At 42.6% G+C, this 109500-nt stretch overlaps 2 protein-coding genes across 9 annotated transcripts; one reads left to right on the forward strand and one right to left on the reverse strand.

Moving 5' to 3' along the window:
- Positions 1-1667: 1667 nt before the first annotated feature.
- On the reverse strand, positions 1668-70856 carry LIN54 (lin-54 DREAM MuvB core complex component). 6 transcript variants are annotated; one of them, XM_084759961.1, is made up of 13 exons: positions 70705-70856; positions 49768-50483; positions 45154-45277; positions 38366-38508; positions 27436-27652; positions 20922-20995; positions 20402-20599; positions 18642-18733; positions 17971-18042; positions 16563-16665; positions 16276-16413; positions 5305-5507; positions 1668-3569 (listed from the first exon to the last, which is right to left on the reverse strand). In XM_084759961.1, exons 2-13 carry the CDS (start codon positions 50449-50451, stop codon positions 3368-3370), a joined length of 2250 nt encoding a protein of 749 aa, XP_084616087.1. In that variant the 5' UTR covers positions 50452-50483; positions 70705-70856; the 3' UTR covers positions 1668-3367. The 6 variants fall into 6 exon arrangements, with proteins under 6 accessions (XP_084616087.1, XP_084616086.1, XP_084616089.1 ...); XM_084759960.1 differs by lacking the exon at positions 70705-70856 and adding an exon at positions 70019-70185; XM_084759963.1 differs by lacking the exon at positions 70705-70856 and adding an exon at positions 68776-68840.
- A 9978-nt stretch (positions 70857-80834) lies between these two features.
- COPS4 (COP9 signalosome subunit 4) lies at positions 80835-107714 on the forward strand. 3 transcript variants are annotated; one of them, XM_084759976.1, is made up of 10 exons: positions 80839-81022; positions 91045-91124; positions 91767-91918; positions 93628-93731; positions 96155-96308; positions 96470-96620; positions 100355-100525; positions 103292-103407; positions 104874-104958; positions 107216-107714. In XM_084759976.1, the coding sequence occupies exons 1-10, from the start codon at positions 80949-80951 to the stop codon at positions 107347-107349; spliced, it is 1221 nt and encodes a 406-aa protein (XP_084616102.1). In that variant the 5' UTR covers positions 80839-80948; the 3' UTR covers positions 107350-107714. The 3 variants fall into 3 exon arrangements, with proteins under 3 accessions (XP_084616104.1, XP_084616102.1, XP_084616103.1); XM_084759978.1 differs by lacking the exon at positions 104874-104958 and having other exon boundaries at positions 80835-81022; XM_084759977.1 differs by lacking the exon at positions 91045-91124 and having other exon boundaries at positions 80888-81022.
- Positions 107715-109500: the final 1786 nt, after the last annotated feature.

Genomic DNA, 109500 nt, shown 5'->3' on the forward strand with positions numbered 1-109500 from the left:
CAACCAAGCCAGGTGAGTAAGTCACGTTTGTAAGTCCTCCCAGCACTCTGGAGAGCTGAGGCCGGAGGACTGCCGAGAAGTTGAGGCCAGCCTAGGTTAAACAGAGAAAGACTGGTGGTGGGGGAGGGGAAGGCCAGCCTAGGTTAAACAGAGAAACACTGGTGGTGGGGGAGGGGAAGGCCAGCCTAGGCTAAATAGGTAGACACTGAAAACCAAAATAAACACAAACAAGAACCTCACATCTGATCTAAAGATAAAGAAACTGTAACAGGAACTGGGAGGTAAGCTTAAATAACTTACCTAATAGAAAACAGCTTCACTACCAGGGGATGCAGGTCAGTAGCAGAGCACTTGCCAGCATGCATGAGGTCCTAGGTTCAATCGCTGACAGCGCAAAATAAGTGATAACAGCAACAACAGGAGACACTTCAACAGTAACATTTAGCTGCTTGGTTCTGGGGCTTTGAGTGGATGCGCCAGGAACACTGCACAGGGCCGTGGGTGCGGTGCAGGAGTGCAGTGCGTGCAGGGTGTCTGTCTGCCACAGGCCGTGGGTGCAGTGCAGGAGTGCAGTGAGTGCAGGGTGTCTGCCACAGGGCGTGGGTGCGGTGCAGGAGTGCAGTGCGTGCAGGGTGTCTGCCACAGGGCGTGGGTGCGGTGCAGGAGTGCAGTGTGTGCAGGGCGTGCAGGGCTGCTGAAGGTCCAGAGTTCATTCATCTCCAGCTCCACAAAGACAGACCAGAATGCCTAAGGGACCAGAATGCCAAGGGACCGGTTTGCTCAGAGGTAGAGCTGCAGGTCCTAGGAGAGCTTCAATGATGTGAATTCCTTTTCTTATCAGCATTATAGACGAAAATAGAAAAACTTTCTGAAGCTATTTTTATTCACATTTTACGTAAGGCTGCACAATGTCTCTTATGAAGTATCAAAAGAAGGGGAAGCTAAGGCAGCCCACCCTCCTCCTCCTGCAGCCAACGCGCTGCTCGCTCCAGTCCCTACAACACCAAGCTTCCATCTCACAGGTAAGACCTACGGGCTGTGTTTACCTCTTCAGAGTCACAAGAACTAAGAGCGATGGGCACACAGCATCATGTATCTAAAAGAAAGTAGACGGCATTTCTGCCTCAGCAGCAGAGAAGTACAGACATATTCTCACTTCAATGCAATTCATATTATGCAAGGATTATGAATTATGCAAGGATATCTTTAAAGTTTTTTTCAGAAATAATGTCAAATGTACTGAAAATCTGGTGAATTAAAAGGTTTCCTGCATGGTAAATGGTTAAAACTGGTATTATTAAACTAAAGAAAAAATGCAAAACTTTTTTTTTTTACAGAATAGTATAAATGTTTATTTTCTGTATGATTTATTCCTCTGCCCTGTTTTTACAATATAGAAAAGTGTATTTTTGAATAGCTCTAGTAAATATAATCTTTCTACTTTGGGATGTAAATAGGGCTTTAAAATTATATACCGAACCCTCCCCAAATAATCTTGTGAAATTTGCGAATTACTGTGGCTATTAACTTTGTTCAGCAATTTGATGCAAATGCCTAATACAAAAGTTGTTTAGTGGGAACCACACAGGAAGAAAGGGACTGATACTTTAGAAAGCTTCTTAAAAATCACAACTAGTAGCATTTGATTGCTCCTTCAAATTTTTACAAGCAAAACATTCTTAAGCAATGCCATCATACATAATCTACAATTATAATCAAAAATTCACAAACATTTTGTGCACACTGTATATAAATACATATCACAATGGTGCAATTAGAATGAACACATAATATATACAAAATGAACAAAGCTTAGGTTTAGACCAAAAACTTATTGCAGCCTTTTGAAAAATAACTTGATTAGATATTATTTTGTCCTCTTAGACTAATTTACATTTATACAGAGTTTACTTAGACACGCTAGCCTGAGGTGCTGAGAACGCCTGCATTATCTACATTTAAAGTTACTGCACTATAATTTTATGAATCCACATTGTAAAAGGAGGATACTTTAATGAATAACGGAATCCTCTTGGGGTTAACTTCTATTACCTATATCTTTCATGTTCATATGAACATATATACATACTTACTACATACAACTATAGAGTCCTTGTAGGAAGGGTAATAACCATATGCTAATAATTACCAAGGATTAAGGTACCTTACAAGATGCCTCGATTCCAACATATTTCCCCCTTGTCCTAAACTCAAGAGTCCTATTACAGCAGGCTCTCAAGTTCATACCGTTTTTAATTATTGAAGATGATTTAGGTTATTTTTGCAAGTCTGAGAACACACATACTTTAGCTTACCAAATCACTGGCTAAAGACAATGTTATATTAAACTTCCTTTATAAAAAGCTCACTACAATTGTGGAAGCTGCTAGGAGACCTTATCAGTAAATCAGGTAAGAGTCACATATTGATTCAAACTTAGCTCCAAAGGTCTACAGAGAACTGTGTGCATAAAAGCTTCATTATACATAATCTCACAGTTTTGTGTCCTTGCTTCTCAATCCAAGCCAAATATTGTACTTGATGCTTATGAGTTCTACATTATGACATAAAATGCTTATTTGATTCACACAATCCTAATTTAGTACTTATCATAACCACTTTGACAATTATTGCAAACATACCACCTCCTTCACAGAAAACGAAGACACCCAGGACGTGTTAGCCACTCCTCGTCACAGACACACTGCCCTCCTCTGAATTACTGTCCCTTAACATTCCATTTTCTTTAAAGAAAATACGTTTATATCTGAAAAGCGTGAAAGGGATTGTTTCCCCGCCGGATATTCCCAAGGAGACAACAGATAGTATTCCAGAATCCACCCTGAGAAGTCGATTTTTCTTAGAAGGATGGTGTTTTCTAAACAAAATGTTAGTTGGCTATGTTTCATTAAGAATCTGGTTACGTGGACATTCTACCTGTGAATATTCTGGAGCCAAAGAATGGGCAACACCCATGGTGCTTTAGCTTCGTCTACTGAACAAAGTCATACAACACCATACATTATAAATGACATTACAATAATTTATAAATGTTCTTTGTCAAGAGAATCAGAAAGACAGAACATCTAATTCTTAAGAAATCCAAGCAAGTTAAAAATATATATATAATACAATGAATGAATTTTTAAAGAAAAAAATTTAGAAGGGGCATCGGCAGAATAACTAAGATTTAAAATGTACTAATTTCTTCATTTAAAATTCCTTCTCTTTCAATATTATAGTTTCAGGTCTCTTATAACAAGGGATGAATTAAAATACAGTAATTGTTAAACTATCTTCTAAAAAATCAAGTGTGCTGGCACCTTCAATTTTCTGTGCAGTCCCACACCAGTCTTCTGTCCAGGAGTCAGCAGTGCGTGGCACAAGGGTCGCCTTTTGCTTTTCCTGCAGAGCTGATGACGCTCATCAAACACCGTCCAAATTCCTCTAGAATCATGCGCTCTGCCGCCGCCTTTGACTTGCCCTTCTTGTCAGCCTGCTCTGCCTGGGCAAGAAGGCAGTTACACGTGGCTTCAGCTACCTCTCTAGTTACAAATGTGAAGGGCAATCTGAAATGATTTTTGAGAGAGAAACACAGGTGATCATGGGTTGACCTGAGATGCCACTGGTACGTTCATGCTGCAGCCACGTGAGGGCATGAGGGCTGCCCTGAGGAAGGGTGGTCGGGGGAGCACATCTAAACTACTTACCAGGAGATGCACTGAGCACAAAGTACATCATTTGCTCCTCTGACAGTGTTATGCAGCTGAAGAAAAGATGGAACTCTACATGTCTACTGGAGGTTTCGACCACTTGAATCTCCTCGCTGTGGAAATGCCTCACGGGTGCTTCCACTTCAGCATTTGCCACATCAGTGGCCCTCAACCTCCCTAACGCTGCCAGCATTACCGCTCATGCTGTGATGACCTCCAACCATAAAATTATTTTTGTTGCTACTTCATAACTGTAATTTTGCTACTTTTATGAATCATAATGTAAATATCTGATTTGCAGGGTAGTTTCAGGAAACCCCTACGAAACGGTCATTTGACACCCCCCAAGGGGTTGTAACCCACAGGCTGAGAACCAGTGTAAAAAGATCATTTGAATGGTTTATTCTCTTAATAATTTCTCAAATTAATCACTAATACACTGCCTACTATAAATCCAATTCTAAATGACTGTGTTAACAGCAGGCCTTGAAAAATACTGGCAACAGAAATGCTTCCTGCAGTTTGCATAACTCTGGGACCAAAGACAGAGCGCTTTCACTGCAGACTAAGAAGTAACTCCAGTAGGAAACAGGCCTGCTTATTTTCATCCTTCTAGTATTTATTCTAAACACTTTGGTATGTATTCTTTTCAGTTAAAGGTGTGTTATATACTGTATATATAATACTTTTGTTTATTTTTGTTTAGTTAATCAATTGCTTAGTTTTGTTTTATTTATATATTTGGGTTTTTGAGATAGTGTTTCTCTGTATAGCTCTAGCTGTCTTGGAACTTGCTTTGTTGGCTGGTCTCAACTCAGGAACCCACCTGTCTCTGCCTCCCAAGTGCTGTGCCACCATGCCCAGCTGCTTAGATTTTGTTTTGTTTTGTTTTAAGATGGGGTCTTGCTCTATTGAACAGACTTCCTAGGACTCTAACTGGTTGCTGCCTCAGCCCCTGGGCAGCTAAGGGCAGCAGCACGGCACCAGTGCTCAACCTGAGGTCAAGCTTCTCCACTGCAGAGCAGCAGTCTAGGAAAGCAGAAAACGTGAGACACGGTACTGCAGTGCACTCGGGAGGGCGGTAGAGCATGCGCAAGTGTTCTGAGAACACAGGCAATGCAGGACAACCACGGGAGTGAGGAGCCACAGGGAAGAAAGTGGACCACCCTAGCTTTCTTAAGAGTTTCTTCAGGTACAGACTTACCTTGAGTCAGGAGAGAGCAATCCAGCTAGATTATCCATAGAAAACAAATCATTGCTATGCACTACGGAACGGCACAGTTTTTCTATTACTCTTCAACTTACTTAAAAAATAAGATGAAGCTGGGCATAGTGCCGCACGCCTTTAACCCCAGCATTCAGGGAGGCAGAGGCAGGCAGATTGCTGTGAGTTTGAGACCAGCCTGGTCTAGAAAGGGAGTTCTAGGATAGTTAAGACTACACAGAAAAACCCATCTCAAGAAACCAAAAGATAGAAGAAAAATGGAAAATTCAGGTCGACAACAGCTTAGAGCCCAAATTTAACTTTGTCTTCCTAAAAAGAACATTTGAAAAATGGGTAAAAAGAGGTTTTTTTAAAGTATTGACTTACTTTCCTCCTCCACTGTTTAGAGCTGGGGTTGGCCTCGTGAGCAGGTCTGAGATCTGAGAGGATAACTTGGTCTTTGCTGCTGTCTGCTGCTGGACCCTGACTTCAGCGGCATCTGCCAAGTGCATCAGTGTCTTTCGTTCTGGGCTTTCTTCAAAATTCTTGCAGCCAATGCATTTGCATATGGAGGAGCACATTATTTTTGCCTGAAAGATTTACCAAAGGGAAGTTTCCAAATCAAAAGTAGAAAATATTATTGTAAGTAGATTCTCAACAGGAAAATAATAGCATTATCCTGTCAACTGATGTCATAGATGAAAGCATGACCTGCTGACAAAGGCTGTGCTGTGGGGAAGTCAAGGGTTGACTGAGGCCAGGGCTTCACTCAAGGTCCCTCAGCTCACTTGCACCCTGACTATATAGTCTCATCCAGATAGGATTAGCATTTTCTTCACAATGAATATAAATAAGACATACTTTTTTTTTGGTGTTTTGTTTCGATTATTATTTTATTTTTTTATTTTTTGGTTTTTTGAGACAGGGTTTCTCTGTGTAACCTTGGCTGTTCTGGACTCACTTCGTAGATCAGGCTGGCCACATTTCTGGGTCATTTATTCCTCTCATAATCAATGTATATTTTGTTTACAATTATTGGGAAACAAAGTGACTCATGAAAAGGTTTTTTTGGTAGGAAGAGTATCCAAATAAATCTTCTATTTCTCTATTTCTCTGTGTAGCCTTGGCTGTCCTTGAACTCACAGAGATCCGCCTGCCTCTGCCTCCCAAGTGCTGGGATTAAAGGCATGTGCCACCATGCCTGGTTACTTTTTTTTTTTTAAATCAAACTCCAAGTGTATTTTAAGTGATGTGGGTAGGCTGCTTTTTCTAGTTCTAATACCTCTCACGTCACCAACAATGTATACATTAAGGTTTTCTGACATTTCCACCAACAATGGGCACTATAACTCTTTTTACTATTTTCCTGAATAATTTTTTGGTTGTTTTTGAGATGGTTTTTCTACATAGCTCTGGATGTCCCAGAAATAACTATGTAACCCAGGGAGTCACCAGGCTTCCAATGTGATGAGGGAGGACATGAAAGATAAAAGCACACTGTTCTTTACATCTTCCTAACTCTTGGAGACTCAGCAGAGGGGACATATCAGCAATGAACATTCTTTTATTTTTTTAAAGACAGCATTTTTCTGTGTAGCCCTGGCTGTCCCGGACTCACTTTGTAGACGAGGCTGGCATCGAACTCACAGAGATCCACCTGCCTCTGAAATTAAGGGTATGCATCACAACCACCACTGTCCCACAGCAGTGAGCATTCTTAACCAGTGAGCCATCTCTCCTGTTCCAGATTTGGATTAGGAAGATACTAACAGAGCACAGAAAAGAAATTATACATGAGAAATTACAGCATGCTATCTACTGATTTGCAAATTCAGCCTCCCCAGGAGGCTCCTCCCCAAGAGGAACTGAGGATAACACAAGAAAGGCTGAAGCATTTGGACGTCATGCAGAGCCACGCATAATCATGTAAGACTTGAGGACAGGAACAAGAAGTGTAAATGTATTGTCCAGAGGTAAGGCAACAGGACGCAAAGCCAATTTAACTCAACGTCAAAGAAACAACAAAAAACTCAATCTGTTGGAAAACATCACCAATTAACCACTCCTACTCATGGCTTGATAGCTTCCTAGTTTTTTGTTTTCTGGTTTTGTTTGTTTGTTTGTTTTGTAAATAAATTATAGAATGACAAATCAAACACTTTCTAACCATCCCACTAAATATTGACTTCTACTAATCTATAGACTGTTAACCAGTTCAACTGAATGATTAGGTTCACGTATGTTTGAGGTTCCTGAGCGAGCCTGTCCTGACTGCTCTGTGCCACAGACACAGACTGATAACACCTCTAACTTACCTTTAGAGCAAAGCTGTTTTCTCATGCTTTCACAGTTATAGACCTGTTTTGTACATACTCATTTTGAGTGTTCTATGACATAGCTTATAACCACAAGCCAAATGTTTTATGAGTTATTCCAATAAAAAAGCAAAAATATTCTAGCATTAGGTACAAAATTGGCTTGCTGGACCTTCAAGATGTCAAAAAATTAAAGAGCTCACATACAAATAAATACTCAATAAAATACTTGCAAACTTAATCCAGGAACACATCAAACCTATCATCCACCATGATCAATTAGGCTTCATCCCAGGGGTGCAGGGATGGTTCAATATATGAAAATCCATCAATGTAATCCACCATATAACAAACTGAAAGAAAAAAACCACATGGTCATCTTATTAGATGCTAAAAAAGCCTGTGACAAACTCCAACACCCCCATGTTATACCTAAATACAATGAAGACAATATACAGCATGCCAGTAACCTACATCAAAGTAAACGGAGGGAAACTTAGTGTAATCCCACTAATACCAGGAACAAGACAAGGCTGCCCACTCTCTCCGTATCTTTTCAATATAGTACTTGAAGTTCTAGCTAAAGCAATATAACAACTAAAGGAGATCAAGGAGATACAATTTGGAAAGCAAGAAGTCAAAGTATCCCAATTCACAGGTGATATGACAGTATACACATATGACCAGAGAACTCCTATAGCTAATAAACACCTTCAACAAAGTAGCTGGAAACAAATTTTTTAAAATTCAGTAGCCCTCCTTTGTACAAATGATAAAGAGGATGGAGAGATGGCTCAGAGGTTAAGAGCACAGGCTATTGTTCCAAAAGTTCTGAGTTCAATTCCCAGCAACCACATGGTGGTTCATAACCATCTATAATGAGATCTGGTGCCCTCTTCTGGTCTGTGGGTGGATGTGCAGACAGAACATTGTATACATAATAAATAAATCTTAAAAAAAAAAAAAAGATGAAGAAGTTAGAGTAGCAACACCCTTCACAATAGCCACAAATAATATAAAATATTAACTCTAACCAAGTAAGCAAAAGACTTGAATGACAAGAATTTCAATTCTGTGAAGAAAGAAATTGAAGGTATCAGAAGACGGAAAGAGCTCCCATGCTCTTGTATTGGTAGGATTAACAGAGTAAAAATGGCCATCCTAAAGGAGATCAAAAAGACACAAATTGAAAAGGAAGAAGTCCAAGTATTGATATCTGCAGATGATATGATAGTATACAATACATAACTGACCCCCCCCCAATTCCTTGAGAGAACCACCACAGCTGATAAACACCTTTGGCAAAGTGGCCAGATACAAATTTAACTTTTAAAAAAAGTGTCCCTCATTTATACAAACAATAAACAGGCTGAGAAAGGAATTAGTGAAACAATACCCTTCACTATAGCCACAAATAATATAAAATAGAATTCTAATCAAGGAAGTGAAAGACCTGCATGAGAAGAACTTCAAGTCTTTGAAGAAAGAAAACAAATAAGATATAAGAAGATAGAAAGATCTCCCATGCTCATGGATTGGTAGGATTAATAGTAAAAATGGCCATCTTACCAAAAGCAATCCACAGATTCAGTGCAATTCCCATCAAAATTCCAACACAATCCTTTACAGACCTAGAAAGAGCAACTCTCAACTTCATATGGAAAAATAAAAAGCCCAGGATAGCTAAAATAATCCTGTACAATAAAAGAATTTCTAAAGGTATCTCCAGCCCTGATTTCAAGCTGTACTACAGAGCAATTATGGGTATGCCTAGACAAATTAAGACTGACAATGCTCTATTGTATGTCTCTAATAAAATGAAACTTTTTTGCGTATTAAAACATAAAGCATGTCACAGGTACACCACATAATCCCACAGGACAAGCAGCCATTCAAAGATCCATTTATACTCTAAAAGAAAAGCTCATCAAACAGAGAGGGGTACCAAAGACCCCCAGAGATAGATTACATGATGCAAGGGCTGCTGAGAGACACCGAGTTCTAGAAAAACCTGCTGAGTTAGATCAGCCTGTCTATTTCAAGGACACCCTAGCCTCAGAATGGAGAACAGGAAATGTGTTACGCTGGGGTACAGGTGTGCATATGTTCATACAGGAAAGGAGAAGTTATGGGTTCCGTCAAAACTGATAAAAATCAGATATGACAGAGGAAAACTCTGGAGATCTTGCACACACACACACACACACACACACACACACACACACAGACACGCACACACAGACACACAAGAAGAAATTAGGAAGACAAAGCAAAATGGTAAGTTGATAGGAGCTGGAGCTCATGCCACTAGCTGCAAGGTGATTGTCAGCGCGCTCTGGGCATCACTTGTTGAAGCCTAAGTTGGCACAACCGACCCAAGGCGTAGACCTTTGTCTCCTTGCTTGAGTTTTGAAGAGTTTGGCTGGGAGTGGAATGAGATACTCCAGAGGGCAGAGGTGGCACACGCCGCTAATCCAACACAATGCAGCCCAGCCTGGTCTCCACAGTAAGTCAGGGGGGGACGCCCTGCTGATAAAAGAAGTTGCTTTCAGAGCCGGCCTAGGATTTAAAATGAAAAAGAATTCCTTAAATTGACTATGTAAGTTCCTTTTTCTTAATAATGGATTGTGTGTCCTTACTGATCTAATGGGCAGATACACAGCAATCTTAAGGTTTATGTAAGGAAAAATGATGTCACTGCTCTAAAAAAGGCCAGCCAGCTCCTTACAAGTGGAGCTTCCACAGTAGATCTGGTGTCAAAGGGTTAATTGGCATAAAAAGGTATGTTCTGTTTGTTGGTCAACGTAAGGACCGAGTGTTGGCAGGGAGACAGGCATACAAACTCCATGCCTCCCACATCGAAAAGCCTCTGTATGCTGAGCTGAGGTGTCACTGCTCTGGCAGCCGGCTTATCCCTCTATGTGAGCCACATTTACAGGGGACAGGTGGTGGTCATGCCGGATGCAAAGAGACACAGAGAACTTACAGGTGGCAAACTGCACATCAACCTAGTTAGGTCCCAGAAACTCAAAGGCTACATTTCATATGCTTAGAAGGTGGAAGCGTCCATCCCCTATGGAGAGAAGGGATGAGAGAAAAACACCTGCAACAAATGTAAAAACTGAGGTACAAGATGCCTAGGGTACGCAAAGACTCTAAAATAAAATGGGAGTTTCTATATACAAACTTTATTTAAAGCTTAATGCCTTTTCTTTTGCTCAGGGCAACCAGCCTGTCTCTAAAATGAGAAGCTTTCTCTGAGGAAGCAGGTCGCAGCCTGGCCTATACAGCAGGCGCCATAGAGCCTAGAGAAGGACATTTAGAACTATACAATCTTGTTTTGATTTCAATATGATAATGATGGTATGTTCATTGTTAATGGTGATGTTAAGTTTTGTCTTTAAAAGAGGTCAAAATAAAACAGACCTAAATAAAAGAGAGACTGCTAACTTAAGAAAGTCTATGTTTACATGAATATAAACTGCATAACAAGAAGTCAATTTATATTGCTAATCCCACTACATGGGAATAGCTCTGAGACTGGCTGAGACATGAATGTCTATGCATAGCCAAAGCTTCCTGTTGGTTACAGAATCCCCATGATTTATTATTAGATGCCATTCTTCATATGGCATGAATGAAGATTTGCGGATGTCTTTCTTCTGCTCATACAAAGAGCAGAAAACCAGCCTTAATTGTTCTGTGCATCCTGCACACCTAATATATTCATAGTTTTAGGACTGTATAATGCTTGTCAGAAATTGTATATTTTTAGAATAAAAGAATCAGACACTGACAACTAGATTAGACCTGACAGGATTCATTCCCCCAGCATGCTGAGATGCTGACATCCTGCATCCTTCATGTTCCAGGCCCAAGTGCTTCAGTTGCTGTTCCTCATCAGAAAAGGACAGCTTCAAAGAAGGCTCCTGAACCCAAATGATCCAGCATTTCAGACTGTCCTACACAGGACTTATATTAAGCCTGGAATTTTTAAACATTTAGAGACTGGACCACAAATACTATTCCTAGCTTGTTTAACCATTTTTCCCCAATTTTATTTGGGACCTACATAGGTATTATTCATCCCAAATCAGCCTGAAGAAACTTTAAGAGAAAGATGCCCCATTTCCCTTCAGGGGGTTTGGGTAGGTTTTTGGTTGCTTTCTTGGGCTATTAGATGTTTACTGTCATTGGGAATTAGTTATAAGTTATTATTGGTCTTCTTCAGAGAGAAGTCAATGTTAGACTTAGGGATTTCTCCCTTTTCCTTTAACTTTCTTTCTTAGGTATGGAGATAGGGGTTAAAAGAAAGAGAGAAGAATACTGAAATATGTAGGGATGATAGCACAAAAAGTAGATTATTGAATCTACTCCTCAACTTCAGGCAGTAATAGTTACTGACAAATAAAGTTAATTTTAACTCATTGATATAGAATTTTGTATATTAATACAAAATAAATTTAATTTTGATACATTAAACTAGAATTCAAATTTATTATTATTCTTCACATACATTATATATATTTCTACTTTAATATGAAGTATTATACACATACAAATGAATTAATACAAGGTTTATTTCCAATACGCTGAAAGTGCTATTACAAGCTATATAGGATAAGTAATACAAGTTAATTCTTAGTTGATCAACTCATGGTTATGTCAAATACTAGTCTATTTTTATCACAAGAATATACATCCTAGATTTAACAGATAGGTTTGATTCTACAGATAACTAAGATGAAATAGTTAGGTACAGTCTTCAAAAACCTCAGAGACCTACAGAATATGGTATTTAAAAAAATTTTTAATTACTATTATTTTAGGATTCTTTGGATAAGACAGGTTAACTTCTGGCAACACCCAGCCTACCTCAAAGAAGATGATGAGCATAGAAGAACCTCCTTATGGAGATGGCTTCAAATGAGGCAAACCAGCCACTGGGCAAAAATGTCGTCGTATCTGCCACAGACAGAATTCTGCCTAAAATGGACAAGCTTGGAAGCAGGCAGAGTCAACAGCCAAACTCTACCAAGACAGGGTAAGCAAGTCCTCAATAGTTCCTCCTTCACAAATATGTCTGTCAGATATTTTGGACCAGAAGGCTGAAGATGATGCTCCAACATTAGAGAGAGTTTTGGGTGACTGATCAGGCAACAAACTGTCTCTGTCATTTTCTCATTTGGGAAGCCGCTAACCTGCACTTCCTGCTTACTTTGATAGTTAAATTTATTCCTTCTCAAGTCCCTGATGGGGTTGAAGACCAGATATTTAGTTTTAAAATTAAGCTTAGTTGTTTAGGAGTTACGATGGTTTTTAGGTCTAGAACGATGTTTTACACTGACGGAGATGAGATATGGTAGATACTGATTTACATTCAGAATTTTAGACTCACTAAAGGAAAGATGTTTTCTTCAAGGTTGCCAAATAGGAATAAGCAAAACACTATGAATGTAACATTTATATAATTCCTGATTGTTTTGTGGTTCTTCTTGCTGTATGTAGTTTATTGTATATATGTGTAATAATATAGTGCATGGGTAAAGGGTGGCTTTTTATTAAACTATAAAGGGGAATTGTGGAGGAATGCCTTGAGTAGGTATGGCAATTGCCAATAAAGAGCTGTTTGGCCAATCAGCTGGGCAGAAGGACAGGAAGTGGAACGGAGGATGTATACGGGGGAGGAACACGACAAGGATGGCGGAGCCAGTGGCTGGACAAAGAGACTGAGAGACTAGAAGCCGCCCCAGGAGGCATCACACTGGCAAGGTATAGGTTTGTATGTGGGTTTTAAGGGTATTAGGATTAGAGTAGCTCAGATTCTGCCCAGCATTGTGCTTTCAGCTTAAAAATAAGGCATAGTCTCTGTGTCCATCCTTTGGGAACTAGCTGGTTAAAGAAAACTACTGCCCTAATAATTTACTGTGTTAATTAATGTAGGAAGAATAAAAGGTACTTCTACAGAACACCATCAATAGGACAAAAACGATAGCCTAAAGAATGGGAAAAGATCTTCATCAACCCTACATCCAACAGAGGGCTGATATCCAAAATACATAAAGAGCTCGAGAAATTAAGACACCAACAAACCAAATAACCCAATTAAAAAATGGGGTATGGAGCTAAACAGAGGAATCTCAAATGGTCGAGAAGCACTTAAAGAAATCCTCAATGTCCTTAGACATCAGGGGAATGCAAACCAAAATGCAGAAGTGCAAAATAAAATCTGAGATTTCATCTTACACCCATCAGAATAGCTAAGATCAAAAACTCAAGTGACAGCACATGCTGGCAAGGATGTAAAGCAAAGGGCACACTCCTCCACTGCTGGGGGAGTGCAAACTTGTACAACCACTTTGGAAATCAATCAGGCGCTTTCTCAGAAAACTGGAAATAATTCTAGCTCAAGACCCAAATATACCTCTCCTGGGTATGTACCCAAAAGACTCCACCATACCATAAGGACACTTGCTAAACTATGTTCACAGCAGCTTTATTCATAATTGGCAGAAACTAGAAACAACCTAGATGTCCCTCAACCAAAGAATGGATAAAGAAACAGCAGTACATTTACACAATGGAATACTACTCAGCTATTAAAAATAAGGATGGACATCATGAAACTTGCAGGCAAATGGATGGAACTAGAAAATACCATCCTGAGTGAGTTAACCCAGACCCAGAAAATCACACATGGTGTATACTCATTTATAAGTGGATATTAGCTTTAGATACAAGATAACCAGGCTACAATTTACAGACCAAAAGAAGCTAAGGAGGACCCATGGGAGGATGCTTGGATCTCACTCACAAGGGGAAACACACATCTGAAGTAGATGGAGAGAGGGTCCTAGGTGGGAGAGGACCAGGGGTGATGTCAGCAGGGGGCGGGGAAGAAGGCTGGGAGAGAGAACTGAAATCAGTGAGGGTCATCTCTGGGATGGGGGAGCTTCAAGGAGTCTACAGAGGTGGCCCCAGCTGAGGTTACTAGCAGCAGGGGACATGGAGCCTGAAAGTGCCATGGCCAGGTGTGACTTCCAGTGGAGGAGAGGAACACCAACCCACCCCAAAACCTTCAAGTCAAAATCTGCCCTGTCTATAAGTAGTGAAGGGATAAATGGAGCAGAGACTGAGGGGATGGCCAACCACTGACTGGCCCAACCTGAGAACACCCCCTGGGAGAGAGCCAACCCCTGTCACTATTAATGCTACTCAGCTATGCTTGCAGACAGGAGCCTAGCATAGCTGTCCTCTGAGAGGCTTCATCCAGCAGATAATGAAAACAGATGCAAAGACTCTCATCCAAATAATAGGTGGAGCTCAGGGAATCTTGTGGAAGAGTCAGGGAAAGGATTCAGGGAACAGGAGGGATCAAGGATACCACAAGCCCTGCAGAGTCAACTAAGCTGGGCCATAGGGGCGCACAGAGTCTGAACCACCAATCAAAGAGCGTGCATGGGCTGGATCTAGATTCACTACACATATATAGCACACGAGCGGCTTCTTCTTCATGTGGGTCTCCTAACAGAGCAGGAGCTGCCTCTGACTCTGTCTGCCTTTGGATCCCTTTCCCACAGCTCAGCTGCCCTGTCTGGTCTCAGTGTGAGAGGATGCATTTAGTCCCACTGAGACTTGACATGCTAGAGTGGTTGGTACCCATTGCGGGGACCTGCCCTTCTCTGAGGATAAGGGCATGGGGGTGTGATGATGGGACTGGGAGGAGGGAGGGCGGCTACAATCAGGCTATAAAGTGAATTACAAAATAAAATAAAACAAACAAAGACTTCGCATACTTCTCATTTGTACTGACAGTGGAACTAATACAGCATTAGTTCCTGCTCTGAGAGGAGCTGACCTTTGAATTACATTATTTATTGTGGATAAATATGTGCTGGGCTTAAGCATTCTGGGCAAGTGCTCTACCACTGAGCTGTATCAATCACTACTTGACTTTTTAAATAGTAAATTCACAAATAATTAATTAGAAAGACATTGCACACAAAACCTTAATATGAGCTGGGCATGGTGGTGCATGCCTTTGATCCCAGCACTCGGGAGGCAGAGGCAAGTGGATCTCTGTGAGTTTGAGGCCAGCCTGGTCTACAAAGGGAGTCCAGGATACACAGAGAAACCCTGTCTCAGAAAAACAACAACAACCAACCTTAATATGATCACTTTTATATGGGAGAAGGTAGTAGAATGGAGGAGGTTTTTCCCAAGGAAGAGCACAGGCATAGTAGTGATAGTTTACCATGTGAACAGATAGGTTTTCTGTCAGAATTGGGGGTTGGGGAAGTTTCCCTCTGAAAATGATATTTGAGAGAGTGTTAATGTAGAAGAGCTAACTATAGGAATGACTCAACCCAAAGTGTTAATATCAGACATGGGCAGATTGTTACATTTAAGCTTTGAAAATAAAAAAGAGTTTAAGACCATGTCTGAAGCAGGGAGCAGATAGTTTTACACATGATCTGTCAAGGCAGAGCAGCAACTACATTCTCCAGTGAAGACAGCAGGAACAAACAGCTGGCCAAGGGTCACGGAGGCAGTGCGAAGGGATTCAGTGAGCTCAGAGAGAGCAGTGACACACCTGTGGTATCCCATGTGCTCCCTCCTGCAGAGCAGTCCTCCTCAAGGGAGGACTGGCAACTTAGTAAAGACGACCTTTTATTTCAGGCCTACCTTGGACTGTAGGCTATGTGGTGTCCATATATATCTAAAAAGCCCATGGCACTAGGTGGACAGCACTGTGCCTTGGCTGAGGAGCTGAGCTGTAGTGAGTACGTGACTATGTTAATACTTTATGTGAAAAGTCAACGCACTGCTATTCTGATTTACATGCTTTCACGTAATGCCCGTTAAATCATAAACGTGTAGCCACTGAATGATGAGCCTAAGGGCCAGCCCTCCTCAAGCCCCGCCAGGAAGGTCCCAGGCCTTCCTCAAACACATTTTCAAATGTAACGGCACACTGATTTGCCAATTTTGAGGAAAGGTTTTCAAAAGATGGCTAGATTCCCTTTCCCCAGCGGCAGCTTACCTCATAGCACTCACAGTAGTTTTTCAGGCATCCCGAGCGTTTGCAGTTGCAGCCTTTGCTGTGCCGCCGGTCCGACTCCCCCTCTTTCCCTTTCCCTATCTTCGGCTTGAAGGCTTCTGGATTTCGGTCAAGGCAGGCCTTTGGGACAGACCAAACACAACTCAGGTCAGGTCACGGGTTCAACGTGCACACTTCAAAGGTAAAGAACTAGCGTTTATCTTTGTAAAGCCACTAGTTCTTTAAAAATAGGTAAAAGGAGTTTTTGTCAGCTAAACGAAAAGAATCACCTTTATTGCTTTTTGTCTTTCGTTTTCATGTTCCAGATTGTTGTAACAATTAGTACAATTGCAGTTGTTGCAAAATTCACCATTTGCAAAGCAATCACAGTATCTGAAGATAAAATCAGAATAAGATTAAAACATTATTTTAAAACAAAATTAGCAATACTTGATTATGTATATATACTTCTATGTACATTATAAATGTGGTACATTTTAGAATGTACTCAGAGATACTTAGATAAAGAGTTAACAATACATACAGATGGACAGTCAAATATGAGAGCCACCAACTCTGGAATTTCATCCTAAAAACTCAGTCCAACTAACAAATGCCAACACAAAAACTGTGTGATCTATGTACCCTTAAATGAGTTATTTCAACACCCTGAGAAAAAGGAGCCGGGCCTCATATTTCCTAGGGACTCAGAGAAGTTAGAACAGTAGTGCTTGGGATCCCAAACCGCAATAGAACCAGTGCTTTTCACTGAACTTCCCATGCCAAATCCTTTATTCTAATCCTAGTGAGAAAATTAATCATCCAATGATCATGTATGTGGATGGATGGATGGATGGATGGATGGATGGATGGATGGATGGATGTGCGTGAGTGTTTTGCCTTCATGTATGTATGTGCATCACATGCATGCCTGGTGCGCACGGAGGTCAGAAGAGGGAGTCGGAAGGAAGGCCTGAGAGAAACCACTTAGGTGTGGGAACTGAACCCTGGTCCTCTGCAAGAGAAACAAGTACTCTTAACTAACTCTCTGGGCCCTCATCCAATGGCTCTTAAATTACAAGTATTCCGACTTAGGGGACCATATACAAGGTCATAAACAAGATCAAACTTGTTAATATTGAGACATAACCTATGTCCCTCAACCCTACTGGCATATGAAGGACTCTATTTATTCCTTTTGTTTTCGTTTGGTTTTTGTTTTTCCAGTCAGGGTCTTGCACTGTGGCCTAGGCTGTCCCCAACTCACCATCATAGATAGTCCAGGATGAGCCTGAATGCCTGTCCAGCCTCCTGCCCCAGTCTCTTCAGTGCTGGGGATATAGCCAACGGGGCACCAATACTCAGATTATTCTCTTCTGAATCAGTGAATGGATAGTTTTTATGCTGCAGCATGTGTTTAACCATTCACATTTACATTTATTTAAACTGTTTAGACTTAATAAAATTTGTCTGTTAGGAACTTTTAATTAGATCTATCTATCATCCATCTATCTACCGTTTACCTACCTACAGGGTTCCATATAGCTCAGGCTAGCACTATGTAACAGAGGATCCTTTTAAATCCATTTTCAAGTGTTAGGATTATTTGGCTTGTACTACCATGCCCAACTAGTTTTATTTAATTTTAAGGACATTTTTAGTTGCATCAAATAAGCAAGTAATAATAAAAGTACTCACAATTTCAAACACAGCGATTTTGTACAGTTACAGGGTTTTCTGGGCCGACTGGCAGACTCTGATGGGATTATGCTATCCGGACACACAACACACACAAAAAATAATTTCAATCAATTAAAATAATTACTTAAAATGAGAAAAAAAACCTTCAATCCATAAATTCCTCCTAAAGTAAAACATTAACAGATGCATCCATTTCCAACAAAACTTTACTAGGTTGTTCCATTTACACTTTAAAAACTATGACCAACAAATGCTTACAAATATGTCACACATGCTCTTCCCATGGAAAGACCTGAGAATGAAAACAGCTTCAAACTCCTAGGGTTTCCTGAGGAGGGCAGGGGAAGGGAGTGTGTGGAAGAGGAGGCCGACTCAGTGCTGCTCACAGGCTGACAGCACAAAGCTGCGACCACGCTAACCAGCCACTGAAGCTCAAGTTCAACACAGGGACACAACAGTGAGGGGAACATGGCAACGCTGGCAAGGACGCGAGGGAGCCCTTCACTGAGTGTCTCTAAACTTTCCACTTGAAGTATTTCAAAACAGTACTTTGGATAAATCAACAACTTTAAAGGGAAAACCAAATGCAATATGTTTGGAATAAATCTATTTAATGTTGTACTTGAACTGACTTAATAATTTAATTTACATAATTTCAAAATACTCACCCATTGAATGGAAGCCGTGCCTGTGTCTGGATGCCAGATGTTCCAGTAAAATTCGAGTTGCTTGCAATAGACACATACGAAGACTGCTGTAACTATTGGCAAAAAAAAAAAAAAAAAAAAAAAAAAAAGTTCAGATAATATTTGCAAAAATGGATAGCAGTCTCAGACATAACAATGAGTGAGAAGCATATCTGCCCAAACAGAAAAAGCAATGAGTAATTTCATATAAACCTCATGGTATGTTTCTAAAGACCTCAGCCAATACTGGTGAAATAGTATGAGTATTTTACAGCATTGAACGCTACAGATATAAAAAGATATCTCACAAAAGACTATGTCAGAATTACAGGAAATTCTAGGTGAACATCCTGCAAGTACACAAGTAAGATCACTGTGAATTTGAGGCCGGCCTAATCTACAAAGCGAGTCCAGCATAGCCAGGGATACACAGAAAAACTCTGTCTCGAAAAACCAAACCAAACCAAACCAAAAAACTAACAAGTGCAATGTGCCCGCTTGTAGGATAGGTACTGTATTATTCATCACATTACAAACAATGGGGTGGGGCAGACCATGCACGCCTTCTATTCTGCACTGCTGTAAAAGCATATGAAATGTTATGGTAAGAATACTGAACTCTGTTTTAATGTACTGTACATAGCAAAGAATGCATGTGGTTTCCATTCTCTTGTAATCAGGACTCATCAGTTCAACAGTGCGGGACACGGTGCTCATTCACTTGATCTTACATAACAAAGGAAACTTCCATCTGCTTCTGCCTCATGTTATCAGCACTCTCAACCAACTTGACCTCCATTCTGAAGATGCCCAGATAACAGGAACAAGTCACTAAGCCATGACATCTTAAGGGGCAGGGAGATGGCGCAGTAGGCAAAGTGTTTGCCATACAAGAGAGAAGACCAGAGTTTGATCCCCACCTAGCACCCATGTAAATGCACAGGGTTGTGTGACCCACCTATAATCTAGTGCTTGGAAGGTGGAGGCAGGATCTCAGAAGCAAGGTACCTAATTTGCCAAGTTTGGAGTTCAAGTCACAGACCATGCCTTGGTGTAAAAGTACAGAGGAATGGAGGAAGACACTAGCCTCTGTCCTGAATAGGTGAGTGCACATATGTGATATGCACTCTCCTGCACATGTGTTCATCATGTGTGCACACACACATCATACTAACACATAAACACACCTCTCTCTCTCTCTCTCTCTCTCTCTCTCTCTCTCTCTCTCTCTCTCTCTCTGTCTCCGACACCTTAGCTAAAAAAAGCTCCCAATCCTCCCAGTACTCTAAAGGTGGAAGGAAGCATGGTGACTTCCAGGCCAGCCTAGGCTAGAGTTAGATCCTGTCTGAGAAAAAAAAAGCCCCCCAAAAATGTACCTTACAGCTTATTTTCAAGCACAAGCCAGTAGCATTATATCTGTGTGTGCAGATGAATGTTAGTGTAGGTACAATCTTTACTAAATTCACCACAATTCCAATTTTTAATGTAAAGTTTAATAACTCTTTATCTATAGTCTTGCCCTATTACCCAACTATTCTAAATTGCCCAACTTTTAAATCTTATTTGTGCTGTATATTTCTAAATTCTAAACAAAGAAATAAATCCAAATGTTCAATTACTATGGCACTTAGGAAGAAGTGTTCCAATGCAGTTGATGCTTCCCTGTCCTTAGAACATGGCGAGCAGACACTCTGAGGGCAAGCCCAGGCCCCAGGCCCATGCACACGCCCACCCCCACGTACCTGAGTGACATACTGAGCTGGAAGCACTGCGTAGCCCACATTCCCCGTTCCTGGAGCTGGTGCCAACACAGTGCCTGGGGGCAGGTTTGTGAGGTTGGGCTGGATCTGAGGCAGTGGGGTGGCAGGCATGATAAGCCGTTGCTGTGGCTGGCTAGTAGTGACGATCTGGGAACCTGAATTGACTGGTTTGGGAACAACCTTAAAAAAATAAAAATTAAAAATAAATAAATTTTGTGACTAAATAATAAAAAAACATATACTTAATTCAATATAAATCTCTTATACATATTTTTTTTCCAATTTTTCAAAACAGGGTTTCTCTGTGTAGCCATTGCTGTCCTGGAACTCACTCTGTAGACCAGGCTGGCCTTGAAGTCAGAGATCCACATGGCACTGCCTCCCAAGTGCTGGGACTAAATGAGTGTGCCACCATGCCAGCTTCTTATAACTAGGTCTTGTACCTAACAGTAAATTGCCCTCTGGCGTGGGGAGGGAGGACTGAGAGCTACACAATACTTACTTGTTTAACGGCCTGAGCTGGGACAAGTGGAACCGACATCCGTACAGGGGTGGTATTAACAACCACTGGTTTTGCTTTAAAAAGAAAAAGAAAAACTTATTTATAGAAAATGGTACTCAAAAAACGTAAGAATACTTATCCTTCAAGATATGCTTATGAAATAGCTTAAAGCATCCACCTAATTCTCATTTTGAAAATCTTTTTTTTAATAGATTTATTTATTTATTATGTATACAGTGCTCTGCCTGCATGTTCACCTGCAGGCCAGAAGAGGGCACCAGATCTCGTTATAGATGGTTGTGAGCCATCATGTGGTTGCTGGGAATTGAACTCTAGACCTCTGGAAGAACAGTCAGTGCTCGTAATCTCTGAGCCACCTCTCCAGCCCTTGAAGCAATCTTGAATCCAAGATAATTACCTTTCTTAGGAGGCAAAGGCAAGTTGATCTCTGAGTTGGAGGCTTCCCTGAACTACCTAAGGAGTTCCAGGCCATCCAGGGCTACAAGGAGACCTGGCCTCAAATAAAAACAAAAACCAAGAAAACAAACAAATCAGTTACCTTTTCGAACTGCTTACTCCACCCAGCAAATTTAACTCTAAGGTGAATACTCCACCCAGGTGAGGGCTATCTGCAGGTCAAAGCACCCTGCTGACACTTCTACAGCCTGTGCTCACAAGCCTTAAACAAGGCTGCACAAACAAGTGCACTGCCATTTACGAGTTCAGCTAAGTACACCACTCTGTGCTGCTATTTCTAACTTCTGTGTTTTTCTTTAAGCTACAGAAAAGATCATGCTTACACAACAGCGTATTTACAAGAGACCACAGGGCAAAATGGTTAAGAATCTAAGTCCTTGCGCTGGCAAGATGGCTCAGCAGGTAGACTGAATTCAATCCCTAGGATCCACATGATGGAAGAAAAAAACCAACTCCCACAACTCTGACACACATGCACACACACGAACAAACTCACATACATACCCACACACATACATGCGCACACACACACACACACACACACACACATACATGCACATGCACACGAACCCATGAGCATACATGCACCTACACACATTCAAATATATGCACACAGTCACATGAATGCAAACACACACTAATAATTTAAAAAGAATGAGTTCTAAAGTCAGAAGAGCCAGTGGTCCAAGCCCCAGTTCTGCCATTTTTAACTGTGTAGGGATCTTCAACATCGGTAGTAAACACCCAGACAAGGTGTAAGGATTAATAGTCAATTCCCTCAAGTGGTTTACAATAGGTCCCACCAGATAGCAAGTGCTCAATAAACCTCAGCTGTCATTACCACGGCTGTTACTGTAACCACTGCTTCTATATAAATGATATTCCTGCCCGTGCACCCCAGGAAACTGAAGTATAAAACACTTGCACTCAAGATTGTATTGCTGAACAGACTAGGCAAGTGCCCAAGTAAAGAAAAACTACTTAAAACATGTTTTAGAATTATCTTATGCGTATCCATGGTTTGCCTGCCTGCCTTTTGTCTGTGCACCCCAAGCATGTCTGGTGCCTATGGGGGTTCAAATAGTGTGTCAAATGCCATAAAAATGGAGTCACTGGCGATTGCTGAGCTGCCATGTAGGTGGTGGGAACTGAATCCAGGTCCTCTGCAAGAGCAGCATGTGCTCCCTTTGCTGTTGAGTCATGTCTCCAAACTCACAAATACTAAAATCATAACCTTACAAGTAACTTTATAGAGACTAAGCAGGTTTTTATGAGTGTATGTGTGTTTTGTGTGTGTGTGTGTGTGTGTGTGTGTGTGTAACAACAATTAAAGAAATAGAGCTAATGAGTTTCAGGGAAAACAAAGAGGTGTGTGAGGGAAGTGATGGAGAGAGGGAAAGAAAGGAGTAAAAAGTGATTATATTTAAATTTCAAAAAAAAATCTTTAAAGAAAATAAAGTGGAGGTGGGCGTGGTGGCACATGCCTTTAATCCCAGCACTCAGGGAGGCAGAAGCAGATGGATCTGTGAGTTTGAGGCCAGCCTGGTCTACAAAGTGAGTCCAAGACAGCCAAGGCTACACACAGAAAAACCCGTCCCCCACCCCCAAAAAAAGGAAGAGGAGGAAGAGGAAGAAGAAGATAAAGTGCCTTAAGATTTCAAAGAAGAGAATATACATGTATTGGCAAAAAAAAGAGAATATGGAAAGAGTTCACAGAGAACACCACAGTGAGAGGCCCTCAGTGTCCAGTACTGGTGAAGGCAGAGCCTCTTTGTAGACTGCGCATGAGAAGTGGAAACTTTTGCTGGAAAACTTTGAATGTTAAGGTAGAAATGTATATATTTATTCTTTTTTGTTTTGTTTTGTTTTGGCTTTTTGTTGTTGTTGTATTGTGAGACACGGTTTCTCTATGTTATCTTGGCTGTCCTGGACTTGCTTTGTAGATCATGCTGGCCTCAAACTCCAGTGATCCACAGACTTGCCTGCCTCTGCCTTCCGAGTGCTGGGATGGAAGGCGTGTGCCACCATGCCTGGCTCTGGTTTTTGTTTTGTTTGAAACAGGGTCTCTCTATGTAGCTCTGGTTGACCTGGACCTTGCTATGTACCCCAGGTTGGCCTTGAACTTACAGATCTTTCATGCCCAATCTTATTCTGCGGTGTTAATTCTATAGGCAATGAGAAGTTTCTAGGGAAACAGCACAAAAGGGGCTGAGCATGGTGGCGCACCCCTTTAATCCCAGCTTTCAGGGAGGCAGAGGCAGGCAGATCTCTCTGAGTTTGAGGCCAGCCTGGTTGACAAAGTAAGTCCAGGACAACTAGGGCTACAAGAGAAACCCTGTCTTGAGGTGGGGGGGAAGGAAGGAAAGAAAGAAAAGAAAAGAAAAAGAAAACAGCCCAATAGAAAATTTACTTGGTAGTAGTATGTAAGAGATGTAAAACAATCCAACTCGCATTGCAAGAAACAGGACAAGGCAGAAGGGAGGGTGCAAGCATGGGACAGCAGGTAGAGCCAGCACAGGGGCGGGTAAAGGAGGGCATGTCAGAGACCTGGGACGCGTGCAAGAGCTGACCCTCTGCAAGTGCTGGGAACAGGAGGTGGAAGGGAAGAAACCGCCAGTCACTGCAGAGCTATCCAAACAAGGATGGCTGTTTGACCTAAAACTGTAAGGTGAGCTGGCTGGCAGAGGACAGAACCCTGATGGATAAACACGGATAAACTCAGGTAACATGGTGGCAGCAGACTGAAGAACTTGGTCCAGGGCAATTAAGTGTAATTCTAAAGCCTGCTCCCGCCATTTCTGTAGCCTTGAGGGGGTGGGGTGGGGGCTAGGCAGATGGGGTAGGAAGGATATCACCTGGTGTTTAACTCATGCAAGAGTAAAGCTGGGAGCCTGGTCTCAAGGATGGAAAAATATTGGGGGGGGGGGAGACTGTCCTAAACAATAAATGAAAAAGTCTTTGTATATGTCAATGAGATTCTTCCTTCCTTAAACTTCTGATGGCGACTGGCAGGCTAGTAGCTATAGCATAGAGACACGGAGTGCCTTAGGTGACAGCTCTGTACAAGGGGTACTCTGGTTTACAGGACAGCAGCTGCTATAAGGTGACAGACTAGGGAAAAGAAACTGAGGAAGTGGGAGAAGTGTGGTCAGTGATGGTGACTGCACAGCCCTCACTGGGCGAGGAGGTGGCTCAACGGCTAAAGCCCTTCCCACAAGAGCATCAGCACCTCAGACCTGCACACAAAAGCCAATGCCCACTGTGCCCAATCCCAGCAGGCCTAACAGAGAATGGGAGGTGAGGCAGGAGTGCCGGAGGCTCAAGGAGCTGGCTAGTCCAGTGTTCTGAGCAGAAGACAACAGGAGCTCCCAACAAGGTGAGAACTGACACCAAGGCTGTCTTCTGACTTCCAGATGTGCTCTGTGCCAAGTGCACACCTGCACTCACATACATGCATGCATGCATATAAAAGTGAATTTGAAGATGCATATAAGACATTTCAATGAAGTTATAATACAAAAAGAGTACAGAAGCAGTATGTGGTTGTTTGAATAAAAATGGTCCCCACAGGCTCATATATTTGAATATTTAAGGCACCAGGGAGTGGAATTCTTTTTAAAGATTAGAAGGATTAGGAGGTGTGAACTTGTTAGAACCCGTGCCAGGACCAAGCTCTCTCTCCTTCTGCCTGCACATCAGGATGCAGCTCTGGACTACTTCTCCAGGTCCACACCTGCCTGCTGCCACCATGCTCCCCACCACGATGATGTGGACTAACCCTCTGAAGAGTTGCCATAGTCACTGTGTCTCTTCACAGCAACAGAACATTGAGTATGATGCAGTGACATTGGATTTGAAGCTATTTCTGAGTTTGATTACCCCCAGTTACACCAAAAGATGACTAACGTTATAAAAGCCACTATAGACTAGTCCTGGCAACACTAGATATAAAAAGAAAGCTCAAATATACACTTGACCTCTAGCCTGCCATTTGGAGAAAAGAGATGATAGCTGCCTTCCTGTGGGTACACAGACCAAGCAGCACGGACTAGGAGAATTTCCTGATGCTCAGAAAAATAATGCTGAAAGGTTGCAGCCTGCCCTGTGACATCAAGATGGGACTGTCCTCACCTCTTCCGCTCACACGTGCACACATGTGTTACACATTGTTAATTTACAGGCAGTCCCACTAGCCTGCCTTTCAGGGTCCTAGTAACCTCCGATGATATCGCCTGCTGCCACTACCAGGTGCATACCTAATAAAAGGACACCACCAGCCTCCCCAGCTCTCTCTGCCTCTTTCTCTCTGTCATGGGTGCTCCCCCTTTTCCCTCCCTCTCTAACCTCTTCCATCATCCCTGCTTCCCACAATAAACTTCCTTATACCAGATATGTTATGTGGCATAATAATCATTATTATGATACACATCCTCCTGGAAAACTTAAGACATGTACATTTACAGTAAAGTATCTAATAAACCCGAGCACCTTTTCAGCTTATCTATTAAAACTTTTAACTTCGACTTACTATCCCTATAAAATAATAAATATTGCTAACATGCAGATGTTTTATGAAAAGGACAGATAGAAAAGAAAACACAGGTGCATCGGAGAGAAAGTGCATGATAGTATCTGTATGTGAATGGCTGGAAGAGGGCAGAGCAAGGTGGCGGAGGCAAAGGCGTTTGGAAGCAGGAGGCAGTCAGAGACTGTGAGGAAGACAAAGGGGAAAGAAATGGAGTAGAGAAATGCAGAAAGAGACCCTAAGTTGGAAGAATAAACACATTAGAATTGTGGGATGGCCAAGTCCAGTCCTCTCCCTTCCTGTATCTTCACTTTTTTTTTATACCAATGAATAAAATAATGCTAACACCACAGTGGGCATGGAGTCATAGCATACGATACACATTCAAAACCCCATAAAATACAACTGAGAGCAGCTGGCAAGTACTTTTATCTGTATGATATGTAGTTAGCGTGAATCCATCCCTACTAAGTTACTGAGAACACAAAACTTTACTCTTATACTTCATGACATTCAAGTTCATTTCTCTTTCTTTCATTGAGAACGCCATGACAGAGCCAGGCATGTGGTTCAGTGGGTAAAGGTGCTTGTCACCAAGCATAAAAGACGCAAGTTTGATCTCTGGGACCCACATAAGGGAAGGAGAGAAGCCCCCATGAGTGCCGAGACTTGTGAACCACCCTTCAAAAGGAACTGAAAAACTAAGCAACCACCTGCTGTTTGATTCTTCCACTCGCTTCTGCATTTGGTTTTGTGGTGTTGGGGGTCGAACCTACAGCCTTACACGTAAGGTGAGCACTCCAACACTTGGCTACATACTCATTGTTTCAATTTGACATTGTTGGACCATAAAGCAATTTCCCAAAGAAAAACAGGTTCTAAGCTCTAAGCTATTCTGAGCCTTTCATTCTGCTCAACTCTTAAAAAGTAGCCAAATATGAGAACAGTTAAACATGTCTGTGCATAGGTATCAGGCAATGGAAGCTGTGTTTGCTGACAGTCTCCTTGCAGGCTGGCCTTGAAACTGTCATCTAAGTGAGGACTCCCTGGTGCTGGGCTTATAAGGCATGCTAAGGAGCAAACCTAAGGCTCTATGCATGCAAGCCAGCACTCTGCCAACTGAGTAGCCTTGCTAATTAGAATTTTAATGTAAGTGCTATTCAGAAGATTAAACTAATTGTTACATTTGACCCAAACCTTATCAAAGAGCTGTATAGTTCAGAAACTAAACAAAGCATTTGGTTCTAACTAAATCTATCCCACTGACATCAAAAGTGGAGGAGTAAGCAGTAAAACAGCTCCCAGTTACCCAATACTTGTGATTCTCTGGTGTTATAGCAATTAACTTCTCAAGAATGATAGTGCTTACATACAACCCTGCTCTAACTTCAGGAGCCACTGGTTCACACCTTCAAAGGAAATGCTAGACTTAAAAACAAAACAAAAACCAGAGGTGTTGTTTAACAATGTTAAAAAGCATTTGTTACTGTTAAAAGAAAACAGGTCACACACCTTGCTGAAGAGGCTGAGTGTTTACACTGGGATTCTGAATGACTGGCTGAGCTGAGCTACTGGCTGTTGTGGCAGTAACAAGTCGGACGTAATGAAACTTGCTTCCAGGCACTTGAATCTGCTGGACATTGGGAGCAGTTGCCAGAGGAATGATGGTCTTAAACTGTGATGCGTTCATTCCTCCAACAGTGATGGTCTGCACAGCGGATTTCACTGTCTGTCAAACAACACAAAACAGCATGCCTACTGTTAATTTGTTAACTTACAACAGTCATTCAGGTAAAAGAGTGTGCTCACCACCAACCTGCTTGGAAAAAAATGAAAAATAATATTCAGCTGGAGGAGATATGATGGCTCAGCGGGTAAGCTCTCTCCCAAAGAACCAGAGCTTGATTCCCAGCATCCATGTGTGGCAGCCCACTTGAAACTCAATTTCCAGTGGGTGGAATAAATTCCTCTAGTCTCCACAGGCATATATACACATACACCACACACTCTTAAAAATAAAAATTAAAAAAGTCTGTAAAAAATTACTTTAAATATGGAAAAGAATTTGAAGGAAAAGGTGATATGGGAGGGTTTGGAGAGAGGAAAGGGAAGGGAGAAATACTGTAATTATAACCTTAAAAATAAAACAATTTAAATATGCAAGAATGCACATAATTTTGTAGGTATTAGGTAAAATTTATTAGAAATTTATTATTTTTTGACTCCCAGAATTAAAAAGAGAATATAGATTTTTATTTTGTTTTGTTTTTTCAAGACAGAAAGGTTTCTCTGAGTAGCACTGGCTGTCCTGGACTCACTTTGTAGACCAGGCTGGCCTTGAATTCAGAGATCCACCTGCCTCTGTTTACCGAGTGCTGGGATTAAAGGCATGCGCCACTGCCACCTGGCTACCATACCAATTTTTATTCAACATATCCTAAAAAAGAAAACCCATTCTGCTCCCATATCCAATTCTAGTCCATTCTGAAAGGTGGCAACACCCACCACCCTGCCTGCTACCCAAGCCTATGGACACAGAGCCAAGTGCAGCTCAAAAGTCTGTGGATGTTGGAGGGCTACAGAAACTAACCAACTCCGGGTGGAACAAATCTGAGTCAAATTTTAATTATCATTTTAATAATTTTTTTTTACCAGACAACAAGCTAAGACTTCCAGGACGCTAATGAAACATCAGAAGCAGCCCAGAAAGCAAGTAGTCTCATGAGATGCCCCTCATTTAGATATGATCCCTGTGTATCCATCACACTGTCAACACTAGGCAAGGAGAACTGGTGTGAGGGTGGGTACTTGGTAATCTCAGCACTGCAGAAGCTGAGGCAGGACGGTGAGTTCAAGGCTGCTATGGGTCACGCAACGAAACCCTATTTAAAACAATAAGGGAAAGGTGGTTTAAGCTCTTGTAAAATGTGATTTCACAAAAGATTACATATACCCTGCTCAGTCTACTGAAAGTCCTCACATATCTAAAAGTAATGTTTTCTTTTTATTGGAAAACTAATTGTGGGTGCTAGAAACATAGCTCAGTAGCTAAGAGCACTGTCCTGTCTGCTCTTGAAGAAAACCGGGGTTCATTTTCCTAAACTGAAAGCAGTGCATAATCATCCATAGCTCCAATTCCAGGGCTCCCACTGCTGTGACAAAAAAATACCATGACCAAAAGCAACTTGGGAAAGAAAGGTTCCTGTCACCTTACACTTCCACATCACAGTCCATTAACAAAGAAAGTAATGGCAGAAACCCAAGCCAAGAACCCGGAAGCAGGAACTGAAGCAGAGGCCATGAAGGAGCCCAGCTTCCTGGTTTGCTCCTCAGGGTTGGCTTAACCTGCTTTCTTTTCCTTTATTTCTTTTTTTCCTTTCTTCTCTTCCTGTTTTTTGTCTGTTTGTTTGTTTGTTTGTTTTCTGTTTTATCGAGACACAGTTTCTCTGTGTAGCCCTGGATGTCCTAGACTTGCTTTGTAGACCAGGCTGACCTGGAACTCAGAGCGATCCACCTGCCTCTGTCTCCCCAGCGTGCTGAGAGCATAGCCGTGAGCCACCGTGCCCACCTCCTTTCTTGTTCCTCCTGAGCTCTGGTTGGCTGGTTCACCTCAGCTGTTCTGACTCAACTCCTCTCCCAGCTGGCTGACAGACTCTGGCTTCTCTCTCAGCCTCTGAATTGCTCTGCTTGGCCTCCGCTCTAGTCTTCTGGCTCCTTCTCATTCTCTGACTCATTCCGCTTTCACCTGCATCTAGCTTGTCCTCTCATCCAACTCTTCCTGTAAAACCGCCTCCCCCATCTCTCTGCTTCCCTTTCCTCTCTCTTTTTGGGAAAGTTGAGTGTATCCTATTCTGTCAAATCTTCCTCTGATTTGTTACTTTTTCTGCCACTCAATTAAACATCACTTTCAATCATGGGTGCTTCCTTCTACAAACTAACTTTACCTTCATTGTTTGGGATTAAAGGTGTGTGCCACCGGGACCTAAGCTTTTCTTTACCTGAAACTTGCTCTCTACAGGCTGGCCTTGAACTCAGGTCTGTTTGCCTCTGTCTCCTGGATTAAAGGCATGTTTGTATTCCAGCTGGATCACACAGACCAGGAAGGTCTTTGGATGTGATCTCTTACCAGAGCAGCCATGTTCTAAATTAGAATTCTTCTACAGAAGAGTATAAAACAGAAACAAACAAACAATAACAAAATAGCGAAACAAGTTACCTATATGTCATAACCTTAAATGTGAAATTATCCTATTAAAATGACTAACTGGGTGAAAAAACAAGGCCTAACTACATTTGCTTGTAAGAAACTGACTTTGGCGGCTGGAGAGATGGCTCAGACGTTAAGAGCACTGGCTGTACTTCCAAAGGTCGTGAGTTCAATTCCCAGCAACCACATGATGACTCACAACCATCTATAATGAGCTCTAGTGTCCTCTTCTGGCCTGTAGGTGTTACATGCAGACAGAACACTGTATACATAATAAACAAACAAACAAACAAATAAGAAACTAGCTTCACTTTGAACACAGAAGAGCACAAAGAGGCAGAATATGATATTACAAGCAAAAACCTAAAAAAACAAGAGTAGCCATGTTTATATTAAGTAAAATCGATTTCAATTCAAAAACAGGCAAGAGCAATAAGGAAGAGCACTGTCTAAAGACCAAGGGTCAAAGGGTGAGGTGGTAACTCAGTCAAAAGAAGGAACTGTAAATGTCTGTGAGTACATTGTCAGCGCAGGAAAACACAGACTCCAATGTAGGAACAGCAAGGGACCCTAAGGAACTCTAACACGCCATTGCCAGCAATGCACAGGCCATCCAGACAGAAATCCAAGAGAAGCATCAGTTAAGCTGCCCTAAACCAAATAGACTCCAACAGAACAGCCCCCCAGACTTGTAAATTACACATTTTTCTCATTACCATGTACGATATTTTTCAAGACACATCATGTAGTCATGAACACATGGCTCAGGCCAGGCGTGGTGGCGCACACCTGTAATCCCAGTACTCCGGAGGCAGAGGCAGGCAGATCACTGTGAGTTCCTGGACAGCCTGGTCTACACAAATAGAGGCCAGGACAGCCAAGCCTACACAGAGAAACGCTGTCTCAAAATACCAAAAAGAAAAAGAAAACAGCTCAACTGTGAAACCTGAAATCACATCTAGAGTATTTTCCAACCTGAGTGCAACAAAACTAAAAATTAGTAGCATAATACAACTTTGGAAACCATACAACTACAGGAAAACCTTAAAACTTATTCTCTTGTTCTTCTTTTCTCTTTTGAGATGCTCTTACTACTTACTTAGAATTCTCAATTCTCATGTATCAGCCTCCTAAAATATAGAGGCTACAGGTGTTTACTACCACAGCAGCCTAGTTGTTCTGAAATAACCAATAGATTATGGAAACCAAAAGGAAATACTTGAGATTCCTTGAAAAAATGAAAATAGAAATACAACACATCAAAAACCTAAAAAGATCTCAAACACACAACTTACGTTACATTTTAAGTAACTAGAAACAGAACAAACCAAACTCTAGGTTAGGAGAAAGAAATAACAAAGATCACAACAAAAATAAATGCAAAAGGGACTAAAAGCTACAAAAATCAACTAAAAAACAACAACAAACAAACCAGAGATGGTTCTTCTAAAAAGTGCATTTGATAAATACTTAACTGGAGTAAGAAAAAAACTAAGACTGTCATGAGTTGGAGGCTAATCCAGGCTATAGAGAGCTCCAAGAGAGGTAGAAACAGCAGCATATACAAATCAATAAATGTACTGCAACCAAGTATGTGATCATCTCAACAGATACAAGAGAATGTTATAAAACTTAGTAACCCTTTGTGATAAAACTCTCATGAAATTACATACAGGAGGAACATAGTTAATCATAGAAGGCCATATCCAAAAGTCCGATAGCTAGTCTTCTGTTCATGAGGAAGAACTGAGAACTTTCTCTCTAAAAATCTCAAACAAGGGAAGAAAAAAAAAAGGCTCACTTGGTATCCTTTTACTCAATAAAGTGCTAGAAGTCCTATAGAGAACAGCCAGGGAAGAGAAAGAGACTCTATTTGCACTGGAAAAGAGGAAGTCAAAATGTATGTATAATCAGTGGATGACAGAAAGCTTTTACACAGAGAAAACCTAATGCTAACTAACAAACCCAAGTGTCAGGACACACAGTCAACAGTCAAAACTCAGTAGCTCTGCTGGAGCCAACAGCAGCAAGCTGTCTGAGACTGGCATCAGGAAAGTAATCAGAGTTACACAGTTGCTAACACAAACATGGAAAACCCAAGCCTCACAATACTGTTCCTATACTTAATCAGAAAAGTAAAGGAGTTCTACAATAAAAACTGTAAACACTGATTATATGAAGCTGAGAACACATTGTGGTGATAAAACACAGGCTCAGAATATGTGATACTTTTGGTTCAATTCTCAGCTCCAAAATAACTTTTAAATTTTGTGTGTGTGTGTGTGTGTGTGTGTGTGTATGTGAGAGAGAGAGAGAGAGAGAGAGAGAGAGAGAGAGAGAGACAGACAGACAGACAGACAGACACACACACACACACACACAGAGACAGTGACAGAGAGAGGAGAGGGAGAGAGGGGGAGGGAGGGAGGGAGAGAGGGGGGGGGGGGAGGGAGACCGAGAGAGACTAAGAGGAGGTTATGATGGTGGCAGGCAGACACACGCACATATCTCAGACCCAAGTTTGGGTCTGAGACTTGGGTTGACCTTGAACTTCTGGGTCATCAGTCCCCAGCTCCCCAAGTCCTGAGATTGGGAGGGTGCGCAGCCGCCTCTATGTCCATTCTGGTGTACTGCTGGAGACGGAACCCAAGGGCTCCATGTAAGCTAGGCAAGCACTGCATCAACAGAGCTGCAGCCCGACACACTAGACAGATGTCCAGTCACCTTGTTAAACTTAAACCTTAATTCTATCAGCTCCATTGTGGCCTTTGTATTTTATATGAGCATATTAACGTAAATAAGTGAAGTGTGATATTGTCATATTCATCTTAATCCCTTTTTTCTTTTTCTTACTGGACGTTAACTCAGATCTGAAGAATTGAACAAGTATCAGAAGTAGGTTTTATCATTTCAACACTGTGCTAGGAATCTTTTCCTGTACATGGACTCTTTTCCTGTAGATGGAATCTTTTTCTTTTTTAAACATTTTAATTTTTCAATTTATTTTGTAAATATTTTTTCCATAAGTTTCTTTTGCCAGAGTATTTTGTTTCAGTACACACACACACACACACACACACACACACACACACACACATACATGTTGTGAGGGTGTCAGATTCTCTGAAACTGGAGTTACAGATAGTTGTGAGCTGCCATGTGGCCTGGGAATTGAACCTGGAACTTCTAGACGAACAGCTCTTAATGACCGAGCCATCTCCCCAGCCCCTCCCCATGCCCAGTACATAGACTCTTAAGAATTTTTCTTCCTTTTTTAAATTATAAGCATCTTATCTTTAAAATTTCAAATTTCTGTTTACCAAAGTAGAAGTTGATTATTACCAAGGCTTTTATGCATTCCCTGCAGCTGCCATGTAAACCACTCTCTGCTTCTTCCATCAAATAATTTTGCATGTTAAAACACTGAAGTTAAGAAACTGAAATATGCCAGGTGTGGTAGCGCACACCTTCAATCCCAGTACTCGGTGAATCGCTGAGAGTTTGAGGTCAGCCTGGTCTACAAAGCAAATATAGGACAGCCAGGACTACACAGAGAAACCCTGTCTTGAAAAGCCAAAAAATTGAAATATAACATAAAAACATTCTAAAAAGAAATACTATGATTTCAGAACAAAAGATACATTAGAGGCCATAAAACAGAGAATAAAATTAGTAAAACTTAAGGCAGAAGAAATAGAACATTTCATTAATTCAATGTCTGTTTACATGTCTAATAAATACCTATGAAATGTCAAGATTACTTAGAAAACACAACAGAAGAAATCTGTCCTGGGCTGAGCGTGATGGTGCATGCCTTTAATCCCAGCACTTGGGAGGCAGAGGTAGGTCAATCTCTGTGAGTTCGAGGCTAGGCTGGTCTACAAAGAGTTCAGGACAATCAGGGCTGTTAACACAGAGAAACCCTGTCTCAAAAAAAACAGAAAGGGAAAGAAAGGAAAGGGAAGGGAAGGGAAGGGAAGGGAAGGGAAGGAAGGAAGGAAGGGGAAAGAAAGAAAGAAAGAAAGAAAGAAAGAAAGAAAGAAAGAAAGAAAGAAAGGAAGGAATTTGTCCTGCACTGAGAGACATCTGCAGTTTCAAGAGAGTTGAGAAAGCACAAGCATCTTGATGTTCTATGATGAAAGCCTTTATGTTAGGCTCAAAGACCAACAAGAGTGAGAACTGTCTGCGATGTTAATAAAACAGGTTCTCACCTATCCCAGGCTTGGTGTCAGAAGGGCTCACAGAGAGAAGAGCCATCACTCTAATGTCTGTAGGGGGCAGAGTATCCTCAGGGAACAACAGGTATCCATTTGAACAAAAAGATGCAGGAAGCATCCAGATAAAAAGTTGAGATTTTGGGGGATTCTTCCAGAGGAAAGACCCTGGAGAATTTCAAAAGAGAGGTGGATGGAAAGGAGGCAAACAAAGCAAAACTGAGCTTTATGAGGATTAGATGTGGGAAGGGGACCTAGAACTCCTGCCTTGGCAGTGCCCAATATAAATGGGGATCAGTAAGAAAGAAGCCTCAGCAGATTAAGGCAGACAGTGGTGCTCAGACTGTGGCACGGCTGGGGGAGCAATGCATGCCAAGTTCCCTCCTGACCCTATCAGTGAACAATGGGACAAAGAGAGAACTCTCACTCCTTAGGTGGATTTTGGAAATCAGTGGCCTTGAACTTGGGTGGCTCTAGCTGTCTCTGTCTTCTGGGTGTTAGGGCTACAGACATGTATGCTACCATGTCCAGCTAAAACCCATTTTAGTTTTTTCTTAGTTGGTTCTCTTATGATCTGTGGCCAGGGCTATTTCTGAATGTCACTCTGGCCCCACTCTGGGCTTTGCTGCTGTCTCTTACTCTAGCTCTTATAACAGTAATCTTTGGGTCAGTCCTGCTCTTCCCGCTCTCTGTAGCCTAATGTTTCTTGGCAGAGGTTTAGGCTTTAATTATGCCTCTGTTAAACTTCCCAATTGACATCTGCCTCTAGATAATTAGTGAGGATGTCAACAAAAAACATAACCAAGAACTAAATGCCCTTTTGTCCAAATTAGCAATTTCTTCTACAGTGTCTAATACAAGAGAGATATATAAAGCTGGGTTACACACCTGTAATCCCAGCACTTGGGAGGCAGAGGCAGGTGGATCGCTGTGAGTTCGAGGCCAACCTGGTCTACAAAGTGAGTCCAGGACAGCCAAGGCTACACAGAGAAACCCTGTCTCAAAAACTAATAGACAAGAGAGCTATATGGAATGTTTTCTATCAGCTCAACATACTGCTTTAGTCACATGCCTAAGTTAAGAGCTACATGTGATCAACTCCGCACAGTCTAAACAGAATGTGACACCCACACAAAGTTTCTGCAAGACAGGCCCCCACCAATTAACTCTTGCTACTTAAAAGGGGAGAGGGTGCGGCGGAGATGGCTCATCTGCTAAGAGCGCAGATCATTCTTCCAGACAACCCAGATCTGGTTCCCAGTACCCACATGATGGCAGCTCACAACTCTAGTTCCAGGGGCTCTGACACCCAATTCTGGCTTCTAAACTACTAGGCACACCCATCATGCACATATATACATGCAGACAAAATGCTAATATATAAAAAGTATTATAGTAATATATTGAAAGCCAACCAACTGGGCATTCTGGCACATACTTATAATCCAAACACTTGAGAGCCTGAGGCAGGGAGATCTTGGCTACATGGTAAGAACCTGTCTCAAGGAAAGAAAGAAAGAAAGAAAGAAAGAAAGAAAGAAAGAAAGAAAGAAAGAAAGAAAGAAAGAAAGAAAGAAAAAGAAAGAGAGAGAAAGAAAAGAAAAGAAAATAGTGAACGGGCCCCGAAACCCATCGCATTCTGACAAGCATCACTGCGCTGAGCTAGCACAGCAGACACAGATTATTCTGCTGAAGGCATTAGCTACTTATCATAATCCAACTTAGTGATTCTCTATTCTCACCCACAATTTGTAATGGAAATATTAAACCTAATACCTAACCTAGCCAAGAGATTCTGATTTAAACAGGGTATGGCAGAAACAAAGTCATTAGTTTTGGTTTGGTTTGGTTTGGTTTTGGTTTTTTGAAGAGGGCCCCAGATGTTCCTCAAGGGTAGCCAAATCTGACTCTGACTGGTGTCTCTCAAGTCTCTTATATAACACAACAGCGCTTCTTTATAAATACACAAACCGCTTACTATCAGAGTAGTGGCTCTAGTCAAATCACTCAGAGACAGTTTGAAAATCTCAGCATCAAACCAAACTCCAAGGGCAGTAAATCAGAAACTCTAGGATGAGAATTAGGCATTGGTAACTAAAGCTCCCCAAGTGATTCTAATGTGCAGACAAGTTTGAGGGGTACTGATGTATACACACTGCAAACAACAGGAAGTCCCTGAAGATTAATTCTTCCATATAAGCATAATACCTCAGAATCTTTCACTACCAAAACAATGCAGCTCCCAGAATGTGCCATACATCTACAAACTCAGAAAAGCATCTTCTCTTTCACAGCTCAGTCCCACTTACCTTTCAGTTTAACAATCTCCAAGAATAACCTTTGAAACCATGTGTGGTGGCAAATGCCATTAACCCAGCACTCAGAAGCCTGAGGCAGAAGGATTGCCTTGAGTTAGAGGCCAGCCTAGACTATATAGAAAGACTGAAGAAAAAACAAAATAGAAAAAAAAAAAAGGATAACCTTCTTTATATAAATCTTAGGCGTGAACACACACACACAATATACACATGTGCTTATATATATATATCAGTCTACCAGTAATAATTAAAATTCTGTAAGGAACTTTTAATGCTTCCATCTAATGTTCTTACTGAACTCCTTGAAATTAAAACCTTGGGGCTGGAAAAATAGCTCAGAGGTTAAGAGCATTGACTGCTCTTCCAGAGGTCCTGAGTTCAATTTCCAGCAACCACTTGGTGGCTCACAACCATTTATGATGTGATCTGATGCCGCCTTCTGGCCTGCAAGTATACATGCAGGCAGAATACTACATAATAAATAAATAAATAAATAAATCTGTTAAAAAAATAAATTAAAACCTTATTGTTTTATGTTTTAGCCCCAGAGCTTGAAATGCATGAAACAATAAGTTAAGTCTATTCTATTACTGAAAACTTTGTCTATATTGTACTATATTAATTAGTATGTGGATTCCTATCTTAATAAGCTCTATGAGATATCTTTTTGTGTGTGGCTTTTTGAGACAGGGTTTCTCTGGGTTGCCTTGGCTGTCCTGGGCTCACTGTGTAGACCAGGCTGGCCTTGAACTCACAGAAATCCACTTGCCTCTGCCTCCCATTACAGGCATGCGCCACTGAGCCTGGCTGAATGAGAATCTTATATATATATTATACAGAACAAACATTTAACGTTGTTTTATTTATGAATAGCTATAAATCAGGAAGCCAAAGACAAAAGACAGTGTATTTCCAGAATCACAGGGTGGCATCTTACAGAAAAATAATGATGTTTTTTTCACCAAAGTAACTTTTAAAATATACCTGCTTTGTATGTTTCTGTATGTTTTTCTACATTGGCATGATGACATGTGTATGTCTTAGAGAAGCAAGTTAGATACTTGCCACCTTAGAATGAAAACACATCATGAGAAGCTTCCCAACACTTTGCATAAAGCGTAGCTAAGCTCCAAGCATACTGATAGTATGCTTAGCACACCTAGTTATCCTTTTCTGGTACTCAGTGTGGCCCAGCAAGAGTTCATGTCTCCATAAAGAAATAGTTACTTTAGCATTTTATAACTACAAACTCACTGCAGGTGTTTACTATTACCAAAAGAGTATACTTCACTAAAAACGTGGATCTACATCCACACAGGCCATAAGAGTAACCAAGGATTACTCTGTTGCCAAGTGTTTAAAGTAAAATCCTTACTAGCAAAACTTCCTTGCTTGTGGTTGAGGGTGTAGCTCAGTGGTAGAGCACTTGTCAGAACTCCCAGGATCAAACAAACTAATAAAATGGGGGCAGGAGGGGTGGGGACAGACCAGGGCTACAGAGCAGACTCGGCCTTAAACAAACAAGTTAAAAAAAAAAAAGAAAGAAAGAAAGAAAATAATCTGATTACTGAATTAATCCTATATTCACCGAGTACATATTATCTGCTTGGGAATATATAAAAGCTAAAGTATTTGAAGTTGCTTGTAAGAGAATAAAACACCAATCACAACATTTGGCATTTGGGGCTGACTTTCTTTTTTACCTTATTTGGCGACTTCAGAGGTGAGATGGCTATCTTATTTGGTGTCTGTGTTGTAGAATTTAAAGTCGATCCAATAACACCACTTTCTGATATTGTTATCGTCTTTGATGGAGTTCCAGGAGTCGACTGCGAAAGAACCCTACCTGCAAAAGAGAGGCAGCACATCAGTTGATGATTTTTAGTAATAGTTAAAAAAAAAAAAAAAAACAAACTTAAGCGGTGATAGCCTCTATATACAAGCACTTTAGTTTCACATAAAGCAATATATGACTTTAGGGATATTAGTGAGACCCTGTGTAATCCAGGCTGTCCCAGAACTCACTCTGTAGTCCAGGCTGGCCTTGAACTCCCACAGAGATCTGCCTGCCTCTTCCTCCCAGTGCTGGGGTTAAAGGCGTGAGCCACCACTTTCATAGACAATCTCAAATCCTGAAGATAATACTAGGGGGAAAGTCATTTAAAACAGGGCAAATACTTGGCTGGCAAGATGGCTCAGCGGGAAAAGGTGCTTCCCACACAAACGTGATGATTTCCACACACCGATATAACAGGAATAATTTAAATGTTAAAGCAAACTGTAAATAAGAAAGAAAACTAAAAGCAGAAGTTTACTTCCTTTTTGCTTTTTATCTTAAAAGTCCTGCAGTCCACTGTGCCAATCCCAGATCCCTGACCCTAACGACAGCAATTTCAGTCTGTTGCTGCTGGGCCCACTGGGAGCTGGTGTTCCCCTAGGAAAGGAGGCTGTTGCGGGTGTCCTTGGCCTCATTAGACCAATTGGAGGTCACCCCCTTGCACTCAGGGACAATGACTAAAATAACAGGCGCAGGAAAGCAGAATAGGAAGTGAGAGGTGGTTCCCAGTGAAGTACCCAGCAGGCAACGAGGCAGGTGGGCCAGCTGAGGTACTGAAGCACCCTGGACTCAGGAAGCAGGCAAGGTGGGCCACTCGGTCAGACTATAGCCCTGGGTAGGAATTAGGAATTGGTGGCCACTCAGTGTTCCTGTCTGAAGATTTCACCCTTCTTGGGTAGAGGCATGGGCTATTGTAGAGTAAACGTAGGGTCTAATACATAAGGAAAGAGTGCTATCACCAAGTCAGGGCCCAGCCTAAAACCCTGCATTAAGGGCTACTATTTACAATATTTACTGTCAGCTCAGAGTGTGATGGCCTCACGTGCTTGAGGCAGGGGTGAATCCCCTTCTGCCCCAGTGGAATGTGAATAGGTCTCCTGGATCCCTCCCTTGGTTTTGGATACCAAAACTAAGCTTTCACCTATAATTCCTGGTGAGATAGCCTGGTGGTAAAGGTACCTGCCACCAAGCCTGAGAGGACCAAGTAAGGTCCCCGAGCCCCACATGCTGGGAAAGAAAGGACTGCCTCAAGTTGTCACATGACCTCCACACATACTCTAAGGTACACAAGTGCTAGTGTTGTTTTTTAAAATGTGCATATGTTGCAATTTCTCTCTTAACCCAGCTAGCACCCAAATAATTGAGATTAGACTATTATTTTTGTTTAATAAGCTTTATGGCACAAGAACTGAGTAGTATTAATTTATTTTTAACCCTCTAAGCTAATCTGACATTATCCCAGCATAAATTCCCGAGATACCTGTACTTTATGGCTTCCTCTGCTTCAGGTGCTGTGTCCTCCCATCTCCTGGGTCTCTGCCTGACTCCCCTACTTCCTCCCTCTCTCATCCTCCCCTCACTGGCAGAAAGCCCAGCCCTACTCTCTCCCCTGCTCAGTGACTGACTGCTAAACTGCTGGATTGAAATTTCAGGGAACACTCACAACTGTCTGTAACTCCAAGATCTGACACCCTCACACCAATGCACATAAATTAAAATTAAATAAAAATATTTTTTAAAAATCTCAGGGAACAGGGCTGGAGAGATAGCTCAGAGGTTAAGGGCACTGACTGCTCCTCCAGAGATCCTGAGTTCAAGTCTCAGCAACCACATGGTGGCTCACAACCATCTATAATGGGATCTGATGCTCTCTTCTGGCCTGCAGGTGTACGTGCCGGCAAAACATTGTATACATAATAATAAATAAATAAATCTTAAAAATAAAAAAAAAAGAAATTTCAGGGAACAATTGGGGAGCAGTGTTTATACAACATTAGTGTGGGGATCTGAACTCTCCTACCTCTCTAGGGTCCTGGAAACTCCTCCCAACAAGCCTTCCAGAAACCCTTAGATAGAGTGGTCTTACACACGTGTCACATGCAGGCCCTGCTGTTTGCTGCCTTCCCTCTGTGGGACGGCTTGGGAAGGAGAAAATCCTATCTTTCCTACTCCTGAATGGACACTGAATGGAGAATAACCCAGGCAAAGACCTAGCTAGAAAGGGAATTTCAGGTTTCTAGTTTGGGGTTTGAGTTCAAAACAGTCTCCTAGGTAGCCCAGGTTGGCCTAGAATTTTACACAGTATAACCAACAATGAATGGTCTGGAATCCCTCATCCCTCTCCACCAGGTGCAAAAATGCAGGTTTGCCTAGATACTCCCCAAGTGCCAGTGCCAGCTCCCAAGAACTGTGGACATCAAACTTACCCGAGAATGAATCTGGTTCTTACATCTCTAGCAAAGATCACGGGCTGTCTAAGTTCTGGTACCTAGTTGGCAGTTTGGGGTTGCCACATTAATGCTACAAACAATCAATAAAGCCTTGATGTTCTTTGGGGATAAACAAAACAAAGAGCTGTAGATGCTGTGGTTGACAAGAGGTCCCTTCTGAAAACATGTATGATAAAGTACAGCGCTTCACAGCCTGTGGGTCACTACTGCTTTGGGGTCAGATAACCCTTTCACGGGAGTCACCTAAGACTATTCTGCATATCAGATATTTAATATATATATATATAATGTATACAGTGTTCTGCCTGCATGTTCACCTGCAGGCCAGAAAAGGGCATCAGATCTCATTATAGATGGTTGTGAGCCACCATGTGGTTGCAGGGAATTGAACTCAGGACCTCTGGAGAAGCAGTCAGTGCCCTTAACCTCTGAGCCATCTCTCCAGGCCCTATATTAATATTCTTAACTGTAACAAAATTATAGTTATGAAGTAACAACAAAAATAATTTTACAGTTGGGGGGAACCACAGCATGATGAACCCCTGGATACATTGAACCATTGTATAGCACAAGGGCAAATTCAGCTTGATGTGTAACTTTGGTCAAATATTTGAATATTTTATGACATACTTAAAAGTTTTGTTTTGTTTTTGAGGAATTGGCTAGATTTCCCTCCAGGTAGCATTTATGATTTTCCTCTTTTTATTTATTTATTTTTTATTCAATGTGTGAGAGTCAGGCCTATTCACAGGCCATGATGTGCTTGTGGAAATCAGAAAGCATGCTGGGGAAGTAGGCTCTTTCCTTTAGTATGTAAACTTAATATTGATAGGTCAAAGCCAAGAAATGAAGCAAACAAAGAATTTGGATGTGACAAGATCAAATTTGTATTTTAGAGAAGGCAGCTCTACATAGGTAAATCCATCTTTCGTGAGAACCCCCCAAATTAAAAGACACTATTAGCATATTTAGAAAAAGCATTAGCTGCAATATTAAAAAGTGACATGACCTACTTGTAATGCAGGACAACTGCTTGGTGGCCTGCACTCCGACATAGATAAAACATAAAGGCTGCACATAATGAGCCAACAGAAGGAACTACGCTGAGCACAGCATGAATAGCTGCAACCACACCAGGGACACTGTATAGGTAGACTGTGAGTGCAAGAGCCAGCCTGGGCTACAGAATGAGTAACAGTCCAGTCAGGGCTGTAGAGTAAGATCCTGACTCCCACACCCCAAAAAGATGAAATTATCTCCGCAAAGTAAACTTAGTGCACTACCCAACAGATATTTATCTGTATGCAACTTGTCTGCGATCCCAAGGCAAGGCTGTGATTAACTTGCAATATCCTATAAGTGAGCCAAAGACTGAACAACGGCGTCCACGATAGTCATCCAGCCTAACCAGGAGAGCTATAGTGTTGGGGGCTTTGCTGTTGTTTCGCATTGCTGTAAATTGATATCGAGGTCTTAGGCACAGCCAGCATTTCCACTAGCTGAATTACATGCCTAACAGAGCATCTGAATCTAAACGTCCAAAATGATAGTTACTGGTGACGACACATTTTAAAGTATATAATAAAAGGAAGCAGGGCACATTAAAGAGAGTGCTGGTAAATGTGCTATGGCTTAAATCCTGGTACTACTTAGGTAACTATTGTTTGACAACATGACAATTTTCTGTTCATAAAAAATTGCATGTGGAGGATGGAAAGGTGGTTCAACCAATAAGAGCATTGGCTGCTCTTCCAAAGGACCCATTTGATTGCCAGCGCCCGCACTCAGCAGCTCACAACCATTCATAACTACAGTTTCAGGAGATTCAAAGCCCTTTTCTGGCCTTCAAGAACCAAGTATGCACGTGGTGCACATACACACATGTAGGGGAACACCTAAACACATAAAATAAATTTAAATGAAATTTTTAATTATATATGGAGTATATTAAAATACTAAAACCATGAAATAATACACTCCAATGTCTATTAACTCGAATCTATTCAATTAGTTAGTATATGTGTTACTACCTGGAGACAAACTGATTAGGTTCAAATCTCAGTTCAGACATTTACTCCTTGGGTGCCTCCGTTTGCACTCTGGCAAAACTAAGGTGTTTTGGTGTCTACTACACAAGATTTCTAGGAAACTACATGAGTTACTACATATAGAAATCTACAAAAATCATAAACTAAACATTAGTAAGTGCTAGTTGGGGCTACTGTAGGCCCATATGTCTGCTGCTCTCATGGTAAACTCCCATGCAAAGCAGAGAAGCTTAAGGCCCGCATGAGCTTACTGCTCAAGAGGTACTTTGCTTGTAGCAGTATTTAGTAAGTGTAGCATGTCCTACTTTACAAATAAAAATTGACACCTCTGTCACGACTGGATGATGGGCAGAGAGTGAGAGACTCTGGAACTCCCCACTCAGTATAAATGTTATTTTTATTTCCTCAGAAGAGGGGATGAGATGAGAGCTGTACCCAAGCTATACAAGTTTAGGCTGAGCCCAGAGCATTTCCACCTAACTATCCCTTGGCCTAAGCCTGGAAGTTTCTAGCCTCTGCACAATCTAATCTTCTGAAAGCCTAGACGTTGAGGCTTCAGCTTCCAGCCTCTGTCTGCTAACCTAGGCCTAGAATGTTTTTAGCCTACGAGGCTTACTGCTGAATACGTTCACTCTAGTTTTTTCTGAACTTTGGCTAGCTGGTTAAATTCAGCTAATGTGACGCAAAACTCTTCTCTATGCTGACTGATGCAAACTGGCTTCTCTCTGCTTCTCACAGAATTGCTCTGCTTGGAAAAACTGCCTCTGAACTTCATAAACCGAACTGTACAAGCTCAACTGTACTCAACTGGAACTGCACTGACGGCACTATACTGTCTCCACCAACTCTCTCCTCCCTCCCCGGCCCCAATCTCTGCAGGCTGCTTTTAAGTAGGTTTTCTTTTCTCTTTTTTCTCATGAGAGCTGGATGTATCCTATCTCTGATTCATCCTGTTGAATCTTTCTCTGATTCGTCACTTTGTCTGCCCCTCAATTAGACGTCATTGGTTGTTGACATTAAAGGTGTGTACTAAAGTCATGTCTATATTCCAGCCAGAGGGATTAAAAGTGGGTATTCCAGCCAGAAGAATTAAAGGTGTATACTAAGGGCGAGTCTATATTCCAGGTGGATCACACAGACCCAGGTATTTGGATGTCATCCCTTGCCAGAGTAGCCATGTTGCTAGAGTAAAATTCCTTTACACCTCAGGGCTCAGGGAACTATGCAGAAGTGGGAAGGTTGTACCAGTCAGAGGGGATAACAACACCAAAGAAACAGCATCTCCCAGATACAACAGAACCGATGTGCATATGAACTCACAGAGACTATGACAGCACCCACAGGGCCTGCACAGGTCCGAGGAAATCAGAGATGGGTCAGGGGGATGTAGGGTGGTCACAAGTTCTCCTCCCTAACCAAGAATTTATCTCCAATTGACAACAAAGGAAAATAGTTTTTTTCCCCCAAAGGAGTCTCACTGTATATTAACCACACTTATGGGTAGGCCCCACACCCAGCAGCAGATGCCAACACAAAACAAACTCAATAGAATTGTTGTAGAATTTTTGTCTCCTATCACTTTGTTTTTGTCTTATAGGTCTTTTACTTGTATGATAAAAAGAAATTGGGCAACATTAAGGAGAGTGTTGATAAATGTACTATGGCTTAAATGCTGTTATTATTTAAGTAACAATTGTTTGATAACATGACAATTTTCTGTTCATAAAGAATTTCATGTGTGGGCAAGAGAGGTGACTCACCCAGGGGAGCTCTGATTTCCTATTTGTGTTTTTGTAGGTTTTGCTTTTTGTGTGTATTTATCTGTGTGTGTTTGTGATTTCTCTTCATTATTTTGTTTCATTTTTTTATCCTGGTATTTATTTACTTGTTTATATTTTCATTATTTATTTATTGTTAGCCTATTCATTTTCAAGAGAGAAAGAAAGAAGCCTGGAGTTGTGGGAAGGATGTGGGAGAAGTTGGGGGGACCATAATAGAATATATTGTATGAAAAAATTATTTTCAATAAGAATGCAAAAATACTAATAAGTAAGCTATAATTACTTCACTAAAAACTTAATATGGCAAAACAGCCTTGTCTAAGTCTAAAAAAGATGGACATACACAGAGCTTGATAAACTATAAAGAAATACAACCTGTGATGACTGGTGGTGACACTTGAGTTGTCTGTCCCGTAACCGCTTTACTATTAATTGGTTTTGCAAATATCAGCTTCGTGATTACTGGACCAGAGGTTGGTGTTCGAGGCTTCTTAGCAATCTGAAACATAAATCACTATGAAGACATCTGTTCCATAAAACATCTGTGCAGTAAAATGAGACAAAATTCATACATGTAAAGACATGTCATTTAGCAAATATATCTATATATTAATGTATAGAACATTTAAAATAAATCCATTCACCAAAATATTAGTATAACCATATCTATAAGCACGTGACCTAATACCTCTACTTTCACAATAAATCACAGCCTCTCTGATACATGTAGATGGTACAAACAGTAAATTTTAATAATAGTGAAACACTAAACACAATATTAGTTTTGTAAATAAGCTAGTAATAAGAGTTTTTAAAAATGAAATACAAATAATGAGGCATTGCAGTACACATACGCATGACAACATCCACCTACAATCCAACATATAAATGCATATTACAGATTTACAACTACATTGTCTTTCTTTTCTCTTTCTCTTTTTCATTTCTTTTGTTTTTGAGATATGTTCTCATTCAGCAGCTAAGGCAGTTCTGGAGTTCACTATGTAGCCCAGGTTGGCCTTGAACTCACAGTAATCCCCCTGCCTCAGCTTCCTAAATCCTGAGATTACAGACATCATGCCTAGCAGGCTTTCAGCTACATACACATGTATCAAGAGTAAGGGAAGAACTGAAGCAGTTAAAGCCCTGCTGTCAGCCCCAAGTGCTGAGATATGGGTACACGCCGTCACACCACACCCAAGCTCCTTGTTTAAATACTGAAACTTACCTGGCATAAAACTCAAAACTTACTGTGTGAAGAACAGTAAACAGGTTATCTTTTGGCAAATATGTGTGCTGAGACCCTAAAGTATTTTATTACTGGAGATGACTCAAATGAATAAACATGACCAACATGAACAGCAATACAACAGAAATGCTACAGACCAGTTCCATCTATGTGCTCACACTACAGCAGCATGCTGGCACACTCACAGTGATACCTTCTTACACTCAGAACACACTAGTGACACAAATACCTATGAGATAAAAATCATTTCTTCAAAAGGAAATCCATTGGTGCATAGTAATGTACTCAGCTTGCAAACCATGACATCTTGAGCAAATTAACTGTATTTAGAAAGTTGATGTAACCCAGAGACACAATGGGAAATACCACAGTGCTCTCAGTAAAGCTCTAAAGCAAGGTGGAGCTTCATTCACATCTACACATCATGTTAGGGACCTTAGCTATTAAAGTAAGACTTGTAAGTATTTCCTCCTCTTCCTGATTTTCACCATCATATGCTACATGCTTACCAAGCAGGAAAAAAAAATCTAACCAAAAGCCCAGTAATTACTCAAATGAACAATCTCATCTTATTCTTACAATTGTATTCCTTCAGCACTGCTAAAAATAACAATTTCTAGATCCATTAAGGAACCACAGTTAGTTGGTTTTGTTTTTGTTTTTGTTTACATAAGGCCTTATGTAGCCTTTGAACTCCTTTATCTTCTGCCTCTACCTCCCAAGAGTGGAGAGTACAGACACATGCCACCACACCTGGTTTTATGTAATGTAATGTTGTGCATGCCCCTGAAAATGATCTTTTACTTTACTTACACTTTTGTTCTAGGGTAGCTTAGGAATCAAAGTGCACAGGCCTGAGTCTGTAACTCATTTTCTAGAGTGTTTGCCTGGCGTGCACAAGCTCAGTAATTTAGAGTATTTATTGCTCTTGCAGAGGACCTAGGGTCTCTTCCCAGCACCATGATAGCTCCAGTTTCAGGAGACCCGATGGCTTCTCCTGGACTTTGCAAGAACAAGGCACACGCACGTGCGCGCACACACATACACACACACACACACACAGGCAAAACATTCATACCTATAGATGAGAAAGAGTAGATAAATGATAGATAGATAGATTGATGACAGATAATAAATACATAAGCAAACAACTTTTTAAAAAGTATTAAACATCTTCAATTAATGTATATAACCAGCAGATTAAGGCAAAATGAAAAGAAAAATTATAAATAAGGTAGAAAAATCAGGCAATAACTCATGCAAATAACTTTCACCATCGCGTTGGACACACTCAGGAGCCACTAAGGGGTTATGCAGTCCCGGACTGCTAGCTGCTTATTACTCTTATGCACTATGCACCAAGATTATACAAGTGGTTAGCTCTTTGAAATGAAGTATAACTCTCCCTCAGTCATTGCCTGGGGGACAGTCACTACTCTCACTACTTTTGAAAATGAGTCTTCTTTGTTCTTGCCTGCTGTCCACACTCTAACAGTCTCGATTTAAATAATGCTGTAAACTATCTGGGGAGGGGTCAGACTTGTAGACTTATAGTCCTCAAAACAGCCCTAATATTAAGGGGCCTAACGTAGAAAAACTGTAGATGTGTAATTATTAACTTATTTTTCCAAAGTGTTTTAAGGTTTCATAAGTTGCTTTTGACTTGGAAAGATCTAAGCTACTCAAAAATCAACTGTATACTTAGAAAATATTCTAAATAAATGTTTGATGTTCTGTTGCTTATTTTTATTTATTTATGTTTGTTTACTAGTTATTTGAGGCAGTCTCACTAAATAGCCCTGGCCGTCCTAGAACTCATTATGTAGACCAGCCTCTCCTCAAACTCACGGAGATAAAGTCCTCCTGAGTGCTAGGATTGAGACATGAAACACCATGCCCAGCTCTGATAGATAGATAGATAGATAGATAGATAGATAGATAGATAGATAGATATACATATTTTTAACAGAATTTTTTAAAACAAATGGAATCAGGTTTCATAAAACTAACAATAAAACAAGTATTAGAGCTGAGTCTTTTATTGTCAATACTTAGGAAATTAAAATGAGAAGTCAGTGGCTAAAAGTCAGTCATTCAAACAATATTTAGACACTGCTCTCATGAACGAAGGACAGCACTCCGATTTCTATCATCAGCTCTGGAGAACACGGTAATGATGCCCACTGCCAAGACCAATGCAGACAGGCCTGAATACTAAGGGCGGGAGGCTTTTCCCAGCAATAGTGGAGCTCATCTCACTCAAGGGTGCCCCACAATGATAAATAGAGTCACGGGAGAGGCAACAGTGATGAAGAAGCAAGGAGCATGAAGTGTTAAACAGCAGCGGAAAGGATACAGCAGGCTGCAAGGTTTGAGAAAGCTTAAAATTCTTAAAGGAAAGTTCAGGAGAACTAAAGTTTCTGATTCTTTCCCAACACAGGTGCCAAAACTTGAGTGGAAATGTCAGCGAAGGGGAGGCAGCTCCCCAGACTCACTCCTTACACTCCTTTCTTTGCTACTTTGACTCGCGCCTTCTGGTTTATTTTCTTTTGAGACAGGACCTCTGTGTAGCTCTGGCTGTCCTGGAACTCATCTGTGGACCAGGCTGGCATTGAACACAGAGATCTGCCCACCTCTGTCTCCCGAGTGCTGGGATTAAAGTGGGGCCACCACGCCTGGCTGCCTTCTGGTTTCTTTTGAAAGACAACTCTTCCAAACAAGGAATGTACTGTGCTTTCCTTCTCCTAAGTGAACCACTGCATTTGTAAGCACTGTAGTGGCCTAAAGAGGCTTTTTTGGCCATAAAAGTCCAAAAAACATTTCATGTGCACCCTATAATAAAGTACTGTCCATACTATTAAGTACTATTCTGAAGGATCCTCAATGTTTTGAGAACACAGCACTGTGTTTTGTTTTTTAAATGATCAAGTAGCCGTCGTTTTGTTTTTTAAGACTGATTTATTTATTATGTATACAGTGCTCTGCCTGTAGGCCACAGAAGAGGGCACCAGATCTCATTACAGATGGTTGCGAGCCACCGTGTGGTTGCTGAGAATTGAACTCAGGATCTCTGGAAAAGCAGACAGTGCTCTTAACCTCTGAGCCGTCTCTCCAGCTCTCAAGTCGCCATCTTAAGCTAAGGTACAAACTTCAGAGAGCTAGCTACCCATAGCTCCACAGCCTATGGTTAGCACAGGAGTGGCTCCAAGCCAGCAGGTCCAACTCGACATACTACGCTTTGCTCCATTATACTGCAAGCATGAACAGGATGATGGACAATACATTGCAAGCAAGAGACAAACGCTGGTGAGCAGCAGCCGTTGCAGGCACCAAGGGGTTCTTAGAACAGCAAAGTTTACCCAGCCCTCAGTCATTAATTACCCATGAAAACAGAAAGAAAGATGGATTGGTTTGATAACTTTGCAGTAAGTTGGGCATCTTTATGCCAACAAAATAATGCCCTTGTAGCCAACTACCACTATGTATAAAATGCATAAAAGGCTATAAATATACAATTTGGAATTTAATTAAAATTTAGTTTGCTGTAAGTGCTATGGCAAAAATTTCCATGAGCATTAGACATATCAAATATAAGAACAAAACAAATCCACACAATTACTTACAACATTCATAAGAATTCATTAAAAGTCAGGCAATTAACAACCCTATAAATACAAGTTTGAATCAGTTTAATTTTTTTACATGCACTTTACATAATACGCCCCGTTTTTTGTTTTTACCTGTACTGTTTTTAACTGTTGGGTCTGTAACACAGAGGGCTGAGTTGTAGTATTAATCAGCTGACTTCCTGGGGTGAGCGCTGAGACACCAATGGCAGGTTTCACCTCTGGCCTCCCTCCAATCGTAACTACTTTAATTTGCTGCGGTGGTAACTTAGCATCTCCTGGCTGTGCCTGAGCTGTAACTTTCTGAGCCTGGGGTAGTTGGCTATGGGGTAGTGCCAGAACAATTGGTGAACCAGACTTGCCCAAAGTTGTTAAAATTAACTTCTGTCCATCTGGTTTAAGGGTCTGATTGCCAAGTTTAAGATCAGATGTCTGTGATACTTTGTTTAAAATAATCTGATTGGCTGATATAGTCACAGGAGTCTGAGCACCAAGTTTTTGAAGGCCACTTGGAAATGCTGGTTTCACTGTGGAATTAGAATCTGCTTTAGTAACTGTGGTATTCACTGCAACTTGGTTAGTGTGGTTACTGTACACTGTGATTGGTTCCGTGGAAATAGGCGTGGCTGCAGAGTCACCAGTAGAGTTTATGTTGACAATTTCTTCCAGCTCTGTCTCCATGGGAATTGGGGATGACACAATTACAGCCTCAATACTATCCTCGTCCACTAAAGTTATCGCAGTGTCCATTATGTCCTCTGGAAGCAAACTATTCACCTCAGCCGGCACCACCTCCATGATTGCTCTGCTTCTAGAAAGATGCCCAGGCGCTGTAAGAAAAGGGAAAGCCCGTTACCAGGTTTTGAAGCAGCTTTAAAAAAAAAATACATTCAAAACCATTGTAAATGACGAAATAAGCAGTCTTGACATTGATATACAATTCAACAGAAGATATGATACTTAGCTAGATTATGCCACTTTCACGAATCTTAGCTTTTAAGGATCTAAGATATGGGAATATCTTTAAATCCTCAATGACCTATCTACAAATTGTACTGCCCTATTTATAAACACCCACTACATGTTAAAGGAGTTTCTAGATGAGTCTACCTCATGACTAGAATCTAGCAGACTGTGTGGCCCACGTCTAAGCAATTAGCTTCATACTAAGGGAATTATTCTTTGAAATGATTTTCAAATCCTCTCCCATTTAAAGTGTCAAAGGGGACCTATCCAACAATATCCAAATCTAGAGAGATGCTCGGTGACTAAGAGCAATTGTTCTCGCAGAGGACTCGGGTTCAGCCTCTAGCACTCACATGGTGGCTCACAACAGTCTGGAACTCCAGTTCCTGGTGATCCAATGCCCTCTTCTGACCTCCACAGGCACCAGGCATGCACACGCTCCACATACACACACGCAGGCAAAACACATATAACACAAAAATAAATATAAAAAATGAAAAAAGAATGTACTGCCAGTCCCCATTGAGGAAAAAATAAGCCCAGATTATGGACCAACCAGTTGTAATGATTTTAGCTAAAAATCATTTGGAACTTCTAATAAAGGAATGAGTTCCAGGATCAGCCTGTATTAAAGACTGTAGAGTGTGTCCAGGTAACGAACTAGTAGTAAGTTGTTTGCTCAGAGAACCTCAAAAGTCCTTTAGAACCCAACCAGCAAGCCTTACTTTTCTTCTTTTGGTGACAGGCTCTCATCTCACTACCTAGCACAGACTGTCCTCTAATCTTTCAGCCTCCTGGGTACTAGGATTACAGGTAGCATCACCACACCTCTCCTATTTTTTTTAATATAAAAATAAAATATAATCATCATTCCAAAATTCAGAGTAGCACATATAGCTGCTGGTAGTTCATGCCTGTAACCTTAGCCCTGGAGAAGCAGAGGTAGAAGGGCTGCAGCAAGTTCTGGGGCTACCCAAAAATTAATACATACAAACAGTGAACTGTGCTTAGTAGCAATGGCAAATATCGCTGCTACCAAAATTAGCCATCAGTGTTAAGAAGTTACTGTGCCAAGCATGACATAACTGCCCTCCTCACCCCTCTTTACAGATGAGAAGCATAGACAGGTCGGATAACTGCCCAGGGCAACTAGTGAATGGTAAAGAGTGGACTCCAACTCTGGTGTGAACGGTTCCAAAGTTAGTCATTTTAACTGCAGAATTGTAGTACCACAAACACTTTATCACTGGTGCTTTAAAGAATAAAACAAGCTTAACTCTTCAAGGTCACCTCCCTGTCCTGAAAGCCCACACAACATACTTGCTTTGGATTTTTGCTCATACAGAACTTCATATACAGGACATCCTGTTCAGATGCTCTCGAAGTTACAAGTGAGGGGATAACAATTGGGATGTGATCTGACTGAGTTATAAAAAACAAAAACAAAAACCAACCAAACAAAACAGTGCTATCCCAGAAAAACTATCACTAGTTAACGTCTAAAAATATAGCTAGGCTCCATGACGCATGCCTATAATCCCAGCACCGGGGAGGAAGGAGGCAGGCATCTCTGTGAGCTTGAGGCCAACCTGGTCTACAAAGCGAGTCCAGGTTAGCCAAGGACACACAGAAATCCTATCTAGGAAAAAACAAAAACAAGAAAACAAACAACAATACTATCTAAATCATGAACACCTACCAAACAATTAGACAGCAGAGCATCAGACCCTCTGGAGGGAATTACAGGCTGCTGAGGACCACCCCATATGGGTGTTAGAATGACCTCCAGGTCTCTGGAAGAACAGCAGGTACTCTTTCTGTAGCCCCTGAGCCCTCTTCCGAGCCCCACCTTTACATGTTGTAAAGCAATGGTTCTCAACCTGTGGGTCGGGACCTGACCCTTCCACATGGGCTGCTCATTGTATCTTGCATACCACATATTTACATTAAGATTCATAAAAGGCCACTTGTAGTGTCACATACCTGTAGTCTCAGACAGTGTTCTCTGTGTAGTCCTGGCTGCCTGGACTTACTTTGTAGACCAGGGTGGTCTGGAACTCATAGAGATCCACCTGCCTCTGCCCCCGGAGGGCTGGGATCACAGGTGTGAGCCACTAAGCCTGGCTACGTGATTTTTTTTCTTCTTCTTCTTTACAATGTGCAAAATGGAGCAAGGTGGTGGTTGTGCAGCTATTTTCCTGTGGCATATAAGAATTGTATAGTACACCCTTCCATGCAGCATGCTTTTTGAGTTGATCTTTAGCGTTGCTCTCATCTCTAGTTCCCTTCCTTTTGACTGTTATATAATATTCTCCTGTACAGATCTCCTGCACTTTGTTTATCCATCCACTTAATAATGAGCATTTGAACTCTCTCAGTTTGAAACTTAGTTATAAACATTAAGTTCAAGTATTATGGCTACGTCTTTCCATTTTTAAAAAATAAATACCTAGAAAGGAATAAACCAAATATTTATGATTCTGTGGATACAGACACTCAGATTATCTCATTTAGTATGAATAGAGCATCCAGGTCATGGGCATGATTTGTAGTAGGAGAAATCAAGAGACAGTGTGGCTGTAGGTGGGGCCCTTGTGTGTGGTAGAGACAGTGTGGCTGTAGATGGGGCCCTTGTGTGTGGTAGAGACAGTGTGGCTGTAGGTGGGGCCCTTGTGTGTGGTAGAGACAGTGTGGCTGTAGGTGGGGCCCTTGTGTGTGGTAGAGACAGTGTGGCTGTAGGTGGGGCCCTTGTGTGTGGTAGAGACAGTGTGGCTGTAGGTGGGGCCCTTGTGTGTGGTAGAGACAGTGTGGCTGTAGGTGGGGCCCTTGTGTGTGGTAGAGACAGTGTGGCTGTAGGTGGGGCCCTTGTGTGTGGTAGAGACAGTGTGGCTGTAGGTGGGGCCCTTGTGTGTGGTAGAGACAGTGTGGCTGTAGATGGGGCCCTTGTGTGTGGTAGAGACAGTGTGGCTGTAGATGGGGCCCTTGTGTGTGGTAGAGACTGTGTGGCTGTAGGTGGGGCCCTTGTGTGTGGTAGAGACAGTGTGGCTGTAGGTGGGGCCCTTGTGTGTGGTAGAGACAGTGTGGCTGTAGGTGGGGCCCTTGTGTGTGGTAGAGACAGTGTGGCTGTAGATGGGGCCCTTGTGTGTGGTAGAGACAGTGTGGCTGTAGATGGGGCCCTTGTGTGTGGTAGAGACAGTGTGGCTGTAGGTGGGGCCCTTGTGTGTGGTAGAGACAGTGTGGCTGTAGGTGGGGCCCTTGTGTGTGGTAGAGACTGTGTGGCTGTAGGTGGGGCCCTTGTGTGTGGTAGAGACAGTGTGGCTGTAGGTGGGGCCCTTGTGTGTGGTAGAGACAGTGTGGCTGTAGGTGGGGCCCTTGTGTGTGGTAGAGACTGTGTGGCTGTAGGTGGGGCCCTTGTGTGTGGTAGAGACTGTGTGGCTGTAGGTGGGGCCCTTGTGTGTGGTAGAGACTGTGTGGCTGTAGGTGGGGCCCTTGTGTGTGGTAGAGACTGTGTGGCTGTAGGTGGGGCCCTTGTGTGTGGTAGAGACTGTGTGGCTGTAGGTGGGGCCCTTGTGTGTGGTAGAGACAGTGTGGCTGTAGGTGGGGCCCTTGTGTGTGGTAGAGACAGTGTGGCTGTAGATGGGGCCCTTGTGTGTGGTAGAGACAGTGTGGCTGTAGGTGGGGCCCTTGTGTGTGGTAGAGACAGTGTGGCTGTAGGTGGGGCCCTTGTGTGTGGTAGAGACTGTGTGGCTGTAGGTGGGGCCCTTGTGTGTGGTAGAGACAGTGTGGCTGTAGGTGGGGCCCTTGTGTGTGGTAGAGACTGTGTGGCTGTAGGTGGGGCCCTTGTGTGTGGTAGAGACTGTGTGGCTGTAGGTGGGGCCCTTGTGTGTGGTAGAGACTGTGTGGCTGTAGGTGGGGCCCTTGTGTGTGGTAGAGACTGTGTGGCTGTAGGTGGGGCCCTTGTGTGTGGTAGAGACTGTGTGGCTGTAGGTGGGGCCCTTGTGTGTGGTAGAGACAGTGTGGCTGTAGATGGGGCCCTTGTGTGTGGTAGAGACTGTGTGGCTGTAGATGGGGCCCTTGTGTGTGGTAGAGACAGTGTGGCTGTAGGTGGGGCCCTTGTGTGTGGTAGAGACAGTGTGGCTGTAGGTGGGGCCCTTGTGTGTGGTAGAGACAGTGTGGCTGTAGGTGGGGCCCTTGTGTGTGGTAGAGACAGTGTGGCTGTAGGTGGGGCCCTTGTGTGTGGTAGAGACAGTGTGGCTGTAGGTGGGGCCCTTGTGTGTGGTAGAGACAGTGTGGCTGTAGGTGGGGCCCTTGTGTGTGGTAGAGACAGTGTGGCTGTAGGTGGGGCCCTTGTGTGTGGTAGAGACTGTGTGGCTGTAGGTGGGGCCCTGTGAGCCTGTACTGTGAATGCCTGTAAAACTGTCAGTGTCCATGAGCTGTGTTCAATATTTAGGAGTGTTTATGGCTCTGGCTCTGCTCAGTACCCAGTTTGTGTGCCACACCCACTTTTCCAGTTTCCCCAAAGTCTGCAAACCTACTAATTACTTTCAGCTACAAATTATTGTGACTGATGATTTTCCTGCATATGTAAAGGACTCATTCAGCACAATAAGAATTTTAAAAGCTAACATTTTTAAAAATCTTCTTGTTTTTGTTTTTGTTTTTTTTATGAGACTAGGTTTCTCTGTGTAGCCTTGGTTGTCCTAGACTCGCTTTGTAGATCAGGCTGGCCTCAAACTCACAGTGATCCGCCAGCTTCTGCCTCCTGAGTGCTGGGATTAAAGGTGTGTGCTACCATGTCTGGCAAAAAAACAAAAACAAAAAAACTTAAGGCTGGCCTTGAGTTCTCGACCCTTTGTCTTTACCTCCCAAATAGTGAGATTACAGCCATGTGCCACCTGTCTCAGCTATTAATAGGGGCGCGTGCGCGCACACACACACACACAATTTGCACATGAAAAGACAGACAGAATTATTATTATAGCTGTCAGTGGTAGAGTGTATGTTAGGCAAGCACAGAGGAAAAAACTAGATTCCTCATTTCTAAGAAATGTCTTTGTTTTTCTGATTGACTTACTTCACTTAACATGATAATCTTCAATTACTGAATTCTCACCTTTTGAAACAGGAAACACCATGCTATAAAAACATTAGAAGGGACAGGAGATGTAAGTGGGTAAAAATAGCTCTTGTGTAGTGTGCAAGCTGCTATGTCCAATTCCTGGTAGTAAGGTTTTTAAAAGAGGCTAGAGCAGACTCAGTAGGTTGTTTAAATATGGAGGTTGGCCTGATGTGGTAGCTCACACCTGAATCCCAGTATGTGGAAGGCAAGTGGAGGAAGAAAATCACACGGCCAAGTTCATGAGTAATGAGTCATAGCTGCCAGACAGTAGAGTACTTGCTTCATGCACGCGAAGCCCTGGATTCAGTCCCTAGAACAACAGACATCCACGCACGGAGCACATGCTTGTGATCCCAGTACACGGGGAGGTAGAGGCAAGAAGGTTAGAAATCAAGGCCAGTCTTTCTCAAAAACAAAACAAAACAAAACAAAAAAACCCTCAACGTTTATATATATACACTTAAACATATATATGTATATTTATAATGTAAATATAACTATATTAATAATTAACATGCTTCCTAGCATTCATGAAGCCCTGATATTCGTGCCTAGCACCACACAAGCCAGCATGGTGACACACGCCTTAACCCTAACACTCAGGAGACGAAGGCAGGCAGAGAGAGGGCTTAGAAGTTCAAGGTCATCCTTGCCTTCATACCAGAACGAACCTGAATTGCAGTCTCACATCTCAGAAAACAAGCCTCCCCGAAACCTCAGTGAGGCTGCAGAGACTAAGAGCCGCTGCTGCTCCTTCACAGGGTGTGTGTTCAGTTCCCAGCACCCATATACTGCTCACAACCATCCCAACTCCAGTTCCAGGGGATCCAACGTTGTCTTTTTCTTTCCATAGGCACTGCATGCACTCGGCGCAATCACATACATGTAGGCAAAACACTCATACACATAAAAATAAAGATGTTTTAAAACACCTTGCAAGTCCATATCTAGGTATGTATTAATATTATTTAAAAGAAATGGAAAGACGTAGCCATAATACTTGAACTTAATGTTTATAACTAAGTTTCAAACTGAGAGAGTTCAAATGCTCATTATTAAGTGGGTGGATAAACAAAGTGCAGGGGATCTGTACAGGAGAATATTATGTAACAGTCAAAAGGAAGGGAACTAGAGATGAGAGCAACGCTAAAGATCCACTCAAAACGCATGCTGCATGGAAGGGCGCACTATATATACAATTCTTGTATGCCACAGGAAAATAGCCAGAAGGTTCTGACTGTGTTTTGTTTGTTTGTTTGTTTGTTGAGACACGGTTTCTCTGTGTAGCCCTGGCTGTCCTGGACTGGCTTTGTAGACCAGGTTGCACAACCACCACCTTGCTCCATTTTGCACATTGGAGGAGGAGGAGGAGGAGGGGGGGGAGGAGGAGAAGGAAGAAGAGGAAGAGGAGGAGGAGGAGGAAGAGGAGGAGGAGGAGGAAGATACTGTAGCATTCAAGAACATTTGCTTTTTATAACCCTTTTAGTTTGGGTGAACAGTCCAGAGTCATGTGCATGACAGGCAAATGCTCTGCCTCTGAGCTACAGTCCTAGCTCTACTTTATTTTAGACAGGGTTTGGCTAAGTCCTTCAGGTTAACCTGAAAGCTGGACCCTTCTGCCTCAGCGATCCAATAGCTAAGATTACAGGCACACATCATCATAAAAAAAATTTTTAAACAAGAGCTGCTGCCAGGCAGTGGTGGTGCACACCTTTAGTCTCAGGAGGCAGAGGCAAGCAGATCTCTGAACTTGAGGCCAGCTTGGTCTACAGAGTGAATACCAGGACAGCCAGGGCTATACAGAGAAACCTTGTCTCATAAACAAAACAAGAAACAAGAGCTGTTACTGTCTTCCTTGCAGTTTATACAGAAATACAAAGACACATAAGTCAACTGCCAACTGCATATCTTTATACTCCAAGTGTACACACCTGATGCATGCTGTTCAGCCCACCCCTGAGCACTCTGTCTTTATGCTATTATAAATGGTTTTCCCACTTTCCAAATGTTTGTCATTAGTAGAGACATGATTCTGTATACTGTATCTGTCCCATATCCAAAGCCTACTTAACGCTTAAGTAGCTTTTCTATGTAGATTACTTAAAATGTTCAATACTCGTCTGCAAATAACAGGTGTAATTCTTCCTTCTAATCTGCACACCTTTTATTTCCTTTGCCTTACTATATTTGCTGTGACATCACACAAACTGATGATTTAAGGGAGTGAAAACAGATGTCCCTGCCTGCTAATCAATGCCATTTATTTATCTGTAGGTTTCTCATCTTTCTTTTATCAAGTTGAAAAGGATTGGCTTCCATTCTGGGTTGTTGTTTTTTATTTGTTTGTTTGTTTGTTTTTCCAGACAGGGCTTCTCTGTGTAGCCTTGGCTGTCCTAGACTCGCTCTGCCTCCCCGAGTGCCGAGATTACAAATGTTTACCACCACACCCGGCTCCACTATGTTTTCTTATTTTTTCAAATGATCTTTTTTTTTTTTAAGTATATACTTGTAGGGGGTGGGGTACATAAGTTTCATGATGCAAGTGTGGAGGTCAGAGGACAAAGCTGGTTCTCTCCTTCCACCATGTGAGTCACTAGGATTGAATGTAGGTCATCAGGCTTGGCTAAAAGCACCATTATCTGCTAAGCCATCTTGCTTAGCCTTTAAGAAAACAAAACAAAAAACAAAAAAACTTGGCCTAGAGAAATAGTTAAGCAACTAAGCACTAAAAGCACTGGCTGCTTTTGCAGAGGATGGAGCTGCATTCCCAGTACCCACAACCACCTGTAACTCTGATAGCCTCTTCTGGACTCCGAGGGTACTGTACATATGTGGTACATAGACACACAGGTAAGATAGCCATACATACAAAGTAAAAATGACTACATCTGTAAAAACTCAATGAAGCCAAGAACGGTGGTTTGTGTGTAATGCAAGGATTTAGGAGGTGGAGGCAGAAGGACTGTGAGTTCGGCTGGCCTGGGTGGTGGTTTGAATGGGTAACAGTCCCAATGCTCAAGGATGGCCAGTGAGGAAGCACATCACTGGGAGAGGACGCTGAGGGTTAAGAGCCCCATCTTCCTGCTTGCTCTCTGCACTTCCTGGATATGGAAGGAAGTGTGTCCAACCAGCTTCCTGTTCCTATGCCATGTCTTCCCTGCCACGATGGACTCTTGCTCTGGAACCATAAACCAAAATAAACATTCTCCTCAAGTTATTTTATGGTCATGGTATTTTATCACAGCAACAGAGAAGTAACTAATACACCTATGTACATATCAAGACGCATCTCAAAAGGAGTGAGGGTGGAAATATAACCTAATGGTAGAACACTGACTTCATATGTACGAAGCCTAATGTTTCATTTCCAGCAAAACACACACGCACGCACGCATGGGGGGAGGGGAAGGGACATATGCTTTTTCTACCAAGAAAATCAGATGGTTTTCTACTTTAGCCTGCAAGTTAAACTGATTTTTATTACCAATCTCAAAGACCACTCCATCATGTATCACACTTGTGTTAACTGCTGAACTCTAGTCTGGTTTAGTTTTTTGTTTTTTGGGGGTTTGGGGTTTTTTGTTTGCTTGTTTTGTTTTGCTTTTGTTTTTTCAAGACAGGGTTTCTCTGGGTAGTCTTGGCTGTCCTGGACTCACTTTGTAGACCAGGGTGGCCTCGAACTCACAGCAATCCGCCTGCCTCTGCCTCCCGAGTGCTGGGATTAAAGGCGTGCGCCACCACGCCTGGCTTTTTCCTTCTCAGTTCTTTAGGTGTAATCTGGCCTTCATTTTCCAGAATCTTAAAATGGTAACAAGGATGAGGGTTCAGTAAATCCAGCCTAGAGGCCCAGAATGCTATTCCATATCACTCTCACTCTAAGGGTATTTTGCTATTGTTTAATTACATTTCTACATGGTTGGGGAAGAACATATATAAGCAATTTTATGCCTGCAAAACTTATGTTTGCTATCTGTCCCCAGAAAAACATAATTTTTCAAGCTGTGGCTCAGATCACTGCTACAGCCTTGTTTTTTTCCCCAAAGTAGCAAGAAAACACTCAAAAGCGAAGGAATGGTGCAGTCAGACATGCTGAAGATCACACTGGCTCCCAGAGCTGCCACTCTGGAGGGCATGACGAGTGACTTTCAAGCCTTCTATACCTACAGCACACCACTGAAACCTAAAAAGTAAACCAACGACAAAAAGAATACAGATGCTACTTTAAATACATCCCATTAAGGTCAACTTTTACTACTATTTATTCACTTCAAAACATTTCCTAGCCAGGCAGTAGTGGCACATGCCTTTAATCCCAGCACTTGGGAGGCAGAGGCAGGAGGATCGTTGTGAGTTCAAGGTCAGCCTGGTCTACAAAGGGAGTACAGGACAGCCAAGGCTACACAGAGAAACCCTGTCTCGGAAAAAAATGTTTGGTTTTTTTCTAATAGTCCTTGTGAGTCCATCTTTGACAATAGTATTTAATACCTCAACATTTGGAGATTTTTATATCAATTTCTAGTTTAACTCTTTTATCGTCAAAACAAACTCTCACATTTCCCTAATTTAAAATAAGAGATTTGTCAGTCAGTTCTGATCCATCCTCATGAATGTTTCACTCTGTGCATTTGAACACATGTTCTGTAGTTACAGAAGATAGTTGTCTACAAGTGTTATGTCAAGTTGGTTTTGAGTACTATTTGTACGGCCCATATTCCTACTCATGTTTATTCAGGTGTGTGGTACAGTTATTCCTATAACCCCAAAACTCAAGACACTACTGAGTGTCAGGAGAGCCTGGGCTGTACAGCAAGGAAAAAAGCAAAGCAACTTAATGAATAAGAAAAACAAAAAGCCAACTACTCTATTGTTTTAATAACCACTAAAGCCGGGAGTGGTGGTGCATCCCTGTAATCCCAGGGAGGCAGAGGCAGAGGCAGGTGGATCTCTCTGAGTTCAAGGCCAGCCTGGTCTACAAAGCAAGTCCAGGACAGCCAGGCTGTTATACAGAGAAACCCTGTCTTGATAAACCAAAAGAATTGCACTAAATAACCACTGACAGGGTATTAAAGCTCCTAAATGTGATAGTGGCTTTGACTGCTGTGTCTCTTCTGTGTATTGTGCTTCTGATCCTTTAAAGAACGCTCTGCTGGGGGCATGCAGAGATGGCTCAGTCGTTAAGACCACTGACTACTCTTCCAAAGACCCAGGGTTCAATTCCTAGCACCCACATGGCAGCTCACAACTGCCTGTGAGCAAGATCTGACACCCTCACACAGACATACATGTAGGCAAAATACCATTGAACATAGTCCATTGTAAAAACAAACAAACAAACCATTGAACATAAAAATAAAAATAAAAAAAGAATGCTCTGCTGTTAGAAAACTTAAGTCTACATTCATCCTGTTAAGAGACCTGGAATAGAGGCTGGAGTGATGGCTCAGCAGTTAAGAGCACTGGCTGCTCTTCCAGAGGTCCTGAGTTCAATTCCCAGCACCTGTATGGTGGCTCATAATCATCTGTAATGTAATCTGAATGCCTCTTCTGGTTTGCATGAAGACAGAGCACTCATATACATAAAATAAATCTTAAAAAGAGAGAAGCGGGGGAGACCTGGAGTAGCACAGCATGGTGGTGCATGCTAGAAATCCCAATACTTGGGAGGCAGGAGGATTTTTATTTTGAGGCAATTCCAAAGCCAGCCTGAGTCACAAGGTAAGACTGCTTGACAGTTGGATAAGCAAAGTGGGAAGAAGGAAAAGAAGGAAGAAAAGAAGAAGGGAGGGTGGAAGGGAGCAGAGAAAGAGAACACCCACAAGCAACACTAAGTTGCAGGAGTGGAAGCACGCGCGTGTCTTTTTACACTTGTAGTGAGAAACGGTTTAATTTGGTCTATCCGGTCTGTAATAATATGGGACAGCGCAAAGTTCCAGAAACAGAGCACCTCAGAAGCCATTCAGCAGTCTACAAAGCACCTAATATCCTTATATATTTCCATTAGGGTCACGCACAGGGCATGCTAACCATGGCTAAAATAAATTCTCCAAACAAGCTTGTGAGCATGGCAAGAAAAGGGTTTGGCCCTTTAGTTACATGATTCATCACCCTAATTTTATCCCTTTGGAATGGAAGCTATGTGCTAGCATATGTGTCTTCATCAATGTTGAAGTCTATTCTAAGGAAAGAGGATCTTCACAGGCCAAGAAAGCTAAGGCCAGTTTGCTTCTCCTGCACAGGAGTTACCACCAGTCAGTGACGGAGGAGAAGAGCCCAGAACAGAAATAGAACCTCCCATGGCTTCAGTAGCTACAGCTTGTAGCATGGAAGTTCTAAGCATCTACTGGCAGGAGTGCCTGGAAGTCAATCAGGTTTTCACTTCCTCCCACTTGAAAATGGTTGAACGCTTTAGGCCCAATCAGAGTCACTCAATTCAGAAAGTCTAATGATTTCTAACTCTGTCTCAATGACACTAAAAGCCCTCTGTCCAACACAGCCCTCATGGCCACTACATCCTACCGCATTCTTGAACAGCATCTACTGTTATTAGAGAGTCCTTGTCTATTTGTTGGTACTTGATTACACCCCACCCACTTCTTCAGAGCGTGAGCAGCAGGAGGAAGACTTGCTCACCTTCCTCACCATCACACCCTCTCACCCTAGGGCCTACAATAGAGCTGGCAAACAATAGCCTCTCCATAGAAATTTGGAAAGTGAATAAATTAGCCATAAGGAAGGAATGCCATTAAAAACCTCTACCAGTAGCCGGGCGTGGTGGTGCGCGCCTTTAATCCCAGCACTCGGGAGGCAGAGGCAGGCAGATCACTGTGAGTTTGAAGCCAGCCTGGTCTACAAAGCCAGTCCAGGACAGCCAAGGCTACACAGAGAGAACCTGTCTCAGAAAACAAACAAAAACAAAAAACCAAAAAAAACCCTACCATTATTTCTGCCAGGCTTTAAAAATAACTATCTAGGCCGGGCGTGGTGGCGTTCGCCTTTAATCCCAGCACTTGGGAGGCAGAGGCTGATGGATCGATGTGAGTTCGAGGCCAGCCGGCCTACAAAATGAGTCTAGGACAGCCAAGGCAACACAGAGAGACCCTGTCTCAGGGGAAAAAAAAAAAAAGAACTATCTTTGTAAGGTGCTCTGGGACTTTACAGTGTTTTCAACACGAAATCCATACCATCATAGACATGCTAGCAAGTTAAGAAACTATCTTCAAGAAAGCTTTTCAACAATAACCTCTGAAAGTACTATCAAAAAATCCACAAGGCCTGAACTTTTAACTAGCTTACAGTTCTATAAGCAGTTTAACTAAGAGGTACTTATTGCTTTCTGACTTTGAGAACATTTGAGAAATTATGGTCTGAGAGCTTTAAAAAACAACAAGAAGAAGAATCAACAAGAGGTAACATTGGCTCACTGTATGCTGGACAGAAAGGGCTGTTACAAGTGGGGGAAGGGTGAGGCAGAGGCAGGTGGATCTATGTGAGTTCGAGGCCAGCCTGGGGGAGAGAGGGGGGGGAGGGAGGGAGGGAGGGAGGGAGGGAGGGAGGGACGGAGGGAGGGAGAGAATATGAGTGTTCTAGGATAACCAGGTCTACCTTGGGGAGAAAACCCAGCTTGAGGTGTGGGGTGTGTGGGGTGTTGGGCTGTTACAGTAAAGAAGTCCACAGCAGAGATAAACAGATTTGATTTAGCACAGGGACAAAAAAAAAAAAAAAGTAAATTGTATCTAAAATTTTAAAATAATATAGATGGAAATAAAGGGCTACGTTTTTGCATTTTAAAGAATTTATTACAGAGTGTTACCTCAGAAGAAACACACCCAGAAAACTGAGGCAGGAGTATCCTGAGCTCAACACTAGCACAGATTATGTAGAAGATGTCTCTCAAACAACAAACTCTTAGTATTCCACACAGTAGCAGACCCGCTTTCCAATCTTGGCTCTGCCTGCTGCTTATCCTATAATCAATCTCAGGCCCGCTTAGAAGCCACTATGAAGACGTGGGTGCCCTGTACCTCCACATTCTCTAAACTACTTCTCCCTTCAAGCTGTTTTCATGCCTTTACTATTCCATCAAAGCCTGCCTCTGCTTCCAGCCTGCTGCTTCCTGTGGCAGCCAGCCTCGCCCTGCTTCCCCACCGTGATGGACTGGACCTGGCCTGGAACAGTCTTGTAACCACAGCTGCTCTGAGTCCTGAGTACAATGCTCACCCAGAAGACAGCGTGAAACAAGGATTCTTAATGTAAGCAACTTGAGAAGTGATCCCCCAAATACTGGACGCAATGACAAGATGCTTTGGGTTCCCCCCACCTTGACTTCCCTCAAATAATGGACTGTAACTTGGAGTTGTGAGCCAGAATGAATGGCTTCTTCAGTTCAGGTGTCATATCACAGCAACAAGTAACAAAACGTGGACAGAGGCTAACCCAAGCCTCTTGCGAATATTCCCATATGATATCCGTACTGATATGCAGTAAGGGCATCATTGTATGTCCTAAATAAACAGGAAAATAACACTGGTCAATATTCATCAGATAATTTTTCTTCAAATGTCACTATTATTACCATTATTATTTTAGACAAGGTCTCATTATGTAGCCCACGGCTGGCCTAGAACTTATTATCTTTTTCCATGGAGATATATCAAAGATTAACGTACTGTTTTGGGTGTGAGCTCACGTGGCATGGCCCACAAGTGAAGGCCTTTTAATCTGGGGCTGGAGAGATGCCTCAGCTGGTAAGGTGCCGTGCCGAGCCTGGTGACCTGAGTTTGATTTGTGGGTCCACATAGTGGAAGGAGACTCAACTCAAAGCCTGGTACTGTAAGGCCCCTTTTAGCCTATGATTTCAATTCACCTGCAGTGACACTCAAACTGAAAACCCTCTGGGGCAATGATGCTTACTGTTCCCGTGCATAGTATAGGGCTCACAGACAACTCCCAAAATAGGCTGACTATTCCTCATCCAAAGTGCCAGGAACCAGAAGTGTTTCAGATTCTCAAGTTTCACATTGGGGAATTTATGTATAGCCTTTTCTTCTAACTATATCCTACACCAAAATCCAAAATGCTCTAAAAGCTAAACGTTTTTGAATCATCACTTTGGGTCAGATTAGGTAATAATGGCTCACCTTTAAAGTGGGTGTAATACCAGACATCTGTAACCCTAGCACTAGGGAGACTGAGGCAAGAAGAATCTCCAATTACACACACTGAAACTCTGTCTCAAAGGAGAAAGAAAGAAAGAAAGAAAGAAAGAAAGAAAGAAAGAAAGAAAAGCAACCAACCAAAATAAGCAAAACTATCCATATTGTTTCTCTCCAAACAAAACAGATACCTGATTCTCTACAGAGGCAAAATCTTCCTTCAGTCATTCTAATACATTTAAATTATTAATAGGTAACTGTCCTTACTAAGATGATCTAAAAACTGAGCTTTAAAAGGTAAATTACACCAGGTGCAGTGGTGCACACCATAATCTCAGCTCTTAGGGAGGCAGAGGCAGGAGGCCAGCCTGGTCTACAAAGTGCGTCCAAGACAGAATAGCTAAAGCTACACAGAGAAATAAAATAATAATAATAATAATAATAATAATAATAATAATAATAATAATAAAAGTAATTACCCTAAAGCATGTGGAGATTGGGAGAAAGAGTTTCCCAGGAAAGAACACACCAATTAGTTAGTCAATAACAAATGGTCAGCCCTAAAAACACATACATACAAATAACTATAACTACAGAGACTGACACGTTATACTTATGTGTTTAGGAATACACATGTGTGTGCATGCACTTCCCTATATAAAAACAATTAATGAAAAAGGAGGTCATGGGGGCTGGAGAGATGGCTCAGAGGTTAAGAGCACTGTCTGTTCTTCCAGCGGTCCTGAGTTGAATTCCCAGCAACCACATGGTGACTCACAACCACCTATAGTGTTATCTGATGCCCCCTTCTGTTGTGCAAATAAGCATGTATACATAGTAAATAAATAATCTTTTTTTAAAAAAGAAAAAGGTCATGAAGTTGAAAAAGGATAAGGAGTATATAGAAGGCTTTGGAGGAAGAAAAGAGAAGGGGGAAATGATACAATTATATTTTTTTTAAAGAAATAATTTTCTAAAGGTAATCACAACTGGGTGTAGTGATATATGCCTTTAATCCCAACGCTCAGAAGCAGGTGGATCTCTGTGAGTTCAAGGACAGCCTGGTCTATCTACATAATGACAGCTAGGACAGCCAGGGCCACAGAAATCCTGTCTCAAAAAAGGGGAGGAAGGGGGCTTAAAGGTAATCACAAAGCTGGGCATGGTGACACAAGCCTGTAATTTCAACACTTGGAAAGGCAGAGGCAGGTGGATCTCTGTGAGTTCAAGGCCAGCCTGTTCTACAAAGCAAGTCCAGGACAGCTAAGGCTACACAGAAAAACCCTGTCTCAAAAAAAAAAAAAAAAAAAAAAAAAAATATATATATATATATATATATATATATATATTAGAAATAAAAAAGAAGAAGGTAATCACAAACCAAGCACGGTGGCACATGCTTGTAATCCCAGTACTTGGGAGGTATAAGGACCACTGTGAGTCAGAGTCTGTGCCACTATGAGCTTCAGGCCAGCCTAGGCTACAGAAAAAGACTATCTTAAAAAGGGAGGGAGGGATAATCACCAAGAAGCTACCAAAAAAGCACCAGGTGATTAAAATTAACCTGATCATGGGCTCAGCAGTTGAAGGCAGAAGTTGGCTCTTCCAAAGAGCAACACCCACGTGGTAGTGACTCACAATCTCTTCATCCCCAGTTCCTGAGTTCTCATGCATGTGGTGCACAGAAGTGCATGCAGGCTAAATGGTCACACACAAAAAGCTAGCCTGGCCAATAAAGCAAGACCTCATCACAAAACAAACAGAAAACAATGACAATTGACAATGCATTTTACGTTTTAAAAATTATTATTCTTACTACCAAGTAAGCTAGTTGTTGTGGATCAAAAAACTGTACCATAATTTAATTAAAAAGCAAACAAATTCTACTGAGTAATGCAAGATCAAATTATATAAATATATAATCTTAATGCATTCTTCTTTAAAAAAAAAAAAAGAAGTCATTTTTAATGTGTGTTTGTGCATATAGGCCACAAATGTGCAGGTTTTCAAAGAAGCCAGAAGAGGGCATGAAATTGCCTGGAGCTGGGGTTCAAGCGGTTGTGAGGCCTTCTGTCACGGATGCTGGAAACTCTCGAGAGGCATGAGATACTCTTAATGGATGAACTGTCTCTTTAGACACAAATTTGGTATTTTTTTTTACATCTGTTTACTTACTGGGAGCACACCTGCCATGAGGAAGTTAGAGAGCACCTTGTGGGGGGTGGCATTTTCCTGTCACCATGTGCATCCCAGGGGAATGAAGTTCCAGACTGGTGGCATGGCCAGAGCCTTTACCTGCTGGACCATTCGGCTGACCCCTCAAATTATATTTTTGATGAGCAACAATAATTAAATCTTCTAAGAACCTCTCAGGCATTTACTGTAAAACATTCTTTGGCTTCTCATTCTTGTAGTGAGTGAAAGACAAGGTTCAAACACACTCAAAATATTTGTCCTGTATATCACAACACACCATACGGTAATATATGTACTATCATACCACTTTGTGGACAACCTGGGTAAGAAAACTTATTACTGCTCATAATATTACTAGTAGGCATTGCTTTTCCTTTTTTTTTTCATTTCTTAAATATTAATCTGTTTACTCTTATAATTCAAAGTCAGTGACCCAACCTTCTTTCTACCATTTAAGTTGAAGAAAAAAGGAAAGCCCCAAACCAGTGTATAAGATTTTATGTAACATATAAGACTTTCAGTATCATTGCTGTTGTATGCAAGGACACTACCTAGGAACCTGCAGCACAATCTAAAACAGTACGAACCATCAGATGACAAGAGTAAGCTAGGCCCATCATCAGGTCAATCAAGGCTCATAATCAAGGTAACAGTGCTCTAGTTTCCTGAACAAAGAAACAACATTTGTAATATAACAGGCTCCAATTATCTTTATCAGTTTAATGTACTCAAAGCTTGCATCAAAACATCACATCTCTGACAGTGAAGGCAAATTTATGAGCAGAACAACACTCCCAAATGGAATTTCACTTGTAGTATACAGCCTATTATAAAATCTTCCATAACCTCATTCTCTGAATTCATTTAATTAGATGGGGCAGAGAAGAAATTCCACTTTAAAACGAGCAGAAAATATGATTTACAGTATCAACTGTATTTGCCAAGTGGCAGGGTCAAAGGTGCCACCCCAAAGATGACAAAGCCATATAAGATTTTTTTTCGATTGCTACAAAACTGGTCCATATGTTCAAAAATTTGCAGGACCCACACCCCAACAAGTTAAAGACTATGTCCTGTCACCAACATTAAATGTGGAAGAAAATGCCAATGCTGTGCCTCCGTAAAGAAACACAACTCCCTGACCGCTGCTGGACACCACCAGGCAACCCCCACTGAGTGGGTGTTTGGAGTATTCTGTCAAGGACTGCAAGTACTAGCGGGTCCTCTAGGCCTCAGCAGCAGCCTTAGGTCTAAGCAAACTCAGTCCTCTTGATACTCAAAAAAATAATGTTGATGTCATTTCGAGGCTACCGATTCTTTGCACTCCGGGCAAGTCATTCTTGATCTGCAACGCATTTCCTCCCCCAGTTCCCAAATAAAGAGCTCTGCAGACAGAGAGCCCCCGGTACCCCCATTCTCCGCTACCTCCAGAGGCTGCCGCTTCCTCCACCCTCCGGCTGCGAGGAGCGGGCTCCAGAAGGTCCGGGGCAATTTCCAGCCCGGGGAAGTGCTTGTTTTGGCTGTGCACGATAGCTCTGTCCAGCTGCTTCCTTTCCCAGTTTGCCCGAAATGGAGTGCTACAGGGTACCTGGGGACCCAGAAGGGAACCGGCGTGGCGATGTCGCCTCTGCCGCCGCCTCTGGTATGTCAGGGGCCGGGATTGTATTTCGAAAGATCCGCCATTTTCACCTCGTCATCACCATCACAGCTCAGCAGCTTCCCCCGACAGCCGAGCCCCGGCCGCCGCCGCCGCGGCCGCCAGTCACCTCCCCCTTCCTCCTGCTCCCGCCCGGGCCCGCCCTCCCCAGCAGCGCACACCCACATATCCGGGGAAACCTCCCGCCCGCCCCGCCAACCTTCAAACGCACACCGGAGGTTCTAGCCCTTACCGGCGGGCTGGGCCAGACCTATCATCCCAGGACCAGCCCCACAACTCCCGTGGGAGGGGGGACGAGGGGGGGGAAGGGACGGGAAGTCGTGATACCTGCGGGATTCCAAGTTAGGGATATTGGTTAAGAGGTCAAGCCATGCGGAATCTGACACAAGAACCGTAAACACCCCAAACTCTTTCATTTCCAGAACACTTGAAATGTACATGTGTCATGTACATTTCAGAGTCACTGGAGACCTTTAACGTCACTCACCAACTCTGGCATTCTACTCCACCCACTGAACTACTTTGACAGTAAGGCTATTTCCATATGCATACCTGACTTCTCAGACACCCCTTAAATTACAGGCGCTGAACCGGGGTCTTCCTCCTCACACCCCACCCCGCTTATTTTTTTTAAGAATAAAGTTCTGAACCGTTTTCCTCTTCACTTAACTTTGACCATTTCTGCCATGAACAAACACCACTGCGTCAATTCGTCGTTGGTTTGAGATATACAAGTGCTACTAAATTTAAAGTGTATTGATTCAACAGTGGAAAAACATTCGTGAACGATCAACTTCTAACATATAGGAAACACAGCTCTTCGCTAGAATCCCTTGCCAAATGGTTTTAAAATCTAAGTTTCCAAATTAAAAACCATCTGCTGGTGATACACTTGTCCAATGCAGTGAAAAATAAGCAGCTTGCTTTAGAACAAGCTTCCGGAATTACCTACCCACCCCTCCCAGTTCCTCTTTAGTTTAATAAGTAGCCAAAAGAGGATATAAGTAATATTTAATCATCTAAGGAATAAGAACATATAAGCTGCAAGGCTTCTGAATGGGACCAGTATTCCCCCAAATTTAGCTGTTTGACTTCAGAAAGCCTTAATAATTACCAGCTCAAAAGCTTTATTCTTTATCATTCAGTTACAGTATAAGCCCTCAAGGGCTAATCTGCAATGAGCAAACTGAATCTCAGTGTTGTGGAAAAGGCTATTCTACTGTCTTAAGTTTACCTAAGAATAAGGAAGAAGCAGAAGCCATTTCATTTCCCTACCTCGCTTGAATGACAACTCCATATAAAAGTCTGCAGGCTCGGGCTTAATCAAGTGCTGTCTCCCACCCGCTCCCAGAGCGTTTTTTATCTACAGCCCGCTAGAGGCTGGGCGTGTAAGGGGTTCCCAGTTTCTTCATCTTTCAACTTTATTCCCCCTCCAACAGCCGGGTCCACCGGCACTCGGATGGTTGTTTACCGTTGCTTGGCCAGGCTGAGTCCCAGCCCCGCTCCCTTCCCCCGTGCACCGCGGGGACATTATGACATTTGGCTGGTGGGCTTCACGAGGGAAACGGACACACACCCAGAGGAGTCCATACAAAGGGGCGTAGGAAGAACGCGGCGGCGGGCAGCAGCGAAAGGAGGCGCTGGTACGAAATGACACAGCAGCAAAACCGGTTCCCAGAAGCCCGGGGCCGGCGGCTGCTTCCCGGGCCCCGCCGAGAGCCTGTCAACAGCCGCCGGGCCCTTCCTCCCGAGCGCGGGGCGGGCGGCGCCGGCCTCGCCGAGTGACAGCCGTGCTCTCAGGCGCCAGCGGCTCGCGGCCGCGCCCCGACGACCCTCCGCCCGCCGCGGCCCACCGGCCCAGCTGCCCGGGAGCCGGCCGGCGCTCTCCGCCCGCGCGGCCGCCCCGAGGGCCCGGCGCCGGTCCCCGCCGCTCCGCCCGGATCTCCGGAGCTGACACTCACCCGAACCGGCGGCGCCGCCGCCTCCTTCTCGCGCCGCGCTCCCCGGGCTCCCAGCAGCCGCGGCGGCGGCGGCGCCTCCGAAACACAGACCCGGGTTTGTTCAAAATCACGCGCCCAGCGCCATTCCACCGCCGCATCCCATAATACGCCGGGCCGCCCCGCCCGCCCCTGCGCCGCCCCGCCCCTTACGCGCCCCGCCCCGCCCCCTGGCAACCTGAGTGGCGTCTTTGCGCAAGCCTGGGGAGTGCTCTCGGATTCCACGTGACTCCTCCCGGGGCCTCTCTGTCAGAGGGAAGGCGGGGAGCACCGGCTGGGTTCGTGCTTCTGGCTTTGTGACAGTGCCACAGTAGGTGCGGTTTCCAGCACGCCCCCGCTTGGTGATGCCCTTGAGTGGGTGAGGAGGGCGTCGACATCCTTTCTCGAATGCTAAATCTCTTCGGGTTTAGTTCTGCAAGGGGCTCCAAAAAGCTCCAGAGAGGAGCACGCAGAGTTGAACTTATCTTGAAAGGGAGTTGTTGATCATTTGTTTTGCAATACAGTATGCACCTTATACTAATACAGTATTGATTTTTTTTTTATTCAATCATCTTTTCCTTCATTTCTTGGGATATTTATAAAAATCCAAGAAATAAAATGGCCTTGAGAGTATTCCGCGAGGTGCATCGTTTACAACGTAAAAATAACTCCCCAGGATTTAGACAGCTAAGTAAAAGTGAGAGGTGTCAAGTGGATACAAGGTATTGGCCTCAAATGTTAGTTCTATTAAGTTATAACCACCCTTTAGCAAGCCCAGTCGTGTGAACTTTGCATAAGCTTACAAGTTCACACGTGGGTCCATACGTGGGTTTTCTTGAGGATCAGTATCTTGAACTTAGGGTGTGAGAAACCTTCAGATCTATCCAAAAATCCTATTGAAATGACTGGTGGTACTGTGGGGGCATCTCTGGAAGGAAAAGGGCACAGTTATGGAGTCCCCAGATTTATCTGTGTTTAAGGAACTAATCCCCAGCCCTACACCCCACTCTGGTAGAAAAAGTCTGAGTTCTTTCCACCAGGATAGCATACTTCTGATAACACTACTACAAAATAGCACCTGAAGAGCCAGCACTCTGGGAGACAGACTGATCTCTATGAGTTCAAGGCCAGCCTGGTCTACAAAATGAGTCCAGGACAGCCAAGGCTGCACAGAAAAACCCTGTCTCATAAAACAAAAACAAAACAACCAAAAAACCCCAAACAGCAAACAAACAAAAAAGATTATCTTAAAACACAAAGCAAACATATATAAGGTAAAAATTGTGCTGATGAATACAAGTCACTAAGAAGATAAATCTAAAAAGCCAAGTATGTGGTTATCTGGGAAAAGGAACACAAAAAAAGAAACGTGATTAACAAATGCTTCAAGAACGTGGCCCTCCCTAAAATATAGACTCACATCTGTCTGTGTTCCAGGCAGGATTCATGAGAAAGGACACACCTAAGCATGTCCTAGGTAAGTCTTTATAAAGAGAAGAGCTTTAAAATGATAGAAAAAAAAAGTAGTTACTTCTAAGAAGCTAGGGGCGGGGGGGAGGCGGTACTGATGAGAGACAGGACAACATTAGTACTGTATAGCTTTGACTTCTCATATGAAACCCCGGAAGCTACAAAGGAAAAAGCTGTCAACACAGCCCAGATTCCATTGCAGTCAGGAGACAGAGGCCTGTGCCTTGCACACCTTCACAGACACACTTCTCATGGACATCCTCTTAGGGGTCACTAAGAGTGAACACAACTGCCATGGCCAATTCTAGCGTCATTTGAAAGGAGGGAACCTCAAGAAAAATGCCTCCATAAGATCAAGCTGTATATGGGAGGATACAAGGGATGGGATAACAATTGAGATGTAATATGAATAAATTAATAAAATATATTTTTTAAAAAGATCAAGCTGTATGCATTTTCTTAAATAGTGATTGATGAGGGAGGGCCCAGCAGACTGTAGGTGGTACCATCCTTGGGCTGGTGGTCCTGGGTTTCTGTAACAAAGTAGGCTAAGCAAGCCAGTAAGCCCCACACCTCCATGGCCTCCGGTTCTTGTCTGGTTTGAGTTCCTGTCCTGACTTCCTTCAGTGATGGACCACAAAACCCTTTCCTCCTCGGCTTGCTGTTAGTCATGGCATTTCATCGCGGCAATTGGAACCCTAACAAGGACAGCAACACATGCTCTCTACTCAGGGAATTCTGGAGCCTGAGGCCTGAGAATTATGTGAGGCTACCTGGGCCTCATATCAAGAACACATGTTTGTTACAACTACTTTCTTCAAACTGAAACATTACTTCCAGTAGGTAGGCTTCTTATGACTCAGAAAGAGAAACTCTTGCAAAATCTCAGGAAATAAATAGAATTCACCAGAAGCACCAGGAACTTAAAAGATTTACAAGACTGCCTCCCCAAGACTGTATACAGTAACAATCGCTGGGGAAGGGAGAATCTTGAACCAATTGAGCTGCATCCATGCTGTGCACGGGTGGTTACAGCTTTCATGAGTTGTGTCTCATGCTGTTAGGAACTTTTGAAAATGCGGCTGCCTTTCAGTTATCCACAGTTCTGAGAATAATCCCACACACATACTCTTGTAAGTAATCCCAATAAATTTGCTAGGACATTAGGCTCATGGCATCCTGTATCAAAAAAAAAAAAAACCACAAAAATAGAAATAGGAAAATCTAAAATAAGTAAGCTGCCTAGGGGGGAAAACCCAAAAACAATAAAACAGGTTATAAAACCAGAATTGGACGGTGATGAATGAAGCAGCAAAGGCACTTAAGTTCTGTCTCTGATGAGCCTGGAGAGATGGCTCAGACGTTAAGAGCACTACCTGTACCTCTAAAGGTCCTGAGTTCAATTCCCAGCAACCACATGGTGACTTACAACCATCTACAATGAAATCTGGTGCCCTCTTCTGGCCTGCAGGTGTACAGTCCAGGTATACATAATAAATAAATCTTAAAAAAAAAAAATTCCATCTCTGAAACCTCTGTGAAGGTGGATGGTTAAGAACAGACTCCCCAAAGCTGTCTCTGCCCTCCATGTGCATGCATGGTGCACATGAGCCCTTGTCACTAGTAAAGAAACACGCATGGTTCTCATCAAGATAGGAGGGATGCTGGGAAGAGGAATCCAAGGAAGGTAATTTACTTTAACTATGCAAGGCAGTATAGGTGAATAATGACAGTGTAACAAAATTATAGGGCCCAGCACCTGGGAGGCAGAGGCAGGTCGATCTCTGTGAGTTTGAGGCCAGTCTGGTCTACAAAGTGAGTCTAGACAGCCAAGGCTACACAGAGAAACCTTGTCTCAAAAAAAAATTATACTTGCAATTCCATTTTAGATTTATTCATTTTTATTTTATGTGTGTGGGTGGTTGTATGCATGTATGTCTGTGCACCATGTGCATACAGTGTCTGTGGAGACCAGAAGAGGGCGTCTGTTCGTCTGGAACTGGAGTCACACACATTTGTTAGGTGCCATATAGGTACTGAGACCCAAACCTCAATCCTCTTCAAGAGCAGCATGTGCTATTAACCACGCAGCCCAATCCCCAACTGCCTTACGTGTGTGTGTGTGTGTGTGTGTGTGTGTGTGTGTGTGTGTGTGTGAAAACATGCACATGCCACGGTTCTTGGTTGCCACCACGTGTGTCCCCAGAATCAAACTCGGGGTTAGCTCTGTCACCAGATGAGGCATCTCATTGGCCCCTCAACTGTTTTTCCTAGTCATATTTCTGTAGTAGCATTAGTGCTGTTGTTCAGAGGCTGTTGGAAACACAGCGTGAGGCAAAAAGAAAAAGTCATCATGGGACGTACTGAATCGGGGATCCTGGGCAGGGACACTAGAAGACCAACACTGAACAGGTACATGAGCTCGTGAGGTTTTTTTTTTTCACCCTTAAAATACATATTTTCTAGTTCTGTCCCGTGTGAAGGGCAAAATTACTAATACAATAGTAAGAACATTCCTAGCACTTGGCTTGTCAGCTGTTGTGACCATTGATCTCCCTAAAAGAACAACAGCTTCTTGGGAACTGGCTGTGCCAGGTCTAGATTAGAAAGGGCAGGAGGATTCTAAAACAGATGGTCTCAAAGCACCACCCAGTACGGGAGGGAGTGAGTACGGCTCGTGGGGAAGATGTCGAGAGCACTGTTCGACCACACAATCACACATTCTCTTTTCCATAGCGAGGTACATTTGGGTCGGACAAGGTAAAAATACGAAAGAATGTACCCCAGAATGGGGGGAGGGCGGGTCCAGGATGACTTCCTTCGCATGTCTGTGCTGAGACACTGGCACCTGTGGAGTTGGCTGTCATAATGGTACCCTAGCCAGAGAAATAGCATCATTAGAGCAGAGTTTAGTGGGTGGGATTAATATGCCAGTGGGGTTAAATCTTCTAGATGTTTCACAACTGTCACAACCCCTCCAGTGGAGTCTGTGTGACAAACGTTACCACAAAACCGAGGCGACGGCCCCTACTCATAGGGAGAGCTTCCCAAAATGGGTCTGATGTTCTTGCCAGGAGTGGCTAATTGTGGTCCCCCTCCTTTTTTTCTCTTATCACTCATTGTTTGAAAACATCCTGACTGTTTTTCTAAATGTTTTCCTTTTCTGCCTTTGTTTTACTTTTCTTATCAAAAAACTTCTAAACCTAACTGTGCTGCTAGAAGACCCTTTACTTAAAACTACAGCCAAGGGTCATTCAGTCAAGTTTACCACTAAGTTCCGTTCCACTTGTTAATAAAAACATGGCTAAAAAATAATCATAGTCCATATTATAACTTACAAGTAAAAATTTGAGTAAAACTCCAGATAGTGATGAATGAGCTTTAAAAAAAAAAAAACTGTCTTGATTCACAGATGTTTGACATAATGAAAAAAAACATTGACCTTTGATACAGAGGGCACATACACTGATACCAATCTAATGACTTATAAATGATTGTTCAAGATTGATACAACATAATTACACTACATCCTGTATTTTCATTTGTATGAAAAAATAATATAACCATGTGCGTAAACACCCCCGTTTTAAAATGTGTATATAAACCTGACTTGCTTGTCTCCAAAATACACTCAAAATCAAACAGCAGCTCTGGGTTTGTTTCTGTTTGTCACTCGCCTTATCTTCTGCACACTGACACTTCAAAAACTCCCGACTGAGACGGTCCAGGACACGCAGCACCTCAACTTTTAATATTTATTTTGAATTATGTATAAGTGTGTTGATATGTTCTCAAAAAGTGGAGAAGCCCACAGAGACCAGAACAGGGAATCCATTTCCCTGGAGCTGGTGCTACAGGCAGACATGAGTGGCCTGTTATGGGTGCTAGAAACTGAACCCATGTCGTTTAGGTAAGTGCTCTTAGTCTCTCTCTCTCTCTCTCTCTCTCTCTCTCTCTCTCTCTCTCTCTCTCTCTCCTTTTTTTCTTTAAAAAACATTTTTTTTGAGATAGTGCCTTACTACATAGCCCCTGGCTGGCCTGAAATTTTCTATGTAGAGCAGGCTGGCCTGGTATTCACAGAGATCTGTCTCTGTTTCCCAAGTGCTGGGATTAAAAGGCATGTGCTCCACACCAGCTCTGCCTGGTGAGCTCTGGGTTTAATTGGTGAGCTCCCTATATATAAAAAACAAAACAGCAATGGAAGATGAAGCCTAACACACACACACACACACACACACACACACACACACACACACACAGAGAGAGAGAGAGAGAGAGAGAGAGAGAGAGAGAGAGAGAGATTCAGTGAACACCAGAACATTTGCATTTGACCCCAATGATACCACAGTGGTATATTTCAGGCACACCAGTGTCAAGGTTTGTACCACGTCTTCCTGGTTCTACTGAGCACGATTTTGAGTAGTTTGCTGAATTCTCTTGCCATTCTTTTGTCTTTTTTTTTTTTTTCAGAGCTGAGGACCGAACCCAGGGCCTTGCACTTGCTAGGCAAGCACTCTACCACTGAACTATATCCCCAACCCCTCTCTTGCCATTCTTTTGTTGTTGCTCTTTTGGTTTTTGGTTTTTGAGACAGGGTTTCTCTGTGTAGCCTTGGCTATCCCGGGACTCGCTTTGTAGAACCAGGGTGGCCTCGAACTCACAGAGATCCGCCTGCCTCTGCCTTCCCGATGCTGGCATCACAGGCGTGCGCCACCATGCCAGGCTTCTCTCTTGCTGTTCTTTTCAGTCCTGTTTAGGGACTGAATCATTCCTTTGCACTGTGTACCCTGCCCTTCTGTTTGTCACCTGGTAGCTGTCCTGATGAGCAGATCTACTATTGCTGTCCTTGCATTTCAAGCAATCTTATCTTGACTTAATAATGTCCCAGAGCACAAAGGGCAGTGAAACTGGCCATCCTCATATGCTAAAGAGGGTTTGGTTAGGTGAAAAGTGAGAGTTCGAGATAAGGAAGAAAAGTTAATCCTGTGGAGACTGCTGAGCTCCAGGTAAACTAGCAACTGTGAGAATGACACTGCTGTTATGGTTATTCTTCTGTATTAGTGTGTTAGTGTGCACTGCAACATGCACACATGTGTGGAGGTGGTGGGAGCCTACAGCGAGCTCCACCTTATTTGCACGAAACTGGAAGCTTGCTCATTCAGCTAGACTGGCCGACCTGTGAGCCCTCAGGACCTACCTGTCATAAACTAACTCTGTGTGTGGGTCCTGGGAATCCAAACTCCCTGTGTGTTACACTCTTTGCGTACTGAGCTATCTCCCCGACCCCACATCCTGTGTTTTTGAAAGGTTTACTAGTTTTATCTCATGTGTATATGTGTTTGCTTGCCTGAGTTTCTGTGTACTGCTTTTGTCGAGGAGCCCTAGGAGGCCAGAAAATGGTATATCAAATTTTCTGGAACTGAGGTTACAGGCAGTTGTGAGTCACCATATAGATGCTGGGAATTCAAGAGCCGTATCTCCAGTCCCGCCCGAGGGTTTCGTTTTGTTTTTCAACCTCCTGGGTTTTGCTGGGTGGTAGTGGCGCATGCCTGTAATCCCAGAAAGCACTTGGGAGGCAGAGGCAGCTAGAAGCAAGTCCAGAACAGTCAAGATCCACAGAGAAGGGCTGGAGAGATGGCTCAGTGGTTAAGAGCACTGCCTGCTCTTCCAAAGGTCCTGAGTTCAATCCCGGCAACCACATGGTGGCTCACAACTATCTACAATGAGATCTGGTGCCCTCTTCTGGCAATGAGGCAAAACACTGTATAATACATAAATACATAAATAAATAAATAAATAAATAAATAAATAAATAAAAAGATACACAGAGAAACCCTGTCTCAAAAAAAAAAAAAAAAAAAAAAAAGCAAAAAAACCCAAACCTAAACAAAATCATCCTGGGTTTTGCGCAGACGTAAAAATGTCAAATAAAATTACAGAGCCCATTGCCTCAGACCCAGCTCCCGTCCTACCCTAAGGACTAGACTATAATTGAAATGTGGAATGAGTCACAGTAGCATACATCTCAAGCTATTTATTTCAACTTTAGAGACATCAAGATTAAAGAGACTTCTTTTTCAAACAAGCAGTTTCAGTTACCACACTGATGAAGTGCCCTCGATGCCTTGTACCTCAGGGAAGGGCGCTATTCCACTGTAAAAAGGACACTGCCACTGAGGTGTAAGGTGTGCTCCCAGATTTCTTTTGATTTTCTCTTTTCAGACAGGTCCCACTAAGTTGTCCAGACAGGCCTGGAGAGGTCCATGCCAACAGACCGGAAGTACCCTCTACAGGCACAAAGGCTGCCCGACTGGAAAGAGAATTTCCAACATAACCAACGCTAAACGTTCTTGCCAAAAGGACGTGAGGTGCATTGCTATGGAGAAACTGTACATTACCCTATTTTCCTTGTTCTGTTCCCTTCGCAACAGAGAGAACATGTCATTTATAACATAGTAAAATGGCAAAATGCTTCAAGGTCAGTATTTGCTGCTGTAGGTAAGTCTGTAAAAAAAATTGCAATTCCAAATAGATCTGACTGGAGAGCAAAACACGAGAATCCTCCTGTTAAGTGCAATTTGGAAAAAAAGCTGCCCCCAAACTGTATGTACCTTGACCCACTTTTGGGAGTGTATTTCACTTGCATGTATCTTAAGTCATGTACATATAAGGTCATCCACTACACCATTGATTGCTCTATTAAAAAGGACTTAATATGTCCTATATATTAAATGTATCATCAGTGCTGGTGAAAAATGATGATAAAAAAAAAAGGACCAGTCTTACAAGGCTAAATCAGCAGAAAAAGTGAAAACATAAAGAACAACAATAAGACAGGTTACTTTTTGTGAAAGGAAAACGAAAATCTTACATTTATTTGATTGCATTTTTGGAAAGAAGTTTATAAGACTACATGAGTACTGAATGTATTCACATGTAAAACTAAGATGGCTGGGACCCATGTGGGTTTCGTAAGGAGTGAACTTGGGAATGGCTGCAGCTGCAGGCAGTGTGATTGTCGCTTCTGGACACTGCAGGACCTCTGGTGGCCAGGACATCACCTGTCTAAAGGATTCAAAGGAAAAATTACGTCTTTAATCCCAGCACTCGGGAGGCAGAGGCAGGCAGATTAGGCAGATTGCTGTGAGTTCGAGGCCAGCCTGGTCTACAAAGCAAGTCCAGGACAGCCAAGGCTAACACAGAGAAACCTTGTCTGGAGGGGGTGGTGGAGGTGGTGGTGGAATACAGGGTATAACAGGGAAAGGCAATACACATGAATAGTCCATAGGTGTGTGTGTGTGTGTGTGTGTGTGTGTGTGTGTGTACATTAAATCTATACTATATCTTACGCTTTTGTGGGACAAGGTCTCTTGTAATCCAAGATGACCTCAAACTTGCCAAGTTAGTGAGCATAGCCTTGAACTCCTGATCCTCCTGCCTCCATCTTTGGGATGCTGGGATTACAGGTGATCACCACCAAGACTAACTATTCATTTTTTAAATAAGGGGAATGTGTCGAAAGCAGTTCACTATCATCATAAAGTATGCAGTTGACTTTCTTACACGTTGGGAAATGCAGACATCATCACACCTAAGCAGTGGAGATTCATCCTGGGAGGATCATTTTCTTTTTAAATGGGGCATTTGGGGAAGAGTTTCAAGACAGGGTTTATCTGTATAGCCTTGGCTGTAGCTTTATAGACCAGGCTGGCCTCACTGCCTCCCTAAGTGCTGGGATTACAGGCATGCGCCACTGTGCCCGGCTGAGGACCATTTTCTTGATCATAGTATATTCCCTCCCAAGGTCAATTATCTGAAAAAAACCAGCCTGTCTCCATTCTTAGGCTTAAAAGCCTTTTTATAGTAAAGATAGACTAGGTTTCTTCCTGTTTATGATTAAACCTCTTGTTTTCTAAGGAGTGGGCTATGCCCCATCTGCAACCTTAACTACAGATGGTTCTGCACTGCTTGTTCCAGGAGTAGAAACCATGTCTTCGTTTCAAAACGTGGGTTATAACCACCTTGCACCCCTGCCTTTGTTTCAGGAAGGACTAACGTGTTATGCTTACATTCGGGTCCCCTAAACCCGCCTATTTTGGCCTCCATATCCCCCATTTGGAACCCCCCTACCCCTGAGCTCTTAAAAGCCCTGTCTCCCTCACATCCTGGGCTAACCTCTTGAACTCTGCCTTAGGGGGAAGCAGCCGGTGTACACGAATACAAAAAAAAAAAAGCTTGCTTTAATTAATTGCTTGCTTTAACTACTTTGGCCATGATATGTGTGTGTGTGTGTTGGATTTTTTTCCCCCCCAGCGTTGGGTTATGGTGAACTTGAATTAAAAAAATAAAAACAGCTCACCGTTTACCAAAGGTAGTTTAGGAGACGCCTTAAAGAACCAAGGTGAGAATGGTAACCCTTAGACCCGGAACTTAGTGGAAACGCTGTAGTTTAACAAGCCGGTCCTTTACTGAAGCTGCACAAGGTACACGCCTTCAAGCTTTTCAGCCAATCCCAGATCGGAGTGTAAGAGCCGGCTTCTCCCGGGAAGCCTGGGCGGGGCTCTATCTGGAGGAGTGGCGTTTCCTGGGGGAGGGCGGGGGGGGGGCGGAGCTAATTCCGGCGCCCGTACTTGGCGCTCTGGCCCACAAAGACGCTACTCTATGGTACCACGCGGTCCGTCCGCCGCGTCCTGGAGGACTGCACTCGTTTCCTTTTTGGCTGCGAGCGGTCCCTCCGCCGTGGCTGAGCTCGGAGAAAGATGGCGGCCGCCGTGCGACAGGATTTGGCCCAGCTCATGAATTCGAGCGGCTCTCACAAAGATCTGGCGGGCAAGTGAGTATTTCCTAGGAGTGTACAGACGTGGGAAGCAAGCCACAAATGTACCTTCCTAGAGGTGACGGGAGCTCTCGGCTGCGGAGCTCCAGGTAGGCCTGACTCAGGGGGGCGGGCCTGCAGTCGGCTGTGGCGGTCACTGCTGGGAGCAGCAGAAAGCCGTAGGGACCGTTGTGCTGGGGTCCTGGCTGTCCTAAGACCCGGGGAGACTGTCAACTTCTAGAAGTCCTTGATAACGTCCTCTGCGGTTCCTTTGGCTTCTGGAAGCGTGGTAAGAAAGAAGATTGCTCCCCTCGCCTTCCCGTAGTGCCTCTTGGGTGAGCTCAGCGCACCCGAGTTTGCTACCCGCCTCGCCCGCGCCTTGGCGGAGGGAAATTTGTATTCTGAATTTTGAGCCAGGCATTTTGATCCACGATTGGCAGGGCCTGGGAAGGTATGGCCGCTGTCACGTCGGCCAGAACTTCTCAGTTGATAGCGTGTGTGTGGGTCCCTATGTACTGGATGCTCTTTTAAGTCTGTCACCAACTCTGCAGAAGAGAACACAGGCAGAGTGCTCTGGGGCGCAGGATGTTTAGAACAGTGATGTTTCTAGGCGTTACTTAGGCATTTTAAGAGTGCTTAGGGCCATTCTAAGTCAAAATTTGTGTCAGTGCCCCCCCCCCAGGTAGTTGTTTAACAGTTTTAGTCGTTTTCTTTTTGTAGATTCCACAGCTGTGCTTTCTATTGAAAGTATGCCTCCTAATATTTACATCCTGACAGCCCGTAGATCTAATAAATGATATACTCTTGCCCAAACCTGCACATTGAAATGGTGTGTGTGTTGTGTGGCCACTGTGCTGCGTTTCTCTGTAGTAGTCAACTTTATCAGTGGGAAATTGAGTTGTGTACCCTGGGCTTAACTACTTTATTCTTCATTTTTCTGCTTAAAAAGATGGTAGTATAATCGTGAGTTTTTTTCTGATTTCAAAATGAGTGTGTGTCTATGTACTTACCACACTTAAATAACTGAGTACAGTCCCTGGTGTATAGAAACCGTCATAGAATTACTATTGTTAGGCAGGAGTTGGAATAGTCTTCATTGTTTAGTCTTTTTTACATATAGTAATACTTTTTTTAGATTTGGATGAAAGTAAAACCAGCTTTTGTAGTCCCTCGTATTTCCTTTTGTTTATTTGGGTTGTTTTTATCTTTTTTTTTGCCATTTTTTAATGTATCTTTTTTAAATAATTTATTTATTATGTATACAGTGCACATTATATCACATTATAGATGGTTGTGAGCCACCATGTGGTTGCTGGGAATTGAACTCAGGACCTCTGGAAGAACAGTCAGTGCTCTTACCCACTGAGCCATCTCTCCAGCCCAATGTATCCTTTTTTTTTTTTTAATTACAGAAAACATACGTACGTTAGTTATGAGGTAGGATGCAGTTGTTTGAACTTGAAAGCAATCTGGGACTTAAGCTTTTCCCTCTGTAGCTCTGGATTGGAGACAAACAGTAGCATGTCTCCAATAGGCTGGGGGTTGTTTGTTTTGTCTATTACTGCTTAATAAATACACAGTTTAATAGTGTAAATGTATACTCCTTTAGCGCCCTCCCCCCCCCCTCCCGTGCTGTGTGTTGTCTGGCTGCAGGTTAGGTTGGCTGGCAGTTCAGTTAGGGCTGGGCTCGTGCGCACACCTGGCTGTTGGCTGGGTTTTTATTCCCATTCCATAGTTTGGCGTCGGCTGTCTTCTGGAACCTCCTTCATCAGAGTGTTCTACCAGGGTGAGAATGGAAGCTGCAAGGCTTACAGCTAGTCCGAGAAGTCTTGCATCCATCCTGTAATACCGATGAAAGCGAGTAGCAAGACCAGCCCAGACTCGGGAGGAGAGGAAATGGATGGACCACTAACTCTGTAGTAGCAAAGTCATGCTGCAAAGGAATGTGAGCTTGGGAGCCATTGCTGTGTCCCCTTCAGAGTTTTGTTGTTGAGAGTAAATAAAGTAATTTGCTTGATAATGGTGACCCCTGCTGTGTTAGCTGGCACCTCCCTCAATACTGCTTTCTTTCTTGTGTTAGCATTTAGCGTATTTTCTTTATTTATATATTTGTGACAATGAGTGCCATCTGTGCGCAGGTGCTCATGGATGTCAAAAGAGGGAGTCAGGTCCCTCAGGCCTGGAGTTACAGGTGATTGTGAGCCACCTGATGTGGTGCTGGAAATTGAACTCAGGTTCTCTGGAAGAGCAGCAAGCATTCTTAACCACTGAGCCATCTCCAGCCCTCAGTGTTGCTTTCTGAGAAATTAATTAATTAATTAATTAATTATGTACACAGTGTTCAAACTTGCAGCTGCAGGTAACAGCTGCAGGCCAGAAGAGGGCACCAAATCTCATTGTACGTGGTTGTGAGCCATCATATGGTTGCTGGGAACTCAGGACCTTTGGAAGAGCAGCCAGTGCTCTTAACTTCTGAGCCTTCTCTCCAGCCCTCTGAGAATACCTAGCCTTCCCTCTAGGTATTTACCCAGTACTCTCCAGGTAAGAATGCGTCTGGGATGTTTATCCTCATAACAAAACAGTTCTGCCAACCACATACTTTATGAAGTGCATCTGTCAAAGTCATTTGCTCCTTTAAGGTATTTACGGTGGAAACTGAGAAACAAAGCTTTCACTTTAAGGAATTATGGAGCACTAATGCTGCTGACCCGCTCTGTTCCGTGCTGTGTGTTGTTCAAGAAATGTTGTTTAGGCCAGAGGACAGCCAGAAGGGGATATAACTTCTATTTGAGCCCAGGTTTGTCTCAAAAGCTCACTCGTAACCAACTAGACTATATTGCTTTTCTTGTTAAAAGCTCACTAAGAAGTGCTTTCAGTTATCCAGAGTTAGTATAAGAATCTGACCATAGCTGAGCATGGTGGCGCACGCCTTTGATCCCAGCACTCGGGAGGCAGAGGTAGGCGGATCTCTGTGAGTTTGAGGCCAGCCTGGTCTACAAAGTGAGTCCAGGACAGCCAGGGCTACACAGAGATACCCTGTCTTGAAAACAAAAGCAAGACAAAACAAAAAAAGAATCTGGCCATATAAAAACATTTTTTTTGTTGTTGCAGATATAGGCTGCTTTTTTTCCTTTCGTATAAAATATATATTGCCTCTTACAAAGCTTTAAAAGAGGACACTGGAGCAATAGCTTAGCTGTTAATAGCACTTACATTCTTGCAGAGGACCTGGGTTCAGTCCTCAGCATTCCCATGGTAGCTCACATTTCCATGGGATCCAGCGCCCCCTTCTGACTCTCGGGCACCAGACATGCATGTGGTGCACAGACATACATGCAGGCAAAACAACACATAAAACAAATGTTTCTTTTTAAAGAACAGTTTTAGAAGCCAGGCCTTCTAGTGGTGAAGGCCTTCAATTCCAGCGCTTGGGAATTAGAAGCAGGCCAATCTATGTGAGTTCCAGGGCAGTTAGGGCTACATAAAGAGACCCTATCTCCCCCCCCCCCAAAAAAAAGACCTTCAGAAGAAGAGAGGCTGCAGAGGAGCACGTGAGGGCAATTATTGTGCTGGGCCTGTCTTGACTCGCTTGGCTGAACTACTTGGTTCTTCAACATTTGCTTCAGATGTGACTTCCTCCTTGGGGAAGCATGCTCACACCTTCACCCCATGCCCACACTGGCCTGGTGGGCGGATCTCCCTGTGCTCAGATGTAGCCTCGTTACTTGGACATAGATTAGATTGTTTTGTCTGTTCATTTATTCACTCCCTGACCAGAATTCACCATTTTGCAAATGTTACTTCTTTGAGGGCAGGCGTCAAGCTGTGAGTTATAGGTCTCGTTGCTGAGTCCATCGTGTGAAAACACAACCTTGAAAACTTCTTTCTCTCAGTTCTAGAGCATAGAAAGGATCCAGAGGGGGCGGGGAGGTCTTTTCAGTTTAAACATTTATTTTTATTTGTTGTTTTGAGACAGGGTTTCTCGTAGCCCAGGCTAGCCTCCAACAGTGTAGCCCAAGATGGCCTAGGACTCTTTCCTAATCTTTCTCTGCCTCAGGCTCTCCCAAGCTGGGTTTACTAATGTGCCTGCCAGGACCCACTAACATTTCATTTTATGAGAAGTTGTTAGTAATAGAAGATCTCTTTGTTGCCTTTGCTTACTGAGAAGACTTCTTTTCAGAGGAAAAGGAATAAGATTGTACTCTGCTCCAATGAGGTAGACTTTGGATTACAATTTTCTGTATAGTAGAGGAATACAAGGGTCAAAATGAACGTACACACAGATGTCTGCAGTGGCAGAGAGACTGGGCCACCTCTAAGGGCCCTTCTGACTCAAAACCTTCAGTGCTTTGTTAATCCTCCAGGACAGTTTTACTGATTCCCATGTCCCGAGTAAATGCCAAACACTATGTAGCAAGTCAGGTGATGGTTTTAGTCTTATATGTGGAGGGGGGAGAAAATACATATTTTCTGTTTTTTTTTTTAAGCAAACAGCATTATATAGGAAAAGTGAGAAAGAGCTTTGGAGAGTGAGAGGCACCGCAAGGGGAGGAGTACTCACACACACAGAAACCTGGGGGTCACATGGAGGCCAAGCCAGGACACAGCCCACATCTGCGAACGTCTAACTAAATAGGGACAACCATTTTGGCCTTATATTATTTGACCAAACTTGGCTATGAGTTGGTTTATTTTTTAAGAAAGGGTCTCACTCATGCTCCAGACCGTCCTGAAACTCGTTACATAGCTCATGGTCACCCCTAACTCACAGCAGCCCTTTACTCAGTTTCCTGACAGATAGCGAACTGCTTTTGGGGTTTGTTGTGTTGTTGCTATTGGTGGTGGTTTGTTTGTTTTGACTAAATTGTGTAGAATATCTGTCCCCAGTATTTCCCATTGCCACTAAATTGGAATAGAATGCTTACAGATCAAGAGATTACTAGAGATTATTTATCCTAAAAATGATATTAGCACTTGTTTTCATTTTGGCAACTTTACTATGATACACATATATAAATAGCAGTTAGCTTTTATTGTGAAATAAGCCACTAAAAATGTTACTTGGTAACTTAAAACATAATTTATTTAGTTTACAGTTCTGTAGGTTGACAGCTTGGCTCTGGCTGAGGTCAATACTTATCCACCCCAAAGGTCTGGCTTCCGTTCGGCCTCCCACAGGCATCTACAGTGCCCTGCGCTGCTCCTGTGAAGTTGGTGGCTAATATGTGACAGCAGGGTTCCAAAGATAATGACACATTCAAGGCCTCTTGAAGGTCTAGGCCCAAAACTGATATTTCATTTCTGCTACATTCTATTGGTCAACAAGCTGAGAACAGGGTGGTGAAATGAACTCTTTTTATGAGAAGAGTTAGTCAGATTGCAAAGTGACGTAGATACAGGGAGTGGAAGAATTGTGGCCATTTTTTAAAAATATTTAAAGTTACTCAGCTGAGCTTCACTGGAAAGCCCAATGGTCTAGATTCTTGGAACAGGTCTGAGATGTGTCTTGCATTATCTGCTCACCTGTCTGCCTTTTCCCCCCCACAGTGTTTCATTCTGGAGCTCAGATCTTCTAAGTGTTGCCATTATGGGCAGAGCCACCATTCCTGACCTAAGTAATGCGTCTTCACTGTGTCTGTTCTGTCTTATTTCTCCTCTAACTCCAGTGAGATCTGTTTGGAACATTGTCGTGGGACTTCCTTGTCTTCTGCCCTGTTGTGTATGCTTTCACGTCTCTGCTTCATTCTGGACAGGCCTTCAGCCCTGCTTTCTGGGTTGGCTGCTCTTCAGTTGTCTGATCTGCTGTTGAGTGTTTAAGTTGGTTATAATAATTTTCAGTTCTGTAATTTCTGATAGTTCTCATTTTCTGAATCTCATTTCACGGCTCCTAGTTTGTCCTTGAACTTCAAAGCTTACTTACCTCTCTAGGTGTAATTATGTTACAAGTTTGTTTGTTTTGCTTCAACATCAGCTCCTAGTTGTTGCACGTCCTGGTGCAGGTGAGGTCAGTTCCCTCCTTCCATCATGGCTACCGGGGTAGAACTCGGGACACTGGGCTTGCGTAGCAGGTGCTTTCCCAGGAGCTGTCTTACCGACACGCTTACAGTCTTCCCACCCCCTTTTCTATGATGTTCCCTGAGCCTTCGACAGGGTGATATAGAAACTCATTTATTGATGACTAGTCAACAATCACTTATTCTAACCATTCTAACCAGTTGTTAATCTTTTTCTTTTCTTTTTTTTTTGTTTTGTTTTGTTTATGTTTTTCTCTGTGTAGTGTGGCAGCCTCTGCCTCCCAAGTGCTGGGATTAAAGTTGTGTGCTGCTGCCACCACCGCAACCACCCAGTTGCCCAATTGTTAGTTGTTACAGTTACTGTAAAAAGAAGTTTCTCTGACCAAAGCTGATGGTGGCACTGTATCTAAACATAAACATGATGGGTGTGTCTGCCCATTTATAAAATGCCTGTAACAGCTTCCCTGCTAAGGCCTATAAGGCCTCCCCAGCTATGCGCTTTTGATTTAGTCTCCGATATCAAATATGAATTCCCTCCCTGGAACAGAAGTCAAATCCAGTCAGAAAGTGGTGGGTTATCTCTTAGCAACTTGGCATTATAGGGCCAGTGGGCATGGTTTGCCAGGCCAGTCAGTAGTGTTGAAATTAGGTCCACAGCTAAGTAAGACTTGTTAACAATTCTTCTTTTACAGTACTTTCTGGCTTTATGAGAGTTAACCAGCGGGGAGGAAGCTTCTAGCCCAGCTTGATTTCTGTGTTTTGCAACCAGACCACATGTTATCTTCAGCGATAGCACTTTACTATCTAATACTAGTGGGCAAAACATAACAATGGTAATTGCCTGTATTTTTTAGTTGGTCTTTAGGAGCCTTTCTCTGGCTGTGTTTTCTATGTATTTTAGAAGGCCATTTTTATTTTTATTTTATGTGTTTGACTGCATCTGTGTGTACATGTGTGTGCCTTGTGCCCTTAGAGGCCAGGTCCACTGGCACTAGAGTTAAAGATGGTTGTGAGCTGCCATGCAGGTGCTGGGAACTGACCCTGGATCCTTTGCAAGAGCAGCAAGTGCTTTTAAGCACTAAGCCATCTTTCCAACCTAGCCATGTTTTTGTTGTTGTTGTTGTTTGACTTGAGACATGGTCTTTCTGTGTAACTGCCGTGGCTGTCCTGCACTCACTTTGTAGACCAGGCTGGCCTGGAACTCACAGAGGTCCTGCCTGCCTCTGCCTCCCAGGTGCTGAGATTAAAGCATGTACCATCATGTGCAGCTCAGCCATTTTTTAAAAAGGGAGAGTTGGTCCAGTAACATTCATCATAACTATAAATAGAAGATCTAATAGTACAAAATTTTATCAATTATTTTAAAATTTAACTTATTTTATATTTATGTGCTTGTGTTTCTGAGTGTGCATATGCCACAGGTGTGCAGGTACCCAAGAAGGCCGAATAGGGCATCAGATTTCTTAGAGTTGGAGTTATAGGCAGCTTTGAGCCATCTGTGGTGGGTGATGCATATCAAATTCGGCTCCTCTGGAAGAGCAGTATGTATTCCTAACTGCCGAGCTGTTTCTTCAGCCCCTTGCCTTGAACTCAACAAAGTGATCCTCTGACGTCTATATGTATGCCATGGCATTTTTGTCCGCCTCCCCCCCAATAATAAATTATAAGTTGTTTTGTGTGTATGGGTGTAGGCATTGTGCATATATGTGCCTACTGTTCATGGAGGCCAGGAAACAGTGTCAGATCCCTGGGGCTATGGAGTTATGGATGTTTGTGAACCTTGGTCCTGGGAAAGAGCAGGCACTGTTCTTATCAGCTGAGCCATCTTTCCAAAAAGACAAGAGACAAGGCTGGAGAGATGGCTCAGGGTTAGAGGGCTGGTTGCTCACTGCTCCAGAGACCGGCGTTGGGATCCTAGCACCCACATTGGGTGCCTCATAGCCACCTGAATCCCTGGTCTCTATGAGTACCCAAATTTATATGACAGATGCTCACACCAACAGACACATAAAAATAACAAATCTTAAAAATTAGCAAAAAAGACAGAAGATAAAGAGTACTAAAATTTAGTCCATATTTACTGACTTACTTTAAGAACTGAAATGTCACCATTCTTAAGTCGGTACTCCTTTTGTCCCATGTACTGTTGAAGATATTTCAGTGAACAGAGCAGAAAAAAAGTCCTCGTCCTCTTGGAACTTGTGTCTTAGGAAGGAACTTAGTGGTGCATGGCAGTTGTCACTGTGAATTTTTAACCTTTCTCTTATTTATGGCGCTGATTTGATGTAGTGATGGGTAGTAGACCAGTTGCTAGAGCTGAATGCAGATATCTGACAACATAACGAACGTTCTGTTAGTGCGTTGTCTTGGTGGACTGTTTTTGTACACATTGAGACATTCAATCTCTAGTATTGGTTTTGTTGTCTAGGTGATATTATTTCATTGTTGATGATCCTAGATTCATGATGTTGGCAAGAAGGAAAACTGAGCACCTCAAATAGTGTTCTTGTGTGTGTAGCATACAGTTGAAAAAAAATGTAGCTTATTTTTAAAGACACTGAAAAAAAAGATGGGTATTTTTGTTCTAATTCCAAATAAAAGTTTTCAAGAAAAAGACACCTTAGATTCAGTAATGTAGAGTTATGAATTTACTCCTTTTTTGATGGGTTAAAAATTGTGTGTGTGTGTGTGTTATTACCCAATATAAAAAACTAGAAGTAGCACCTTAGAATTACAAGTTTAGGTAGGCATGGTGGTGCACGCCTTTAACCTCGGCCCTTGAGAGGCAGACACAAGTGAACTCTGTGAGTTTGAGGCCAGCCTGGTCTACAAAGCAAGTTCCAGAACAGCCAGGGACACAGAGAAACCTTGTTTTAAAAAGCAAAAGCAAGCAAGAGCTACAGGATTAGTATTTATTTTAAAAATTGTTAAGAGCCAGACGTGCTGGCACATACCTTTAATCCCTGCCCTCTGGAGGCAGAGGCAGGTGGATTGCTGTGAATTCGAGGCCAGCCTGGTCTACAAAGCAAGTCCAGGACAGCCAAGGCTACACAGAGAAACCCTCTCTCAGAAAAAAACCAAAACAACAACAACAAAAACAAACAAAACAAATTGTTAAGATTGCGTGTGTGTGTGTGTGTGTGTGTGTGTGTGTGTGTGTTCTGAGAACAATTTCTGGCAGAACCAATTCCTTTCTTCCACTATGTGGGTTCCAGCAATGGAACCCAGGTATCAGAATTGGCGGAGCTATTTCACCAGTCCCGAAACTTAGTATTTCTTGTGATGGGCTGGATACTCTAATATATATAGTCAGTGTGCAGTAAAGAAAACGGCCATCTAGAGATAAATGGAAGAAAGTAGGGTAAATTGAAAAGTCAGAATACATGTCAAAGTTAGTGGTAGAAGTGAGTAAATAGGCCAAGGCATGGTGGCATCCCGGATTCCTAGCATTTGAGAGGCAGACGGGAGGATCAAGAGCTCCACGTTAGCTGTCTACATAGAGTCAAGGCCAGCCTGGACCTATATCACAGTGAAACGCTGGCTCAAACAGACAGACAGACCAGAAACAGACAAGTAAGATGAATAAATAACCTTTGAAGTTTGCATTAGACAATATATGTCTTAGTTGTATTTCTGCTGCTCTTAGAAAATACCCTGACAGCTACTCAGGAAGAAGGGGTGTGCTTTAGCTCACAGTTCTGGGTTACCGTTTGTCATTGTTGGAAGGTCAAGGTAGCAGGAGCCTGCAGCCGTTGCTCACGTCACAGTCAGGAGCAGAGGGAATAAATGCATGCGTGGTTACGCTCAGCTTACTTTCTCAGCTCTTGTAGTTCGGGATTTTCTGCTGCCAACAGCGTACGTAGGTCTTCACTCTTTCATTAATGCAAGCAAGATTTCCAGGACAGTGTCCGCAGGCCAGTCTGCTTAAGATAGTTCTTCCTGGAGACTCTTCCTCAGTCATTCTAGATTGTTTCAAGTTGACAATTAGAACTAAACATTTATTGTCTTTATTTGATACTGTTTTAGATATCGTCAGATTTTGGAAAAGGCCGTTCAGTTATCTGGAACAGAACAACTAGAAGCATTGAAAGCTTTTGTGGAAGCGAGTGAGTAGACTGGAAGGGCCACGCTTGCCTTGCAGTACTGACTGGAACAAGGGCCACGCCTGCCTTGCAGTACTGACTGGAAGGGCCACGCCTGCCTTGCAGTACTGACTGGAAGGGCCATGCCTGCCTTGCAGTACTGACTGGAACAAGGGCCACGCCTGCCTTGCAGTACTGACTGGTTCCTTACGGCCTCGGTGGCCTGTTTTACAGCAATCAATGTTAAGTTTGTTTTGAGATTAACTTAATTCAGACTTGGAACCACTTATAGTTGGGTTATTTTCAGGTGACTTGTCTTCAAAATGAGATTCCACTTAAGATTTTTGTATAGATGCTCTGTGCCTTCCCTTGCACAAAAATAAAGGAGGGGGAAAGAAAAAGTATAACATTTTCAAGAAATAAATTTTCCCCAATTTTTTCTATTTCTTAGAAAAGTTACTGTATTTTTTTTCTGTTTTGCTGTAGTAGATATGTAATCAGTGTAATCCAGCATAAAGAAACTAATTATGAAACATAAGATGATAAGATACAGAAGTCTCTGAATAATACATTGAACTATTAAGTGTTAATTTTAAGTAAAATTTAGTTGCTTCATGGAAACTTAAAAAGATTATTGACGCTTCATGTTTTTTATTTTCTAACAAGTGGTGAATGAGAACGTCAGCCTGGTGATCTCAAGGCAGCTTCTGACAGACTTCTGCACGCACCTCCCTAACCTGCCGGACAGCACCGCCAAGGACGTCTACCATTTCACGCTGGAAAAGATCCAGCCTCGGGTCATATCCTTCGAGGAGCAGGTGAAAACCCAGAGCCGTGGATCTTGTTACTATTTTGTTCTGTTTTCATGAATCAGGAAACCAGATTTACTAATTACCAGTAATTTTTTTTTGGAAAAAAGTTTTATACAATATATTTTGATTATGTTTTCCCCTCAACCACTTCCTCTCAGATGTTCCCCACCCATTCAACTTTGTTCTTTTTTTCTCTCTTATTTATTTTATGTATATGAGTGCTCTATCTGCATGCACACCTGCATGCCAAAAGAGGGCATCATCGGATCACATTATATATAGATGGTTGCTGGGAATTGAACTCAGGACCTCTGGAAGAACAGACCGTGCTCTTAACCACTGAGCCATCTCTCCAGCCCCCTTTTTCTCTCTTAAAAAAAAAAAAAGACAGGAAAAAACAAACAAACATCAGGAGGCAGAGGCAAGTGGATCTTGAGGCCAGCGTGGTCTACAGAGGGAGTTCTAGGACAGCCAGGGCTACACAGAGAAACTCTATCTCAAAAAAATCCCAAACCAACAAAAATCAGAAGCAAACCAAGACACACACACACACACACACACACACACACACACACACACACACAGAACTACAGAAACAAAAATCAAAACAAAGAAGTAAAAGAACAATAAGTCAAAAAACAAAGTTTTTTTTTTTTTTTTTTTTTTTTTTTTTTTTTTTCGAGACAGGGTTTCTCTGTGTGTAGCCTTGGCCATCCTGGACTCACTTTGTAGACCAGGCTGGCCTCGAACTCACAGCGATCCGCCTGCCTCTGCCTCCCGAGTGCTGGGATTAAAGGCGTGCGCCACCACGCCCGGCTTAAAAAAACAAAGTTTAAACAAAGCAGATGAAACAAAAAGTCCATAGAAATATCATTGAGTTGGCCATAGGGCCTGGTGCCCTGGAGTGTGGCTGATAGACTCACAGACTGGTTTCCCTTTGCCATGAGCATATCCATTGTAAACAGCATCTTGGTTAGGTGTAGGACCCTGTCTGTATACAGTGCCCCTTTCTGTGCTGGGGCCTTGTCTGGCTTGAACCTGTGTAGGCCTTGGGCAAGATGCCTCAGTCTCAGAGCTCATGAGTCCTATTGTGTTAGGATGGTAGATTTTGATCATAAGATAAATTATTTTTATGATCTGATGGTATTAACTCCTTAATGAAGATAATTTATGCTCCCTTTCATACTTTTTTATAAAACTGTGTCAAATACCATTTTCAGTGTAAAATCAAGTAAGTATGAGGATGTTACAGCTCCAGCTGGAGTGTTAGTAAATATTGCCTATTTATTTTGGGTATAAGAACATGAGCCACTATATACAGGTGGAGGTCAGAGGGCAACTGTAGAGTTAGTTCTGTTCTTCCATCTGTATGTGGGTTCTGGGGCTCAAACTTGGGTTGTAGGCTTTTTGTAGCCTTGTACCAAGAGCAATCTCCGTAGCCTTAGTAAGATTCTAAGTTCACATTAAAACCATAGTAAAGCTCCAGCATCATGTATATAGCAACACAAAAGCAAATTTTAATACTGAAAACAGAATGTTGCCAGAATACACATTGTAGAAATGTATTGTTTCAGTTCTCTATTTTGATGTTCTGTGAATGCAAACTTGATAGAAGAAAAAAAGTGCGTGATGCTACATAAACCTGCAACTTATTTACCAGCTTAAAATATTTAATGAGAGCCCTGTTTCAGTAACATTTGTATCTGTCATTCTAGGTTGCTTCCATAAGACAGCATCTTGCATCTATTTATGAGAAAGAAGAAGACTGGAGAAATGCAGCCCAAGTGTTGGTGGGGATTCCCCTGGAAACAGGACAAAAGTATAGTAAAGAGTGGATTTGGATGGACGTGTATAAGTGCTCACTAACACTCTTTCTTACATCCTAGTATAGGAGATACAGTTGTAGTGTATGAGATGGTAGTAAATGCTTCTCAAAGAGTGATTGAGTTGTCTAGGGGCAGAGTATAACAGGGCCACTCTGGAAGGAGTGTTGTTAACACAAAGATCCTAAGATGACAACATATTTGTAGCGTTTTCTAAAGAATAACAGGGTAGGCAGAGTGAACACGGGGAAAGACAGAGTGAAATTAGTTCTAGGGATCAGATCCTATGGGTTTTTGAAGGCATCGTGATGACTTTGATTCAAAGAAAAATGGGAGGGCCAGGCATGGTCGTGCATGCCTTTAATCCTACCACTCAGCTGGCAGAAGCAGGCAGAGCTCTGAGTTTAGCCTGGGCAAAGTGTTGATGGGGATTCCCCTGGAACAAAGTGAGTTCCAGGGTAATCAGAGCAACATAGTGAGACCTTATCTCAAAAGATAAAAAGCTGGGCGTGGTGGGGCATGCCTTTAATCCTAGCACTCAGGAGACAGAGGCAGGCAGATCAGACAGGCAGGCAGATCACTGTGAGTTTGAGGCCAGCCTGGTCTACAGAAAGTTCCAGGACAGCCAGGACTATTATACAGAGAAACCCTGTCTTCAAAACAAAACAAAAGACCAAAAAAAAAAAAAAAGAAAGAAAGAAAAGAAACAAAAATTTGATATTGAGGAATTGGTAAAGGATTCTTGCAGGAATGTATGAAAAGAAGTGACTCTGGCAGTGGTGGGAGACTTTCGATTGGCATAATCCTTTGCTTAGGGGCTGCCCTGTGCTAAGAGGTTAGCATTGTCGCAGCTGCACTGCTGTGCCTCGTAACAATCAGAAATGCCAGATGTTCCCTGGTGGGTGATGTGAATTAACAACTAGAGCACAGAGCAGGCTGTATGTTAGTGATGGATGCAGATACTTGTTGATTGCCTCTTAGTGAAGTCAGATATAGCCATCAGCTAGACAGAGGCGTGGGAGTTGTGAGAAAATACAGGAGTATAACTTGGGGAAATGGGAACTTTCTTTAAAAAAAAAGTACTGATTTTGATTTTCAAAGTAATGCAAGAATTCCCTGATAGAAAATTAAAAAATTAAAGAAGCTTAATATGATAGAACAATTCATATAGATTTCAGTTGTGAGTAGCAAACTATTGATGAAAAATAAATTAAGCTAACAGTTTGAATCCATAGAAATCCTTTCCATGACCTCCTACACACACACACACACACACGTGAAAACAAGTAAAGAATTAATTTCAGAGTAGAAGTTGAATGAATCTAAGGCATTTTTCTTGCCACAATGCATTACTGCTTTGGCTGGCAAATAGAAGAGATTACTTTCAGTCATAGGGGAGGGGAGTAAGGGGAAACTGGGAGGGAGAGAGGAACGGGAGGATACAAGGGAGGGGATAACCATTGAGATGTAATATGAATAAATTAATAAAATTTAAAAACAAAAACAACAAAAAGATTACTTTTCCATGAGGATTAATCCTGAATTATGTGAGGCCTCCAGTGCTTCACTATTGGAGGAAACACAACCAATGGAGGAAGGAAGAAACAGGAACCAACACCGTAATTGAGATTATATGTTGTTGTATGAATAAAAATGCATTTTACTTAGAGGGCAGAAATACATTTTAATGATGTTTGACATACTGCTGTATTCTACGTTGTATGTTTTTGACATAGAATCTTGCTACCTGGCTGACCTAAAACTTGTGTATATAGACCAAGCTGGCTTCAAACTCTCAGAGATCTGTCTGCCTTTGCCTCCAGAGTGCTGGTATGAAATGCATATGTCACCACGCTTAGCCATAGCCCACCCTTTCACTTAAAAAAAAAATAGATGTTGTCTATAAGCATCTAGTAATGATCATAACTTTACACTTTTTTTACCTTTTACACAATATACCTTCACGCCTATAAATATTTATAGTGATTTTCATTTTTTTCCTAACATAAATAATAACAACTTTACAAGTTAATTTCCTTGTAATAAATACATGGCCACATTCCTTATTGTCTAGGATTTGGTATCTAGAAGTAAAGAATAGTGAATTAAAAGCATTAACATTCAAAGACTTCAAAGGGTATTTTCCATGTTGTTCTCCAGGCATGCTGACCCTGGATGCAATTCCACTAGTAATATCTGCTAAGCTTGAATCTGGTACATGTGTCTTTATGATCTTTATTTTATGAGATTATCTGAGAATTAGAAGCAGCCATGATATAATATGACCAATGATGATAAAAACTTCAAAACATCAGTGAATCTTAGCTTATTTTCTGTAACATAGTTAGAATTGAATTATTCATAAAAAATTTTCTTGACAAAACATTCATTCATTCACTTACTTACTTATCTGTCCTAGACAGTACAATGTCGATTATAAGCTGGAGACTTACCTGAAGATTGCTAGGCTGTATCTGGAAGATGATGACCCTGTTCAGGCCGAGGCTTATATAAATCGAGCATCCTTGCTTCAGAATGAATCCACAAATGAACAGTTACAAATACATTACAAGGTAACAAATGAGCTAATCTGGAGTTAATTTTGTATTGATGAATTATATACCAAGATGTTTCCAAACATCTGATGAATGTTTACATGTTTACATATTTTAGAATGTCTCCTTGCTCTTTTGTCTTTCCACTTTCCCCTAATTGGAACGTTTTCCCTCCATAGGTTTGCTATGCACGCGTCCTTGATTACAGAAGGAAGTTCATTGAAGCTGCCCAAAGGTACAATGAGCTCTCTTATAAGACAATAGTCCATGAAAGTGAAAGACTAGAGGCCTTAAAGCATGCTTTGCACTGCACCATCTTAGCATCAGCAGGTAAGCGTGTGATTTATGTGTAAATGAAGTGAGTTGTCTCTGCTTAATGATGTTAGGTGGTGACTACTAGAGCACTTAGCAAGGAATCTTAGCGGGTGTCTCAGTACAACTAAAGTGAGTGTAAACATGAAACAAAAACAGGAATAACATGATTTGCCTAAAAACGTAAGGTGAGTATATCCGCCTGTCACCCATAGACTAAGACGTAGCAAAGTTTATGTCTAAATTTTCAGTGAAAAAGAAAATGGTTCTTGGCTGGGTGTGGTGGTGCACACCAGTAATCCCAGCACTCAAGGAGGCAGAGGCAGGTGGATCTCTGAGTTTGAGGACAGCCTGGTCTATGAAGCGAGTTCAAGACAGCCAAGGCTACACAGAGAAACCCTGTCTTGAAAAACCAAAAAAAGAAAAAGAAAAAGAAAAAACAATGGCTCTTAAATGAGGACTGCAGAAGAGGAGACAGAGATGTACAGAGATTAGGTCAGTAAGATGCCTTCTTCAAAGAGGTGCTGATTTTCAGACTGTTAAGCTTCAGTTTTAGACGTAGATTTTATTCTCCTCAGTACATAAAAGGTTTTTTACTAAATTTAGCATAGAAAACAAGCAGCTTTTAAATAGAAAAGACCATAGTGAAGGAGTGTTAATTCTAAACCATTCTGAAATCCTTCAAAAACTATAATCAGCTGAGAGCTCGTGACACATTTAGAACTCTCACTTAACACCCTCACCACCACCCCTTTTTATTTTTTATTTTTTGACAGAGTCTGTTTAGTCCTGGCTCTCCTGGAACTCCCTTTATAGATCAGGCTGCCTCTGCCTCTACACTGCTGGGATTAAGAATTAAGCCACCACTTACTTTTTCTTGTTACTAGGTATCAGCGATTGTTACCTGTTAGTATATAGATTCACTTCGATTTTCTCTTGTTTTACTTTATCATCCACACATATCCAACCTGTGGCCCAAAGCTGAATGCAGCCAAGGATAGCTGTAGCCGTGAACCAACATGAAACTGTCAACACCTAAAACATGAGAGATTTTAGTTTTGGTTTTATGGTTTTTGTTTGTAATTCAGTTGCATAGTTTTTGATTGTGAACTTTGTAGTTGATAACATCATTTCACAGTTTCAAACGGTTGGGCACACCTGTGGGCACAGGGATGAGTTTATGGATAGGTTAAACTCCTAGATACAAAGGTACATACTTTTAATCTTTTGTTTGTTTGTTTGGTTGGCTGGTTGGTTTTTCAAGACAGGGTTTCTCTGTGTTGTGTTGGCTGTCCTAGATTCGCTTTGTAGACCAGGCTGGCCTCGAACTCACAGAGATCCACCTGCCTCTGCCTCTGCCTCTGGAGTGCTGGGATTAAAGGCGTGCGCCGCCACGCCCAACAAAACCTCTAGTTTTCAACAGGTAATACTGTTTGTCTTTATTATGGACAGAGGTTCACTTTGCTCACCTTGTTTTGGTGAGTACTTTGTGGGGCTGGGATTCAATCTAGGGCTTGCACATGCTAGACAAGCGCTCTTACTACTGAGCTGTGCCCCACCCCCACCCCCACTGTCCAGCCCTATATGCTCATTAACAACTGCCGGGGCTGGAGACATGGCTCAGCGGTTAAGAGGGTGACCCCACCCACAGTGAGCTTAACTCTCCTGCATTAGTCACTACTAAGAAAGTGCCCCCTACATGCTTTCCCACAGGTCAGTCTAGTGGGGGCATTTTCCCATTTAAGGTTCCCTCTTCCTAAATGACTGTAGTGTGTGTCAAGTTGGCATAAAACCGGCCAGCACAGCTGGGCAGTGGCGGCGCATGCCTTTAATCCCAGCGCTTGGGGGCGCAGAGGCAGGTGGATCACTATGAGTTCAAGGCCAGCCTGGTCTACAAAGCAAGTTCCAGGTCAGTTAGAACTGTCACACAGAGAAACTTTGTCTTGGGAAAAAATAAAAAATAAACCCGATTTAGACCTACTCAGTGTAGGTCTCTTTATGAGTACACTCTTCTTCTATAAACCTAGATATTTATATTTTAAAAGAAAGGGATTACCTGCAAGGAGAACATTATGATGGGTGGATCTGAGCCCAGGGGTTCTGTTCAAATTACAGTACTGACCAAGGACAATACGTGCAGTAAACATTGAACCCCTACCCAGATCTAGCCAATGGACAGGACATTCTCCAGTTGAGTGAAGAGCGGGGATTGACTTTCACACGAACTCTAGTGTCCCATATTTGACCACGTCCCCTTGATGGGGAGGCCCGGTCGCACTCAGAGGAAGGATAGCAGGCTACCAAGAAGAGACTTGATACCCTATGAGCATATAGAGGGGGAGGAAATCCCCCTCAGTCACAGTCATAGGGGAGGGGAGTAGGGTGAAGGAGGGAGGGAGGAATGGGAGGATATAAGGGAGGGGATAACAATTGAGATGTTATCGCTGTAAGTTCAAGGCCAGCTTGGTCTGCAAAGTTAGTCTTGGATAGCCAAGGCTACACAGAGAAACCTGTCTCGAAAAAACAAAACAAAACAAAACAAAAATTCAGATGTAATATGAATAAATTAATTTAAAAAAGAAAGAAAGGGATTCTTGACAATATTGTTTCCATTCTTTTGGTATTTTTGTCATCTGTTGTTTAAAGGTTTTAAAACTTATAAATTGAGACAATATTGCTTCTTAGCAGAGAAATGTTTTTGTTTTCTGTTGTTTCTGAGACAAGATCATACTGTTGAGCTTGGCTGGCCTAGAACTTGTTGTGTAGTTGAGGCTGGCTTCAAACTGCTGATGGTCATGCTTAACCCTTCCAGATTCTGAGTTTACAGAAGAATATTCTATGCTGGTCATATACATTTTTAATTAACTAATTAATGCATAAATGTAAACATTAAAGAAGAAACTAGAAATCACCTGGGCTTACAACCACCTGGAACCACCTGCCCATTATGTGATAAATATTCAGTTATCCTCACTTATCTGCGGGGTCTTTGTTAGTGAACATATCTAAAGATCAAAATTTATTTTGAACTAACCCAAACTCTCAGCTTTTTTGTCATTCTCAGATATGGGCAGAGAGAGTAGCAAAATGCGTTGTCCAATTCCTGTCTGCATGTGAGAGTGATCGTAACAGGGTCTCTCTGGGTAACAGCCCTGCCTGTCCTGGAACTACTTGCTTTGTATTTGTAGACCAGGTGTTGGTCAGAACTAGGGGTGGACAAGGTCTTGCCGTGTAGTCTTGGCAGACCTGTGACGCTCACTGGTCTTAAACTTCTGGCAATCCATTTACCTCAGCTCCTAATTGCTGGCATTTCAGGCATACACCACCATGCCCTCTAGTGTTCATAAGTATAGGCAGTTTGATATGGAGATTTTGTGTGACAAAATAGTGTCATGTAAACTTTATTTTGCCAGAATTGCAGTGTCAACTATGAGTTCAAGGCTAATGAATTAACACTATGTGCTAAGTCAGGGTCTGAACAGAAACACATGAAACAAAGTACAGATTGATTAAGGTTGACAAAAAATTGATTAGGGGTTTCAAAGAACCTAACTCTGTATCTCCCATAAAAGCAGCAGCTAAGCATTAGCTGTGTGGTGCAGTGACTTTCCAGAACATGCTATGTCATACAACATACATATTAATGAGGGTTGTCTGTAGCTTAGTACACAAGCATGGGATCATAGGATGGAGACTGTTTTTGTCACTGAAGGAGCACTTAGAGAACGTGTGATGCTCCTGTGCTTCCCTAGGACAGCAGCGCTCTCGGATGCTGGCTACTCTCTTCAAGGATGAAAGGTGCCAGCAGCTTGCTGCATATGGGATCCTCGAGAAGATGTACCTGGACAGGATCATCAGAGGGAACCAGCTCCAAGAGTTTGCTGCAATGCTGATGCCTCACCAGAAAGCCACGACAGCTGATGGTAACGCCCAGGGCTTACTGTGTGCGGCAGCACTGATTAGGGATAGATTAGTATTTCCAAGTATTACTTCATTATTAATAGAAAGGACTGTTGACTGATGATGAATGTAAACACCAACGCAGGCTTGTGGTATACTCTAAAATCGTCTCTATTGGAAAGCATTTTGTGAAATAATACTTTTTCTTTTCTTTTGTATCTTTTTTTTTTTTTTGAAATTTGTGAAAGCTGAGAAAGTATGGAATATACCTATGGCTCCTGGATCTTAAAAAGTTTAAGCCATTGGTAAATAACAGATTGTAATAGAGCATAATTATCCATTCTTGATAAAGAGTAAAATTTAGCTCAGTAGCTTACCCAGGGTTCCTTATGATGAAGTATTACAAATAAGAACAGATTTCAGTTTGTATTGGTTAGATGATGTGTTTGCTTAAATCAGAATGTCTTTGCCAGGAAAAATTTTTTTTCATATTTTCTTATTCATAATACTAATTTTTCTTTTTCTTTTCATTTTTCCCATGTATTTATTAACTTAATCTCTTTACAGCCTGATCCCAGCCCCCTCCTTCCTCTCCTCCCAGTTCCACCCTCACATCCCTGTTCCTCATTCCCTGCTCTTTTTTCTCAGAGAAGGGGAGGCCTCCAAGGGCTGTTAACCCACCCAGGCACCTCAGCTCACAGCAGGACTAAGTGTGTATTCTCCCACGGGGGCCTGACAAGGGAGCCCAGCTAGGAGGAATAAATGTACATTTGTCTATAGATGTTTTAAAGTACCTTGTTAAAGTGACTGCAATACTAAACATATAGATGTGAACACAGAGAAATAGTCAAAGAACCGTTCAGCATGCATATCAGCTAGATTCTTTGCCCTGGACTTCCTGTCCCCAAGAGGAGTTAGCTGTGAGGAGTCCTTTGTACTGGGGCCAGCTGAAAGGCAACATTTGACCCGGTCTTAACTGCTTGGAGCTGAGCCAGATCAGTGACCTGTTGCATTTCCTTTATTTGATTATACCTTTAAAAGCACTCAGGTGGTTCCCATCTTTCTATTTAAAGAACATTTCTTTTAAAGCATTTTTAAGGACTTTATTTTTATTTATGTGTATAAGTGTGTGTCAATATGAGTATATGCCAGGCATGTGGAGGTGTCTTGAAAGGCCATAAGATAGCAAGTGTTATAAGCCGTGTGAGCCACCCAGTGTGGCCGCTGGGGACCAAACTCTTAACATGCTGAGTTCTATCTTTAGCCCCAAGATTTTCTATTTCATGGAATTTTCTTTATGTAGCATCTCAGGAAAAATTCATTTATGGCTGAAGGATTATTTTTGGTTCTTCTGAGCAATTAGCTTTTACGTCATGAATTGATAAATTGATTCTCTTATTTTTAAAATTTTCTTTTTAATTATTTTTATTTTATGTACATTGTATGTGTGTGAGGGTCAGATCTGTGGAATTGGAGTTACAAACAGTTGTGAGCTGCCATTTAGGTGCTGGGGATTGAACCGAGATCCTTTGGAAGAGCAGCTAGTACTCTTAACCACTGAGCATCTCTCCAGCCCCTTGATTCTCTTATTTTGCTTGACTTCTAGAAAGATTAAAATTAAATTTGTAGCCCAACTATGAGTAGTATGTATGTGCTTTAGTTCCTCCTGTTTTGTTTTTGAATTTTTTAATCCTCTTTGTATTTTAAGCAGCCATGATTTTTTAAATAAGTGTCTGGAGTCAGGCATGAGGGCTGGCACACTTAATCCCCCAGCACTCGGGAGGCAGAGGAGGAGACAGGTGGATCTCTGTGAGTTTGAGGCAGCCAGGTCTATGAAGTGAGTTCAGGACAGTCAGGGCTCTGTTACATGGAGAAACCCTGTCTTGAAAACCAAAAATTAAAAATAAAAATGTTTGATATATAAATTAATTAAAAGCTAGGTAAAAAGTTTTCAGAATTATGTAGTTGATCTTCAGATTTGACTGAACTTTCTGGTCATGAAAGAAAAGTGGGACCTGCCAGGCGTGGTGGCGCACGCTTCTAATCCCAGCACTCAGGAGGCAGAGGCAGGTGGATCACTATGATTTTGAGGCCAGCCTGGTCTACAAAGCGAGTCCAGGACAGCCAAGGCCACACAGAGGAACCCTGTCTTGAAAAACCAAAAAGAGAGAAAGAAAGAAAAAGAAAAGTCAGGGTTTGTTTTGGCTCACAGTGTGAGAGTACAGACCCTTGTGGTGTGCACAGCGTGATGCAGTGTGAGGGGACAGGTCACATTGTGTCTACAGTAAGGACTCAGGACAGTGTAGGTGCTCTGCTGGCTTTCTCCTTTTCATTCAGTCTGGGACCCAACCCAGGGAGTGGCATGCTCATTTCAGGGAGGTCCTTTGCTCTTCAGTTAAATCTGTTTGGAAACATCCTTAGACACACCCAGAGGGGTGGTTCCATGGTGATTGACTGTTGGAAACTGGCTATCACACTAATTTTCTAAATACTGTATTTTATTTAATTGTGTATAAACTAGGAGTGTAAATGTACCCCAGCATATTAGTGCATCTTCTTTGTTTGAAGCTAGTCTGGTCTACAGAGTGGGTCCAGGACAGCCAAGGCTACACAGAGAAACCCTGCCTGAAAAAACCAAAATTAATAATAATATCAAATGTAAGTTTTAGTAAAGTATTGACCAGAGGCACAGAGATGATTACTACATGCCTAGAAATAAAAATAAAGGTATATATTTTTAAAGTATAAAACTAGTTTCAAACATTTAACGAGTTATTTGTTTCTTTAAGGTTCCAGCATCTTGGACAGAGCTGTTATTGAGCATAACTTGTTGTCAGCAAGCAAATTATATAACAATATCACCTTTGAAGAACTTGGAGCTCTTTTAGAGATCCCTGCAGCTAAGGTATTTTCTTTTCTTTGTTTTTGTTTTTTCAAGACGGGGTTTCTCTGTGTAGCCTTGACTGTCCTGGACTTGCTTTTTGTAGACCAGGCTGGCCTCGAACTGACAGAGATCCACCTGCCTCTGCCTCTCTGAGTACTGGGATTACAGGCATGCACCACTATGCCTGGCTATTTTAATTATTTATTTTCATGTGTATGGGTTTTTTTTAAGATTTGTTATTTTATTTATATGTATGTCTGTGTGAGTGTATCCTCTGTGTTTGTGTGTGCCCAAAGAAGCCAGAAGAGGACTTCAGATCCCCTGCAGCTAGAATTACAGTTAGTTGTGAGCCACCCGGTGTGAACTCTGGGAACTGAACTCAGATCCTCTGCTAGAGAAGCATGCACTCTTCCCCACTAAGCCGTTTCTAGCCCCGTGTTTGTGGGTGTTTTGCCTGCATGTGTGTCTGTGCACCACATGGGTGCCTGGTGCCTATAGAAGCCAGAAGAGGGTGTTCCACCCGCTGGGTCTGGAATTGTAGTCTGTTGTGAGCTGCCAGCACGCTTAACTACTGAGCTTAACTACTCAGCTCATTTCTAGGACATTGCAGGGAAGCAGTAACAAAAGCAGCAGCAGAACTGTGTCCTTGCTTTTAAATTATTTTTTTCTTTTCTTTCTTTCTTTCTTTTTTTTTTTGTTGTTTGTTTTTTTGTTTTGTTTTGTTTTTTTGAAACAGGGTTTCTCTGTGTAGCCTTGGCTGTCCTGGACTCACTTTGTAGACCAGGCTGGCCTTGAACTCACAGGGACCCACCTGCCTCTGCCTCCTGAGTGCTGGGATTAAAGGCATGCACCACCACTGCCCAGCTATTTTTATTTTCTTAACATTTGGACCCCAGTGACTTTTGAGGCTGGTTTTGTAGCTCAGTTGGTGGATATCTGCCTAGCATACACAAGGCTCTGGAGTTAATGCCCAGGGCCGTATAAACTGCACTGATGGTACACGCCCGAAATTCCAGCACTTGGGCAGTGGAGGCAAGAGGATCAGAAGTTCAAGATCATCCTCTGCTATGTAGGGAACTTGAGGTCAGCAGAGAATTTATGAGACAAGTCATTAAAAAAAATAAAATTTGATATTTTGATTTTAAGCACAGAAGAAAGTTGGTGAAAAATGGCTACATTCTTGTCTGGCAAGTCTAGCATGTCTGAATTCTTAGCACAAAAGAGATTGGCACCAAAGAATCATGAGTCCTAAGTCAGCCAGGCTATATAATAAGACCTTGTTTCCAAAACAGACAAACTCCCAAGAAAGTGAAATAGGATCCCATTCAACTTAAACTAGAAATACAAGACATGTTGCTCAACAAATGATGGGCAAGCACAGCCATGGTAGGAGTTCAGCCAAAGCCTTTCACTTGGCTGTATGTGAATGGTTGCTAACATAGGACATTTCAGTTTTTGACAGATTGTTTTGTTTTTGTTTTTAATAGGCAGAAAAGATAGCGTCTCAAATGATAACAGAAGGACGTATGAACGGATTTATTGACCAGATTGATGGAATAGTTCATTTTGAAAGTAAGAGGTTTTGTGCACTCTCATTATAGTGAAATGACAATGAATTATATGCTTATGGTTAAAATATGTTGAATTGTTTGTTTTGATGTTTTGAATGCATTACTCATGAGCTTATTTCCAAAAGATAAAATAACTTGAAAAGGTTATATTTGTAAATATATTTCTTCCAACTGTTTTTGTTTTGTTTTTTTCAAGACAGGGTTCCTCTGTGTAGCCTTGGCTGTCCTAGACTCACTTTGTAGACCAGGCTGGCCTCGAACTCCAAGAACCACCTGCCTCTGCCTCCCAGAGTGCGCCACCGCACCAGGTGTATTTCAGCATTTCTAAGATAAGGAAAAATGAACTGAAATTGTATCGGTTTACTCATTTAGTCATGGTGCACATGAAAAGACCATTGCATTTCCTACTCAGAAGCTAACTGAACTAACGTAGGCAGGTAGGTAAGTGGACCCCCTGACGTCTCACTGTCCGACGCCTCTCAGCTTGATCCCACTTTACACCTGCAACCAGAACCCTCTTCACTTGGGAGCTTTTAACTGAAAGGCCTTTCTCAGAGCAGAGCTGGGTCTGCCGTGGTAACTGCTGGCCCCTTCCTGTTCCTCCCACTATCCGTGCAGCTCTTCTCTGACCTGTAAGAGCCACTGGTGTGCTCGCTTCTGCTCCCTTGCAGCCAGTGCAGCCCTTTCTGTTTTCTCTTCCTGCTTAGGTCGGATCCTGGGGTCCCCTTCTTCAATTCTCATCTCACTGGCTCCCTAGTGAGACCCTTTAAATTACTTTTATGTTTGAGGTTAATGTAATTACATCACTTCCCCTTCCTTTTCCTCCCTCCAAATCTCCCACATACCCCTCTTTGCTCTTACTCAGGTTCGGGTTCATGGCTTCTTTTTCATTAATTGTTGTAATATGCAAGGATGGATGTGCATATACATATATGTTCCTAAATAGAAGCCTCTCCGTGTGCATGATGTTCTGGTACGTGTGCTTTCAGGCCAAAGTCATTGTGATGCTTTTAAAAAATGAAAAAAGTGCAGAGGGAGGAAAGGGAGGGGCAGAGAGCGATGTAACTATTTCAGTTAGAAACAAGTTAAATTAAGTTAAAAGGGGGCTGATATTAGATAGGAGAAGATGGTTCAGGAGGTTTTCAGGGGACCCAGCACCCACATGGTGCCTCAGAACCATCTGGCTCCGTTTTCAGGTTACCTCCTCTTCTGGCCTTGGGTACCAGACATGATGTCGTACACATGCAAACATTCATACACATAGAGCAGAAGTCTTCTTAAAAGAATACATGAAGCTGGGTGGTGGTAGCACACGCCTTGATCCCAGTCCCAGCCCTTGGGAGGCAGAGACAGGTCAGGAGCAGCCTGATCTACAGAGGAGTCCAGAACAGCCAGAGCTACACAGAGAAACCCTGTCTCAAAAAAACAACAAAAAAGTAGATCCAAGATAGTAATTTGAAGCCTAGCGGTGGTGGTTCACGCCTTTAATCCCAGCACTCAGGAGGCAGAGGCAGGTGATCGCTGTGAGGACAGCCTGGGCTACAGAGCGAGTCCAGGACAGCCAGGGCTACACAGAGAAGCCCTGTCTCAAAAAACAAAAACAAACAAACAAACAAAGATAGTGATTCGAGTGGATTTGCTTCTTTTTATTTCTGTTGTAAATGGTTTTGTTTTTGTGAGGTACGCACAATCCTGCTTGTAAGTCCAATGTTTTCCCAATAGATGGCAGTGTTACCCTCCAGTAAACACTGAGACACAGGCTTGCCTGTGGCTGCTCTGTGGTACTGAAAGGTGTTCAGTAGTTGATTTTGCTTTCAAGGGCATTAACAATATTTGTTTGTATTATGTTTTATATTTGGTGTTAGTGATTTGAGGGTGGTTTGGGTTTTTTGAGACAGTGAAACTGTGTAGTCCTGGCCTAGACTCATTTTGTAGAACAGGCTAGCTGCAAACTCAGAGATCCTGCCTACTTCTGCCTTTTGAGTGTGGGGATTAAAAACATGTGCCACCAAGCTGGGTGTGGTGGCACATGTCTTTAATCACAGCACTCAGGGGAGACAGAGGCAGGCAGATCACTGAGTTTGAGGCCAGCCTGGTTTATAAAGTGAGTCCAGGACAGCCAAGGCTCACAGAGAAACCCTGTCTCAAAAAGGAAAAACGAAGAAACAAACAAACAAAAAACACTGTTGTTATTTATTTTTTAGCTTTGATTTGTAAGTAATTTCTATTTTCCACCCATTATTTTATTCTTTGCTTAGCACGAGAAGCCTTGCCAACATGGGACAAACAAATCCAATCACTTTGTTTCCAAGTAAATAACCTTCTGGAGAAAATTAGTCAGACAGCCCCAGAGTGGACGGCGCAAGCCATGGAAGCCCAGATGGCGCAGTGAGCCCCTGCACAGCCGTGCACACTGCATCTTTGCCCCTTTGTGCGGACTGATGCCCCTTACCCTCTAGAGCATCTGCATCGTGACCTACACATTTCAGCTCTTCTATGCGGGTTCCTATTTAAAGAGGACATGAGAGCAGGGAGCGAGGCACCTGGATATAGCAGTGCCCGTATACCCTGGATCTGTGTGTTAAACTAACTCACATGTTCTGAAAACGTGTTCTTTAAGCAGAAATGAAAGTTCTGAAGTTTGCGATTTGTGGTAACTTTGTAGTCATATCAAACTTAAGTGCTTTGTGCCTCTCCAAATGTGGTTACTCTAATAAACGAGCCATGAGCTGAATAAAGGTAGTACTCTGTTCTTAATTAGTGGAAAGTGTTTTATTCCTTTTCCTTGAATTTAGAAGATGTTACTTTCATCTTGGGCTACAAATACATGAATAAGTTATAATGCCTGCCTCTAAGCCTCCTGAGTCACAAACCCAAGGGGGTAAGGTGACTGCTTGGAGTCACACCAGGAGGAGATCATCATTTGGCAGAAAGCCAACAAGGAAGGCCTGTAGGTTATTTCAACGATGGTTAGTAGAGAATTTGCAGAAAGGACTTTTTAATTTGAAAGAGTGTGGATAACTTCTTGGTTAGCCCAACAATGAAAGAGCTTGAAAGTGACTCACCCACTTAAAACAAACAGCTAAGCAGGTTGAAAAATCAGTGTCTTGTCTTAGATCCATCAGAAAATTGAACCACAACCAAACCTGGACGGTGGGCAGGATGGAGGGGCGTGGGCAGGTGGGCGGGATGGAGGGGCCTGGGCAGGTGGGCAGGTGGGCGGGATGGAGGGGCCTGGGCGGGATGGAGGGGCCTGGGCAGGTGGGCAGGTGGGCGGGATGGAGGGGCCTGGGCAGGTGGGCGGGATGGAGGGGCCTGGGCAGGTGGGCAGGTGGGCGGGATGGAGGGGCCTGGGCAGGTGGGCAGGTGGGCGGGATGGAGGGGCCTGGGCAGGTGGGCAGGTGGGCGGGATGGAGGGGCCTGGGCAGGTGGGCAGGTGGGCGGGATGGAGGGGCCTGGGCAGGTGGGCGGGATGGATAAAGGGTTGTAGTAGATCATCTAGGAGGAAGCACTGTTACCAGTACCTGCTTATGAACTAAGACAACTGGCCTTCTGCAGACCAGGTTCTAGGGTTATAATTGGAATTCCTTGTGTTTCAGCCGCCAGAGGATGGGCAGTGACTTTTGAAGTATACCCTTTGTTTTGAAATATACCTGGGGGACAGTAGCTTATTTTGAAATAATACCCAAATTATTTTCCGTAAGACAGACTTGACTTTTAAGGGGAATTACTCTGCACAGGCTTTGTCTGACCTAGAGAACGGGTGCACAGCTCCAGCCTTCTTTAAATCATTGTTTTCTGCAAGGGTCGGAGCAATGGACACACCTCCGAAGATCAGAGCCAGGGACCCGGGATAAATAAGAAATAGACACACGGGGCCAGCAAGATGGTGCAGTGGGTAAAAGCGGTTGCCATGCAAGCATGCTGACCTGGGTTCGACCCCTAAAACCCACATGAAGAGAGGATGGTGTGCGTCTCCAGTCCAGACACTACTGTGATGAGATGACATACAGTGAGAGACAGGAGAATTGGCCCGAATCTCAGATTTGTCTGCAGTGTGCAGAATGGCAAACCCAAGGGAGACCCTGCTGCAAAGCAAGGTAGATGTCAAGAGCCAAACCAATACATCTTCTGGGGCTGGAGAGGAGGCTCAGCAGTTAAGAGCACTAGCTGCTTTTCCAGAGGATCTAGGTTCAATTCCTAGTACCCACATGGTGGTTCACAATCACATGTAACTCCAGTTTCAGAGGACTCATCCCCCCCTCTTCTGGCCTTTGAAGGTACCAGGCATGCAAGTAAGATCTAGAGATACATGCAGGCAAAACAGATATACATATAAAACAAAAGATAAATAATTCTGGGGGGAAAAAAGTTGTTTTCTGATTTCCACATATACATCATGGCACATGTGTGGCCCTAGTCGCACATAAACGATATACATAGATTAAAAAGAAACAAACCTGGTCATACCTTAGAGTGCCTCCCAGATATTACCGTATCATCAGAGATCCACTGAATTGTGACTGTGAGGGTGCAGGACGCA

The sequence above is a fragment of the Acomys minous genome (assembly GCF_964271855.1).
Source record: "Acomys minous genome assembly, chromosome: 15".
In the NCBI taxonomy this organism is placed as follows: Eukaryota; Metazoa; Chordata; class Mammalia; order Rodentia; family Muridae; genus Acomys; species Acomys minous.

Coding starts and splice junctions, on each gene's coding strand:
- LIN54 (XM_084759960.1), bottom strand. CDS start 70,040: ATGGAGTTGTCATTCAAGCGAG. Junction 50,484..70,018: donor GGAGTTGTCATTCAAGCGAG/GTAGGGAAATGA, acceptor CTTTTCTTACAG/CGCCTGGGCATCTTTCTAGA. Junction 18,043..18,641: donor GCACGGCTTCCATTCAATGG/GTGAGTATTTTG, acceptor GTGTCCGGATAG/CATAATCCCATCAGAGTCTG.
- COPS4 (XM_084759976.1), top strand. CDS start 80,949: ATGGCGGCCGCCGTGCGACAGGATTTGGCCCAGCTCATGAATTCGAGC. Junction 91,919..93,627: donor TCATATCCTTCGAGGAGCAG/GTGAAAACCCAG, acceptor CTGTCATTCTAG/GTTGCTTCCATAAGACAGCA. Junction 96,621..100,354: donor CACCATCTTAGCATCAGCAG/GTAAGCGTGTGA, acceptor GTGCTTCCCTAG/GACAGCAGCGCTCTCGGATG.